This window comes from Megascapheus bottae, chromosome 9 (genome assembly GCF_031878675.1).
Source record: "Megascapheus bottae isolate mThoBot1 chromosome 9, mThoBot2.hap1, whole genome shotgun sequence".
NCBI classification, from domain to species: domain Eukaryota; kingdom Metazoa; phylum Chordata; class Mammalia; order Rodentia; family Geomyidae; genus Megascapheus; species Megascapheus bottae.
Window position 1 is genome coordinate 4,946,093 of NC_143517.1, and position 144,179 is coordinate 5,090,271.

The 144,179-nt window shown below is 38.7% G+C and overlaps 1 long non-coding RNA gene across 3 annotated transcripts; it reads right to left on the reverse strand.

Annotated features, from left to right (window-relative positions):
- Window positions 1–6,450: 6,450 nt before the first annotated feature.
- On the reverse strand, window positions 6,451–89,264 carry LOC150058711 (uncharacterized). 3 transcript variants are annotated; one of them, XR_016536649.1, is made up of 3 exons: window positions 65,571–65,639; window positions 65,211–65,334; window positions 6,451–6,485 (listed from the first exon to the last, which is right to left on the reverse strand). It is a non-coding gene; the product is annotated as an uncharacterized LOC150058711 (long non-coding RNA). The 3 variants fall into 3 exon arrangements; XR_016536648.1 differs by lacking the exon at window positions 6,451–6,485 and adding an exon at window positions 37,763–37,925; XR_016536650.1 differs by lacking the exons at window positions 6,451–6,485; window positions 65,571–65,639 and adding an exon at window positions 89,181–89,264 and having other exon boundaries at window positions 65,251–65,334.
- Between the last annotated feature and the right edge of the window lie 54,915 nt (window positions 89,265–144,179).

The following is a 144,179-nucleotide window of genomic DNA, read 5'->3' on the forward strand; positions in this document are numbered from 1 at the left end:
ACATATCAGGTGTGGTATCTTATCCTGCAATCTGCAGTCACAGCTAGAGGGAAGGCCAGAGTTAGGAGGATAGCTGTCCATGGTCTGTGGTCAGTGGCAAGTAAAGATGTAAGCCTCCATCCCCAAATTAACTACAGCTAATAAGGGCTGGAGAGAAAGCTGAAGCAGTAGAGTGCCTGCCTAGAAAATGTCTGACTTCCAACCTGAAAATATCAGAAAGAGGGAGAGAGAGGAAGGGACAGGGAAGGAGGGAAAGAAAGGGAGGGAAAAGGCCAGGGGGAATATTATAATCTTGTATTTGAAGATAATGCTTTTAAAATTGAAATTAAAGAACAATACTAAATACTCATTTAAGTCTAGTTTCTGGAACAATTGAGCTTGATTTCTAAGTGGAAACCAATCTAACATATGGAGAAAATAAAAATATATTTCTAATTTCTAGAAGTATCTCAGTTCACTAATCTGGTTTTTCTGTGTTTCTGTCAGGGTCCTGGAGGGAAGCAGATGGCACACTCAAGCTGAGTAACGTGAGGAGTGTTAAATAGAGACTGCAAAGTTGTGAGCAGAGAGGGGGGTTCAAGTAAAGAAGAATGGAATATTCCAAGAACACAGAAAGCCAGGAGAAAGAGTGGCTGCCTGGGGACCCTCTAGCAGAAGCTAGCTTTCAAGAGAGATGCCTTATTTTCCCCATACAATCCTCCAGGGAGGCACTCAGGGGTAAGAATAACCTTCCTCTTGTTCTCTCTAATGCAACATCTTCTGCCCCAGAACCCAGCCTAAGGTCTAAGAAAGGACCAGGACAGGACAGTGTAGAAAATGAGTCTAGCTAGAGAGGAGGGGTAAATATCCTTTCAGTTGTTCTACATACAAAAAAAACATTAGTTTGTATTTTAAAATACAGTCATTCTTGCTTTATCCAAAGGTGAAATACCTCTGAAGGAATTACCAAACCCCACATATTTTTTCTCCTATATATACATATATATCATAATATTTTTGACAGTCCTGGGGCTTGAACTCAGGGCATGAACACTGTCCTTGGGCTCTACCACTTAAGCCACAGTACCACTTTGGCTTTTCCTGTGTATGTGGTACCAAAGAACTGAACCCAGGTATTCATGCATGCTAGTCAAGCACTTTCTCTACCACTAGACAAATTCCCAGCCTAAATTTAATTCTTATGAGAGAGAGAGAGACAGAGAAGGAGGGAGGGAGGGAGGGAGGGAGGGGGGGGGAGAGAGAGAGAGAGAGAGAGAGAGAGAGAGAGAGAGAGAGAGAAATTAAAAACAAAAGCTAATAATGAAACTGAATAATTGTAATAATATATAGATGCTCCTTGACTAAGAAGGAGGTTATGCTCTATACACTCATCACAAGTCAAAAATATCCTAAAACATGCATTTAATACACCTAATTACAAAATCACAGCTTAGGTCATCCTACGTACATACACAAACCATTTACATTATCATAAAGTTAGGCAAAATAATCTTATATAACACTTGTTTTTTAAATTAATTGAATTTTAAATTTATTATAATTTATTTTACTGAAAGTAGAAAACAAGATGTTTATACTGGTATACTTTACCCAGCAACATAGAAAGCCATAGGTCAGGAGCTATGTGCTCTGTCTCTAGGTGTGTATTTCTGCCCCCCCTCTTCATCTACAAGTATATTACTACACCCTATTACTCCTCATCATCATTAGGACACTAATATTATTGGAGTAACAGTAAACAGTATTTTATTAAGAAAATCACACAGAAAATTTGAAGAAAACACTGTTTGCTATAGAAGTCTACTGCCACACCATATATGAGATTTGTAACAGAATGGTTGTTTTTTTCTGTACTGAATAATTGGTTTAGTTAGAATAACTAAATGAATAGAATAATGAAAATGGTAGTAGTAATTTTCTGTGGTGTTATTAATAATCACTTATGGGTTGAAAATACTAAATAAAAAATTCAGGTATGGACAGTTCATAAATGCTAAACTTTATACTGTTCTTTTTTGTTGGTTTTATATTTATTTTTTACTTTCATTGTTGGGGTGAGGTACAGAGGGGTTGCAGTTACATTCATCAGGTAGTGGGTACATTACTTTTTAAACAGTTACCCTTTCCATGTTTTTGCTCTCATTTTCTCTTCCCCACACCCCCTCCCACTCATCTTGTTTTTCCTTTACCTTCCCATTTTCAAATACACAATAAACAAATATACAATATACCAAGTATACAAAGTCAGATACAGTAATATCATGAGATAAACCTTAAGGGGAAAAGAAGAAAAATGAAATAGCTTCACATAGTTCATTAAGAACAACAATCACTTCCTTAGTTCTGCTTTAATTTCCTTTTTCAGGGTTTTAAAGTTTTCATCAAAAAGGTCCTTTACGTTCTTAGTTAAGCTAATTCCTAGGTACTTTATTTTCTTTGAGGCTATTGTGAAAGGAGTTGCTTTCCTGATTATTGCCTCATTCCTCTCACTGTTGGCATAAAGGAAGGCAATTGATTTTTGAGGGTTAATTTTATAGCCTGCTACTCTTCCAAAGTTTTGAATCAGCTCAAGGAGCTTGGGAGTAGAGTCTATACCTTAAATACAGAATCATGTCATCTGCAAAGAGAGATAGTTTTATTTCCTCTTTCCCTACTTGGATCCCCTTTATGTTTGCTTCTTGCCTTATTGCACTGGCTAGGAATTCTATTACTATGTTAAAGAGTAGTGGAGAGAGTGGGAATCCTTCTCTCTTGCTAGTTGTTTAATAAAAGTTAAGTAAAAATCAAAAGATATTCATTTTTCTGAGGTAAAATGCCTACTTAATATGCTTCCATTGGTCAACCTCTAATAATGTAAAACTATAAACTCATTTGAAGTAAAATCCTCTACAAACCCTTCCATAACTGATTAAAGTGCTGCTTCCTCTACATTTGTAGAGTTTACTGGCTTCCTCTTCAGATCATGTTAGTCATTTTTCCTATATACCATTTATTCCTGAAGACAGGGACCTACTGCATTCTATCATTCCTCATCAGAGCCTAACAAATATCCACAGGCTCTGTAAAGATGAGATATATTAAAAGCTTTATGAGGGGCCGAGAGTTTGGCCTAGTGGTGGAGTGCTTGAGCTGAGGCTCAAGCGGTAGAGCTCTAGCCTTGAGAAAGTCCAAGGCCCTAAGCCCAAGCCCAAGACTGGCAAAAAAATAAAAAAATAAAAAAAAGCTTTATGATGTTAAGACATCTTTTGGATTTACTTTGGTGTGTGGGGGCGTGGTGGTGAGGTAGGTGTAAGTGAATGCCAGTCCTGGGGCTTGAACTCAAACTCAGTGCCTGGTGTTGTCCCTGACTTTTTGTGCTCAAAGTGAGTGTTCTACAACATGAGCCACAAATCTACTTTTTCTATGGCACTATAAATACAAACTCATGCCCAAATTGTCCTCAAAAATGGAACTGATATTGTATACACTAGGGAGAAAGAAAAAGACTTTTAAGAGGCCAAATGTGATCTTATTCTTACTTAAAATTTAGAACCAATTTCTTTTTACTTCAAATTATAATTCCACGGCTCTCCTGTAGATTAAGTTTTAATAGTTCACAACAAAGAATAATCAGTTAGAAATCTAGAGTCTAAAGACTCTACAAAAAATAAATAATTTTCATAGCAAGTCACAGAATATGAGAGGAGTAATTTAATCCTTGGTCTAAATATGTGTTTAAAGTAAAAATCAGTAGTACAGGGGCCCGGGAGTTTGGCCTAGAGGTTAAAGTGCTTGCCTAGCATGCACAAGAACCCGGGTTCGATTCCTCGGTATCCCACATACACAACCAAGCCGGAAGTGGCAGAGACGAGACACAACCAAGCCGGAAGTGCCAGAGACGAGACTGCAACAAGCGACAGAGAGCGAAAGCAAGCAAGGGGAGCCCAACCGGGTGGTGGCCAGAGTGAGCTAGCGGGGCCGGAGCTAGTGGGGCCTGAGCGAGCAGGGCCGGAGCGAGCGGGGCCAGAAAGAGAGAAGGGGGCAAAAAAAAAAAAATCAATAGTACAGGAATCCAAAAATAATGTATGCAAGAAGCTGCAATGAAAATTCAGAACAATGTACATATGGCTTTGATGAAAACCCAATCCTGCTGAGTGCCTGCAGTTGGAAATCAAGTGGATTAAAGAGCCAGAAATGCAAAGTATAGCAGATTTGGCAGGTTACAATACCAAGCTGCACACCTGCCCCCCACCTCTATGTACACCCATATATTTTGGCATGGCAATCTATGTGTGCTGAGAGTGACTCTTGAGGAGTGAGACATGACCGAGAGACAATGGACACAAAGTCATCTTGGACTGCATTTGACTCAACAAGACCTCAAGCTCCTGCTTTTTCTGGGCATTGGAATCACTTCACATGGTGTGATTTCAGATTTCTTCAAAACCCAAGCAACATGGGAACACAAAGACAAATCAACATCTTCTAGTGATAGTTTTTTTTTTTTTTAACAAGCAAAACTGTGGTCATGCAACCCAGAGAGCATTAAAGCTTTAAAGATCTACAATATTCATTTTCCCCAGAATTTACATGTGTATTCTCTGTATATGCATTTGTGCCTATTTATTCTAGGAGAAACACTACAGCTACACCACTTTTCAGATGACAATAGACCTAAGATCTGTAAGATTTGGATCAATGACAATCCAGGGGACATCAACTGTGTGCCAGGGTAGGCTATGACAAATGCATAAAAAAAGATACAGTCCCTGAACCCCAGTGGGATGAATACTTATTTTCACTCTGCATATATTGAAACTAGTGAAAATGTTGGACTGGAAAAGCCATCACAGAAAACCGGAGAAGAATAAATATTAACTGTGGAGTTGCCCAGATATTTTAACAGGCTCACAAGTGTTCTGAGACTTAGGTAAACACTAGGTACTTCACAAAAAGGTCTAATTCTAGCTCAGCATGGGATGAAATAACGAAGTGAGATTTCAAATATATTATGGAGGATTTGAGAATCATCCAGTCCAGGCTCATTCTTCTCCACACCTTGTGATAAGGAGTTTGTCATATGCTAACAGTAGGAAAATGTGTTAGCTAGCTTTCTACTATTATTTTGTACTATTATAACAAATGTTTGATACACTCAACTTATAATGACAAAGGTTTTACTTAAAGCCTGGGTACTGTTCCTAAGGTCTTTAGCTCAATGATACTACCCTACCCATGAACCAAGCCCCACTTCCCATTTTCTAGGGGTTAATTGGAGATAAGAATCTCAGGTCCTTTTGTGCCCAGGCTGGCTAGAACCTTGATCCTCAGATCTCAGCTTCCTGAGTAGCTAGGATTATGGGTGTGAGCCTTCTATTGAAAATATAAACTGATAAGAAAGCAAACAGAGCAATGACATTGGTGGTCAAATCTACTCATGCACACTCACACAAATACATAAATGCTTCACAAATATCACTACTAAACAATGATTCACAATAAGTAAATGTGTGGGAGGGGAGGAAATTCAGAGTTGTCCTACTACAATATTGAAAATCTTTAGTTGTCAACAAAAACTTACAAAGCTTACAAAAAGGAAAGCATGGGACCAAGAGTTTGGCCTAGTGGTAGAGTGCTTGCCTAACATGCATGAACACCCGGGTTTGATTCCTTGGTACCACATACATAGAAAAAAGCCAGAAGTGGTGCTGAGGCTCAAGTGGTAGAGCTCTAACCTTGAGAAAGTCCAAGGACAGTGCTCAGGCCCTGAGCTCAAGCCCAGGATTGGCAAAAAAAAAAAAAAAAGAAAGAAAGAGAGAGAGAGAGAGACAGAGACAGAGACACAGACAGAGACAGAGACACAGAGACTGTCAGAGACAGAGAGAGAGAGAGAGAGAGAGAGAGAGAGAGAGAGAGAGAGAGAGAGAGAGAGAGAGAGAGAGAGAGAGAGCGCGCCACAGCACCACTTCTGCCTTTTTCTGAGTATGTGGTACCTAAGGAATTAAACCTAGGGCTTCATGCTAGGTGCACTCTACCACTAGGCAACACTCCCAGCCACTAAAAAAGAATGTTTAAAGCACTAATATACTAACCAAAAACTTCTCAAATTTGAAGATGTTTATTAACCTACAATCCAAGAAACATTACAGACTCCAGACAGAATTAAACTGAAAGAGATTCATGGAAAGGATTCATACCAAAAATTATTTTTAGTCATATTCTTAAAGGATAAAGACTTTGAAAGTATCAAACGAACAATGATTACTAAAGAAAAAACAAACAAACAAAAAATTCCTCAATCCACTTAGAGGCCAATTCTGTTTCAGAAACCATGGAAGCAAGAAAGCAGAAGTATAATGTAAAGTGCTAAAAGTAAAAACTTATCAGAGAAGAATTTTAATTCCAGCAATACTCTTCATAAAAATAAACTACAAAAAATTCCCAGATAATGGTACTCATCATTAGCAGACTCACTCCACAAGAAATGCTAAGAAGTATCCTCAAGGCTGAAATGAAAAGAAAAAGAAATAATAAGTAACAACTCCACAAATAAATGTAAAAATCAGTAATATTATATTTTTGGTTTATAACTACTATTTTTCTCCTCATGATTAAAAAAAAACTATGTTAAACTAATTATAAATCAGGCTAATGGGACCAAAATGTATGCACATGGACTTTATGACAAAAAAAAAAAAGAAGAGTTAAAAAAAAAGTGGAGGTTTGTAAGTTGTAAAGTTTCTCATTGAAATCTCCAGTTTAATCACTGAAGAAAAAGTTAAAATATACAAATAGAAAATCAAAATGGAATATTCATAAAACTAATCACAAATAAATGTATTAACAGAAGAATTCAGGAACAAGCATTCTATAATTTACAGACTACACATAGCAACATGGCAAAGACCTTTCTTGCCAGTAATTAGTTATAAATAAATCTTACTCCAATTAACATGTAGAAAGCAGAATAAAAATATAAGACTAAGTATTAGTCTTATACTGTCCAAAGATACAAGTTGGAAATAAAATGATAAAAAAGGTATTCAAAGCAAAAGACCACCAAGAAAAATCTTAATTTAACCATACTAATATTAGAACAAATAAGGTAAACTAGGGAAGCGAAGACAAAGGGAAAAACAAGACAATGTGACAAAGTGATATTCACAAGATGAGAGTTGGAAATGAATTTTACAAATTCGGAGGGAGGGAAAGTGGGAAAAAAAAACTTGGGAAGGGGTATCAATGTTGAAGAAGTAATATACACACTACCTGGCAAATATAACTGTAACTCCACTATACATCACAATGACAAAAATAAATTTAAAAACACTCCTTGACCAGAGACTAACAAACCAACTCTAGAACTTATTAAGACAATTATATATCTACAACCAAATGTGACTTTATCCCAGGGGTGCAAGAGTGGCTCACTATACAACCACTAAATCTATTAAACTGGTCTGATGTGGATGCAGAAAATTCCACATGATCATCTCAATTTACAGAGAAAAAGCATCTGACAAAATCCAAGACCATTTCATGACAAAAACATTTAACAAACTAAGAAAGGAGAGGACCTACACTATGTGACAAAAGGCATTTAAATTAATAGAGGTGAAGATTGCACTTCACTAAAAATATACTAAATGTAGCCAAATTTTACACTTTCAATAGTTAATTTTAGGTAATGCAAACGTTGCTTCAATCTTTAAAAAAGACAAGAAAAAGAAAAGCAGCTATTACCATCATGAATAAGAACAATTGATGGGTTTTAAAAACTAATTCTAGTGTGGTTAATCCATAGGAACAAGAAATAAAGTAATGAAAATGTACAATGTACCAGACTCTAACATATTATAAAAACAAAATCATAAACATCTCAGACATATCCAGCAACATAAGTTATCATACTTTTACTAAAAGAGAAAGTGTTATTCTTAATGTATTATGTGAAGCTATTTCTTTCCTCTTTTTTTCCCCTGGTGGTTAATCTCATGTAGTTTCTGTATCTGACATTGTTATCTGGTATATTGTATATATGTTTATTTGAAACAGAGAAGGGAAGGGGGAAAACAAGATGATAGGGAGGAGGTGGAGGGAAAAAAGGGGGGACAAAAACATGAGAAGGGGTATCAAGGTTTGAGAATTAATGCACTCACGACCTGACAAATGTGACTGTAACCCCTCTATACATTACCCCAACAATAAAATACAATTTTTAAAAAATGGAAAAAAAGTGAGACACCGAGGCTAAAACAACTCACCCCAAATCAGGTAGTCACAAAGTAGCACAACCAATATTATTTTTCTTTTTATTATTATCTTTAAGTAGCTGCACAAAGGAACTGCTTTTTTTTTCCAGTCTTGTGTCTTGAACTCAGGGCCTGAGCATTGTCCTTGGTCTTTCTCAAGTCTCTTAGAGCTCTACCACTTGAGCCACAGTACTATTTTTAACTTTTTCCTATGTATGTGGTACTGATGAATCGAACCTGGGTCTTCATGCATGCTAGGCAAGCACTCTATAACTAGGCTAAACTCCCAGCCCAGGAACTGCCTTTTAATAAAAGTTTATGAGTAAAATCTTTTGATCAATATCACCCCTTCCAATATTCTCTTCTATCCTCCCCTACCTACCCATTCCCTCATTCTTTTTCATTGAATATTTTTATTGTCTTTAAACAATTGTAAAAAGAGGTTGTTATTCACCAAAACAGTTTATGAATACAGTGCATGTTGACCAACGTCACCTACCTCTCACCTTCCCTTATTTATGTTCATTTTAGGCTATGCATTGAATTTTTTTTGCCACTTAAAGCAATTTACTTGTACAATGCATCATAATTTGGGTCATAGCTTCATTATCTTCCCCTCCCCCTTTAGCTGCCCTCATCCCTTATGTTTCTCAATTCTGTGGTATATGTCTGCATTTTCCCCCATTCCCCCTTCATTCTATTATCCCTCTCCCCTTGACCCCACTTCTTTCCTCTTGCAAGTATCCGTTTCCTGGTACTTATTTTGTTAGGCTCTGATTTAGTCTTTTTAAAATATTAGACTATTTGTGTTCTCCATAGAGTACACTACACTTCAGTTAATTCTCTAACACCTTATTTACCACCCCGTGTGTTTACTTGTAAATTTATAGGCACAGTCTAGCTACCACAAAGGAGGGAAACCATGCAACCTATGTTTCTCTGGGTTCAGCTTATGCTTTTAATAAAATTTTTCCAAAGTCTATCCATTTCCTTATGGATAGTACAATATCATTACTTCTGATGGATGAGCAGAATTCAACTATGTAAATATACCACATTTTCTTGATACATTCATACACTGATAGGGAATCTGGGCTGATTTCATATGTTGGCTATGGTAAATAATATTGCTATGAATATGGTTGTGCTGTTAGCTTGTTTGTGTTCTATTAGATTTATGCCCAGGAGTGAAATTGCTGGGTCATAAGGTACCTCTATGTTTAGGTTTTTTGTTTGTTTGTTTGTTTGTTTTTGTTAGTCATGGGGTTTGAATTCTGGGCCTGGGCGCTGTCCCTGAGCTCTTCAGCTCAAGGCTACTGCCCTACCACTTGAGCCACTGCGCCACCTTCGGTTTTCCGGTTGTTAATTGGAGATGAAAGTCTCATACACTTTAGTGCCAGGGCTGGCTTTAAACCTCCATCCTCAGATCTCAGCTTCCTGAGTAGCTAGGATTACAGACCTGAGCCACCATGCTCAGCTATATGTAGTTTTTTGAGGAAACTTCATGCCTTTTTTCAAAGTGGTTGAAGTAGCTTACATTTCTACCAACAGTGAAATAGAGTTGTCTTTTGGCCACATACACACCAGCATTTATTACTGTTAGTTTCCTTGATATTGGTTATTCTTTTTTTCATATATTTTTATTGTAATTAATAGAAGGGTTACATATTTGCCAGATAAGATGGTGCATTAATTCCCATACATTGACACCCTTTCACATGACTTGGTCCCCATTTCCCTCGATATTGGCTATTCTAATGGGGGTGAGGTGGAATCTCAGTATTGTTTTGATTTGCATTTCCTTTTTGGAAAGAGTTGTTGAACATGCAAAAATCAGTAACTTTTCTATATGCCAGCAATGAGAAGACTAAGACTAGAATCTAGAAAGCAATCCCATTTGTAATAGTCTCAAAAAAATAAATGAATACTTAACCAAAGATGTGAAGGATCTCTATTGTGAAAATTAAAAAAAAAAATTTAAAAAGGAAACTGAAGAACTTTAAGGAAATAGGAAGACCTTCCATGCTTCCAAATTAGAAGAATTAGCATCATGAACATTACAAAAATTCCCAAAGCAATATACAGATTCAATCAAGCTCATCAAAATCCCAACAACAGTCTACAATGAAATATTGAGCACATTCCAAAAATTTATATGGAGTAACAAAGGACCCTGAATAGCTAAAGCAATCCTTAGCATGAAAAACAGTGTTAAGGGACTAACAATATCAAACTTCAAACTCTATTACAAAGCTATAGTAATAAAAACACCTTGGTACAGGCAGAAAATAGGCCAGAGAACCAATGGAACAGAAGACACAAACTTATAGCCATCTACTATTTGACAATGGAGCCAAAACATAAGCTGGAAGCCAAACAAATGCTGTTAGCAAAATTGGCTATCCACATTTAGAAAACTGAAATCAGATCCCAGTATATCAGCTTGAACCAGAATCAATTCACAGTGGATCAAAGACCTCAATGTAAGGCAGAAGGCATAAAAATATTAAAGAAAGGGGTAGAGAAAACACTAGTGTTCCTCAGCACAGGTAAAAAGTTTCTATATAAAAATGCAGAGTCAAACAAATCAAGGATATTAGATAACTGGGACTGTATCCCTCAATCTTTTTAATTCTGTAGAATATACATTCAATTCTTTTTGTCCATCGTGGGACTTGAACCCTGGACCTGGGCGTTGTACCTGAGCTCTTTGGCTCAAGGCCACCGCCCTACCCCTAGAGCCATAACGCCACTTCCTATGTTTAATTCTTGACTGCATTCTCCATTTCTTCTCCTCTTCATTAGTTACCTATTTCCCCTTGATTTCTACTTTTGCTGAACTCTAACTTGGCCCTTCTAAGGAATTACACTATTTGAGATCTCCCTTGAATCTCTCATATTTCAGTTAATACATTTATATACATTTGCACACCACCAAGCCAGGATATAAAGCCAAAGAATCTTAGTTCACAGGTTATTTTATAACTATAACATCATATAAAGCCACACTTGTGGAGGTGGATGAAGTAGGGTATAGAGGTAGTACTAATGGCTCTTCAGTACCCTACTGACCCTGTATTTTGAGTCAATATGACTCAAATATGACTGATACACTGAGACTGATTTTAAAAATACACTATACAGTAAGTAGTCTGAAGAGATTAAAAAGAATAGGAATATTGTGTTAAATATTATTGAGATACAAATAAGATACAACAACAAATAGAGAACAAAGCCTACTAAAAATTCAGATTGTTAATCTTAAAAATCACATGTAATTTTCCAACTTCTTGTGCCAAAGTTTATTTTTATGCTTCCATCCCCTGAATCTTTTCAGTAGGTTTTACTCTTTTTTATTTTATTTTTTTTATTGTAATTAGTAAAAGGGTTACATGATATTTGCCAGATAGAAGGTGCATTAATTCACATACATTGATACCCTTTCACATGTCTTGGTACCCATTTCCCTCCCCCCCCACACACCCCCCTTCAGTAGGTTTTACTCTTATGGCTTACTCATAGCTACATAGATCTACCCATCAGATTTTGCAGGGTTGGTATGCAAAATAATTTAAAATACCTATTTATATGAAATGAATAGTCCAAACTTTGTATAAATAGATATGCTCAAAATATTTGCATATGTATGCTTTAAATATTCACATATACATTTTATTTAGGTAAATAAGTAAATATAAATAGATTATGGTATATTTTTGCATATCAGTTTTGTACCTTAACACATTATTATAAATAGGTGGATTTCAAATACTACAAAAACAATTAAAATATGAAAGGAGATGATGATGAAAAAATAGAAATAAGAGCTAGGAAATCATAGCACCTTAGAAAATCAAGGGAATTGACCTGAACCAATTTTAAACATTGTTAAGTTTTACTAAATGTCAAAGAAGTATCACTAAATGTGTTTTATTTATTCTATAGCCATATATGAGGGAAAAAGTCACCCCTGTGTTACTTAAGCTTCGAATAATGTAATTGTTGTGTTCACTAAGTTTGTCACATATTCTAAAGTTTTGCATCCTTCTCCCTCTGAACAAGCAAGTGGTATTTTGCCAGCACAGAACAGAACTTGAACAGGGGGCAGATTGAGTTTGGTTCTAAACTTAGAGCACACAAATTTGAGTGACTGCCAAGCCTACTGAAATGTGTTTTCTCCACTCTTCTCAAAATACATGAGAATTTCAAAGGAAAATGGTAAATCTTTCCATTGTGAGTTTTCTCTTTTTGTTGAATAATTCCTGAATTAAAAGCCACATATTGTATATAAGATTGTTATATGGTGTGTCAGATCCTCTTCACAATGTATTTCAATAGAACTTTTCTTGCAATGTTTATGAACCTAGTTTCTTTTATGAAGATACAGATTCAATTATCTATGCCATTTTGTTTTTGAAAGTAATCTACCATCAGTCAGCAAAGAAGAATCAAGAAATGGATAAGGGAAATAACTGTATAAAAAGGAAAAAACAATAAACAATGTTGTATAATTTCTGAACACATCAAGGACCTCAGATGACTCACTAGCATCTTGAGGGGGATGGGAAAGTGTGAGGGAGATCAACAGATTGATCCAGACATATGGAAGGCATGAAGATGCCTAAGAGTGGGAGAATGGAAAGAAAGGACATTCAAAAACAAGGATCCACATCCCTAGTTCACTCATTGCCAAGAAACTGAAAAAGATGTCAGAGAGCATTTACCATTTAAATGGGATGACATTTGAATAATTCCTTTTGTTCAGGTTTTCAGACTTCTCTAAAACTCATAAAAATGTTTGTTTTGCATTATTTTGATTCACCTAATTATTTTTTTCACCTAATTTAAAATCTTAATCTTTTGCATTGCAGCTAAATAATTTGAAGAAATCTTAAGGAGGCTTAAAGTAGAAGAAAGAGTTAATACTTCCAATAATAAGTTCTCTAATTATGAAAAAAAGCTGGTATTTGGGATCATGCTGAGATGGGATTTTATTTCTGGATTTCATTTATTAGTGATCATTTCAACTGATTAAGGATTAGATCTATATTTTCATCTCTACAATTCCAAGCATTTGTTACTTTCACACTTCAATTTTTTTAGTATGAAAACCAATATGTCTGAAAATACTTTTTCTATAGGTTTTGCTTCAGTCTTAGATTATTAGTAAATCTGTATTTTTAAACTCTAAGAGAATTTCTTAGTTAAGAATTTTAAAACACTACCTAGCTTTTACTTTATCAAAAAAAGGAAGATAGTAAAAATCAGCTTTCATCACATGCTATCTGATTGATCATAAATTTGACATGTTTTCTCCTCAGGATTAGCCAATACACTGATGGTATGATGGTCATTTCTGTAAATTTAAATATGTACACATTTAAATATTATTTCCTCACATCAATATTTAAGGCATATGGCACAAATAAAAATAATGTAAAGCATAATTTTAAAGCCATCAAATTTTTTTCAGAATCAAATTGAACCAAGAAATTGCTAATTAGCACCCAGCAGTCTTAGACAATATAGTTAGATGAGAAGCCAAAGCTATAAGACAGCTTTAGTTTGAATGTCATTTCAGCAATTTATGACATTAGGCAAATTTACTTTCTATTGCCTAGATTAATCCTTATCTATAAAATTAGATATTCTGCTGATCTGCTGGGGATGTAGTTCAGTGATTCTGTTTTCCATCATTAGCATAAGAGAAAAAAAGAAGGGAGGAGAAAAGAAGGGAAGGAGAGATGATGAAAGAAGGGATGAATGGTAGGAGGGAAAAGGAAAAAAATAAGCTGGACACCAGTGGCTAACTCCTATAATCCTAGCTACACAAGAGGCTGAGATCTGAGGATCAAGGTTCAAAGCCAGCCCAGGCACAATAGGACTTGAGACTCTTATCTCCAATTAACCTCTAGAAAATGGGCAGTGGAGCTTGGCTCAAGCATAGGGTGGTAGCCTTGAGCTGAAGAGCTCAAGGACACTGCCTAGGCCCGGTGGTAGGTCAGTAGCCTGGAGCTGAAGAGCTCAGGGACAGTGCCAGGCCGACAGGCCCCCAGGCCACACAAAAAGGAAAAAATTAAACAACCATAAAATAACATCAAATTACAATGAAAGAATTTTTGAGAACACTAAGCAAGTTAATATTTACAACAATGCCAAGCATCCACAATAGTCTCATTGCTGTTCGATATTATTATGGAACAAATTTTCTCTGTGACTCTGTAAATATACTTTTCAGTGCCCTCCCTAGAGCTCTGACAAGTACATGTGCAATCGTTGACACAGGAAATTTTTACTTTCAGCTAACTTACATACTTGGAAGATTTGAGCCATCAGTATATAGACTATCCTGTAGCAGTGCTCACACTTAAGTCTTTGGTATAGTACCCATAGAACAGACAGCATCCCCTGGACCTCTCATCAGAAATCATCTCCTTTGGGCACTTTCCCTCATGAAAGGATTTACAAAGACCTCCCAAGTTAACTGTATATTTGTCTATTACACCTGTAAGTTGTTATTTTTCTTGCTTCATATATTTTGAAATAATGGAATAAAAGATTAAACATTTTAAATATTTTTATTCCTCTGGTGGATTAGCTCAACTTTGAGTAATGGAAGGATATCTTCCCTAGCTATCTATCTAGTTTGCATCTTTTATATATCTCTGCATCCTGCTCAGTCTGTTAATTGGTTAAAAAATTATGTAAGAAGATTATGTTACACACACCATTAAAAACTCTATGTTGCATTTTCGTGTGTGTGTGTGTGTGTGTGTGTGTGTGCCATTCCTAGGGCATAAATTCAGGACCTGAGCACTGTTCCTGAGCATTTGCTCAAGGCTAGTGATCTATGAGTTGAGCCACAATTCCACTTCTATATTTTTAGTGGTATGTAATTTCCTGTGTGAGCTGGCTTTGAACCATGATCCTCAGATCTTAACTTCCTGAATAGCTAGGATTACAGGTATGAGCTAGTAAATTATACTGCATATTTCTAGCATGTCATTATATTCCTGATGGTTAAATTGGCAAAGTATTAAGTATCATAATACCATAATTGGCTTATAATATTTTGTCTAGTTGTACCTTTTTGTTCCTGCCTTCAGTATGCATTAAGCAATTCCATACTAGGCTTCAGCAAGATGAGAGGCACAAATAATGAAGTCCCCTTGCCCTCATGTTACAATCCCTAGCAATGTAGAAGAACACAAACAACTTCTTTCCTAAGATTATCATAATTACCTATAATATGATGGGTAGTGTGTGTATGTGTGTGAAAGTGCAGTGTTTTGTCTATTGACTTTTTTTCTAACAGCCATTATTCAATTTTATAAACAGAAGGTCAATCCTAATGCTGGATACTTTAAGCATGTATCTGGAAAAATTGTTCTGTGAAATAATAAAGTAGAGGAATTGTACGTAAAATTAAGTCATGTGATTCACTCAAAACACAAGAGAATCTGTATTTTCTTCAAGATCCTAATTGGAGAGCACTGGAGAGGACGATGCATAAAAGGGATTGTTCTATTTTTCTTTTGGTCAATCCTGGGGCTTGAACTCGGGATTTGAGCATTGTTCATGGGCTTTCTCAAGGTTAGCACTCTACCACTTGAGCCACAGCACCACTTCCGGCCTTTTCTGTGTACATGGTACCTAGGAATCAAATACCGGTCTTTGTGCATGCAGGCAAGCACGTTACCACTAGGCAAAACTCCCAGTGAAAAGGCTTTTCCATGATGTTATTACTACTCTAGGGCATGCTTCTAACATTGGAGGCTATTGACAAATAGCCCTATTGACATCAAATGTATTTTCCATTTAATTGGAAGGTGTCACCAGATACATAACAGATATGAAATGTGTTTAACCATCCTCTTGCTCAAGAGTTTGGAAGTTTTGGCAGTACTGGAGATGACTCTCAAAAGAAGGTTAATAGTTATAGCATCTTACCATCCACAAGAACCATGGAATTATATGTTTACTAGTGCAATTTACTTCCGTAGAAAATTCCTACAGACATTTCCCCCACATATATGCACAGAATATGGTAACAGAAAAACAGACACAAACCAAGAAAATACAGTATTTACAAAGTCTTGGAAAGATGTTCCACATCTTCTGTTTTGCAGATGGAAGATATAAATTTTAACAAAGCTCAGCAAGTTATACTGTAGAACAAGTGGCTTCATCTTTCCATTCTGTAAACCAGTCCAAAGTGAAGGAGGTGTTTCATAGTTTGTAAAATAAAAAGTAGGGACTGAACTAAAAAGAATGTATTATAAACAGGGATTGTAATAGGGGTTCTCCCAAAAATGTATGTAACTTAAAAGTGTTCTGAATATAATATTAAAAGTACATTTTAGAGAAGCACTATGTTTAGTCTTTTGCAGAATCTCTATACTGCTTTCCAGAGTGGCTTAACCAGTTAGAGCTCCCCTATGACCCAGCCCAGCAATCCCATTCCTAGGCATTTACCCAAATGATCACAAACAAGACCATACTAAAGCTACCAGGACAACTGCATTCCTTGCAGCATTATTTACCATAGTTAAGATATGAAACCAACCCAGATGCCCCTTAGTAGATGAATGGATACAGAAAATGTGGTATGGAATTCTATGCTGCCATCTGAAAGAATAGCATCACCCCATTTGTAAGGAAATGAAAAGACATGGAAAAAAATCATATTATGTGAAGTAAGTAAGAATCAAAGAAACATAGACTCTATGGTTTCCCTCACTTGTAATAATTAGTATATGTCTAGGATTGTCCTAACAGAGGATCACAATAGTTCAATAGCTATGTACATATGATCATATAAGATTATTCTAAGCAAAATGAACTCCAAGATTTGTAAATAAGTAGTTTTGTTTTGTAGTTGTTTTCAATGTACTATGTGAAGTTCTTTTTTAAATTTCATTTTCCCCCTATGGCTTATCCCCTCTTGTCACTGTATTTGATTTTGGTACTTGGTGTACTGTATATATTATTTGAATTAGAGAAGGGAAGGGATACACAAAATGGTAAGACAAAGGACAAAGTGTGAACCAATGCAAAAGCAATACTCAGAAGACAATATGTTGGAAATAAACTTTACAACTTGGGGGGGTTTCAAAGGAACATAGGCTCAGTGGTTTCCCTCATTGGTAATAATTAGTACACACCTAGGACTCTCCTAGCAGAGGATTACAATAGTGCAAAGCCTAGATACATAAGGCCATACATGATAAGGCTAAATGAAAGGATCTCCAGGATATGGAAACAAGAGCTTTATATCATGTGATTGTTGTTCTTACTATACCATGTTATTTCTCTTCTCTATTGTTGCCCTTTGGTTAATCTCATATTACTACAGTACCTGACTTTGTTACCTGGCATATTGTATATACATTTATTTGTTTATTTGAAATAGGAAAGAGAATGAGGGGAAACAAATTGAGGAGAGGGGGTGAGGAGAGGGAAATGGGAACAAAAAACATGAGGAGTATCAACGTGTGAGAAGTAATGAACCTTCTATCTGGCAAATGTAACTGTAACCCCTCTAGTAATTACAATTAAAAAAAACAACTTTGGGGACTTGGGGGTAGGGAAAATGGGAGAAAAATGTGGGAGGGGCTAACAATTTTGACAAGAAATAAACTCACTACCTTATTTATGTAGCTGTAACCCCTCTGTACATCACCTTGACAAAATTATATTTTAACAAATCAAAAAATAAGTTTTCTTATAGCAATGATTATATTATATGTAAACACTAGTCTTTTGTTTATTTGTTTTTGTGGGTCAAGAGGCTTGAACTCAGCCTGGGCATGTCCCTGAGTTCTTCAGCTCAAGGCTACCACCCTACTCTTGCACCCCACTTTCCATTTTCTAGAAGTTAACTGAAGATTAGAGTCTCAGGTCCTTTGTGTCTGGGCTGACTTTGAACCTTGATCCTCAGATCTCAGCCTCCTGAGTAGCTAGGATTAGTAAACATTAGCTTTTAAAAACCTTGTGTTATTTTTAGTATTTAAGTCTTTTATTACTTATTTTAAAACACATCAATAAAGACAATAGTTTGAAAATATTTGGCACAGTCTTCCTTCTTAACTAGGGTGAGGGTATTGATTATAAGATACTCTTGGATAGACAAATGATGTAGCAGTCTGGTACCAGTGACTCATGCCTGAAATCCTGGCTATTTTGGAGGCTACGATCTGAGGACTGTGGTTCAAAGCCAGTCTGAGCAGACAAATCCAACAAAATCTCATCTTCAATTAACCATCAAAAAGATAGATAGATAGATAGACAGACAGACAGACAGACAGATAGGTACGTACGTACGTACATACATACATACATACATACATACATACATACATACATACATAGACATATACAAATAAATAAAATGTAGCACTTCCATATAACCTCAAATATTCATTCCTGCATACTTTAAATCATCTTTAGATGAATTATAACAACCAGGGCCAGGAATTTGGCCGAGTGGTAAGAGTGCTTGCCTAGCACACACAAAGACCTGGGCTTCTTGGTACCATATATAGAGAAAAGGCCAAAAGTGGTACTGTGGCTCAAGTGGGCCTTGAGAAAGCCCAAGGACAGTGCTCAGGCCCTGAGATCAAGCCCCAGGACTGGCAAAAAATGAATTATAACAGCTAGTATCAATGGAAGTGCTTTTAAAATCGCTTTTGCTGTGTATAATTTAGAAAATAAAGTCAAAAGTCTATACATGTTCAATGCAGGTTCAGTTCTCCCCTAAAACTTTCCATTCAAATGAATCAAATGTTCAGAAGCAGAACCTTCAGATACAGAGGACTGGCTGTATTAGGCACTTAACAGTTTTAAATTTCTTCGGGATTATTCCTCTGGGAATCCTAAGTAGTAGTAGTTCCTACTACAAATAGGCATCACTTTGTGCATTAAGTGAATGAGACTAAGTGCAAGTATATAACTGTTTAGAATCATTCTGCTGCTAAAGGCTCTGATAGAACTTGAACCAAGGGACTCCATCTCTAAGTCCACCATCACTGGCTCTGTGTTCAGAAAACTAATCTTTGTCACACTATCACCTCTCTACACCTCTGCTTGGGCTGTCCCTTGTTCAACCCAGAAACACTTCCTGATTCAATATTCTCCTTACAAAAATGCCAGTCTCAGTAGCAAACAGGGTAATCTTTTAAAAGAGAAATAACATCATCCTTTTTCCCTTCCCTCAGACTCTTTAGTGGGTTTTTGTCATGCTCAGACCATTACTAATCTCCTTACCTCTACTTACTTTGATTCTGTACTTGGGATCACCGTGAGAGAACACTGCACTTTAGCAATCAGATTAGGAAGTAACAGATAAAAGATTTTCAGTTTTAGCCAATAGAGTGAAAAGTGAAGGGCCAGAGTGGATTGAACTCAGAAATAGATGGCATCAAGATAGGACATAACATAGGCCTTCCTCTACAGTTCCCTCTTTTTGTCAACTTCATCTCTTATTGTAATCAAATTGGACTTTCCAGTCTTGTTCTTTCTTAGGCCTTCACGCTTATTATTGCCCCTAATATACTGCTCATTCAAAGAAAATCACAATACTTTGCCCTTCAATTCATTTGAGTAATTGTTCATGTCACTTATTCAAAGAAACCTTTGCCACTGCTTATGTCAACTGTATAAAAACTAAGTACACATTCCTCACTCTGCACTAGGAGATATGTGTTTCAGTTGGTATTGTTCAAATTTACTATTACCTGGTATTTTGAGGTATATAAATAACATATATGAATTTGTTCACATCTATAACACCTTATCATTAACAAGTAAATCTGAGTGAAGAATTCAGTGTAATTCACTATACTGAATCCAAAGGCCCAGAAAAACACCTGCGAAATAGTGAATCCCAATAATTATAGACAGAATTGATTGATCACTGAAAGGGATAAAATATTTTTATAAAGACACTAAAAAACAGTAATCACTACCAGATCAAAGGGCCAAATGCCATTTACATATGTTGCAATTTTCTTTTCAGAACATTTGTTTACTAAACCTTACATTAAATTATAATTTTCAAAAACATTAAAAGAATTCAACCAGAACAGGGATAAATGGCTTAAGACCATACAACCCATGCACTAATTAGTGTCTGGCCATATCTCCTAGAATACATTGTTTTAATGTGACTAGTGGTTGAAATTAATTAACAAGTTATGCAAATCTTACTAGCACAGTAGCCTAAGAAAGGGATGAATAAGCATGACACTGTAGTACTTGAGCTTCTGGCCTTTGGCCACTGTTCCATCTTTTCCTTCCCAATCTGTGCACATAACTTCAACTAAGGACTAAAGGCAGGGGAAGAAGCAAATAACTATAATGTTTTCTTCATCTGGAAATACTTAGACTGACTGAAAAAAAATTTAGTAGCTTAGCATATCCAAGCTAATGCTTCTATATAATATTTTCACTCAAGAGTTTAGTGTTAAGATAAACTTTTGCCTATTTCTTTACTTTAAAACCACAGACTTCCTAGATGAATAATTCATTTTGTAAGAATAAATTCAATGTCAGTAAATATTCTAGAAAGTGTTATATGGCATTCCGTTTCTCATACACAAGAAATAGTTTTATTCTTATTTTTTTCATTAAGGATCCCCAAAATCCAAAAATAGAAAGAAAAAAAAACTATTTATCATCAGAAAAGCCAGTGTCAGAAAAACTGCTGTTCAGTTTCTGAAAGATGGAAAATAGTCTTAAATGTTTTGACAGAGAACAAAATTCACAAACAAATGGAGAATTTGTGAGTAACAACAAAATTTGGAAAAATGTTACAACCCAAAAATGTTCACCAGCTGCTTAGAAATCAAAATTCTTGTGGATCATTTAGTTCCACAACACAATGATTATAAAAACGAATAGCAAATGAGGACCTACAAAGAGCTAATAGTTAGAGTAGACCAAAGTGACTTTAATTAAATGATTCCAAAATGTGTCACGTTTAAGCAAAAGGGATTCTTGGTTTTGTTTGTTTTGCTCTCATGGGATGATACAAGGAGGAAACTTGGTGATGAACTCATTGCCATGTGGTGGCTCAGGGATCTGGGTTTCTTCATTTATGACTCTAACACCCCTTAAAGCTTGGTATCTCATCATTTACCCTCAGACAACCAAAAGAAAAGAACTGGACTTTTCATACCCATTTCTCCAACCTCAGCCTGAATCAAACACACTTTATTCTCCTATATACCAAATAATTGATTCACCATGCCCAGTAGCAAAATGGTGTAGCAAATGCAGGACAATAATGCATACTAATTATTAATAATGCATACTAATTAGATGCATACTAATTATTACAAATGAGGGAAACCACGGAGCCTTTGTTCCTTTGGAACTGGCTTACTTCACTTAACATGATTTTTTCCAGGTCTTTCCATTTTCTTACAAATGGGGAAATGTCATTCTTTCTGATGGCAGCATAGAATTCCATTGTATATAAATACCAAATCTTCTTGATCCATTCATCTACTGAGGGGCTCCTGGATTTGCTCTGTATCTTAGCTATGATGAATAATACTGCAATGAACATGGTTGTGCTGGTAGGTTTAGTATGACCTTGTTTCTGGGCATTTAGATAAAGGCCCAGGAGTGGGTTTGCTAGGTCATAGGGGACCTTTATGTTTACTCTTTTGCTTTCCAGAGTGGTTGATCAAGTTTACACTCTCACCAACAGCGTAGTAATGATCCCTTCTGGCCACATCTGTTGTTATTAGATTTATTGATAATGGGAATTCTAGCAGGGGTGAGGTGGAATCTCCAAGTTGTTTTGATTTGCATTTCTTTTAACACCAAAGATGTCAGGTCTCCTAAATTTTAACCAACACAATGATCTTCCAGACTAGACACACTGTTGAACCTACCTTATAATACATGATAGTCCTCTAATGAAGTTCTTATCCAAGGGAAGAACATAAAAGTAGAGTGTACCACTTCCACATCACTCTGAAGAAACAGGGAAGGGCTTTCCCTTCCAATGACTTCCCTTACTGCTAACTGGAACATGTATGAAATGGCAAGCTTTCTGGCACTGCACTTATGAGGGCAAAGCCCTTGGTGTCACTGAGCAAAAAAATTCAAGGGACCCAGATTCTGACAACAGGCAGTTTATTTATGCCTAGACAGTTAAATAAGAGAGAAACACTTCCATCTTGTTTAAGTCACTGTTTTTTTTAATAAATCTCTATTACAGATGCCAAACCTATAACTAATACATATGGCAAACAATATGGAATTCTGTTCATCCTTGATTCAACAGTTAAAATGTCATAAAAAGGGAAAGAAAGAAAGGAATTTGTCCAAAGATAGAAAACACAAATGCACTGATTCCAGCCATGCAACATAAAATGAAGTAGATAGGAATGATGTTTTTCATTAAGAGTGGTTATCAAAGGTAGAATTTAAATTAAAAAAAAGTATAGTCTCTGTACAAAGGTCAAATTCTTTCATGGAAAATGTCCCATAATTTATTTAAATCACTGTATGAGAATGTTCTGGAAAGCTTCTTTATATACACTGAATAAACTGTGGCAGTATTCACTCAAACCAAAAATCACCTCACCAAAAAATTGACTGTAGACATTGTTTCCAGTGTATGACCACTGAAGCTTACCTCACCAGCAGACATATGCATGTACATATAGTATATGCTACTCAACACAAACCACATCAAAAGTAGCACCCTCTCCTTCAAAAACACACTTTGATTCTGCACTTGGGATTGTTGTAAGAGAACACAGTGACCGCTCTTTAGCAATCAAAACAGGAAGTAACAGATAAAAAGATTTTCAGTGATAGCCAAGAAAATGGAAAGTGAAGGGCCAGACAAAATTCAGAAACAGATGTCACCAAGATAGGATGCAAAGATCTAAGATGGAAATTCCCTCAACTTCTAAGAAGTATACGTGTGTGTGTGTGTGTGTGTGTGTGTGTGTGTGCGTGTGTTTATACGTGCTTGAACATGCATATTCTCTGAGAATCAAACAATTGAAGCTGCTTAGAGAGAGAAAAAAAATCACACAAACACTTTTGTGTCCTAAATACATTTGTGCTGCTATATCAGAGCACCTGAGTCTGGGAAATTTATAAAGTACATAAACTTGTTGGGAAGTCCAGGATTAAATACTGGCAGATACACCCTGCTGTTGCAATCTCTGAAAAGGAAAAATTTTGTATCACTAAGTGGAAGAAGGAAGCAGATCCAAAAAGAAAACCAAATCTCTCCATTATTCCCCTTTATAGTGATATCTCATTTCATTAACAAAAGGAAAAGCCCCTATGTCCTATACCTCCTAATGATATCATAGGGGCAAGCACCTGAATTTTGGAGGTACACAGTCAATCTCAAATACTTTATACTAACAAAATACTTATATAGTGTGTTTGGGTTGCTGGCCCCTAAGCTCTTCAGCTCAAGGCTAGTGCTCTACCACCTAAAGCCACTTCTGGTTTTCTAGTGGTTGACTGGAGATAAGAGTCTCACAGACTTTCATGCCCAGACTCAGGCATGAACTTCGATCCTCAGATTTCAACCTCTTAAGTAGCTAGGATTGTAGGCATGAGCCACCAGCATCTGGTGATTAAAATCTTAATACAGCAAGATCCAGGACTTATCTGCCTACTGAGTTTTATATACACTCACTAATCCCTCAAAATAGTCCAATTTAGTAAAGTTTACTATGAACTCGCTGCTTACATAAAACTTGTGCAATTTACTGTCAGCCACTGAATATCATTAAGAGAATTGTTTTTGTTTGTTTTGGTACTGCTAGGAATGGAACCCTAACATGATGTATCAGTAACTACATCATCTACCCCCAACAGAATGTAACAAGCTAATCCTTATTACAATTCTGAGATAATGGAAGCAGTGGCATTAATCAAGATGACTGATTAAATGTGGAAACATACATAGTAACTGATCAACCAATCTGGGGTAGCTTTTTGATGGCTTCTTATGACTAGAGGTATATCTAACAAGGATATTATTATGAACATCTGAAGATGGACCAAGAGAGGACCTTAATCATGGTCAAAAATATTCTTGAATCTCTAGTAATATACAGAGAAAAAATGATGATGAAAGCCATGGAGTATGGCCACATCCAATATGTTTAAACATTTCAGTTAGAACAAACAGGATTACATAATCGCAGGACCTAGTAATTCAAGTAAAATCAATAAAGATCCTACAGCACAATCAGAATGTGTAATGTTCTAATGTTCATGTCTTAATTTGCAACCTATTTATTGCACTATATCTTCATATAGTGTGACTGATCAGTCAGGACACTTAAATATATATATATATATATATACACATATATGTATACAAACATATACACATGAATATACATATGTATATATGTATACACATATACTTCTATACACATACACAGACACATAGACACATATATACATACACTCATATGTGTACATGCATGCAACACATATACATATGTGTACACATTCATTAGCATATAAATATACATGTAACCTGTATGTGTGTGTATATACATGTGATTCTGCACTTAATGAGCCACAAAAATTAGCTATAGTTGAAGTATAAAAAATGTGGATAAAAATTCAGGAGAAAAATTTGGAACCTATATATGTATCACATATGCACATATAAAATGGCATAGGTAGTGTACATATATAATTTTCTGTAGTTGTTATATGAATATATACTAATGGCTGGGAGGGTGGCTTAGCAGTAGAGTGCTTGCCTAGCATGAAGGAAGCCCTGGGTTCAATTCCTCAGTACCACATAAACGGAAAAAGCCACAGTGACACTGTGGCTCAAGTGGTAGAGCACTAGCCTTGAGAACAGAAAGGATCAGGGACAAAGCCCAGGAACTGAGTTCAAGTCTCAGGACTGGAAAAAAATACATATTAATATATAAATTACATGCATATATAATAAATAAGCAAAAATAAAATATATAGTATACCCTAAAATTCAAGTGTACATTTTTCAAACCTTGTGAAAGGTGAGCTTCTACTTCAGGATGATTTCTCTCTTGGTCATAATTCATGCAGTTAACTACCTAATCTCAATACTACTAAACTATAATTGAGACTGAGTATTTGGAGAATTAAAATGCTATCTTCCCAATAGTCTTTTAACAAGATAAGATTACTCTAATATTTCGATGTTCCTATTTCCTTTTCTTGAAGACAGTTTTGATTACAGAAATGACAAGCAAACCAGGCCTGTGTGTAATGACTCAGAAAAACATAGTGACTGCTAACAGCTGAAAACAATCATTTTGTGTGTTTTTCATCATGTTTCCATGTCATAATTCATATATTCTATGTCTCTTATAAGAAACCACCACAGATCAAAGTTGCTGCATCAAATGATAGACACCCATTTTCCTAAAGTAGATACAAGCTTGTACAAATAGGTGACTATTGCCTATACAATACCTCATTGTACCATGGATCCACAGAGAAATAAGGAAATTGTCTCTTCTCTCTAATTCTCCCTAAGTAAGTATTTCTTTACTCAAAACCTTGGAGATGAAAACACAGAGCTCCCCTTGACCCTGCAATTTCACTCCCTGGCATTTACCCAAACGTCCAGAAACAAGGATATACTAAACCCATGAGCACAACAATGTTCACTGCAGCACTATTTTATCATAGCAAACACATAGAACCAACCCAGGTGCCCCTCAGTAGATGACTGGATCAAGAAGATGTGGTACTTATACACAATGGAATTCTATGCTGCCATCAGAAAGAATGACATCGCCCCATTTGTAAGGAAATGGAAAGACTTCGAAAAAATCGTACTAAGTGAAGTCAGCCAGACCCAAAAGAACATAGCTCAATGGTTTCCATCATGTGTAATGATTAGTACACATCTAGGAGTCTTTAGCTCAAAACCTAGGTACATAAGGTCATATAGGAAGAGACTAAATGAAAGAGTCTCTAGCATATGGAAACAAGGGCTTTATCGTGTGTGATTGTTGTACTTAATGTACTATGTTATTTCTCTTCTCTTTTTTTGCCCTTTTGTTTATCTCATGTTGTTGCTGTATCTGACTTGGTTAGTTATATTGTATGTATGTTTATTTGTTTATTTGCAATAGAAAGGGGAAGAGGGAAAACAAGATGACTGGGAGGGGTGGAGGGAGAGATATGGGGACAAAAACATGAGAAGGGTTATCAATGTGTCAGAAGTAATTCACCTACAAACTGGTGAATGGAACTGTAACTCCTATATACATTACCCCAACAATAAAAAAATTTTTAAAAATACTTTCTATATAGTACTCAATCCAGTGTCATTGACAGAGTCTGACATAGCTCATTATGCTATTACCAAAATGAATTCTTTTTATTAAGTATTGATTTCTTGTTAGAGACCTGGCAATTGAATACATTTATCTTATTCCCTGCTTTCCTCAGTTTCTTACTGTGGTTCTCAGATTCAAAAACCAATGAGAGACAATAATTCAATCACTATCTATACACTATCAATGGGTCTAATGAAGATGAGTACAGGCTAATGAAGATGAGGCATTGGGCCAATGTAGCCTTTAACTAGTATGTCCATTTTCTACTTTTGATATTTTCCCCCAATCACATCTAAAACAAACATTAATAAAAGAGGCAAGGGTAAGCACGGTGATATACATGATGAACAGCACTCAAACATGAAGGGAAAAGGACTGCAAGTTTAAGGTTAGCTTGAACTACATACTGAGTTTCAGGACCCTTAGGCAAAACAAGCTAATAATTAAAACCTTTTAAATTAAGATTTAAAACAGAAGCTGGGCACAAGTGCCTCACACCTCTAATTCTAGCTATTCAAGAGGCTCAGATTTGAGAATCCCAATTCGAAGTCAGCTTAGAGAGGATAGTCTGAGGGGCTCATCTCCTATTAATCATTGAAAATAAAGAAGTGAAGCTGTGGCACAAGGGGTAAAGCACTAGCCTTGACCAATAAAAAACATCAGGGAGAACGTCCAGACACTGAATTTAAGCATGAGGACTGACTGGCGCACATGCACACACACACACACACACACACACACACACACACACACACACACACACAAATTAAAAGAGAAGACATTACAAACTGGGAGATCAACATTGAAGAGACTAAACCAAGTGGCACTAAAATTACTGCTACAAAGTTTTCTACAGTGTGAAACCAATTCGTCTCAAGTATCCATTATTTAGTTATTAAAAGGTATCCAGTGAGATAGCAAAAGAAATGCTATCAAAAGACTCAAAAGACCAGGAAGGCGTGGTACTATATACCAAAGAGAGAGCTGCTCCTGTCTAAGAACAATCATCCCAACCCTTCCATCAGCACATCTCAGATGGTCCAGACCTCTTCCCCAAGGACAACTGACACCAGGGACCAGGAGACTCATTTAAGTAATAGTTTCTCAATCTCCTTTACCTATAAAAACCATACCCAAAACATAGAAAATACTTTACAACGTCTAAAATAGTATTTACAAATTGATTCATCAAATCAAAACAGCCTTCATAGAACCTACATTAGTACATGAGATTAATATTTTAAAACTGGCCATAATTTCTTCTGCCACATCCCCCAAAGCAAAGATTCTTGGATTCATCTCATAACTACAACATGTTAACTCATTACATTAATAATTATCATACTCTGCTGGGCAGATTGTACCAGATTCTGGAATGTAATCAATTAATATTGAGCACTGAGTGTTATTAGTATGTGTTCTTGCTAATCAGAACTACATTCCCCCATCTGAGGCCAACTTGTATTTTCTTCAATCTCTCTCTAACTGCCTTCCAAACTAGAAATGTTGTATGAGAATCACATTACAAACAATGCAAAACTGGTTGCATCTAAGAGTGCTCATTAATTCTGTTTTTTTTTCATGAAATATACACAGGAAAATTAGAAGAATACAATAATAACTTACCAATGAATCTGTGACAGGTAGATGACTCCTTTTTTTCTTATTTTTAAAAGTTAGGCATTTGTTACAAGCAGCACCACAGAAAACACCCATAGAAAAATCTAGGATGTTTTCTAAAGCATTGAAATTAAATAGTAGAGATACTGTCTTGAGGTTGGTTTGTTGTCTATTTCTTTCAAAGCTCCAAACCTTCTGGCACCCAAACTTGGCACAGCAGCTTATCTGTTCAAAGCTATCTATCAGATTACCAAGACCTTGTGATATTGCATATAAAGCTGCATAGAATTAATAGCAGTTTGTCACCAGAACAAAGCATCTCATAAATAAATAGGGTTAGAGGCATGTTTCAATGGCAGAGGACAGCCTGACATTCCATTTTCATTGAAAGGGAAACAGACTTAGACTGGATATGGTCTTCTAGCCGAGAAAAAAGCAAGAAACAAATATCAACTCATTAAGTGTAGAGATGATGACATCTCAACAGGAATCATGAAGCTCAGGAAGATATTTTTTACTTTATCTTGAAGACAAGTGATTTACTTGGTCATATTTCTTTCATTCTCTCTGCTTCATCTTTTTTGATTAGATGAACAGTTTGTTTGGAACCACTGAACTACAAGACAACTTGTCTAAAAGATACTAAGAAAACAACAAACTAAAAGAAAAACCAAAGGGGATGTTGTTCACACAAAATGAGAGCAACCAAGCTGGGCACTGGTGGCTGATGCCTGTAATCCTAGCTATTCAGTAGGCTGAGATCTGAGGACCAAGGTTCAAAATTAGCCCAGGCATGAAAGTCTGTGAAACTCTTATCTCCAATTAACCACTAGAAAACCAGAAAGTGGTGCTATGGCTCAAAGTGGTAGAGGACTAGACTTGAGCTGAAGAGCTCAGGGACAACACCTATACCCAGACTTCAAGACCCCCCCCCCCCGCAAAAAAAAGACAGTACAAATATAAGAATGGTAGCTTAGCTGGGGACAGTGTCTCATGCCTATAATCCTAGTTACTCAGGAGGCTGAGATCTGAGGACCAAGGTTTAAAGCCAACTTGGGTGCAAAAGAACCCTGAAAACTTTACAAGAAGGAATAGGAGATATACTAGGGCTCCTTGGCACAGGTTGAAACTTTCATAAAAAAAGATCCCAAAACACAACAAATTAAAGAAAATTTGGACAAATGGGACTACATTAAACTGAAGAGCTTCTAGATGCAAAGGACATAGCTAGCAAGTTAAATAGAAAGCCCACAGAGTGGGAGAAGACCTTCACTAAACATACAACAGACAAAGGCTTCATATCTAAAATATATCAACAGCTCAAAAAATTGAATCTCTTCAAAACAAATCTCCAAAGAAACAATCATCCCATTAAAAGATGGACAAAGACTTAGAGATTTCTCTAAAGAAGAAATAAGAGTGGTCTAAAGATACATGAAGATATGCTTGACATCTCTGACATAAAAGAAATGCAAATCAAAACAACTTTAAGATTCCACCTCACTCCAGTTAGAATGGCCAGGATCAAGAAATCTAATAACAACAGATGCTGGAGAGGATGTGGCCAGGAGGGATCACTACTACACTGTTGATAGGAGTGCAAACTCATTCAACCACTATGGAAAGCAGTGTGGCAGTTCCTCAAAAGACTAAACATAGAGCTTCCCTATGACCCAACAATTCTTGGTATTTACCCAATTGTCCAGAAACAAGGACATACTAAATCCACTAGCACAACGATGTTCATTGCAGCACTATTTACTATAGCAAAAATATTGGAACCAACCCAGATGCCCCTCAGTAGGTGATTTGATCAAGAAGACATGGTATTTATTTTTTTTTAATTTTTTTATTGTAATTAGTAAAAGGGTTACATGATATTTGCCAGATAGAAGGTGCATTAATTCACATACATTGATACCCTTTCACATGTCTTGGTACCCATTTCCCTCCCCCCCCACACTCCCCACCCATCTTGGTTATCCCCCCTTCCCTATCCAATTTCAAATATCCAAATACAAACAAATTCAATATATCAGATAACAAAGTGAGATACTATACCAATATGAGATAACCAAGGGACAGCAAAGGAGATGAGAGACAACATAGTACATTAAGGACAACAATCATTCATTATATGGCTTTTGTTTCAATATCCTGGAGGTCCTTTCAATTAGCTTCACATTATATGGCCTTATGTATCAAGATTTTGCTCTATTGCAAATCTCTGCTAGTAGAGCCCAAGGTTTCTACTGATTATGACGAATGAGGGAAACCATTGAGCCTAAGTTCCTTTGAGTCTGGCTTACTTCACTTAATATGATTTTTTCTAAGACTTTCCATTTCCTAACAAATGGGGCGATGTCATTCTTTCTGACAGCAGCATAGAATTCCATTGTGTACAAATACCACAACTTGTTGATCCACTCATCAACTGAGGGACATCTAGGTTGGTTCCGTATCTTTGCTATGGTGAATAGTGCTGCAATGAACATTGTTGTGCTAGTGGGTTTAGTATGTCCTTGTTTCTGGATGGTTGGGTAAATGCCAAGTAGTGGAACTGCTGGGTCATAGGGGAGTTCTATGTTTAGCCTTTTGAGGCACTGCCACACTGCTTTCCATAGTGGTTGAATGAGTTTGCACTCCCACCAACAGTGTAGTAGTGATCCCTCCTGGCCACATCCCCTCCAGCATCTGTTGTCATTCGTTTTCCTGATCCTGGCCATTCTAACTGGAGTGAGGTGGACTCTTAGAGTTGTTTTGATTTGCATTTCTTTTATGACCAGAGATGTTGAGCATTTCTTCATGTGTCTATAGGCCATTTTTGTTTCTTCTTCAGAGACGACTCTCTTTAATTCTTTGGCCCATTTTTTAATGGGACGGTTGTTACTTTGGAGGTTAGTTTTGGAGTGATTCAATTTTTTGAGCTGTTGATATATTTTAGATATGAGGCCTTTGTCTGTTGTTTGGTTGGTGAAGATCTTCTCCCACTCTGTAGGCTTCCTGATTAGTTTACTAGCTATGTCCTTTGCCATACAAAAGCTCTGCAGTTTAATGCAGTCCCACTTATCCAGCCTTTCTCTGATTTGTTGTGATTCTTGGTCCTGATTAAGAAAGTTTCGACCTGTGCCAAGGAGGCCTAGTGTATCTCCTATTCCTTCATGTAAAGTTTTCAGTGTGTCAGCTTTTACCTCCAGGTCTTTGATCCATTTGGAGTTAATTCTAGTGCAAGGTGACAAAAAAGGATCCAGCTTTAGTTTTCTGCAGGTGCTTAACCAGTTCTGCCAGCACAACTTGTTGAAGAGGCTGTCTTTCTTCCATTCTATTTTTTTGGCTCCCTTGTCAAAGATTAGGTGGCCATAGGTCTGTGGTTTAATATCTGGGTCCTCAGTTCTATTCCATTGGTCTTTAGGCCTGTTCCTGTGCCAGTACCAAGCTGTTTTGATAATTATAGCTCTGTAATAGAGTCTAAAGTTTGGAATTGAAATTCCTCCAGCGCTGTTCTTTCTGCTAAGAAGTGTTTTTGCTATACGGTATCTTTTATTATTCCATATGAAATTTTGGATTCCCTCTTCTATTTCTTTAAAGAATGACATTGGGATGTTGATGGGTATTGCATTGAATTTGTAGATAGCTCTTGGCAAGATTGTCATTTTCACAATGTTGATTCTTCCAATCCAGGAGCATGGGAGGTTTTTCCATTTCCTTAGTTCTGCTTTAATTTCCTTTTTTAGGGTTTTAAAGTTTTCGTCAAAAAGGTCCTTTACATTCTTAGTTAAGCTAATACCTAGGTACTTTATTTTCTTTGAGGCTATTGTGAAAGGAGTTTCTTTCCTGATTATTGCCTCGTTCCTCTCACTGTTGGCATAAAGGAAGGCAGTTGATTTTTGAGGGTTGATTTTATAGCCTGCTACTCTTCCAAAGCTTTGAATCAGCTCAAGGAGCTTGGGAGTAGAGTCTATAGGATTCTTTAAATACAGAATCATGTCATCTGCAAAGAGGGATAGTTTTATTTCCTCTTTTCCTACTTGGATCCCCGTTATGCTTGCTTCTTGCCTTATTGCACTGGCTAGGAATTCTAGTACTACGTTAAAGAGTAGTGGAGAGAGTGGGCATCCTTGTCTCGTTCCTGATTTTAGAGGGAATGGCTTTAGATTTTCACCATTAAGTGTAATACTAGCAGTAGGTTTCTCATACACAGCCTTTATTACATTGATGAATGTTCCATGGATTCCTAGTTTCTCCAGAGCTTTTAACATAAAGGGGTGTTGGATCTTGTCAAATGCCTTTTCCGCGTCTATTGAGACAATCATGTGATTTTTGTCCTTGCTCCTGTTGATGTGTTGAATTATATTAATTGATTTGCGTATGTTGAACCAGCTTTGCCTCCCTGTGATGAATCCAGTTTGATCATAGTGTATAATTTTTTTGATGAGTTGTTGTAGACGGTTGGCCAGTATTTTGTTGAGAAGTTTTGCATCGATGTTCATCAAAGGAATAGGTCTATAGTTCTCTTTCTTTGATGAATCTCTGTCTGGTTTGGGGATGAGGGTTATACTGGCTTCATAGAATGAGTTTGGTAAGGAACCTTCATTTTCAATTTCGTTGAAGAGCTTGAGGAGTATTGGTGTGAGCTCTGCTTTGAAGACCTTATAGAATTCAGCTGTGAATCCATCTGGCCCTGGGCTTTTCTTAGGTGGAAGTTCTCTAATTGCCATTTCTATTTCAGAGCTTGAAATAGGCCTGTTGAGTTGGCTTAGTTCTTCTTGGTTCAGTGTGGGTATGTTAATATTGGCTAGGAATTCATCCATTTCATCTAGATTCTCAAATTTGTTGGCATAAAGGTTTGAGAAGTATTCCCTCATGATATTCTGGATCTTGGTAATTTCTGTCGTGATATTACCATTTTCATCTGTGATTTTGTTTATTTCGATATGCTTTCTTCTTTTTTTGGTAAGATTTGCTAAGAGTCTGTCAATTTTGTTAATTCTTTCAAAGAACCAACTCCTTGTTTTGTTGATTCTTTCTATAGTTTTTTTGGATTCCAAATCATTTAATTCTGCTTTGATTTTAATTATTTGCTTTCTTCTACTGGGATTAGGGTTGGTTTGTTGCTCTTTTTCCAGGAGCTTAAGGTGAGACATTAACTTGTTGGTTTGCAATTTTTCCAACTTGTTGTTGTAGGCACTCAGCGCTATAAATTTTCCTCTGAGTACTGCCTTTGCTGTGTCCCAAAGGAGTTGGTATTTTGTGTGCTCCTTACTGTTAAATTTCATAAACTGTTGGATTTCTGTTCTGATCTCTTCGATGACCCATTGGTGATTCAACAATGTGTTGTTCAAGGACATGGTATTTATACACAATGGAATTCTATGCTGCCATCAGAAAGAATGACATCGCCCCATTTGTAAGGAAATGGAAAAACTTCGAAAAACATCGTACTAAGTGAAGTCAGCCAGACCCAAAGGAACATAGCTCAATGGTTTCCATCATTTGTAATAATTAGTACACATCTAGAATTCTCCTAGCAGAGGATCACAATAGCTCAAAAGCTATTTATATATGGTCATATACGATGAAACTAAGTGAAATAAACTCTAGAATATGGAAACAAGAGGCTTATCTTTTTGATTGTTGTTCTTAATGTACTATTTGAAGTTATTTCTTTTCTCTTTTTTCCCTCTCATGGTTTATCTCATGTTGTTACTGTATCTAACTTTGTTACCTGCTATATTGTATATATGTTTTTTTGTTTATTTGAAATAGGGAAGGGGAAAAACAAGATGATTGGGAGGGATGGAGGAGATGGGAAGGACAAAAACATGAGAAAGGATATCAATGTTCAAGAAGTAATATACCTACTACTTGGCAAAAGTAACTGTAATCCCTCCATACATCACCCCGACAATGAAAAAACAATAAAATAATAATAATAATAATAATAATAATAGACGATTTTTAAAAGAGAGAAACAAACACCCACCCTGGGATAATGAACTTTTTGTAATGGCAGAGGCTTCTGCCAGAGAGGCACAAAGAGTAAATTGGTCATTGCAGCACTAAGTACACACTTTTTAAATCCTCTTGATGTAAATACAGTACTACACCAGAAACCAACACTTAATCTTTCCTGTTTTGAAACTGAAGGAACAGATGATGCTCAAAAGGAGACTTCAACTCCAGACTCACAATTAATTTCACCACATTTCATTAGGTAGATAAACAGGCAGGTGCATTCTAAATACACCGTCTAGTATTCATTTAAAGAAGAAAGAACATATTCTATTACTTCAAGTTATATTCCTTGCTTCTTCTTCAGTAAGAACACATAGAAAAATTACATATTTCAGAAGTTAACCCCAGACAGGCATTGATGGTTCATGACTCTAATCCTAGCTGCACAGGAGCCTGAGATCTAAAGACTGTGGTTAGAAGTCAGCTCAGGCAGGAAAGTCAGTGAGACATTTTTGTCCAATTAGCCATTAAAAATAAAAGCAAAAAGTGATGCTTCTGACTTTAAGGTTAGAATTCTAGCCTTGGGGAAAAAGCTCAGGGACAGTACCTGGGCCAAGTTCAAACTCCAAGATCAGCACTAAATATATAAATATAAATAAATAGTAAAATACATGTTAACCAGAGCTCTGGTAAACTCATAATCCAATGAAAAGATTTGGGAAAGCACTTGGATGATGGTCTTTACTTCCATGATATCTAGCTTTCAGACACTACTTATGATGGAAATGTTCCTCTATGCTCAAAATATGCTTCTGTGCTCAAAATCAGAACTAAGAGTATGAAAATATCAAATGAAATCACATGTAGTCAAAATATGACTTATTTATATTTCCTGGCACGTAATGATCCACCATGATAACTTTTTGTGTGGCAATAAACACAAAAGACAGACTTGATCTTACTAGTAGAATCTCTACTTACCAGCTATACAACACTGTTAATATTTCCACTATTTTAACAGACAAATCTCAACAAAACAGTCAAGGCTTCATATGTTATGTCATAGGCAAGTGTGATATGTGATTCTATTGTCATCACTAGACTCCTTGAAAATGGAGATCATGTGAAGGTCAGTTTGAATATCTTCAGTGCTACAAGTACAGAACAACATCAATAAAAGCACTGGGTGTTTTTGGAGAACATTAATGAAAGTGTACACATTCACAGTGAGACTCATTCATTTTAAGAGAAAAGACAGATTATTAATAGTAGCATAAGCATTACCTAATATTTACTGGTATTCTCACATAGTTATTTTACTTAATCACTTCAGAAATCTAGTGCCCATCTAACGATAGGAAACTAAGACTCAGATTGTCCCTAGAATCACTGACATCTGGTCTTTTAGTTGGCAAGACAGAACTGGGAACAGGACATAAAAGCACGAAGAAGCTGGCAGAGATGAGCCAGTTCCCTCCCAAGCTCTCATCATGGTTTTAAAAAAAATGCATCACTGTTGATTCTCTGTAGCTGTGAAATCTAATGTAAGCACCGAACAAAAAATGGTAAACCATACTATAAAGTGTGTATAAAAGACGTGAGCTTCCATATCTATGCCTCCCAATCAATTTGCTGGCCTGCCCTGCCCTGTTTCTTGTGTTTCCTAACTTGACAGAAAAAAAAAATTCACACATGGGGGGAAAAAAGAGACTGCTTTCCAATTCCTGAATGAAAAAGGAGACAGCATATAATCACTACTTACATGTACTTTGATGAAAAACTTAAAAGGAAAACAGCAGTCACAGTGACTAAAGGAATCTCAATAGAAGTTGAGAAACCCTGTCAGGATACTACAGATTTCTAGACTTGACTTAGATTTGTGAATTAAAAAAAAAAACTCACTTGTTATATTACTGTGCCTTAGAAAAGAACCTTCACTATGTCAACAGCTCCTCTATGGCTCAGAGGCTTCCTACTTTCTCATACCGTCTGCTCAGTGCTTCCACATCATAGTCCCATGGAGAAAAAAGTCTAAATGGCAGAGAAGCATACATACAGACATTGGCTCCTCCTTTATCACAAACTATAATTAATGGAGATGTGCATCCAACAACAGAGAATAAGTTAAACAAAGTAAGACATTATATCATACAATCACTGAAAATTATTTATATAGGATTGAAGATATAGTTAACTGGTAGAATGTTTATCTAGCATGTACAAGACTCCAGGTATAGCACTAAAAAAACAGGAAGAGAAATATTTTTGTAGGTCTTATTTAATAAAAAATATATGTATATATTATGAGATAAAAAAATAAGAAGGCAGAAATGGTAATTATATATGCCAAAATAAAAATATATATGCACAAAGATTGCAGTGGAGTATAAAAATATTTACACTTGTTCTATAAAATAGTATCACTGTTTTTTTTGTTTTCCTAGCTTAAAAGTGAACCTATGTCACACTCTTAATTAGAAAATTAAGTATTTTGTAAAACTGAGAGAAAGAATAATTGAGGGAAATTTTTTCTTTATGAAAAATTAATCCTAAAATCAAGCTTAATCTTATAAATCAGTGATAATTTTTATCTTTACTATCAAACAGAAGAAATATTCCTTTAAACATCAAATTTCCAGATCTGTCTTAATAGCCAGTCAGATCAACCCCAAAATATGTGATATCCTATGGGCTATATTCCTTTGCCATCCTGTATTTTCCCTGCATCACAAATTCTCATAAACTTATCAATGATAAATGTTTTAATCATTTAACTAGTATAATTAAAATAATACTTTCTCTTTCTGAAAGGTGACTTTCTTTCCTTTGAGTGCTCTTTCTACATCTACCTGCTACCTATTTACCTTCTTCCCAGGTGAGTGACCATTTCCTGAAGCTGGGGTCTTGGGACTCCAATTTCTACATCTCTTTACAGAGAGAAAAATCTTGACACCAAGTTCCAAGCCTTGCTCCCCAGGCCTAAGCCAGCAGGTCAGATAGGCCAAGGGACTCAGCAATTGTGTGGTGACCAGCTCTCTTGCTGCCTGTTCCCTCCGTTTTAGCTGACCAGAGTGCCTCTCCCAATGCCTGTGGCAAATGATGGCTCCGTTGGTCACTCATCATTGTTTTCCTATGTTGTTTAGGCTCCACTAGTTTGAATATTTTCTGTCGTTTCTATGGTTGTTAACTGCTAAAACACCTTTTCATATGGTCATAGGGCACAGGGATTATTTTAATGTTTTTGTTGTTGGTTGGTTGTGGGGCTTGAACTCGGGGTCTGGATGCTGTCCCTGACCTTTTCAGTTCAAGGCCTTGTACCACGTCAGCCACAGCACCACTTCTACTTTTCTGGTGGTTGATGGAGATAAGAGTCTCATGGACTTTCATGCTTGGGCTGGCTTTTAACTGTGACCCTCAGATCTTAGCCCCCTGAGTAGCTAGGATTACAGGGGTGAACCACTGGTGCCAGGCTTATTTTAATGATTTTGTATTTGCTGAGACTTGCTTCATATTCAAGAATATGATTTGCTTTGGAGGAAGTTCCTCAAGCTGCTGAGAAAAAAACCTGTAATATGAAGCTGCTTTTCTAAATATTTTCATGCTTACCTTGATCTTCTGTGTGCAGAAGCACCTCTTGTAGTAATGACTTAATAGTGATAGTTTTTGCTTATTAGAGAATCTTTCCATTTCCCCTAAGATGAAATCTTGACTAGACAGAATATTCTGGATTGGCACTTGATTGAAGTACATTCTAATCCCTCCTTTCGTTGTATTTCTATTTTAAAAAATCTGCTGTTATTCTGATGGACCCTCCATCCTCCCTTTTATTTCTGCTTATAATGGGGCTTGAACACTAAGCCTCGGCACTGTCTCTGAGTTTTTCAGCTCAAGGATAATGCTCTAACACTTGAGCCATAGTTCCACTTCTAACTTTTTGGTGGTTAAATGGAAAAAAAGACTTTCATGGACTTTCTCATCTGAGCTGGATTAGAACTATGATCCTCAAATCTCAGTCTCCTGAGCAGCTAAAATCACTAGTGCCCAGATTTCCTTATTTTAAATCTGTTTTCCCTCTCTTGCAGTTTTCATTATATTTTCATTGTTCATTGTTCTCTGTGATTATTTTAACTATAATATGTTCAAAAGAGGTTATTTTCTGTACACTGTTGGGTAGTCTAAAAGACTCCTAGCTGGTTGGGCTTCTTTTTCAAGATGTGGGAAATGTCATGCTATTTCTTTTTTTCATATATTTTTATTGTAATTAATAGAAGGGTTACATTATATTCACCAAATAAAAGGTGCATTACTTCACAAACATTGATACCCTTTCTCACGTCTTGGTCCCCATTTCCCTCCTCCCACCCCCACTCCTTGTTTTCCCCCCTTCCCTATCCCATTTCAAAAAACCAAATAAACATATATACAATATATCAGATAACAAGGTAAAATACTATAACAATATGAGATAATTAAGGGACAGCAAAAGAGATGAGAGATAACATAGTACATTAAGGACAACAATCACTCATTATATGGATTTTGTTTCTATAACCTGGAGGTCCTTTCATTTAGCATCATATGTATCTAGGTTTTGCTCTATTGAAGAGCCCAAGGTTTCTACTAGTTATGACAAATGAGGGAAACCATTGAGCCTGTGTTCCTTTGAGTCTGGCTTACTTCACTTACTATGATTTTTTCTAAGTCTTTCCATTTTCTTACAAATGGGGCGATGTCGTTCTTTCTGACAGCAGCATAGAATTCCATTATGTATAAATACCACATCTTGTTAATCCACTCATCAACTGAGGGGCATCTGGGTTGGTTCCAATATCTTTGCTATGGTAAATAGTGCTGCAATGAACATCGTTGTGCTAGTGGATTTAGTATGTCCTTGTTTCTGGATGATTGGGTAAATGCCAGTAGTGGAATTGCTGGGTCATAGGGGAGCTCTATGTTTAGTCTTTTGAGGAACTGCCATACTGCCTTCCATAGTGGTTGAAGGAGTTTGCACTCCCACCAACAGTGTAGTAGTGATCCCTCCTGGCCACATCCCCGCCAGCATCTGTTGTTTTTGGATTTCTTGATCATGGCCATTCTAACTGGAGTGAGGTGGAATCTTAGAGGTGTTTTGATTTGCATTACTTTTATGGACAGAGATGTTGAGCATTTCTTCATGTGCCTATAGGCCATTCTTATTTCTTCTTCAGAGAAGACTCGCTTTAAGTCTTTGGCACATCTTTTAATTGGATGGTTGTTTCTTTGGAGATTAGTTTCGGAGTGATTCAATTTTTTGAGCTGTTGATATATTTTAGATAAGAGGCCTTTGTCTGTTGTATGGTTAGTGAAGATCTTCTAGTTAGTTTGCTAGCTATGTCCTTTGCCGTACAGAAGCTCTGCAGTTTAATACAGTCCCACTTATCCAATGTCATGCTATTTCTTTATGGAATATATTTCCTGTGCTTTTAGCTAACCTTTCTTCTCATAAGAATATAAATTTGGTCTTTTAATTGTCCACAGATCTTGCAAAATTACTTTGATATTTCTTCTACATTTTCTTCTGATTTTTCCACTATATTTATTTTGTCTTCAAGACCTGAAATTTTGTCTTCCATTCATTTCCTTTTTGGAGAGGCTTTCTATTTTTTTCATATCTTGGGATTCAGTATGATGGTTTTTTAGACTTTTTATCTCTTTACAGAGAACCTTTAGCATATCTCCATTGACTTCATTACTGTGTTAATTTTTTTGTGTCTTCTTTGACTTCATTTAGTTATTTGGTTATATTCTTTGATCTCATTTAGCTCTTTATTTGTATTTACTTGGAATTCATTTAGCTTTTTACCTGAGCTCTTGTGGAATTTTTTTGTTTTCTTTGTAGATCCTCCTTCATTTCACTAAACAATCTCTGAGCTTAGTACATCAAACTTCTCCTACTTCACTGTAATTCTGGTCTTCTGTTGTATAATTTTCTGGAGGTATTGTTTTTCCCTGCTTTCTCAGATTTCATATATTTTTGTATTGGGCTTTACTCATTTGAAGAATATTTGTAGTTTGTTCTTTTAGTTTCCTAAGTTTCCCCATGGTTATCTGTATTCTCCACTCTAATGGTTATTATCTCAGTTGGTAAGCAATTTCTAGCTTGGTTTTCTGACATTTGGGTGTATCTAAGCTCTAATAACTTTTCCAAATCAAAACCCAGTGAAATACATGTAGTAAAATATCATTTTAGCTTTGTGTACCCATCCAGACATGCAATATGTACCAGAGGCTGGAATTTTTTTGTATAGTAGGATAGAAGTTAGAACTAAGCGATTATGAGGAAGGAGAGTAGGGAATGGTTTAGGGCATAAGAAAGATAAGAGGAAAATGGAGTGTAATGGGCACAGGTATCAAACATACTCAGTGTAGATGAACTGTTCCACTGTGAAGAAGAGATATGTCAGGAGTTTCAAATAACTATAAAAATAATCATAGGGGTTAGGGAAAGTGAAAATTTTGGTACTAGTAAGAGAAATGAGAAAAATGAAAGATAGAAAGAAAAAACAAAAATTAGTTCTTCTTTCTTTCCTTTCTTCTTTGCTCCCTTTATTTCTTTTCTCTTCCTTTCTTCTCTCTATCCCTACATCTCTCTTTTATGCCTTAATTTGCCTTCTGTCTCTACACTGAGGAAATCTCAAGACTTAGAATTCAACTGGTAGCAGATAAAAAAGAAAGTAATAATACTGAAATCTACTAGCCAAATAATTTTCATGGATTTCCACTGCTCTTTTGAGAATTTGAGTGACATGAACTCTGTTTAAGTTAAGGGATCTTAATAATGGCAGCATGTCAATAAATTATTCTTCTAGAACAATTCCTAAACTTGCAGTCATTATTTTTGATGCCTCAAGCAATGTGATGTTAAAATTCTTATAAATTCTTATAAATTGTTTATGGTCTTCCACTTAAGTTGAAATTTCCTTCCAGAAAGACTATGGTATATTTAGAGTCAATGCCTATTTTATAGAGAACACTGCCTCTTCATAAAACAAAAAACTGCATTCTCATTATCTCACTACTAACAAGAATATAAAAGCAAAATGAGTATCATATAGGCCATTAGAAATACAACTTCAGAGTAGTTACCAAGACACAAACAGAAGAGTAACTACACATACATGGTGCCAGAAAAATCTGGACAGATATGACGGTTACAAGTTATTTAAAAGAAAGAATAGGAGTTGTGAATACAGGTACCATGGTCAATGACTAAATAATTTACAGTTTCTAATTAGTACACTGACAGATCATTTGTATATTTATTCAGCCTAAATACCAGCCACTAGTGTGCCAGATCCTCCCTTGTGCCAAGCACCCTGTAAAATAGTGTATGTAACAGAGAAACCAGTAGCAGAGGGCCTGCCACTGAGTGGGTTATATTCTTAGAGTAGGGTGAAATAACTCAAAGAAAACTACTATAGATATGTCCATTTGTTCCAATGTGATTGATATGTTATAGAGAAGTTGAACATTGGGGCATTGGCATATTTGTTTGCTTACAGATGGTAATAGATGTGGACAAAGCACACCCAGCTATGTCTAGCCAATAGAAACAAAAACACACATGGGAGCACAACTGGGCTCAGCCCCCATGTTCATGAGCCATAGCCAGCATTCTGACCTCACTTCTGATTTCAGAGGGCTCCTTCTAGCTCATGCCTACAATTTAGCAGCACCAATCCTGCCACTCCTATTTTCTCAAGCATACTTTAGATCATTCCAAGGCCTATTATCATATCTTGCACTTCTTCAAGTCTTAGGCATGCCCCACATATAAGATGATGCTAGCAGTTTTTAGTCAGCTTCTATTTTTGATGTGTCTCTTGTAAAGTTTGTTGGGTTTTTTTTGTTTTTTTTTTTTTTTTTGCCAGTCGTGGGGCCTGAACTCAGGGCCTGAGCACTGTTCTTGGACTTTTCTCAAGGCTAGAGCTTTACCACTTGAGCCACAGCAGCACTTCCAGATTTTTTCTATGTATGTGGTACTGAGGAATTTAATCCAGCTCTTTGTGCATGCTAGGCAAGCATTCTACCACTAGGCCAAATTCCCGGCCCTGGTAAAGTTTTTTGTATTCTGTCCTGATCCCACTCCTTCTATGAGTCTCACAGTGTTTATGTGATTTTGCATAGTGAATTATGGCATAATTGACTCTTATCACATGTTTCACAGAGGAAAAAATGGGAGGGGATCAGAGAAAGAAACATGCCAGGAAAGATATTCTCAGAAGGTTACTCTCCAGTAAAAAACTGAAGGAGGAATATGCAAGACTAAGTGTGAGGGAGAAGGTACAGACCAGGAACCTAAAAGTGTGTAGTTGGTGAATCAGGAGGAAAACTGACAGCAAAAAGAAAAACACGGCAAGTGGAGTCCAAATGGACATAGGCAGGATTCTGGAGTGTGGACAGCAACTTAAGAAGAATGAGGGGCCTAGCGGGAGACTGCTTGCCTAGCATGCATAAAGATCAGGGTTTGATTCCTCAGTACCACATACAGAAAAGGCCAGAAGTGGTGCTGAGGCTCAAGTGGTAGAGCTCCAGCCTTGAGAAAGTCCAAGGACAGTGCTCAGGCCTTGAGCTAAAGCCTAGAACTGGCCCCAAAAAAAATTTAAAAAAGAAGAATGAGAAGTTTTGGAATCTTAAAACAAGAGCACAGTGGCATGCACACCTTTAAGATACTCTAGTGATGTGTTTAGGAACAGACAGGAACAAGGGAGCCCATGAGCAACGGAGCAACACAGGTTGGTAAGAAACACCTCTTCCTTTGAACATTGGATGATATATTCCAAACATGGCCTAGATGAGTTTCTCTGGATGAGAGAATATGATGATGCTGGAAAGAACTCAGAATATATGATGTATCTATTTATCATCTTCACTGGCATCAATGCATACTATCATCACCATCATCATCGTAGTCTTCTCTAAAGGCTTTGAACACTTGCTAAGTGCTTTATATATACTAATTGCACTCAGCATGGAAAGGAAAGAATTTCTTTGAGTTATGCATATAGAAAGTAGTAGAGCAGCAATGGAAACCCACTAGGCCCAGAAAGAAGATTTTATCTTGATCTGTGTACACAGCACATGCACATGCAAATGCATACACACACACATTCACACAATATAAGGAGGCCATCAAAAACTGGCTGCAAAAACTGATTCCACATGGGCCTTCCTGCACAGAAATCCTCTAAGCCACCAGAAGCCATATTCTGAAGAGTCCTGCTCCCTTTCATCTTTACCTGAGCTGTCTACATGTTTGCTGCTCAATTTAAACATAGACTAGTCTCATCTATCTGTCTATCTTCTCCCCAGACAGGTCAGAGGTATTACAAATGGCAATATTTAGCTAGGATCTGGTGGCTCACACCTGTAATCCTAGCTAATCAGCAGGCTGAAACCTGAGCATCATGGTTCAAAATCAGCCTAGGCACGCCAGTCCGACATTCCGTGAGACTCTTATCTCCAATTAACCAGAAGAAAGCCAGAAGTGGCACTGTGGCTCAAGTGGTAGAGCACTAGCCTTGAGCTGAGGAGCCAGGGACAGCACCCAGGCCCAGAGTTCAAGACCTACAATCCCCCAAAAAAGAAAGAAATGGCAATACTTAGAAACCAGTAACAAAGACAAAGCACTCAAATTATCAGGAAATGTTTAAAAGAAAAATATACTTGATTCTAGATATTTCTCAGTATATTTACTTCAACAACAACAAAATAGTTAAACATCTGAATATCTGGATAGACAAGTTCTTTTTTTTTTTTTTTGCCAGTCCTGGGCTTGAGCTCAGGGCCTGAGCACTGTCCTTGGACTTTCTCAAGGCTAGAGCTCTACCACTTGAGCCTCAGCACCATTTCTGGCTTTTTTCTACATATGTGGTACCGAGGAATCGAGCCCGGGTCTTCATGCATGCTAGGCAAGCACTTTAACCACTAGGCCAAACTCCCAGCCCAATAGACAAGTTCTTTCACTCCCCTTCTGTCCAAGTAAAATGTTCAGGTTCTGAATGCTCATGATACAATAACAGAGAGACAGAATTAATGGCCCTGCAAGATGATACTTTGCAAAGAAATCAGAATAAATAGGGAAGAGGTATTGTTTGGATTCTAGCATTGATTCTATTTCTCCAAGTTGACACAGCTTCAAGGTGCAACACCTCCCATCATTGTTATCCCCATACCTATTAGGCAAACATTTACTTTGTGCTAGTCTAAATTTGGAGTTATCAACCTGTTCGTTGCCTTTCAGCAATGAAACCAGCTGGTAAATCTCCCTAAGTCCAAAGTGCACTATTTACAAGCACATCACTCTGTGTTTCAGGACAAACACAAGGCTTTCTTCCCAGATGTCATAGTAAAAGATATATTTAAATCTTTAAGAGAACAAAACATAATCGAGAATTTTTTCATGTAATTAATAGCTATTTAAAAATGCTACAGAAATGTGTCTTATTTCAACCTCTAAGGAAGATGTCCCTTACCATTCTGCCTGCCATGCACTACACAGAGAGGGAGAGAGACCTGGCAAGGAAGAGAAGTGATGGGCAATATGGGAACACAATGAGACCCCCTTCGAACATGAGGAGAGCTAGAATCTGAGGACAGCAGCAGAACAGTGGGGGTAGACCTTTCCCAGAACATATGCCCCGCTGAGCCTGAGCCACAGTGACGGCAGCATGGAGCACTGCAGAAGGAAAGTAGTCACTAAATGGTGCAAACATGGTCGGGCCCATCTGTCATAACAGTAGGTCCAAAGGCCACAGGTGCAGATGGCACTAAAAAGTAAAAATTACACTCGGCAGAGACCACTTGATACAACAGGAAGAAGCAAAATCTAGAATTGGTTTCCAATCAATAAATGGATAACGACAGTCTATTCATCTTTGGCACCTGTTGTTTCTTCCTTTCACTGGTTCACTATGAATAAAACTGTTTTATTTATAAAAGAAAATGTTGTGTGTACCCAGACCAGCCCTCCGCTATTGTGACTGAGGCAAAGTTTGTCTTTGTGTCCTGCCCAGCCAGCTGGCCACTGTTGCTGTATTTCTCTCTTACCAGGTGCCTGGCCTTTACTAGTACACTATCTCACTCCTACTCATGATTGAGACCTTCTCTCATTCTCCTGAGGAAAACTGTGATTTCACAATATTTCCTTAACAGTAGTTCAAAGCCCTGTGCTAAGCAGAGAGACAAAGTTGAAAGTTATGGCTGCAGAGTTGACATACGAGCATGGGGAATTTACACACATGAGACAACACACTGCCATAAACTGACATGTGGAAATCTGAACCTGGACAGCCTAGGGAAGAAGTAAAACTTGAACGATGACTTGAAAAACTATTAATCTGAATTGTAGGAAGAAAAAGAAGGGTGCTCCAAGAATACAACCTCAAGTCTGAAATTTGAAGGACTCAGGTTATGTTTAAAAAGTAATAACCGACATGCCACTTTGAATACTAAGCCCACCAATGATGTCTTAGTTCATTTTCTGCTGTTATAGTAGAACACCACAGACTGGGTAATTTATAAACAATGAAGTTTATTTGGCTCACAGCTCTGGAGGCTGAGAAGTCCAAGCGTATGGTGTGGGCATCTGGTAAAAACCTTCATGCAGGGTTAAAGCACGGCAGAATGGCAACAGAATACATGGAGCAGAGAGGAAACCAGCCCAACTCACTTTTCTAACAAATTCACTATTCTGATAACTAACCCAGTCCCTGGAGAATAACAATTTATTCAGGATGGCCAAGCCCTCAAATCCTAATCACTTCTTAACATCCTTTCAATGCTTTAATACTTGCAATTGTGATAAAATCAAAAAGCGTAAGTTTGGGAGGTACATAGCAAAGGACTAAGGTTTCATTGCAGAAAATTTCTTAGTCTCCAAATCCTTATCTCTTCCTCAGTAACATGAATATTCATTCAATCTTACATATCTACTAAAGATTTAATGTGTGTCAATGTCTGTGCTTGGAGTTCAGAATACAATTGAAGTAATGCCTACTTCAGACGATTTGGAATGGTAACAGGCAGATGATGAACTTAGCACAACAGTCTAGTAAGCAGCAGCTTGGACTAATAGGTACTGAAGGTAGTAATAGTGATGATGGGGTATGTATGGTGATAGTTCTGGTGCTGGTGGTGGCAGTGGTTCTGGTAGTGGTGCTGCTGCTTCTGTTGTTGATGATGGTGATGTCAGTAGTGGTGAGGGCAACAGTGATGAAGACAGCAGTTATAAATCAGATGGTGGTGATTAGGGGAAAGGTGAACATACTATGGGTTAAGCAGTTCACTATGCTAGGAAAGAAGGGACTGGGGCATTAGCATAGCAGGAGTGATGCCTGATTGGGACAGATGAAAAAGAAGGATGGAAAAAGTGAGATTAACCAGTATGTATTGTACTTATAATCTGGCTTGTGGAATTGAAACTGCTCTGTAAAGCTACTTGAAAATTTATTTTTTTCATATATTTTTATTGTAATTAATAGAAGGGTTACATTATACTCGCCAGATAGAAGGTACATTAATTCACATACACTGATACCCTTTCTCATGTCTTGGTCCCCATTTCCCTCCTCCCTACCCCCACCCCTCATCTTGTTTTCCCCCCTTCCCTAGTATTTGGTTATTTGAAATTGGTTATTTGAAATTGGAAATTTTATTTCTTTTTGCCAGTCCTGGGCTTGAGCTCAGGGCTAGCACTCTACCACTTGAGCCTCAGCACCACTTCCAACTTTTTGCTATGTATGCGGGGTGCCGAGGAATCTAACCTGGGTCTTCGTGCATGCTAGGCAAGCACTCTACCACTAGGCCAAACTCCTGGCCCCCTGGAAATTTTATTTTTTAAGAGCAATTTCTACCAAGGCTGAAAATACATAGGAGCCGGCTGCTGGTGGATCATCTAGGTAGTCCTAGATACTCAAGAGATTCAGACTTAAGGATCATGGTTAGAAGCCAGTTCAGGGGGGAAAAATGTCCATGAGATTCATATCCAATTAACCAACAATAAACAAAGTAGCTGAACACCAGTCTTGAGCAAAACCACTAAGCAAGAGCACACAATTCTGAGTTTAAGTCCTAGTACTGGCACACAAACACAAAACTGAAAAGAGAGGATATTGCCTATTTCACTACCTATAATCTATACTGGTGGAGAACTAATGACTTTAACAGATAAACTTTGAGGTGGAATTGCCTTTGTGGGTTACAAAGCACTCACTCACTCATCTACCTCAGTCTTCAATTCCTTTCTGCCAACTTCAAGGCAATTCCGACATGAGTTGAAGTTAATTCAACGGACTCATAACAGGAAAACATTAATATTAAAATATTCCTCTTTTCAGTTGTTTTTTGAAAACTTGGTAAGTGCTGATTAGAATGGTAGTAAAAGTTCTAGTCTCCAGTGGAGAAAGGATCACTGGGAGCACATGTGAAATAGCACTGCAATGCAGTCCCAACAAGTTGCTTCAAATGCATTCAATTTCTAAATCCCATTTTCTATTGACTATTGAAACTAGAAATGTATTCCCCTTGAAAAAACTTACTGTAGCATAAAATAAAATCTCACACAACAGGGAACTAATTTTGTAAGTCTAAGATAAATGAACAATTTTTATGAACTTATTACTAATACTCTTAGATTGTATAATGAACACCTCCCATATTTACGAACATATAGTTCTGTTTCCCTCTACTCTAAAATAGATATCATTGGCTACTGCCAAAACAATCTGAGTATAATCTTCAACATACCATTTTCCTCTTCCAAAATCTTCAGCATCACTCATGTCTAGAGTATTGCCCATCATAATGTCACAGTCCCGCAGAAGGTATGAGAGGAATCACTCGCTATCTCTCTCACCTCACAGCCATCCCCTCAGGAATGTCTGCCACCTCATCTATCATATGTCCCTTGTAGATGTTTGCTGCTCCATACTACCCTCTCAAAACAAAACTTGTTTTGCCTTTAGGAAGCTTTATGATGTAGATTTTACCCTAATGTAGTCTTGAGGGAAGAAGTGCAGATAGACAGCCTCAAAACATCAGAACAATGTCTTCAATATCATCATCCCTTTTTCTTTCCCAAACCCCAACAAATCTCACAAGAACTGTTCAAAACTGCCATACATTCTTATTCTTATTCTTTTCAACTCTAACTGGTTAGCTGATCCCCTGTCCCTTCTATAAAATATGTAGACATTCCTCTGAGATCATCCTCAAATCAAATGGAGACAACTGGGCGACATACATAAAGATAGGTATTGCATATCTCTATGCAGAAAAAGCAAACAAACAGAACTGATATCATGAGAATTGAAGGACTACTAGGGGCTAGGAAGAGGCTGTGGGGGAAGGAGAAAGAGGCAGTTTGGTAAAAGTCAGATGAGAAGGTAAACCTGCTCCATGTATAGTATAGACCTGTACAGAAAATCAAAGGACTATCCATTCATTTTTATGTAATTAACAAGCTAATAATTATAATTAAAATCTAAGGCTGAATATAGATTTCATATTTTAATTTTTGTCACAGAGGGACACTGAGTGAACTTAACACTTGATATACTGTGTGTGCCCTTCACCATATATTTTGCCCTCAAGCTTTTTATTCTTTGGTGGGAATAAAACCTTCTTAAGCAAAGAGCCTTTCCTAAACTGTTCACTATTGAAAATGAACATGCTGATCAACTGAAGAGAAGAGTAACTACAGAAGAATAGCGAGCACAGTGACTGAAGACATAAGAGTGAACAAGCTGAAGAAATCATTTCCGAACCATATGGCAGGGAGGCTGGAGAGTCTACTGTATGACTCACTGAGAGTCTCTCGTCAAGAGAACTCTACCAGAGCAAGTTTGTAAATATGATGTCACAGCATGTCCTGGCTGTGCCAGAATAGGACTTTGAGTCCTTTCTGTATGCCAAGATCACCATTTCCATCTCCCTAATACTGTCTGTCCTTCAACAGCAATTTATGAACACCTACTATGTGCCAAGCACTATTCTGAGGGCTGGGACAGAGAAGTGAGCAAAAGAAAGAAACACAAGTCTCTCTTTTACTGAGAAAATATACAAGGAGGAGCAAGCATATATGTATGCATACCTAGATACTCATGTGTGCTGAGTTATATACATTAGAGAAAGTCAAGTGGGGCTTGGAAACCTCCCTAGCAAGAGAATTGGTGGAAGCGATCATGGAGATTGCTAGCTTAGCAAGGTGCTTCAATGAGAAATTTATACTCCATTCCAAAGTCAGGACATAAGAGACTGGCAGAGGTGTCTAGGTGAGGGCTTAAGGGAGAGCCACACTGTGACTCAGGATACAGTACTGGGACCTGGTCCACATGAAAGAATTCACCCCAAGAGAAAAGAAAGGTGATTGATGACTAAGAACCTAACACAGACAGCTGTAATCAGCACCGCAGTAATAATCTCAGACAGTACCTCATATCACCCAGTCATCAGCCACACCTGTCCCTGTTGATAAAGGAAGCCACAAAGAATACTCCATAAAACTGAAAGTAAGTTTTGGTTTCATTTTGTTTTGCCAGGCTTGATCTCAGGGCCTGTGAACTGTCACTGTCCTTGGGCTTTCTCAAAGCTAATGTTTTACCACTTGAGCCAAGGCACCACTTCTGGCTTTTTCTGTGGATGTGGTACTGAGGAATCAAACCCAGGGCGTCTTGCATGCTAGGTGAGTATTCTACCACTAGGCCACTGGCCCAAGGAGTTTTTTTGTTGTTGTTGTTGTTGTTATTTTTAAGTCACTCAGAAGATGGGAACTAGGAGCAAGATAATCTACATCTCTAACAGGCAAGTGTTGGACAGCCAGAATTAATCCCCATGGAGATTATCTTTTATAATAGATTTCTTCTGGGGAATAGCCAAGCATGTAGTTTTGTTTTTCAAAACTCTGCAAAAGCAAGATGTGAAGAATGGAAGAAGCTATGGAAGCTCATTGATTCCAGGTGTGATGATGGAAGGGGGCCACCAGGAAACCCTCCAATCATCTTGGTGGCCTCAGTCCCCCTCCAATGGTTGGTGGATGAGGAAGCTAAATGCTCTAAAAAGCAGGCAACTTGACATGCACATTCATAGAAGGTAAATATCAAGAATGGAAGGCTGACCACGTTGGATAAGAAGATGGATGTGTAAGTCTAAACAAGGATTGCTCTGGGTCCTACTAGGTGAATGAGGTCATGCTGGGAATTCCCCCATCAGGGATCTAGCCTGACTCAGAGAGCTCAATAAATACATGTTTGTCTCATTCTTTTTGTATAGTTTATTAAAGTACTAACATGGCTTTAATAAGTAAATATTTTAGGTTGCAAAATTTGACTCTGAATCTTAAGATATAGTAAATTTAAAACCACTAAACCTAAAGGAAATAAAAGCTGAACTGTACTGTATTAAAAAAAGGGGACAGGAGTTTAGCCTAGTGGTAGAGTGCTTGCCTAGCATGCACGAAGACCCAGGCTCAATTCCTCGGTACCACATATCTAGAAAAAAGCCAGGCTGGGCACAGTGGCTCATGCCTGTAATTCTAGCTACTCAGGAGGCTGACATCTGAGGATCACGGTTCAAAGCCAGCCCAGGGACTAAAGTCCATGAGACTCTTATCTCCAATTAATCACCAGAAAACCACAAGTGATTGGTAGTTAATTGGAGGTAAGAGTCTCATAGACTTTCCTCCTCAGGCTGGCTTCAAACCATGATCCTCAGATCTCAGCCTTCTGAGTAGCTAGGATTGCAGGCATAAGCCAACAGCACCCCTGCTAACTTTTCTTCCATTTATTTTTGCTTTTTGGCTTTTGATTTTACATTAAAGTGAGATTCTCCAAGGTCTGACAGATTTTAATTAGCATAATGCCCACAGGTTCATTCATAGCAGGATCTCCTCTTTAAAGGTTGAATAATGTTTCATTTTATAAATGTGTTAATGCCTATCCATCCAATCACAGAAACTTAAGTGTTTCCATCCCTTGGGTTCTGTTAAAAAAAATTGCTTCAGTATGCATTCAAGTTCAAATATTGCTTTACATCCTTTGAGTATAGACCCCAAACTCTTCTCATAGGTATTAGGTTGTATCTCATGGTTTTGATTCTTTGATCCACATTCATAAGTATGTTATTTAATTTACACATATTCATGAATCTTCTAATATTCATTGTGTTATTGATTTCTAATTTTATTTGGTTGTGATTAGAAACAATACTGAATATAATTTCATTTTTCTTGTACTTGTTAACACTTGTTTTGTGACCTAATGTATGATTTATCCTAGGGAATGTTCAATTTTCATTAGAGAAGAATGTTCTGATGTTATTGAACAGAAAGGTAGGTGTGTGTTTGTGTGTATGTCCCTTGTAATCTAAGGCGAGGTTCAAGTTCAGAATTTTATTAATTTTGTCTGGATGACTTAACCATTATTAAAAAATAATAGAACAGAGATTCCATTATTATATAGCTATCTACTTCTCCTTTTGTGTCCATTAATACTCGATATATATGATAGGTGTGTCACTGTGGAATGCACATAATATATGTTCCATCCTCTTAATTAATTGGCCAACTTGTTATTAAGTGATTATCTTCTTTATCTCCTGTAAGCATTTTTTACTTTAAGACAATTTTACCTGATATAAATATAGCAACTCTTGCTTTGATTACTTTTTGCCTTGAATATTTCTTCCATGTCTTCACATTCAGCTTATATGTAGCATTAAAACCAAAATGGATCTTTGTAGCGTTAAAATTTCTTCATATATTTAAATATCCTTTTGACTGAATAGTTCGGTCCATTTACTCTCAGGGTTATTATTAATGATAGGTAAAGACTCTCTCTAGCTATTCTATTATTGTCTGATTAGTATGTAGTTCCTTTATTCCTTTTTTCCTCTTATCTACTTCTGTTCATTTTTCTGTGGTGCTAAGCATTGGTTCTTTTTCTTTTTCATTTTTATTTTGTGGCTACTTTAGAGCTTACATAGAACATCTTACAGGTATAATACATGTGCTATTTTAACTGACAACTTGAGCTACACACAAATAGCTGAGAGGATTCCACTTAGTGTAGGATCTACCATGGCCATAGGTAGCCAGAGTGGTACTATATTCCAGAATACATATTCGTCAAGTGGGAGCCCTGGGCTCAGGGTTCCATTTAGCTCCTGTGGATACATGGTAGCAAGTTCACTCTGTGAAGCAAGGATGGACAAGCCAAATGTGACTATATCAAACCCAAAGCAGATATGTGTGCATATATGACTCTTACACTAGTGTCTGAGATATAGTACTGGCATGGCACTTTAGAAAAAAAGATCTTTTAGGGGACTGGATCCCAGGAAGCATGGCATACATACAATTCAGATCCAGTAGTCAACAGAGTACACTGGTGGTAATGGGGCACTCGGAGAGGGGCACTGCACAGTGGTGACTCCAGATTGTGGAGTTGTGAAACACAGCAAGACCAGATGCCTCTGTTGTTTGATTCTCAGAGCAGCAGAGCAATGATGGTTCCACTCCTACCAGAGCCCAAGCACTTAGAAGCTTCTACTCTAGGCATCAGGTCCAGATCCAGGGATGTGGTACATTGAAGCTTCTTGGTCCAGATGGTGGCATGTCACAGCTTAGCCAAGCCAGTTTCCCCGACAAGCAAGATATCATGTCAGCTAAGACACTAGAAAGCATTGCTCTGATGATCTGGGTTCCTTGTAGCAAAGGATGCAGGGCACAGATAGGCCTGGAAGTCTGCACCCTGGCTCACAGGGATTCTTGGGAAGCAAAGTACCTGGTCTGTTCAGGCAACAAAGAAAAGCACTGCTACTCTGTTGGACGTAGATATCGTGAAACCAGACACAGGGTACAGTAGTGAGCCAGGGGCAATGGACAGTAGTAACTGGAAGGTGGAGAGAGACAACTTCCTAGGCAGCTTGTCCCTATGTAGTAGACAGACTTAGCAGTTCAGCTGGAGAATAGTAGAATGTACTCTGTGTGTGTGTGTGTGTGTGTGTGTGTGTGTGTGTGTGTGTGTGTATGTGTACGTGCACGCACATTGCAATATCAGCAGAGCCTTGTGACAGAAGAATGCAATAGGCACTGGTACCAGAGAAAAACATGCTCTAGGAATGACTCTGATTTCAAAATGGTGCAATGCAGTAGCAGCTTGAGTCACAGGCTGTAAGTTGAGATGTATATGGAGAAATGCAGCATATAAAACTCCAGGTAGGGGGTGGAGGGTGTGGGGGGGAGGGTAATGGGTACCAAGACATGTGAAAGGGTATCAATGTATGTGAATTAATGCACCTTCTATCTGGCAAATATCATGTAATCCTTTTACTAATTTCAATTAAAAAAAAAACTCCAGGTAGGATCCTAAGCAAGGCTTCGCCTATAAGGACTACAGGAATTTCCAATAGTGAAGATTATAAACAGCTAGCTGCTGGTACAGAGAACCGCTGGTTCTTCCTGCTTACTTCCCTTTGGGAAGAAGTTCCTCCAGTTTCGACCTGATCCTAACTTTGGGTGGGGAGATATAGGTGAGGATTCCTTCCCTTCCTATTTGACCTACCTGAGTTTCCCATTTCCTTGGGGTTTACAGTACTCCCTTGCTGTATTCATACTTTTTCTGCACTGTAGTAAAAGTGCAGTTACATATTGCTTTGGTAAGCCATCTTGTTGATAGTCACTCCTTTATTAACTTTTAATATGGCTTTAAGGGACTTAAAAATCAATAAAATATATGCCTTAGTAAAGTACAAGCTATAAAGCAAAAAGAAAAACACTCGTGACCAGGAACCAGGCATTTCCCTCCTAATAGATATCAAACATAATGAAAAAGGCTTCTGCTCTAAAAATGATTTAAATCTGTTAGTAATTACTGTAATCACCTTTAAGCAACATAATAGTTTGAGTATTAGTTTGGCTACAAGGTAACACTATCTTTTATATCAGTCCTGAACATGCCCATTCTCACTTCGTGTGAAGGATGAATAATTACCAATATTTACGACAATCTCAATTATATGTGGTGACTCTAATAAACAACAACAGCAATGAATTTTCCAGGTGTCAGTGGTTCCCCCTGTAATCCTAGCAATTTAGGAGATTGGATCAAGAGGACTGAGGTTCAAAGCTCACCAGGCAGAAAGTTCACAAGACCTCTCCAAAGTAACCAGCATAAAGCAGGGCTAGAGGAATAGTTCAAGTAATAGAGCATCAGCCAAGCAAGTAAGAGAGTCTGAGTTCAATTGCCAGTACTAATTAATTAATTAATTACACTAGAGATTGACCTTCCTGTCCATTTTCTCTACAGTAAGCATTACAAAATCATTTTCAATAAAAAATGCGTTGATGAAAGTAGAAAAAGGATGTTATAGATATATACAGGCTGTTGATCAGTAGGAATCAATTTTGTATCTGTAATATTAATCTTTCTTTCAAATCTGCATTTCTTTGTAGTTATATTTATTTTTAAGTATTACTCTGGTACCTACATTTGTATTTGTTATTTTGTCCTATGTCATAATGGTGTCTCCAAAGTACATAAATGTCAGGCCCACAAATATGGACCTGTCTGATAATTAAACTGTACCTTAAATTCTTTTCGTGGAGTTTTCTGCACTGTTTTTATAAATTTAACTTGAAAGTGTCATTCAGTCTTCTAGCTCTCAAGATGTTCCTTTGCTTTGAATGCTTTCGGTTTAGCTCTAGAGACTGTGGGAGAATAATACTGTGCCCACTCTAGTCTGCCCCAGGTCCTTTTCACTTCTGCCCCACTATACTCTAAACTGCCTCAACCACACTGTACAGTCTGGAAGCTCCCTCACCTATTTTTAGCAAAGCTTTCCAATTCCTGGGGTCACATCGCCTTCTCTTCTCAATATCTCTGTTGGATGGAGAGTGTCCTCTAGTTCTGGAAACAGGATGCCTGCAGTTGAAAAGTTTTGAAATCTTGAATGTTGTCAAACATCTTTGTTCTACCCACACACCTGACTGACACTTTGGCTATGGTAGTAAATTCAAGAAGTCATTTCTCTTTTCCAGAAATCCAACAGTTGGCTTTCAAATCAATTTTCTCATCAGCGTTTCCTTCCCATTGAATCCCACTCTCTTCCATTTCTCATTTCCTAATGTTTTGCTGAGTCATCGCACATTTCCATTCATTGTCTACTTATTTGCATGCACAGTTCTTTGGGAACCTGCCTTATTTTGAAGGTAGTTCAGATGCATTATATACACTGCTAGCACTAACACCAGCTGCCAATGAAAACTCATCATTTCATCTGACTCAACAAATGAGGGGCTGTCTCTCGAATTTTGTGTAGTATGCTTTGTATCTACATTTAAACACTCCAAGTCAGTGTTAAGCCTACCTTGCTAGGACTACTTTGAATCTTTTCATAGTTCAGTCATAAGATACACAATTTGCTACAGACCTTCAATTATCCCATTTCAGGTTTCCTCCCTCAGGTCCACATAGTTCTTTTTCTCACAGGTAGGAAGGAGGAAAATACACAGGTCTAGTCCCAAGTTGCATTCACATCAAGAAAGAACTACATCTGGAGATCTTCCTGTTCCTCCCTAGACTTCCTGTTATCTAAAGAAATGTCCTCTTTTCTCTTTTGTTATCCAAACTGCTAAACTGACATTATCTTCAGACACATACTAGAGCTGGTGATCCTAATTTTTCTGACTTCTCTCTCTTTCTTTTTAATCTAGGGAAAACACTGAAATTCAGTTTTCAGGGGGGTTCACGTGTTTCCTTTAGCATACACCCTTTTAGTCTTTTTTCCAAGCTAGATAATAGCAATGCGATTTTTTTTTTAGATTTCATATATCCATTTGCCTGCCTTAGATAAACATTACAGTGAGGAAGAATCTTGTCTCCTTCCTAGGTCTCCACTTCCAATATCTAGGGCCCACATTGTATATGATTAACAGTTTTTTGAATTTTTGTACTTCATAAGCTTCACTCTATCATCTTATCGTATATATCCACATGGCACTTTAAAGATGGATTTTTTTTAATATTTCCTTCCTAGAAATGTCCTTAATGTGTCTTTTGCTATTTGATTTCTTCACATTTAAAATTTAGATCTAATAGTAACTACAAAATGCAGATTTTGCAAAAATCCAATAAAAGAAATATTCTAAGACATTTTGTTTCTTCCAAGTCTAGTAACATAAAACCAGCAACAGGCTAAAGACCAAGTACTCTGTAGCTCCAGTCTAACAATAAATCATCCAATAAAAGTGTTCGAACAAGATAGGTTCATGTCATTTGGTAACCACCAAAATAACTGATTCTGGCAAATCATCAATCACAGGTAAATCTGAAAACTGATTAAACAAAAATCAGATATACAGTGTAGTTACATATTATAAATTGTACCCCACAAGGTATTAATACTTACAAAGAGAAAAATAGCAACTTCACAATGAAGATGTTCCGCAGATGTACTTTTAATGAGGTGAACAACAGTGATGGTCAAATTAGCTTTTCTTTCCCAACAATCTTCACTGCAAAGAATGTAGTAGCACCTCTGTAGTATTCCTACCCAAATAATAACTTGAACCAAATTAGGAGAAAGCATAAAACAAACCACAAATCCAACTGATAGAACCTATAGAAATAACTGGTTCTTAACTGTAAAAAAAAAAAATCCAGGATCCTGAGAAATGTTCCCACTGAAAGAAATTGGAGGACATTATGTTACAAGAAATGAGTCAGGAATATTAAACAAATAACACCGTCTCACTCATGTGGAAGATAAAATGTAATCTCAGAAGCAGAGAGGAGAATAGTACTGACCATGGATTGAGAAGGGAGTAGGGGGATAGAAAAAAGATAGATGATGGGAATGGAGTGCAGTTGAATAATAGGAATAATCTCTGTTGTTTTATAACCCTGTATATAAACTATTGTTGACAATAATTGTATATTTCAAAACATCTAGTAGAGGGACTCTAAATGTTCCTTAAATAAACCATGCTTGAAACAATAGATATGCCAATCCTTCTGAACGTACCATTGTACATTGTATAAATATATTGAAATATATCATTGTTCCTCATAGATAAATGTGACTACTATGTACCAAAGTAAATTATATGTTTAAAAGACATATAATTGGGGCTAGGAGTTTGGCCTAGTGGTTAAAGTGCTTGCCTAGCATGCACGAAGACCTGGGTTCGATTCCTTGGTACCACATACATAGAAAAAAGCCGCAAGTGGTGCTGAGGCTCAAGTGGTAGAGCTCTAGCCTTGAGAAAGTCCAAGGACAGTGCTCAAGCCCTGAGCTCATGCCCAGGACTGGCAAAAAAAAAAAGACATATAATTGCAGGCTCACACCTGTAATCCTAGCTACTCAAGAGGCTGAGATCTGAGGATCGCAGTTCAAAGGCAGTCCAGGCACAAAAGTCAATGAGACTCTTATCTCCACCAATTAACCACCAGAAACTGGAAATAGTGCTGTGGCTCAAGTGGCAGAGTGGTAGTCTTGAGCTGAAAAGTTCAGGGACAGCACCCAGGCCCAGAGTTCAAGCCCTATAACCAAAAAAAAAAAAATACATATATATATATATATATACACATACACACACACACACATATATATATATACATATATAAACAATGTATAATCTTAGATTGGATCCTGGATCACAGGATTTTTGCTTTTTCTGTTTGCTTTATTAATTACATACTGGATAATATTATTAAAAAGAAGTTGAAAAATTCAATAGATATATCAACTGTATTACTGAAAATTTCATAATTTTGGTAGATATGTAAGTTCTAAATTATCTATGTGTTTAGGAATAAATAATGTGATATTTAGCAGTAAAGAAGTATAATACCTAAAAGTTATCCCATGCATTTCATTGAAATATGTAAATATATATACATGTGTAGACAGAAATCAGTGAGTATAAAACAAATTTGCTTCACTGGGTATGTTGGTATAGCCCTATAATTTCAAAACTGGGAAGCCTGAGACAAGATTATGCTTAAATTGCATAGGGAGACCCTGCTCAAAAAAATGAGCAAAAAATTAAATTTAGCAAACTATGGAATCTGGGCAGTAAGTATTTAGGAATTCTTTATACATTTTATACATATAACTTTTTTCATTTGAAATCACTTCAAAGTAAAAAATTTTAGCCAGATACATACATACATACATACATACATATATATATATACATGGAGACTTGGAGATTGAGGTTGAAGGTCAGCCCACTAAGAAAGTTCTCTACCTCCAGCTCTAAAATCATCAGTAAAAAACAAGATTTATAGGAATGGCTCCAGCTGGTAGAGTACCAGTCAAGAAAAAATAAGGCCCTAAATTCAAACCTCAGTACAGAACAAAAATAAATTGAAAAAAATTGTTTTGAATGCTAATAGTAAAGCAGAAGTTAGGGCCAGGTTTGGGGTTGAAGTGGTAATTCGGAAAACTATGGTTTTGGAATCAAATCCCAGATATGGTACTATCTTCATGGGTTTTTAAATCTTCTTTAATTTTCTGAAAACCTGAGTTTCATCACCTGTGCAACAGAGATAACTATAACCACAACGAAGGTCTCTTGAGAGGTCAGCATTTCATAGCACATTCCACGCCCTAAGACCAATAAGTCACTGAGAGGCATGCTCAGATTTGTTGAAGACTGAATGAAGTCCTACAAAGATGAAAGCAAAAAAACAGTGACACTTCTTAGCCCAGAAAATACCATTCCTACTGTCTCTACTTCATACCAGATTTTTTGGGTTTTTTTTGTTTTTTTTTAAAAAAGGACAGGTGTTTAAATGATAATGTTATGAAGGAAATCAGTATGGAAAAGATCCTATAACCTAGAGTTTTCCTGAACTAATCATTTTTATTGGCCAGTCCTGGGGCTTGAACTCAGGGCCTGGGCACTGTCCTTGAGCTTTCTCAAGGTTAGAACTCTAGTTCTTGAGCCACAACACCATTTCCAGCTTTTTCTATGTATATGGTACTGAGGAATCAAAGCCAGGGCTTTGTGCATAGTAGGCAAGCACTTTACTGCCCAGCCAGACTTCCAGCCTCGGAGAAAGCCAAGTTCCTTTCTTTTTCTTTTTCTTTTTTTTTTGGTGGGGGGGCTTGAACTCTGGCCTGGGCATGTCCCTGAGCAAATCAGTTACAGCCCTACCCCTTGAGCCACAGCCGCACTTGTCATTTTCTAGTGATTAACTGGAGATAAAGTCTCATAGACTTTAGTGCCCATGCTGGCTTTGAATTGAGATCCTCATATCTCAGCCTCCTGAGTAGCTGGGATTACAGGCATGAGCCACTGCACCTGGCAAAGTTCCATTCTCTCACAGCAACTCAGCATGTTTTTTGTTGTTCTTGGTAGTGGTGGTAGCATTAGTGGTACTTGCTTTACACTCAGACCCTCAAACTTGCTAAGTAAGTATTCTACTACTGATCCGCATTTTCAGCCCTGGTTGTGAGACAAAGTCTCATTTTCTGCCTGTATTCAATCCTATTTTAGGCACCCAATTATTGCTAGAATGACAGGCTTGCACCAGTTTCAGCTTCCCTATGTTGAGAAAAGAGTCTCATCAAATTTTCAATCTAGAACAGTGACACACCTTTCCCCATACCTGTTCTCAGCCTCCTATGTAGCTGTAATTACAGGCATAAGCCACTAGTGCCCAGCTGCTCTCCAGTATTTTGAGAAACTTAAAGTTAATTCATCTTTTGATACTTCTACCACTTTTCCATATTTTTTCAAGCAATGAATAGCAATTTATCAGTTGCAATTTTAATTGATCCTAGCTTAAAAAGAATCCCCCTCCCAAATTCCACTGATTACCATCTAAACATTTTTCTGTAGGATAAAAAGCACAAATATATACATATTTTAAAAAGAGAAGTCAGTTTCTTTCAGGTTCTCCCAAGCACTCAAGACGACACTCAATCCTTAACTTTAAGTTGTCCTGTCCGACCCTAGTTACAACTTTAACCAGTCCACACATTCTTGCCTCAGGATATGCTATGATTATGTTTAAGCCTTTTGAACAAGCTGATGAAAAGAAACATTTGTTTAAGGTTCCCATCAATGAATGCAGAGCTTAAACTAGTCTTAAGCTTATACAAACGTTATGCTTATTAATTCAGAATATTCATTCAGTCATTGAGACATGATGACAGAACTCTACAGTGAAAGACTGATTCTCTATTATATGTATTAGCTTTGCACAAAAATCCTTTGGCTCAGGAATATCTGTCTGAGATTCCAGATTCATATACCTCTTTGAATTTTTTAAACCATGATTTAGGTATCCAAACTATAATATCAATGCTCTAAATACACAGATAGATTATAAATTGTCAAAAATAAGTCCATCTTATTAAGAAATCTCCAGCTGGATTTCAGCTTAAGAAATTCTAAAACTGCCTATGTGTAGCCTGGTCCTCGCCAACATGCACAGCATCCATTTTAATTAAAAGCCAGTGATATGACTCATACCACCTGTTTCATTGATCCTGTTAGATTCCTCTTTTGGTCAGAGTTCTCTTTTGAGGATTAAAACTTTTATGAAAACAAATAGCAAATATTTATTCAAATTGATTACTATTATTTCACATCCTGAAAAGTTTATCTCTTACTATAAAATCACATTTTATCTGTGTTGTTTTAACAAGCCAAAGATTATTTAAAGCAACAGTCATAGTGGTAACTATAATCAGAAAGAGGACTGATAGCTAACACAACTATTAGGTTTCATATTATAGAAGTATACACATTTTCTTTACTAAAATTTGTTATGGGCTCATAAAATGAGATTTTAAAAACTTCCTTACTGTAAGCCAGGTAATATTTATGACCGAATGAGTATAGTAAACTAAACAAAATACCAAAAAATACTAAAAGAGAGGAATGCTAAAGGTGGGAAAAGGGAGAATTGAGAGTAAAGGTGTTTTTACAGCAAATTCAGGTAATATAAACTAGTGTAGCTCTCTAGACTTTGAATTTGAAGTTGCATTGAGCGGCAGGCTTCTGCAGAAGACCTTTATTTAGACTAGCAATCTGCTCCCACTTAAAGAGTTCTACCACAGACTTAATCTATTATATTACCTTGTCTTTCACCCTAGATACTATTCAATCAGCTATAAAAACAAAGTTTCAAAATAAATGAGAGAAAAAGTGCACATGTGCTATCTACATAAATGTGATAAACTGATGTTAAAGCACAGAATGTAACCCATGCTAAGAAGAATCACAAGATCAAGAGTCTAATTTCTTCCTTCCTTTGAGTTTTAGTTAATTATGAACTTTGCTCTAAATATAATTGAACTAGGCTGCATTGCCAGCTTCTTTATGGGTGAGAAATAAGATCTAACCACAGCAACTCTCAAAGATTAGTGTGTGGAGGACAGCAGAGTAGTGTCACTCAGAGATGCGCATATGGTTACCCCCTGGTGAGCCAGTGATTTGCACCTGAAGTTCTTGAGCTGAACTAGGGCAAGAGTTTGGGACTCACTTCTCAAGAGTGAGAACCATGAGTAAAGCCCAGCACAGAATGCAGGCCTCAGCTTCTCCTCTATTCATAAGAGAATATGACAAAGGGAGCCAGCCAGCTAGCTAGCTTAACATCCAAGTCAATGTTTTGGTGAAATTTATATACCTTTTCACCAAACCATTCCCAATAGCCTAGTGGATGAAGTTGCTAGTGTTTTCGTTTTGCTGCACATATACTACACAAGGAATGCAAGTGAGCGGATAGTTCAAGGGCGCTTTTGATGGGAAACAGATGAATTGTTGCAGTTGCCTGGGAAACCTTTAAAAACAACACTACTTGAGGTGTCAAATAACTGAAGTTGATATGAACCAAAGTCCTTTAGAAGGTAAATCCAAGAACAATAACAACATGAAAAGACATAGCATATAAAAAGGGTTCCAATTTGTTAAATGGTCATGAACTTTTGAAAAGAAAGACTTTATTATCCCAACAATCTTCTAAGAATGATAATCTTAAATGCTAACATTCAGAAAAAGGAATAAAATTCAGTAGAAAGACATCCTAAGCACTTATGCAAATAATAATCTAGGGTTTATGCTAAGTCTAGAACAAAAATATAACATGGATAACTGTCCCTAAGTCATTTGATTATTCTGCTCAGTCTTATAAGCATTGCTTTCTTTTCAGATCTTCAGTGTAAAATGTATGTCCATTGAGGAGTATATGTGTCTTATTATAGAACAAAGGCTTTTTTATACTAAGAAGAGAAAAAAAACAAGGAAATATGTATCTAATAGATAAACCTCCTAAATTGCATTTTGGTTCAAATGTTGTGTTGAATAGAAATAGTTGAGTTTACATTCAACTACTATGGAAAGCAGTATGGCAGTTCCTCAAAAGACTAAACATAGAGCTCCCTATGACCCAAATTCCACTACTTGGCATTTACCCAATCATCCAGAAACAAGGGCATAATAAATCCACTAGCACAACAATGTTCATTGCAGCACTATTTACCATAGCAAAGATATGGAACCACCCCAGATGCGCCTCAGTTGATGAGTGGATCAACAAGATGTGGTATTTATACACAATGGGAATTCTATGCTGCTGTCAGAAAGAACAACATCGCCCCATTTGTAAGGAAATGGAAAGGCTTAGAAAAAATCATATTAAGTGAAGTAAGCCAGACTCAAAGGAACATAGGCTCAATGGTTTCCCTCATTTGTCATACTCAGTAGAAACCTTGGGCTCTCCTAGCAGAGATTTGCAATAGAGCAAAACCTAGATACATAAGGCCATATAGTATGACACTAAACGAAAGGACCTCTAGGATATAGAAACAAAAGCCATATAATGAGTGATTGTTGTCCTTAATGTACTATGTTATTTCTCATCTCTTTTGCTGTCCCTTGGTTATCTAATATTGTTACAGTATTTCATCAGGTTATCTGATATATTGGATATATTTGTATTTGGTTATTTGAAATTGGATAGGGAAGGAAGGAAAACAAGATGAGGGGTGGGGGAGGGGGGAGGGAAATGGGGATCAAGACATGAGAAAGGGTATCAACGTATGTGAAGTAATGCACCTTCTATCTGGAGAATATAATGTAACCCTTCTATTAATTACAATAAAAAATATATGAAAAAAGAACAAAACCTAGATACATAAGGCCATAGAGTATGATGCTAAATGAAAGGACCTCCAGGATATAGAAACAAAAGCCATATAATGAGTGACTGTTGTCCTTAATGTACTATGTTATCTCTCATCTCTTTTGCTGTCCCTTGGTTATTTCATATTGTTACAGTATTTCACCTTGTTATCAGATATTATGGCCCATAACACTATCTGTGAGCTTTTTCATTCAAGGATAATGCTCTACACTCTGGCCACACACACACAGCTTCACTTTCAGCTTCTTAGCAGTTAACTGGAGGTAAGAGTCTAGTGGAATTCCTTCCCCAGCTGGCTTCAGTTCATGACCCTTAGATCGCAGCCTCCTGAGGCGCTAGAATTACAGGAGTGAGCCAAAAAAAGGACTGCTTTTAAACATGTATTTTTCCCTGAAAATCTTTCGACATGTTTGGAAACTTTGCAGAGTTCATTGCTCTGTGCTTCCCTCTACTGGTTGCCTTGTGTAAATGATTTCTGGAAAATAACTCCTATATCACAACCCAAATTCATCAAGACAGAAAGTGCTCAAGAATTTCTTGTGAGATAATATGCAGAGCTGCATTTTAACTTTACCACCTAAAGAAATAAATATTTCTAGCTTGGGATCTATGATTTTCATCACAAAGCTCTTTCAAGACAATGCACAATCACAAGCCAAAGACATCCTGTCATTTGAAAAGTAATAAATTCGATTAAAAAGAAATCACAAGTTACTTACAATTTGTAGGAAGAATGTGCTAGAATTAATTACTTTACCTAGGCTAAATGAACCTGGCTTATAAGAGAATGATTTCTTCTGCATTCTTTATTCCAAGTCGATCTGAAGGGACCACGCCAGCTAATCTGACAGCAATTTAACTGAATTAGTTGGAAAGATCAAGGCTCCAAGCTGTAAATGATACATGCTTCTTCCAACTGCTTAGAAATCAAGAGCTCTTTTCTTCTAGAACACCTGCTATGAGCCTCGTTTGCAGTTCCACTCTAGCTGCTTTACATCCCGGTAATCATGAAGCCTAAAACTTACAAAGTCCTAAAAAACAGTACTTTGATTCCTATGCAAGCTAGAGAGCAATTTTCTTATAACATTTATATTGTATAATACAAAGTGCCAACAAAAAGTGTTAACTATGCTTTGCTTTAAAAAAAAAACTCATTCAGAATCCCCAGTACTGCAGTGACCAGCGCAATATTTGCCCCTCTGAACTTCATTCAAAACACTTAATTGAGTATTCTAAGTGATTTTTATTTTTAATGACCTAGTTTAACTCAAGATTGAAAGGGAAATTATAGAAGAACAATATATTTTGGTTCCTTGGTGCCTGTATTCCAGTAGACATACAACATGCATATGTTGCAGGTCTCTTACAGCGACAAACAAATGGCTTGAGTATTCAACATAGCTTTATATTTGATGCTTATTATATGTAAGCAACAGATGTACTTTTCATCTAAGCACCATAGAAAGTGATTTTTTAAATTCTAAATAGAAAATGAGTCAGTCCCAGTGCAAATATAAACCTGAAAAATATTCCATACTGTACAAGAAACATTTGCATTAAACACATTGACATTTTAGCAGAAGTGTCTGTGGAATATCATATTCCATCAGGTCCCTCCACCCCCTCACATGTCCGCTACTCTTCCACAGCTGGCATTAGGAACAGCTCCAGGTGACTGCTAATTGTTGCACTTGACACAGGGGTACTATAGGGGTACCTGTGAAAGGGAGGAGCAAATGGTGGCCATCCCAGCTCTCCATTTACCAGTCCTACATCAGGACTTAGTGTTTGTCCCAGAGATCAAGCAGGTGAGAGGTAATCAAATAACCTGAATCACCCTTCAACAGTACTTATTTTTGCCTTACCTTTATTTGGTGGTCTCTACAGGTATGACAAAAGTTATCTTTTCCTAGATATGTTCCAAAACGTTCTTACGCTTTTTCGCTTAGGGTTTCTCCATGCTGCCCCATTCAGATATTTTATTAGTTTCTAAAGGAGAAAAAATGTGCACATGAAGAAAATTATAATAGAAAAACCACTGATTTTAAATTAGATCTAAGCAAATGTCAAACCAGTGTGGATGACATCTTGCAAAATACTACCAGGTAGTGAATTTTTCCAGAGAATGATGCCAGAGATTTTTCTCTCCTCTTATGGCTTTATTAAAAGCCATATTTTCAGAGATGTAAAGCATTCAGTTATCACAATCAATTTTTGCTCCTTACCTCTAATATTCCTGTAAGGTCACATTCTGTGAAAAACATCCTGTCCTTCTCGCTACAAAAAGGTTCCATAGAACCAGAATGCAAAAGCTTTGCAACTTGCTAACTTTGCTCTGTGTTATTTACCAACTGCACAAAGAAAATGCTGTCTATTCAGAACTCATTTCAAAACTCTTTTCACTGAGAGTGAGTGAACAAGCGGGCTCATGTCCCGAGCCACAGTCACATCCTCGGCTGTCCGGTGATGGCTTTGGGGCTGGCACCAAGTGACACTGCCTGTGGGCATCCTACAAGGGTCTGTTGTGAGCAGTATGGAAGTGCAGACCAGAAGTCAAGAAAGGGGATGGGCCACGGAAATTTTACTTGCTCAGATATAGTTTCGTTATTTGTTCTCCATAAGTTTCTGTCAGAAGTAGCCCTCTCATCACAAGTTCCTTCATCCTGGGTATCCAAGATGTCACCAAGTTACAACATAGAAGCTAGTCTGAGTCTGAGACCCAATCTCAGAAGTGAGCTGCTGCCTTTGAGACACATTATTTAAAGCACTTGAAGTTCATTCAGTTTTCTTCAGGTTTTCATCTTACTATGTATGAGGATTTAGACACAGCATGACCAGATAGTCTCTCTGCCAACTCTTCCACTCAGAGATTCCAATACTAAAGTCTCAATACAAAGCTGACATCCACATGTCCCCACCAACAATGTAGACATGCTAAGGAACCCTAAGAATTTCAGAGATCCTAGACCCCTAAGCCACTTCAAAGACAGAGAAAAGACAAAAACAGGAAGCTACCTAGGTAGCCTCTAGCCCAAGTCCACATACAGCCAGGCGCTTTGAGGCCTATGCTTGCAGTTGGGAAATGAGAGGAGCTCTGCGGCCCTTGCAGCCCAGTTCTAGATCCTGTATAGCACTTTGGCAGCTGGCCATCAGTTGGCAAGCAAAGCTGATGATGCACATGGTAGGTACTGCACTTACAGTACAGTCTGGAGGAGGGGAGGGCAAGTAAATTAGAGCCCAATGTGTATGTATGGCCTAGGGACATCCTGTCCAACCTCTTTAACATGGCTGCTCAGAAAGAGGAGGACCAGGAAGGAAAAAGCTGGTGGTATACAACAGGATAGTCAGGTTTAAGGAAGGTCCATGAAGAGACTACCTGGAAGAGGTAAGTAGCATCCTTCCTGGAACAAGAGAGTTACAAGAATGAGGCAGCCTCCTAAAGAAAAGTAGTTTGCATGGTTTCCCTCATTTGTAATAACTAGAATATGTCTATGATATTCTTAACAGGGGATTTCAGGAGCCCAATTGCTAAGTGCATAGGATCATAGTTAATGAAGTGTATCAACATGAACTCTAAGAATTGGAAACAAGAGGTTCTTATTATATCCTGTGTGCAGTTCTTTTTGTTTTAGTTTTCTGAACCCTTTGTCTTGAATATAAGTTTATCCAGTCTGTGGAGGGGAAAGGGAATCACAGACAGCAACACAAAGGATGAACTAATGCAGCAATGATACTCATTTGACACTATGTTAGAAATGAACAATGCAACTGGGAAGTGGGGGGGGGAGTAAAGAGGGGTAAGTGGGAGAAAATGAGGGATCAGGTCACAGTGATTATAAAGAAATGTACTCATGCTGAAGACTCAGAAATCAATCTGCAGACCTATGGCCACCTAATCTTTGATAAGAGAGCCAAAAAAATAGAATGAAAGAAAGACAGCCTCTTCAACAAGTGGTGCTGGCAGAATTGGTTAAGCACCTGCACAAAATTCAAATGGATTCTTCTATGTCACCCTGCACCCGGATTAACTCCAAATTGATCAAAGACCTTGAGGTAAAAGCAGATACACTGAAAACTTTACAAGAAGGAATAGGAGATAAACTAGGTCGCCTTGGCACAGGTTGAAACTTTCTTAATAAAGACCAAGAAACACAACAAATTAAAAGTTTGGACAAATGGGACTGCATTAAAATGCAGAACTTCAGGAACAAAGGGAGTGAAAATCAAGTTGTATTTTGGGTCTGTCAAGAGTGGTTTTTGTTCAATTCATCAATCAATATACAAACAAGCTCCAGGAAGACAGAATTTTTATTTTGTGTTCCTTGACTTTTCCAAAGACTTTAATACAGTGTCTTGCCCATGACAGCCAGTTGGTTGTCTCATCTGCTCTTTTTTTGTTTTACTTTAAGCCTCTTCTGTTCATCATGGTCACTCTAGAGAAATCTAAATGAATGTATTTTTCTCACCAAATTTTTAGTTATCTCTAAGACATTTTTCATACTAAATTATTTTTCCCTTTGGGTGTCTTCTCCAAATATTGCCTCTCTCTGTTCTCATCGCCCCCTTTTTTCCCCAGTTGTTGGCAATCCAAGGCTGAATATCTTAAAAAGCTTATCTACAAAGTTCAAGGCACACCACAAATTCTGTCAGGATTTTTCACTCAGTAGTTTCATTTTGTGGATCAACATCAACCTTCTTTTTCCAGCAAAAGAGAAAAGGCACCTAAACTTTTGTGGCCTTTGCATTCCCCTCCCCTACATCTTACCCCCTACCCTCAACCATACTGATGGATTTCTGAGAAGGGCCTCTGAAGGGCTTCACTGTTCTGGGTTGCAGATACTTTCAAATATTTTGAATGGCAAGGGAGAAATTTCCTTTTGGCCAAAAGAGAAACTCAAGAGAATAAAAAAAAAAAATCAAAGGCAAGCCTACTCATGAGCTTCCCAAAGTGAGCAAGTTTGGGTGCAGCATATGCAGTCTCAGTTTTGGAAACCACAATATGCCATTCATCCCTAACTAGATGACGGGACAGAAATGTTGTTGCTGAACCAACCAAGGGAAATATGCTTGCTGCTACCCAAAACAAACTTGCAAAATCCAACTTCTATTGCTTCAAATTTTCAGAAGAGAATTTTTCCTACATATTATTTTTTAACTATTTTTTTACTTGTTAAGTATAGACTGGTAACATAGGGACATATTTAGTAAGTTACAGTTCTTACCTGATGAAATATGAATCTAGAACAAAAATAGTAGTTGCCTAAGAACATTCAGAAGGAGACAGGCAAAGACTCTTCCTCAAGATGACATAGGATAAGAATGAGAGCATGGATGCTGTCAAAGGTTACTGGCATTAAAAACTTGGACCTCTGGGGCTTGTGATTTGTTTCAGCCAATGAAACACAATCAATCCCTTTATTACTGAACATCTTTCATCCATTCACTAAGGGACTTCCTTATACCTCTGCCTTCTTAAGGCTGCAATGGAATCTCTACTAGCAGGAGCTAACTGTATATCCCAGGATTAGACAAACATTAAGGAAATAGAGGGATTTCCACTGGATTCTGGGGAGAAGCAACCATGGGCCTTCCTCCTGAGGACATTCTCTTGACTTGGTTTGTTCTTTTCACTGGCCTATTTCTCTTTTCATTAAAGAAAAGAAACAAAAATAAAAAAAAATCTTCAGATTAAATGCAAATCTCACATCTGTCCATCAATACTCTCTTAACTTCCAAAAATATCAAAATATAATGTACATTAGTTCCTATGATATGTGTTATTTTCTGTTTTTTATTGTATTCTATTATTGGGGTGATGTATAGAAGGGTTACAGTTAGACTCATCAGGTAGTGGGTACATTACTGCTTGAACATGGATACCCCTTCCCATGCTTTTCTCCCACTTTCCCTCCCCTCACCAAAATTTTGGAAGTTTTTTGTTGTTGTTGCTTTTGGCCAGTCCCGGGGCTTAAACTCTCGGTCTGGGCACTGTCCCTGCACTTTCTCAAGGCTAGCGCTACCACCCCTTGAGCCATAATACCACTTCCTGCCACCCCTTGTGCCACAATACCACTTCCATCTTTTTCTGTGTATGTTGTGCCCAGGAATCGAACCTAGGGCTTCATGCATGCTAGACAAGCACTCTACCATTAGGCCACACTCCCGGGGTTATTTTCCTTGGGGAATATGAGCATTCAGAAATCCACCTACATTAAAATAAAGTGTCAATCTCCAGACAATAAAAAGTATTGTGTTTCAGATACCAATGGTTCACGCTTATAATCCTAGGTACTTAGGAAACAGATACAGGTATATAAGTTCAAAGCCACTCTGACAGACTCCATTTCCAAACTAAGCAGCAAAAAGCCAGGGTGGAGGCATAACTCAAGTGGTAGAATGCCAACAAAGCAAGAAAGCAAGTTCATTAAGTCCAACGCCCTGAGTTCAAGCCCCACTATTCAAAAAAATTAAAAAATAACTTAAAACTATTACTAGAAACAATGTAGAACTCTGGCAAGATGGCAGACAGTGCTCCACAAAATGTTACAGGATTTTGAATTCTTGCTTGCTTCAAGGTGTTTTACTAAGGGACAAAACTAGTCATTTTACTAAGCACTCAGTTTTTTTTTTTTTTGCCAGTCCTGGGGCTTGAACTCAAGGGGCTCAAGGCTGGGGCTTGAGCACTGTCCTTGGGCTTTTTTCTCAAGGCTAGCACTCTGCCAATTGAGCACCATTTTCTGTGTATGTGGTACTGAGGACTCAAACCCAGGTCTCTGTGCATGCTAGGCAAGCACTCTACCACTAGGCCAAACTCCCAGCCCCTAAGTACTCATTTTTTAATATCATTTACATAGTCCATATAGTCATGTTCTATTCAGAGATAACCACTACTGAGGATTGTTGGTTTGTTGTAAGGTTTTTAGATTTTGGGAAGTTTTGTTTTTATTTTTGTTTGTTTTCCTGGAATACCAAATTTACTTGAATCAGAGAACAGAGCAACAAAGTTTGCCCTAACTCCTGCAGGGGTTATTATGACAAGGTAACAATCTAATAATTATTAGTCAGGATGACATTTCCTCTAAAGAACTGAACCCCAGCAAAACACATAAGGATTACTTATGCTTGCATTCAATAGCTTGAAGTATCTGCTCTCTTAAGATGCCTCTTAGAGTTTACAGGCAGCCCTGGCAAAGATGAAGAGGAGAAGAAAACATTTTGCTGGCAGTTCATAAAGTATAACTCCATTCCAATCTCTACCATGCAGCAAAATGCACAGTCCAGGTCAATGACATTGGATCACAGCCTCTAGAATGGGTGTGAGAAGCTAACTAGGCCATAGTGGCCTTGTGTCTCCGACATAGTTAACCTGGGACTAGACAGCCCACATATTCGTGATTCTATTTCCTTGAGCCATGCCAATTTTTTAAAATTCTTTGAGAAACCAGTGGGTGGGCACAGATGGGAAGTGGGAAGCTGCAAAAGCGAAGAAGATGGTATTGGAAAGGAGCACATGAGCCAGGCTCATCTCTGCCTGTACATCCTCGTAGACACAGATGGCAAGGCCACTCTGCTGCTTACAGCCTGGCACCCTGGCCTCTGCCACGCCCTGTATTGGCTTCCATAACTGAGACCTAGCTACTCTAATCTATGTCTAAGGTAGGGGGGGATGTGGCAAAGAAACATCAGCCTGTAACCTATAAAGTGTTCGATGTGCACAACGAACATTTTCTGCTTTTTGACACGCTGAAGATGTATCCAAGTTAGCCTACAGTGGAGAATGGAGAATTATAAAGTGCTCAGCTATGCTTGAATGGGTAAGAATGTCAAAAAGAGTGACATTGGGCTGGGTGTTTGGCCTAGTAGTGTAGTGCTTGCCTAGCACGCACCAAGACCCAGGTTTGATTCTTCAGTATCACATACATAGAAAAAAAAAAGCTGGAAGAGATGCTGTGGCTCAAGTGGTAGAGTTTTAGCCTTGACAAAGCCCAAGGACAGTGCTCAGGCCCTGAGTTCAAAGCCCAGGACTGGCAAAAAAAAAAAAAAAAAGAGTGACTTTGATCAAGATGCATTGTACTCATGAACTGCTTTGCTAAATAGCAATACCTTTGCACAATTAGTTAAAAATAAAAGAAATGGGTGTCAGTGGCTAACACCAGTAATCCTAGCTACTCGGGAGGCTGAGATCTGAGGGTCATGGTTCAAAGCCAGCCCAGAAATGAAAGTCAGTGAGACTCTTATCTCCCAATTAACCACCAAAAACGCAGAAGTGGCACTGTGGCTCAAGTAGTAGAATGCTAGCCTTGAGCTGAAGAGCTCAAGGACAGTGCCCAGGCCCAGAGTTCAAGCCCCATGACCAACAAAATAAATAAGTAAGTAAATCAGAAAATCAGAAGATAAAAATAAAAAATAAATAATAAAAATATAAAGGAGGAAGGGAAGTTTAGAAGCCAAATTAGACCAGGACCATCATGAAAACTGGCTAAGAAGCTGCCCTCAGGGAGTTTTCCTCAACAAAAATAAAGCTTTCTTCTCTGCAAGACCCTCCCCCAACCTCAGGCTTAGCTCTATGCTGAGAAAAGGCTTCATTGAGTCACACACCTGGCTACGAAAAGCTAGGGAGGGTGCTATGTTTATATTCAATTAATAAATACAAACATAACTGCTTTGCTTACAGTATGTCCAGGAAATGCATAAGGTCCTGGTGACACCTGTAAAACAGAACTCGCCACACAAGATATGGAACACCCAAGACATTAAAATGCATTTTCAGAAAGGAGAAACAGGGTGCTATAGAGACCACTGAAAGGACATTCCACCTTTGCAGAAAGTATGAAGGGCTTCTCTGGAGTCCGACATTTGACTGAAGATGTGAATGTAACAATAACTAGCTAGCAATAGGACTCTTTCCTAACAAAAGGGTTGGTATCTATCCAGCTATGAAAAGGAAAGTAGGTCCAGAGTATAAAGGGCAGGGCCACAGCAGTGGGTAGCATGCAAACAACACAAGGCTCCTAACAAGGCTTTAACTCAGCTCATTAACTTCCTGGTCTCATCTCCAGATTGATTTCCCTGTTCTTCTGTGTATTCCTTTCAAGAACATAATAGTAAATATAGGATGTTTTCAGGAAAAATTAAAAACAGATGTGACTCATAAGTAATCTGAAATCACAAGCTGCTTAATCCTGTACTGTACTTCCATCTTCTTATACAGAAAAATGAATTGCTATATTTCAGGTCCAAGAAAGCACCTTTGACTAGTCTAAGATACTATCCATTTTCTAAAAATTCAACATTTTCAAGTGTTTAAACAACTGCAAGTTTGCGGTCTTTCTGAGCCCAGACTCCATATTTGAAAATCTTTCAGACCAATCTGGTCATCCTCAGTGATTAAGATTTTCACTTAAGACTGTGCATACCTGTAATCCTAGCTACCCAGGAGTGGTAGAAGGATTTCAGTCTGAGGCCAGCCTGGAAAAAAGAAACAAGACCCTACCTGGAAAACAGACTAAGAACAAAAAGACTGAAGACATGGCTCAAGAGATAAAGTAACTGCCTGGCAAGTGTAAATCCCTGAGTTCAATCTCAAGTACTGTCAAAAACTAAATAATAAATAAATTTAAATATTTCTAATCATATATATTCACCAAGTTCTTAAAATCATGACAATCATAAACAAGATAAAACATAAATTTGACTAGTCAAATCATAGAGAAAATGGACAATTAATTAGCATAGATGTAAGTTTTTACACACGTGTTCATCCTTTATCAGTTTTCCTTTGCTTTAATGCCTTAACACCCCATACCTTAATTGAAAGTCCAGCATCTGTCTTGGAATGTTGCGAACCACTTTGAGGGAGAGCTCTGGATCCATTGCCAGCCCAATGTCACTCTTTTTGACATTCTTACCCATGCAAGTGCATTGGGTAATAGGTACGACCTTAAACGATCAACTGTCAAAATGAGGAAAAACTAATAATTACCCTTGACTCCACACCATATGCCCACAGATATGTCAGACCTTTAAAGAGACCACTCCTAGGAGAGCAGTCACCCACCATATTTCTCCAAAAAAGTCCTTGTTTGGTAGTTACTATCTTTCCAAAGACCCATGTGCTAAATGCTTGGCCACCATCCTGTGAAGCTGTTGGGAGGTGGCAGACCCTTTAGGAGGTGAAGGAAGTCATTCAGAATGTGCCCTGGTCTTTCCTCTCTCCCTCTCTTTGCTTCTCAACTGCCATGCTTCTCTGCCAAGCACCTTAGCTATCATATTCATCCTCACCACAGGCCCAAAGCAATGCAATCAAGTTACCATGAACTGAAAAGCTCTGATAATCTGAGCCAAACCTTCCTATCACAGTGGCATTTTTTTCCTACTTTTCCACTCCATCCAAACACTCTGAAGAAAAAAAGTATGCATTAATAGTAATCAGTGGAAGAACCTCAATCCTTTCCGCAATGTGCAGCTAATACTGAGTTGATGTCTACTAGTGTTTAACTTCAGAGAGAAAATTCAGAGAAAGGGGACAGTTTAGGGAAAAGGAGGGAGGGTCTTCATGGAGCTGTGAGATCAGCAACACATTCTGTAACCACAGAGGAACTTGGCCCTAGGACTCTTGATAATGGCATTATCAATGGCTAGCCTGAACAAATCCTTTATGCATAGAAAACTTGACATTCTGCCACCACATTTTTGTGTCCCAGGACTACTTCCAATAGGCAAGGCATCTATTGGTAAAGGACATAAAGCAATCACATTCCCATCCACCACAGTTTTGGAAGAATGACATTAGGAACTACTGCAATTATTTTTACTCACCATAAAAATCTGTTTTTAAGAGAATTGTTTAAATGATAGGTTTAACATATTTATTTGGATCATAAGCATACATGCACCTGCACACTTCAATACATTCATAAAAACCCAGAGCAGCACAAAGTCTGGAATAACAGCAGCAGCTGCCCTACTTTGTTTTCTCTACTCTTCTCTCAAAAATAGTTTTGATTATTTATAGAAAATAAAGCATGTCATTCACCTTCCTCCCAGAAAATTAAGAGAGTTAACTAAAATGCATGATTTATAGAGCCATTCCTGAATAGGAAATAAAAGTCCTTACAGTAATTAAAAATAGAGCTTTTAAAAATAGTATAAGATGTGTCTCATTTGAAAGAACATTTTAAAACTTAATATCAATATAATATTATAGAGCCTTTGAAGAGAAAATTTCACATCTAATGCATCTTTGTAAATTCATCGAACTTAACAACATTGCTTGGTGAATATTAGTTAAATAAATGAATGATCACCATAAAAGCTCCATCCACAGGATAGTGTTCAAACTAAACACTGGGATCTGAGGTGGAAAGAAGTAAAGAAGCAGAGTTAGATGAGTCATATAAAGTAATTCTAACATTCTTCCAATGTTCATAGGCAATTAAGTCCCTGGAGGGTTCATTTTAATTAGATTAGATAGGTACAGAAAGTAGAGATCAGGAGATCTCCTCAATATGCCTGAAAAGCCCTGAGATCAAATGCCAGTATTCAAAAGAAGATTGACAAAATGACAGAGAACGAAGGAGAAGGAGAGAAGGAGATTGGGAGGGAGAAACACAGAGAGAGACAGACAGCACGCACACTTAATTATGGCCCTATTCTCCAACTCCTGGTGATAAGCCCAGAAGTCTGCATTCTAATGAGGCCCAGGAATTTTGACAAACTCCCAGAGGCTGGGAGTTTGGCCTAGTGGTAGAGTGCTTGCCTAACATGCTCGAAGACCCAGGTTTAATTCCTCAGTACCACATACATAGAAAAGCAGACAGTGTGCTGAGGCTCAAGTGGTAGAGTGCTATCCTGGAGGAAAAAGCCTAAGGACCATGCCCAGGCCCTGAGTTCAAGCCCCAGGACTGGCACAAAAGAAAAAAAAGCAGAAAAAGAAAATGATCACTTCCACACTCTTCAATCACTGGAGTGGTTTCCCTGCTATCCTATCTCACTGGGGCCAAACTGCCTGGGCTTAGTTTCTAACTTCATGGGAATGAGAAAGTATTTCAATTCTACATGTTTCCTTCATTATCTGTAGACTAAGAAAACACTAGTCGCATCTAATAAAAGATTATTAATTCAGTGGCCGGGAATTTGGCCTCGTGGTAGAGTGCTTGCCTAACATGCATGAAGACCTGAATTCGATTCCTTGGTACCACATATATAGAAAAGCCAGACCTGTGCTGTGGCTCAAGTGGTAGATCACTAACGTTGAAGAAAGCCCAATGACAATGCTCAGACCCTGAGTTCAGTCCCGGGACTGGCAAAAAAAAGAAAAAAGAAAAAGATTATTTCAGAGAAAGTCTGGATAAATGGGACTGCATTAAATTGCAGAGCTTCTGTATGGCAAAGGACATAGCTAGCAAACGAACTAGAAAAGCTATAGAGTGGGAGAAGATCTTCACTAACCATACAACAGATAAAGGACTTATATCTAAAATATATCAATACCTAAAAGAAATTTAATCACTCTGAAACTAATCTCCAAAGAAACAACCATCCCAATAAAAGATGGGCCAAAGACTTAGAGTCTTCTCTGAAGAAGAAATAAGAATGGCCTACAGGCACATGAAGAAATGCTTGACATCTCTGACCAGAAAAGTAATGCAAATCAAAACAACTCTAAGATTCCACCTCACTCCAGTTAGAATGGCCATTATCAAGAAATCCAATAACAACAGATGCTGACAGGGATGTGGCCAGGAGGGATCACTGCTGCAATTTTGATGGGAGTGTAAACTCCTTCAACCACTGTGGAAGGCAGTATGGCAGTTCCTCAAAAGATTATAAATATAGAGCTCCCCTATGACCCAGCAATTCCTACTTGGCATTTACTCAATCATCCAGAAACAAGGACATACTAAATCCACTAGTACAACAATGTTCATTGCAGCACTATTTACCATAGCAAAGATATGGAACCAACCCAGATGCCCCTCAGTTGATGAGTGGATCAACAAGATGTGGTATTTATACACAATGGAATTCTATGCTGCTGTCAGAAAGAACGACATTGCCCCATTTGTTAGAAAATGAAAAGACAGAAAAAATCATGTTAAGTGAAGTAAGCCAGACTCAAAGGAGCATGGGCTCAATGATTTCCTTCATTTGTCATAAACAGTGGAAACCTTGGCCTCTCCTAGCAGGGATTTACAATAGAGCAAAACATAGATACATAAGGCCATATGGTATGACGCTAAATGAAAGGACCTCTAGGATATAGAAACAAAAGCCATATGATGAGTGATTATTGGCCTTAATGTACTATTTTATCTGTAAAGTCAATATAGGTAATCACAATGATTTTCTTATACATCTTTATCTTTTTTCAGTTTTGGAGAAGGAACCAAGATGCCTCACAACTGCTAAGTTAGTCAAACATTCTTCTTCTGAACTACATTATCAATCCCATTATCACTATTTAAAACAAAATCTCATGTGTCAGTATTATGGAATGAACTGTTACCCAAAATTCCTGTGTTGACTACTCATAGTACCTCAGAGTATGATTATATTTAGAGAAAGGGCCTTCACAGAAGCAAATGAGATAGAATGAATTTGAAGCCAGCCTGTGTTATGTAGCAAGACTCCATCTCAAAACAAAAAGAAAACAAAACACACTAATCCTTTAAAAAAAAAAAAGTTCCCCCCCCCCCAAAAAAAAGTTCCCAAAGTCATTACACTGCAGAGTTCTTATAGCAGTGTAGACTGCAGGAGCCCCACAAGAGTCCTCAGGACTGTAGGAGGGTCTTGCTAATTGAACAAAAAGTATTAAGTTCAGTCTTCCTCAGCCTCTGAGTCTTTCTGCATATGTGATCCACTGCCAGAGAATTCTCTGGAGGTCCTGACTCGCTTTCCCTGCCTTTAGAGGATTAGCTATGCACAGCTCACTGTATGGGAAATCTTTCTGAAATTGGATCACCAAGCCTTGTGATCACACCATAGAAGATAAAACCACCTTTTATCCCCCATGGGCCCTATGCCTAGAAGCAGGCTCCAATGACTGAAACACTGTTACTTTTACTTTGGAAACCAAAGTTGGCCTTGGTTATACCCAACTTGTTCTATTTAGAAGTAGCATGAGTAAGTGCACCTCTCCTCTAATTCTTTGGCAATTCTACAGAGCTACACATGTCCTTTACCACTAAGATACCTTGACTGAGCAGAGCTAGGGTATATGTGTCCTAGCTCCAAAATTAACTCTCCATAAAGTATTTGAATCAAGACGTGGAATTATGGATTTATTTTCCTTTCTTCTATTTCATTGGGGTTTCTCACTGGGGTTTGAATTCAAGATCCCGCACTTGCATAGCAAGTACTCTACTTGAGTTATATCTACAGACTTGTTCTAGTATGTTCTCATGTAAAACACACTCTTCTTATGTATACATCCCTAGTAGCTGTGGTGACAGGTATACACTACCTTACCCAACTTTTTGTTTGACTGAAATTAGATCTTGAGAACTTTTTACATGCTGGACTTGAATTACAATTTTCCCAATTTCAGTCCCTCTAGTAGCTAGGATTATATGTATTTGCCACCATTCCCACCTTAGTATAGGAACTTTGTTTGAAATGCTTATGGGGATAAATTTTGCTGTGGTAGCACACTGCAAACAGTAACTGTGACATTTCAGCATCTAACCTGCAAGTGAGTGGGTACACTTTAGTGAGGGCTGAAGGAATAGAAAAGGGAACAAATGGGATTTACCTCCATAATTATACTATGTAAGTCACAAGTTAATCCTTATTTGGGGTTTTTTTGGGGGCGGGTGTTGGGGACTGACTGTGGGGTCAGTGACCGTGACTGTGGGGTCAGTGACCTTGGACCCGCACAATTGAGTACACAAGGAAGTAAGCTCTTATCATGATTTTGGGCTGTGTCAATAGCTTCTCATTTAACCTGTTTGGGACTTGATATCTTCTCATTCAACCTATTTCAGACTTGATACTGTTTGTACGAATGTAGCCCCTGGCAGTTCCCTAGTTTAAAGAAGTGTATTTAAGATTGAGAACTGGAAATAAACTGGTCTACGGTCTTGGGCTACAGGCTTCTTAAGCTGTGGCTCCTGCTTTGGGCTGTAGCCCTCCTGAACCCCATCTGTTTGTCTCTCTTCTATTTTTTCCTAGTCCTTGCCCCCTATTTCAGGAATCCCAATCTGCGAACCCTGGTTTGCTGCCGGTTGGCCCCGGCAGGCGGGGAGGTTGGAGGTTTGTTTTCTTGCTAGTTTGTTTTTGAGATACAGGAACCTTTCTACGTTGCACAGACAAGCCTAAAATTCCTGGGCTCAAGTGATATTCCATCTAACTTGCTAAACAGATACTCTAACATTTGAACCTTGTTCCCTCCTTTCACTATATTTTTAAAGAATAATAACTGGTATCACTAGAGGGAGATCGTTTTCCACCAAGGTATTATCAGGCAGAACTGAAGTTTCCAGTACTTGAGAATAAAAATATACTTGCATACAACCCAACATTGACATGTTTATAATTATAGCTTCCCCATATCAGGAAAACATGCAACTTTTGTGTCTGCTGGCCTGACTTACTTCACTTAACACAAATTTTTCCAAGTTTCTCCATTTTCTTACAAATGATAATCTCATTCTTTTCTAATTGATGAATAAAATTTCATTGTGTCTATGGTCCACATTTTTTATTCCTCCATTCAAGGGAGAAATCAAATTGTATAATTCCTTAGAAGGGCAAAATCAAAGTTAAACAAAATAAACACCAGGAAACGTGAAAGCAGTGGGGTGGTGTCAAGGTGAAAGAACAAAAAAAAAGAAAAGGTGAATGCAGTCAATAATTCAATGCATATCTTACAGAATTAGTAAAAGTGAGGGATAGGATGGATTGAGAAGGATGGGTGAGAAAGTTGAAAGGGATGACATTAAGATGCCTCATATTTATAAACTGCTTTGTTAAACAGTAGCTCCTTTGTATAACTAATTAAAAATATTTTTAAAAAGAATGTTTAACTGGCGAATATAATGTAACCCTTCTATTAATTATAATAAAAATATATTTTAAAAAAGAATGTTTAAAAAGCAATAAATAAACTAACAGAAATGAAGCCAGATATTGATCGCTCCTGTCTCTGATCCTCACTACTATGAAGGCTAAGATTTAAGGAATGTGATTCAAAGCCAGCTTGGGCAGGAAGATCCATGAGACTCCTATTTCTAATTAACAATCAAAAATAAAAAACCAACAAGAACAAAAATGAAGCTGACTCAGAAGTAGAACACTAGCCTTAAGCACCAAAGGTCAGGACAGTACCTAGTCCTTGAGTTCAAACCCCAGGACTGGCACTAAAAAATAAGGGGCTGGGAGTTTGGCCTAGTGAGGTGCTTGCCTATGAAACTGATGCTTGAAATGTGAGGTGGGTTAAAGGACAGTGATAGCAAATGAAGAGAAGAAGCAGGGGAGAGGGAGAATGCAATCATAATATTCACTGCATATCCTATGAAATCAAGAAAATCAAGAGGAGAGATTGTGGGGCCTCGAGTTTGGCCTAGTGGTAGAGTGCTTGCCTAGCATGCACAAAGACCCGGGTTCAATTCCTTGGTACCACATACATAGAAAAGAAGCCAGAAATGGTGCTGTGGCTCAAGTGGAAGTATGCTAGCTTTGAGAAAAAAGCCCAAGGACAGTGCTCAGACCCTGAGTTCAAGCCCTGCAACTGGCACAAAAAAAAAAGGAGAGATTGTGTTGGGAGAGATGGAGAGATGGGGAGAAATGATGAAAGCAATGTTATTGATCAAGATACATTGAATTCAAAACCAGATTTATAGAAAAGCAACTTCTTAATATAACTACTTAATGACAATAAAAATATACTAGAAAAAAAAAAGTAAAGCTATTGCAATCCATGTCCTTGAAGCCTATCTTAGTTGGCGATTCCATAGCACATGCGTCGAGGATGCAGAGCAAAAGCATTCATTATGAACAGACTGAGTCCTAGCTACCATTTGGGAAATACAATTTTCAATTTTACAATGAGAGTCCTGCACTTGAGAGTTCAAGTGCTTATATGCAAGGTTTCCTCTATCACCCTTTCCTTGTGACTTCTCTGGCATTTGTAAATTCCTATTGCTGTGGTGATTGTCAGCAGTCTATATCTGTGCTATACCTTGTGGAAATAGTGTTTCCTAAGGCATGCCCAGAAATCGAATACAGTGAAACAATAAAAATTCCAAGTTCTAGTATTTTAGAAAATACTGAAAGTTTCCTACTATAAATACTTGATTTATGTATATACATATATATCCTTTGTAATATTTTATTTCCTCTCCTTTATTAGTTTGTGATAGCACGTGTCTGACAGACAAAGAGAAGGGGATGTGGGGGTGTGTCAGTCATTTTGAAATGGTTTCTTGTCTTCCCAGGGGAAGAGTTCCAAACCAGAAGTCAAAGGACAACTCTTGTGTTCTGGGTGTTTTTGGAGATTGCCAAGATACATTTAAATTGAGAGTCAAGACCCAGGTAGGGATGTTAAAAACACAAAATAGTTCTCTTTTATGATACCTTAATTTCTTCCCCTTCTCTTTCCCCCCATCCCCACCAGTCCTGGGGCTTGGACTCAGGGCCTCAGTACTGTCCTTGGGCATTCCTCCTGGCTAGCACTAGCACTCTACCACTTGAGACACAGCACCATATATTTTTCCATATATTTTTTATTGTAATTAATAGAAGGGTTACATTATATTCACCAGATAGAAGGTACATTACTTCACATACATTGATACCCTTTCTCATGTCTTGGTCCCCATTTCCCTCCCTCAACCCCGCCCCTCATCTTGTTTTCCCCCTTCCCTATCCTATTTCAAATAACCAAATAAACATATATACAATATATCAAATAATAAGGGAAAATACTGTAACAATATGAGATAACCAAGGGACAGCAAAAGAGATGAGAGATAACATAGTACATAAAGGACAACAATCACTCGTTATATGGCTTTTGTTTCTATATTCTGGAGGTCCTTTCATTTAGCATCATATTATATGGCCTTATATATTTAGGTTTTGGGGTTTTTTTTTCCTTTTTTTCCATATATTTTTATTGTAATTAATAGAAGGGTTACATGATATTTGCCAGATAGACGGTGCATTAGTTCACATACATTGTTCTATTGTAACTCTGCTAGGAGAGGCCAAGGGTTCTACCGATTATGACAAATGAGGGAAACCACTGAGCCTATGTTCCTTTGAGTCTAGCTTACTTCACTTAATATGATTTTTTCTAAGCCTTCCCATTTCCTTACAAATGGGGCGATGTCATTCTTTCTGACTGCAGCATAGAATTTCATCGTATATAAATACCACATCTTGTTGAACCACTCATCAACTGAGGGGCATCTGGGTTGGTTCCATATCTTTGCTATGGTAAATAATACTGTAATGAAAATCGTTGTGCTAGTGGATTTAGTATATCCTTGTTTCTGGATGACTGGGTAAATGCCAAGTAGTACTTCCAGCTTTTTCTGTATACATAGTATCAAGGAATCAAACCCAGGGCTTCATGCATGTTAGGTAAGCACTCTACCACTAGGCCACGCTCCCAGCCTCTTAATTTCTTTTAGCACTTAGAATAAAAGAAAGAACAGATGGTGAAGACTTAGTTTAAAATGAGAGCCATTAAAATAATCTTAGCTGGAAAGAGAGTTTTCTGTAACAGAAATCTATGAACCTTAGTAATTAGTTTTTTCAATATCGCATATAAGAAGTGAATCTATGTCATAACATATTTCATACACTAAGCCAATATGTCATAAACACATTCACAGCATTTCCATATTATGTCAAAACACTAAACATGGTGGAAATGTCACAGAAAAAGTAGCTGAAAAAATTACCAATGACAGTATATTATTTTCTCAAAAATTATACTAAAATTTTGAAATGTTCAGTTTGAGACCTGCAATTATTAGCCACCATTTGCATGTTTTACATATAAGTTACATGTTTTATGTGCATGAAAATATATGTAATTTAATGAAAGTGTTCATACATTCTAGTTTTTTAACTAGAAAACCTTATGTTTAGAACATAAATTTTGAAACTAAATACAATTCACATAGTTACTATCGATAAAGGCGTTTCTACATCCATACACAGCTGAAAAAACTCCTTTAAAACCCATAAAAATTGTCTTTGTTGAGTGGGAAACGTGTGTGGCTCAGTGGCAGAGCACTTGCACAGCATGCACAAAGCCCTGTGTCCCATCCTCAGCACCACACAAAAAGTCTTTGTGTCTCATAATTTAGCATACACATTTATATAGTCCCTAATGCTCTCTCTCTTTATCTGTCTGTCTTTCTGTCTGTTTCTGTGTCTCTGTCTCTGTCTGTCTCTGTCTGTCTCTGTCTCTCTCTCTGTCTCTGTCTGTCTGTCTGTCTGTCTCTCTCTCTCTCTCTCTCTCTCTCTCTCTCACACACACACACACACACACACACACACACACACACACACACAGCATTGCTCAGTCTTGATCAATAGCATAAACTCTGCAACTACTGAACTCAAATGCTGAGTCAGTCATTTTCAGCTAACAGATTCTGACAAGATCTATAATCTTATTGATTACTCCCAGTAAGAAAACGAGTGCTAGTGATCATAATGGCTAGAGTTACATGAAAAGGGCTGGGCTCAGTAATAATAGCTGAGGCATAAAATTTAAACCTTTTTACTGTGTAGCTGACCCAATTACATCTCAAGACAAATAACTCCCTTCACTCAAACACCTGGTACCAAATGTGGCCACTTCAGATTTCTCCCTCATGGAAGCCTCTAATCATTTCGGCACTATTCAAACAATAGGCATTAATTGCCAGCCTTCTATTTGATATGGTGGACCTTTCTGAAGTTGAACAAATGATTTTTTAATGCTTTGGCCTATTGAGAATGATTTTTAAAAGCACTTGCATTAACTAAGGCTTTGTTTTAAAAAAAAAATTAATGATGCCACAAGCCAAGGCAGAGATTAGGCAAGACAGTCTCCATGCAAAATGTAACCTGGTCTCTAATGGTACCTGAGTGTCCCAGCTGCATCAAAATAGAGTGATGAGTGCATTTATTTCAAAAATGATAAAATTACTCAAAACATGAGGAATCACTACTTGGTAGCAACATTGTGAGATTACTTTGAACTAAAGCATGGGTAGCATTTTTAATTCATTCATGACTTCCACAAGAGAAAACTCCAGGTCACTAATCTCAGTTATGATATTTTACATAAATAGCAAGGATCTGAGTTCTCACTCTGCAATCAGGTGACAGAGGTTGCAGAACTGGGCTAGGTAATTTAGGCAAGTTACATATCCTTGCTAATGTTGTTTTGTCATCTATAAAACAGAATAATAATAGCACCTATTTCAAATGCGTTAATGTGTGCAGGGAGCCTGGCACTATATCTGCCTGTCGGAAGAGTTAATCTACATTTTTATTATTAGGGATATGAATAGAAAATGGCTCAGATAATATCTTTGCATTTCTTTAATTGAATAAACATGTTATTCACTGTTAATGAAGTGCTGGGAATAACTTTAAAATAACTTACATTTTGTGTTAAATATATTTTTATTTAGATATTCATTTATTTATTTGTCAGTGTAAAACTTCCATGTGCCAGGCTCTGGGCTGTATATATTCCTATCTTCCACATGCATATAGTCTAAAAAGGAAATTACAAAAAACTCAGGGAAATCAGCACTCCAAATCTGTGGTGAGAAGTCTAGGCACTCAGCAGCATAGAACAGGCCGTACAGGGAAAGAGGTGTAGCCCTTGCCCGGAAAAAACGTCTTAGCACCATCAGATCAGGTTATGAAAGGCAGGCAAGCCACTTCCCAAATAAGATCATCACAGTTATTTTTTATCATCTCAGTTGTTGATGTCACTATACAATTTGTCCCTCATTGTTTTCTGGTTTGGGATGGAGCTTAACAAATTGGTGGTCAATTTGTTTTGTAGATCTTTTTCTCCTATTCAATGCATATGTGGCTTTTCTTCTCTTATGTTGACTATTTTGATCCTGCCTTGCCCAGGGTCCAATCTGAAAAGTCCTATTTATTATGATGAGTTAACTTTTCAACATTTCTGTTTCTGTCTTGTAATATAGCTACTAGTAAGTTTTAATGGATATACACCTTATATTTTATAGCTCACATTCTATTTCTACTTTTCATGTTTTATTTCTAAACAACTTCAGTAATATGGCTTTCAAAAAATACGTAGGCATTGTTGAGTCCTCTCTCCACCTGGTTTCATATATTGCCTCTGATGAGATGAGATTTGTATCTTCTTTTGATTCAAGTAATAAATCAACTTGGTCCAAATAGCTGAATCTTATGATACAAGAGATATATGATACACCAAACTTTTTTTAAGGATACATGAAATACAGTCACAAAGTTTAGAAAATGTTCCACGTCATTTCAAAAAAGAAAACTGCTCCTGTCAGGAGACTATTGTGAGAACCCTTTGGTCCCAACAGGTTGCTTTAAGCATTTCATCAGAGACTATAAACACAAAGCACAACCGAAGATGGATTTCTGATTGCTTCTTCATTTGGGATCAAGAGGTAGGGGACCTAAAGGCTAACAAAATCTAGCAGCTGATATCGCTCACATCATGATTAGTAATGGCCAACATGCAATCAAAATATACTAGCAGAAAAAGAAGAGGAAATATGGTCCCTAACAAGGGAATCAATTCACTTAGAACAGAGACAGAAATGACAAATCAATGGCATTAACTAAAATAGCTGTTATTACTACTGGTTTTTATTTTTAAGAATCTAAGGAAAAACATGAATATAATTCAGTGAACGAGAAAAATATTTTTTAAAAAATTTCATAGAGCTTGTGGAGATGAATTATAAAGAATGTGAAACAATAATACACTGATGGGAGCCCAGTGCCAATGGCCGAGATCATCCTAGCTACTCAAAGGGCTGAAATCTCAAGATCATGTTCAGACACTGTCCAAGTCTGTGAAGCCTTTACCTCCAATTAACCAGCAAAAAGCCAAAAGTAGAACTGTAGGTCAAGTAGTGGGGTTCTAACCTTGAGTGAAAAGGCTAAGGGATAGTGCTCGCAATCTGACTTCAAGCCCCAGTACTGGTGCATGTGTGCACACGCATGTGCACAAACACACATACACACACAGACACAAACACACACACAAAAAAAAACATACTAGATAGGGGTAAAAGAATGTTGTGTGATCATTTCTCAATGTATCTATCATTGTAACCATTACCTATAAGTCACTGGACTTTCTGCAAAGAAACACAGGCTCTACAGTAATTTAGCAAAAAAAAAAAAAGCACATCTCTGTGGTATATTTAAGTCAGAAGGTCCAGAGCATCACCACCTACAAAATATAGGTACACTCTAATTTCATATTGATGTCATAGATGACTGAGGCATTTGATTGTGCATGTCAGAATCCATGAATGTAATTAAAGTTATGATGTGAACGAAGAGTGTCCATTAAACAAGAAGAATTTAGTCTTGGCAAGTGATATTTGCATCAATTTGCTTAATTAGATCAGTACTTTTAAAACAATTTGTACAGCATAGGATTAAGGGGCTGAATTTCAAAGGGTTTAGCAGAAGCTACAATCATGGTTTCAAACAAATTATCTGCAAGAAATTGTAGGCTGAAAATAGCAATTAGCAGCCCACAGGAAAAAAAATTAATGGAGACCATTTCTATCAATTGAATACCCATGTATAATATGGCTTGGCTTGAATCACTAATAACCATCAACAAAATTTTCAGAGTAGAAGGAAGCTATTCCTGTTTATTTTAGAACTAGTCTTCCACTAAAAATCCCAGGTGAAAAGACTCTCTGTAATATTTTAGTTTAGAGGGAAAGCAATGACAATAAAAACCCCATTATATAATAATAATAATAATAATAAATGAAGCCCATTCCTAGCTTGATCTGTTCAATCATAGATTATTAAAAAGTAGAATTAGTTCATAATCACTGACTTAGTAAAGTTACTTTCACTAAAGTCATATCCAAAAATTCATTAGAAATATGTGTACTCAATATCCCCTCTTTCCTCTTAAAAGAGAAAACACAGATAGGGGAATGAGTCTATGAAAAAGCAACCCTTTTTAATTTTAGTTTAAAATAAAGGATACTCTGTAATTTCTGCTAAAACTCGTTTCAGAAGCATTCTGAGGTCAGGTGACCAAACTTGCCATTAGCTGGATATTCTCTTAATTTTTTAAACATTTGCTAATTTACTACAACGATGTTTATAAACCCCAAGAGTCCAAAATCTTTAATGTCTCTTCTGGCTCTGAGAAAGAATGAACATGTTTAAAAGTTTGCTGTGAAGCCTTTAAAAAAAAAATGTTAACAATATGCTCCTATGCTGGGCACTGGTGGCTCATGCCTATAATCCCAACTACTAATAAAGCTAAGATATGAGGATCAAGGTTCAATTCCAACCCATGAAAAAAAAATCTGTGAGATTCTTATTTTCAATAACCACCAAAAAATATAAAAGCCAGAAATTAAACTGTCTCAAGTAATAAAATACTAACCTTGAGTCAAAAAGCTCAGGGAACCAGGAGACTGGCCTAAAGGTAGAGTGTTTGTCTAGCATGCACGAAGCCCTGGGTTTGATTCCTTGATACCACATGCACACACACAAAAAAGGCAAAAGTGGTGCTATGGCTCAAGTGGTAGAGCACTGGTCTTGAACAGTGAGCAGTGTTCTTGAGGTTCCTGGAGTATTCTTGAGGTTCCACAGTGCCCAGGCCCTGAGTTCAAGCCCCAGGACAGGACCAAAAAAAAAAAAAAAGATGCTCAGGGATAGCATAGGCCCAGAGTTCAAGCACCAGGACTAGCAACCCCCACCACCGCAAAAAAAAAAAAAAAAAAACAAAAAACAGTGCCCCTCTACACCATATTTCCTTCAATGCTCCCTGTTAGCAGATCAGAGATCTGGGTAGTTACAGATACTGACAATGAGAAGAATCTCCAAGTCTGTCTCCCGAAGAGTAGATTAGGAATTCACAGATGTTCACCATTTTTCCTGGTTAGTAGTGAATTCTTGGAGAATATTGACTGTGCCTACTAGTTTAATTGGAATAAAAGCCCTGTGTTGGTTTCGGAGGATTTTGTGATGCTTGTTGAAGCAGTGATGAAATTTTAGGTGGTAAGGGGGACAAAGTAATCTACTTTGAGTTCATTTAAGCACCTCATTCTGTTGGCTGGTTAATGGTATACTCAAAGACTCACGGGATATGGAAAGAGACATTTTAAATACAATTTTCCATGCAAATAAAAGTGGGGGACAATTACATCAAACATTAGATAAAGCTGTGCACAGGTGACTCATGCTTCTAATCCTAGCAGCTCAGGGGGCAAAAATGTGAGGACTGAGATTCAAGGACAACCCAAGAAGAAAAGTCTGGAACATTCTTATTTCCTAATTAACCAGTAAAAAGCCAAAAGTGAAACTGTGGCTTATATGGTAGCACATAAACCTTAAGCAAAAAAGTCTTAAACAACAACAAGGTAGCATGGGATGCCTAGAGTTGATTTTCTGTTTGTAGGTCATGGGGCTTGAACTTTCAACCTGGGTTTTGTCCCTGGAGCTCTTGCTCAAGGCTACTGCTCTATCACATTGAGCCACAGCGCCTCTTCTGCTGATTCACTGGAGATAAAATTCTCACAGGCTGGAGCCGGGAGCATAGCCTACTGGTAGAGTGCTTGCCTCGCATGCACAAAGCCCTGGGTTCAATTCCCTGGTACCACATACACAGAAAAAGCTGGAAGTGATGTTGTGACTCAAGCAGTAGAGCACTAGCCGTGAGCTAAAAGTCTCCAAGGACGGTGCCTGGGCCCTGAGTTCAAGCCAAAGTGGCCAAAAAAAAAAAAATTCTCACAGACTTTCCTGACAGGCTGGCATTCAACCTTAATCACCAGATCTCAGCCTCCTGAGTAGCTAGGATTACACACATGAGCCACCAGCAACTGGATCAGGCCTTGAGTTTAAGTTCCAGTACCTGCACAATACAAAGGTAGATACTAGAAGAGGTTGTGGTCATGTTCTAAAGTTCTGACCATAGCGGCCTCCCATGGTCTTTGGTTCTGCTGGAATAAACATATCCACCCACAGTTCCCACTTGAGTGATACACACTTTCAACTTCAATTGGCTTGTTCCAACTCTTAGCCCTACACCTCTTCTCTCCACACCCCAAACCTGTTTCTCCAAGCTCCGCTGATGTGAAAGAAATGAAACTCCACTGTACAAAACCCTCGGGCCAGGGCTGGGAACGTGGCTTAGTGGTAGAGGGCTTGCCTAGCCATCCATGAAGCCCTGGGTTCGATTCCTCAGTTCCCATAGACAGAAAAGGCCCCGAGCAAAAGAAGCCCAGGGACCGTGGCCGGAGACTCCTGAGTCTGAGGTCGAGCCCTGGTACACACACACACACCCTCAGGCCCTCCTCTGCCCTTTCCTGAAACGGCACCTCCCTGCAGGATACAGCCTGCTGCGGGCCGGGCGAGGCGGGCCGGGCGAGGCGGGCCGGGCGAGGCGGGCCGGGCGAGGCGGGCCAGGCGAGGCGGGCCGGGCTGCGGCCCACGTGGCCTGCCTTCCCCGGAGCCACACGAGGCCTGGGCCTGTGGCGCCATTGGTGGAGGACGCTGCCTCCGCGGCCCCTCCGCCCGCCACTCCTGCTCGCCGCGACCCTCACGCTCCCTTCATGTGCCCGTGCATCCCACCTCGGACCTCGGCTACAGCTCACTCCTACCTTTTCTGGAACCTTCTGTGCTCGCGACGTGTCCGGCCGGGCTCACACAGCGTCGCCGCGTCGAGTCAGGCTGCACACGTGACGGTTTTCCCTCGTGTCGCTCAGCATCATGGGACACAGCCTGCCAGGCGCCTTCCACATCCAGCCATCATTTCCGCATCAGCAGATTCAACACAGTAATGGGGCCCATGCGGTGCCACACCAAAGCCACACAGGTGCTTTGTCTTGCCCACTAGACTTATCCACTGTGATGATTATTTCATAGCATTTATGTGATGTGACTGCAACTCACTGAAGTATACCAAGGGCGTAGAATGCGCAAATACATACTTTTTCACAAGGAGAATGGGCCCACCCGAGAAGTCTGGCATACTAGAACCAGCTCCTCAAGGTCACTGAGGGACAGCAACTGTTTTGTTTTGGGTTTTGGGTTGGTTTTTTTTTTTTTGCCAATTTAAACCCTGACTACTCACTCTCTCTCTCTCTCTCTCTCTCTCTCTCTCTCTCTCTCTCTCTCTCTCTCTCTCTCTCTCTCTCTCTCTCTCTCCCTCTCCCTCTCTCTCTTTCTCTCTCTCTCCCCACCCCACCCCCCAGGTTTCTTCTTTACCTAAAAACCCATTTGGCATATAGTTGATGATCATTGAACGTTTGGTAAAAAAAAAAAAAAAATTCAGCCATGGTTGTTTTCCCTGGTGAAAGAATGAGTCCTGAGGACACACCCAAGACTCAGACTGGGGCTTCTTTTTTCCCTGGTGCTCTTCCCTGTTTTGAACAAACTAGTAAGTCAATTTGTAAAAGGGTTATTTCAAAAATAAGTGGCCATGTCTGTCCTAATTCTGGATTCACACTCTGACATGGGCCTTCTTACGCTGATAGTACTGTTCCTGTCAAATGCAGCCATGATTTTGACCACAGTGACCAGAGCATTCTTACCACTATGATGTCTTCCTGAACCACAACTTTGTTTCGCAAAGCACATTCCGCTGACAATTATTCTGAGTTTTTAATTATGCCCTCTATGGGGAAGTAAGGGGAGAAATGATTCATTTCCCTCTAAGTTTGGAAAATTTAGTAGACTATTTTCCATAGTAGACTTCTGGTTCCTGAACTAGACAATGTATCATGGAAAAATACATAGTTAAAGAGCTTCTCCAATGACTACTATTCTGTGGAACATGCTTACAAATGCTCAGCAGACCAGCCTGTTCATAGCATCAAAGAATCCCCCCATATACACACTTCTCCCAGGAACCTCAAACAGCAACTCACTGAGAACAAGGTGCCCAGACAGCCAAACCTCCTCCCACTCCTCTACACAGTGAAGGCTGCTATATATTTCACTCATTCCTCAAAGAGACGTTTAGCCACATACTGAACAACATAGGTAAAAATTCCTCACAGCACTCACATTCCTTAGGAAAAACATCCCTATGCAAGCTAAATCAAAAATGCAGTTCATGAAGCCTTATGCCTGATCTGCAGAATGATATTAGGGTGGATATGGGATGCACAGATATGTGATCTGTGTAGATGTACTCTGGGTGTGTAGTATATATGTGTGTATACACGGTAAGTATAGTGTCTGTATGATAGATGTGGTGTTGTATGTGTTGTGTAGTATGGGTGTGGATGTATTGTATGAGTGGTATGTGGTTTGTGGTGTGTAGGGGTGTCGTATCCTGTGGTGTACATCAGAGTGTGGCATAAGCGTAAGTGTCTAGCTGGAGATTAGGGGTATGGTATAGAGTATGGTATGGTATTTGTATGGTATTTATTTATGTGACATTATGGTGCAATGCATGTGTGTATGTATGTTACACATTAACACACTGACAGAGATGTCATTGCAAATCATTTGCGGGAAAGACCTCAAGAAGAGTATGCTGTCTGCAGAGTCTCCAGGCCAGGCACAGGTGCCTCCTGGAACAGGAGTGAGCCAACACGATTAAGAAATGAGTAGAGGTCATAGCTGGTATGAAGGCAAGTGTTATAAGAGAAGTCTGTAAACAAAGAGCTGCAGCTCACACTTTCTCAAGAACTCACCTTTATCTGCATATGGTAGAGCTGTTATGAAAGGTTTGAGTCACATCATGATGTGACTCATTGCACCACAGTTACACTGACTAATGTGTTTAGACCCTCTCCTCATAGGGGCAAAGAAGAACTGGGAGTCCTGCTGCCTCTGCAGACAAACATTGATACTGGTGGACTGCCACAAAGGTTTCAATAAAGGACAGTAAAAGAATGAAATAACTATTTTTTGTGGGTCATGGGACTCAAACTTGGCCTGAGTGCTATCCCAGAGAGCTTCAGCTCAAGACTACTACCCTAACCCTGGGCCTGGGGGCTGTCCCTGAGCTCAAGATACTGACCTACCCTTGAGCCAAGCCCCACTTCCCATTTTCTAGAGGTTAATTGGAAATAAGAGTCTCAGGTCCTTTTGTGCCCGGACTTTGAACCTTTAAACCGCACCTGGCTTACTATTTTTTTTTAATATCAGAAGAGTAAAAGAAGCTGGGTGTGGTGGCTCACACTGTAATCCTAGCTACTCTGGAGGCTGAGATCTGAGGATCAAGGTTCAAAGCCAGCCCAGGCACAAAAAGACCTGAGACTCTTATCTCCAGTTAACCTCTAGAAAATGGGAAGTAGGGCTTGGCTCAAGGGTACGGCAGTAGCCCTGTGCTGACGAGCTCAGGGACAACACCCAGGCCTACGGGTAGGGTGATAGCCTTGAGTTGAAGAGCACAGGGACAGCTCCCACGCTGAGTTCAAGTCCCATGACCCACGAAGAAAAGAAGAAGAAGAAAACTAAAAGAGATTTTAGAGGGAAAGGCAGGATATTGGAAGCTATTGGGATATCCTAACTTTAAGGTATTCCTGACATCCAATCTAAGTGTTAACTTACATATTCACAAGCCATTACAAGCTTGCTCTACCTAGGTCACAATCAGTTACAATCACCCTCCATCTAGAGAGCAGTCCAACATAGGAGATGGGAAGAAAAGCAAGCCATCAGGCCATCAACCACTCAGACACTCACTGTGTGTGTGTGTGTGTGTGTGTGTGTGTGTGTGTGTGTGTGTGTATACAAGAGAGAGAGAGAGAGAGAGAGAGAATGAGACGGGGTTGTGCAGAATGATTGAATTTCATCTCAGAATGATCCCATAGGGCAATTTGGAAGAAGAATTAGAAACGTACTGTACCAATAGCAGGTGCCCACACACTAGTGGCTGTTCTTAGCATATATAAATGCATTTAGATTAAACTTTAGAAATTCCTGCATATCATTTCAGATAGTAAGTTGCACCAGAACTAACTGATTGGCCAGTAACATTGTTGCTAGATATGCTGGTAGATGCTCTACTGCTGTCACCTTTTGTAGACATCTATGCCCTTTAATCTGGTGCTGCAATCACATTTCCATTAAGTTCCTATTATTGGTGACTAACACCAATCAGAATGAAGAGGACATTTTAATAAGTACAATTCAACTTGCTAAAATTTCATATAAATTTCCCTATTCAGAGATACATGCTTCTATATCAGTCTGCCTGTTCTAAAAAATAGTCTTTGTTTCTCTTCCTTGAGTGAGAAAACAGCATACTTTATCAAAGGATAGGAAGTTTGTGCTTAATACTTTTTAATTTAAATTTTTAATCTCAAAGTAGTTTGTCCATATATATGTATACTATATATAACCTTTCTTTGAATCCTCAGTAATATGGTATTGTTTCTCTGTACAGCTTGGTCTGAAGAATTGCTGTTAATAAAATAAAACCGAAGCAATTATTAATTTATTTGGATTATAAAATGTGGCCCAGGCTAGGAGTTTTGCTTAGTGGTAAAAGTGCTTGCCTAGAATACATGAAGACCCAGTTCAATTCCTTGGTACCACATATGTAGAAAAAGCCAGAAGTGGTGCTGTGGCTCATGTGGGAGCTCCAGCCTTGAGAAAACCAAAGAACAATGCTCAAGCCCTGAGTTCAGTCTCCAAGACTGGCAAAAAAAAAAAATGTGGCCCATACCTTATTCTTACGATGTCCTTAACAGACAGAACAACCTTAGCCCAAAATTTGTATATTTACAAAGCAAATTAAAATGCAGCATTTTATTTCTTGATTTATTTTATTTCTTGATTTTGCAAAGAGAATGGGCAGAAGGGCAAGAAATTCCCTCCTTATTTGTTTTTTCAAAGATTAGTCCCTAGAAAGAGCTTAAGACCTATTATAATTCATGAATGCCACACTGTGGCAAGGTCCTGGGGAGAAGGAGAGTTATTGAAATATATCAAGATTATACTAAAACTGGCAACCTCTGCACACCCACCAAGAGCAGTTTACCTTTATTTTCACTGAGGAATTTTGGTGTAGCATTTTAATAATTATCTCTGAACTAGTCCATTTTATGTTCCTATGAGAAAAATAATGCTTGATCCTGGGTACTCACAGAGAAAAGAACTTTAAGCTCACAGTTTTAGAGGCTGAAAATCCAAGCTTGAGTAGCCCTATTGACCTGGTGGGGGCCTCTTGTAGGATGGTATCATGGTGGTAGAACTAAATGTAGAATGAGCACATGGTGAGATATGAGGCTAGGGCCTTCTCATAATAACACAGTCTCCTGGAGACAATTGACCAGACAACAACAGATTTATCCCTAAGGATTAAGGACAACAAACACCTCTGCTGACTCAACTACTTTATTTCTATCTGTCTTGTCTGTGGGATAGCCATAGGAGCCCTGCTGCTTGCCCCTGTGCTTCGGCACGTACACACTCAGTGATGCAAGCAGTCAGGAGCCAGAGGACACCTGACCCCTCCCGCCTGGAGCAAGTGGGGCGTGTCTCAGGACACCACTGGCTGATGGTCACATTCAGGAACGTCCCTATTTGATGATGTGGTGGCCACCGCTCGATCTGTATTTAGCAAACACGTTTTGAAAAATAAAGTTAGATATGCAAGGAGAGTCTAGTCTCTGGAGCCTGTGTTCCTGGGATTCGTAGGCTCCGTCGCCATCTTACCCCCCTCCTAGATGTATGAGAAGGACCCCAACAACTGGCGCCCAGACGTGGGGCATGACTAGCGGGTAAGCGGACCTCTTCAAGTAATTATGTGGAAAGGGATCTTGGAGAGCAGGAACCTTCACTTTTCTGATAGAAAGCTTGAGCAATTTTATGAAACTGTTCTGTCTCTCTGCCTGTGGGGGATTGAAGGCAGGAAACGGGACGAGTTCACGTGGGAAATGGTAGCCTGGCAGGGTCAGAATTTCTTCCCCATCGTGGCCTCCATTCTAAGTTGCCTCCTGGATTCAGCCACCTTGGCTCTGGTGCCAGTCGCCAAGACCAGGCCCCCTGGAAGAATGCTCCACTGCTCCTGTAAATAAAGGCGCAGCCTCACCCATGATGGCTGTGGCACCCGTAGATAAGGGACCGACCACCAACCCTTGCCAACCCACCCCTGTATATAAAGGTGCGGGCCAGCAAATTTATCCATCTCTGATTGATCTCAAGCTCAAAGATAAAAGCAGACCTCCCCCACATCCTGGTGGGTTCTCCATGGAGGTTCCCTTATGCCCTTCAGCCTCCTCAGGAATCCCCTAGGGTCTGGAGCCCTTCCCTCAGTAATCCTCTCCCATGCTTCCTTTACTTGAGGCCAAGTTGAACCCTCAACATAGCCTTCTGTAAGCATTCCCGGTAATAGTTACTCCCCAGGTCTCCTTTACCCTCAGTCGCTGACTGCATTATCTATGAGAAAATTGGCATAAAACTGCTCCCCCAATTCTAGGTGCCACAGTCTCCCACTGTTTCCATTTCCCCCTACAGTTAACTTGGAAATCGCATGACTCCCTATAGGTGGAGCAGTGGCCTATTGCAGGGAAAAGCAATTGGAGCTACTAAAATTAATACAGGAACAGCTTCAGAATTCCCCTTTTTGTTATCATAAGGGCCAGGCAAATACAGGTTGCAAATACAGGTTTCTTCATGATCTCCCCACAGTAAATATGCCCAGGGCTCCCAAGTCTTTCATCAATTCCTAATTATTTGTATGCTATTAAGATAAAGGATTGCTTTTTTATATAAGCAATGGTCTTCCTTTACTGTCCCTCCTATTACAACCCTTTTTGGAAAAGACACCCAGGTTAAAAGCAAAGGCCTCCGAAGGTAAGTGTTATGGGGTCAAGAGGAGGTGATTCCACATCCCTCGAGGTGGGGATTCCACGTCCCACCAGAGTCCACCACACAGAGACAGTCTCATATAAAAAGGTGAATTTATTGGGGAAATAGATGGTGAACTGACCAACCAGGGGAAATAGATGGTGGTGAACTGACCGGCCAGGGACACAGTGCAGACTCGGGAGCTGACACTGTGACCCTGCGTAGCTCTCACACAGGGCAAAACCCATGCGGTCGAACCTGGTCACACAGGTGGCCAATGGGATACTTACATACACAGAGGGACCATTACCAGCTCCGGCCACACACAGGTAGCCAATAGGGTCACAGTCCAGTGTTTGAATTTACCTATCACCTTAGTGGGAATTGGCGCGCAAATTGGAAAGGTCTCCACACAAAGCTGGGCCCCTCCCCACCCAAGCGGATATCCCTCCTCATGGGGGTGGGGAGAAGGTCAAGGTTGCCCCTCCCTAGAAGGGCAAAGGTAGCTGGGCTGTACCACATATCCCTCCTCATTGGGGCGGGGGGAGGTCAAGGTGGCTGGGCTGTTGACCTTCCACAATTGTTGACCTTCCACAAGGGGTGGGGGAACTCTTAGGCATTCTGGATGGCACCAGTCCCTGCTCCCCTCAACAGTAAGTAGAAGACAGTCGACCCCCCTGTATTTTTCTCGAAACTGCACTGTGGCCTGAAACAGAGTATGGTCAAGGGACGCCTTGGACCCCCCCCCCCCCTTCTAGGGTTCTTGTCGATAACAGGGCATGTCTGAGAGGACGTGTGGGTTCGAGTCCCACCAGCAAGACATGTCTAAGGGTATCTACCCAGCCCAATTTTTTTGTTGTTTTGTTTTCCCTCTTGCTTGAGAATGGCCTCCACCAGTCTGCTACCAGGGAACGGAGATCTCCATTGGGGAAGTGCCCCCTGAGATCAGGGCCCCATGGTCTTTTCCGTCACTCTGATAGTTTAAGGCCAGGCATGCCATCAAAAGTTTGGGGGTTACTTAAAAGTCTCTGCTTCTCTGTCTTGACCATGTTATGTTTTTCCTTGGGGTATTTCTCTTGTCCAGTTTTGTCTTTGAAATTGGTACCAGTCCTAAATATGGATCCTTGTGGTTTTTGTGGTTGTGCGTGTGCATCTTTGTTATCTATTTGAATCTTTTGAAAACTTCAGAAAATGCACAGCTGATATTAATTTTGCGCACTTTTAGATGTTTGAGTGTGAATATGTGAATGTGTGTGAGCGAACATGTTCAAGATCATACTTGTAAACAAGTATACAAATTTATACTTGAAACTAACATACAAAAAAGGGGTAGTTGGTTAAATCTAAATCTAAACTCCAAGCAAAGTCAAATGCTTCAAGGGATTTGTATTGTTTTAAAGAGGAACTACTTTAAAATCTAGTATTGTAATGCATAGAGCTGTTTACATTTGTAAACATTGCATTGTGTTTAGCAAAAAGGCATCAGGGAACTTGGAATTTATTTCCTTGAGTTTAAATTTGAAGATAAGTGTCAGAAATTTAAATGTGAATTTATCAGTTTCAAACACCTTGCCTATCTGTTTTTTATAAAGGACAGAGCTTCATTCTGCCTCTCCCTTGCAGATTGACACTGGAAATCGGATGGTAAAGTGGGTGATGAGATTAGTATTTCTTAAACTTACCCCCTAAAATGTATTAAATTGGGAAAAGGGGTTTTAAAAAGAGTAAAAAGGAAAATTAGGGCTAACAAAATGTTTGTAACAGTCTCTAGCAGTTCACCCTTGTAAGTTGGTTTGTAACAGTTTCCAGCAGGCCCACAGAAAAGAACAGCAGATCCTTATTCAGATGTAAACTTGGCCCTTACCAAGTTCCAGGTAAGATCATGCTTAGAGAATAGTTTGTAAGCATGCCTTACTAATGCCTGTGTTACTGGGCAGGAACTTGTCAGTATATTATGGGTAGTTAAAACCTAAGGATGTCAAAATTATGGGTAGTTTACAATCCTAATTTTGCTCTAAGCCCAGAGTAGATTTTGGGTTGACACCAGCCACAAATTCAGGAAAGAAGCTTGTGAACCTGAGGCTATGTGCCTATCTATCTGTAAAATAGGCTAAGCTTTTAGGGTCCCTGGTCAAATATAGAGACAACACCCCTGAGTCAGCTTGAAGAAGTTACAGAAGATGGACCTTCGCCCAGATTCCACTCCTGGGAATTTAGCTAGCCTACTCTTGGCCATAGGCCCCCTTAAAAAAAATAAAAATGGGGGGATACAGGTACCTAAGGCATTAGGCCTCAAGATAAGCTTGTTGATACTTTATTTACATTGAACTTTTAAATTTCAAATCTATAGGATTTTCCCCTGGTTATAAGCATTGGGGCACCATGCTACCTCGCCCAACCCCTCTGCCCCTTGTCCAAACACCTGGCAGGAGCCAGCCCTTCTGTTAACAATGGGGTGAGGGATTGACTCATGTGTGCCATTATAATGAGACATGGACTGGGAACTCTATCAGGTTGGCCCCGACCCTTACCAGGATGTACAGGTGTAGACCAGAGAATAGAAGGGTTTCCTTTGTGGACATTGGCCATCTCCCCTACTTAAAATCTCCATTTGAGTCTGCCAACCCTACAGTTGAATTGCCTAAAGAGCTAGGGTGGTAGTCAGTGACAGGTAAGATCCCCAGAGGGGGACAACCTAAGACAGGCACACTCTCAAGTAAGGCAAGCACCTGTTGATGAAATAAATAAGGGGGAGATGTGGAGCACATCACATCAGGGAAATGGAAACCTATTCTGTAAAAGGCGGCCTAACTCGTGGCCCAGTGCTCACCTCCTGGTCTTGGGACCACACCTGGCTGAGATGGCACCTGCCACCCGATCGGAGGGCATAGCTATGGTTTGTGAGTGTAAAATAAGGCCACTCCTGAGATAGGCCCCGAACTCTTCTGCCCTCTTGGATAGCACATGATCCCCCTTCTTTGGATAACTGTTAACTCTCAAATTTCAGGAGCAAGCAATCTACAAGTTCCTGCCACCACAAAATGGCCTCTCAGCGACACTGCCACCAGCCGCAGCCAGCTGACCTGAGCCCTACCTTACCAGTATGGCCCAGGACACTGACCTATCCAGAAAAACCGCCCTGGATGACTGCTCTGCTGGATGCTGCCTCCACACTCTCCTCAAAGAAACAGGTACTGTGGAGGCCCGGAGTAATAAACTTGACTCCCAAGCAGGGAACCCTGATATGATTATGAACAATTCTCTTCCCTCAAAGCATGCTGGGGAGGATATGGGGGCTGTGATTCCCATTTACCCCAATCCATCTGAAACCTACCTAGCACTAGTCCTCTTTGGCCAACCAAGTTTATTTCCACAGCAGCAGGACCCATGTTTGCTGTAGCTAAGTTGGTTGAGTTTATCCAGGCTTGCCTGGATGCCATCTAGCTAATGTCTTTGCACAGTGTTTAGGCCCCATTTTACATTCTGTTATGAGTGTCCATAAATAAAGAAAAAGGGGGAACTGTATGGTAGGCATAGGAACCCTGCTGCTTGCTACTTGTGCTTCAGCACATACACACTCAGTGACTAAAGCAGTCAGGAGCTAGAGGGCACCTGGCCCCTCCCACCTGGAGCAAGTCGGGTGTGTCTCAGGACACCATTGGCTGACGGTTGCATTCAGGGGCGTTTCTTTTTGATGATGTGGCAGCCACCGCTTGATCTGTATTTAGCGAACATGTTTTGAAAAACAAAGTTAGATGTGCACTGAGAGTCTAGTCTCTGAAGTCTGTGTTCCTGAGATTCATAGGCTCTGTTGCAATCTTACCCCCCCTCCTAGATGTTTGAGAAGGTCCTCAACACCTGTCTACCTGTCTATCAATACTAGATATTTGATTTAGTCCTTCCTGCTCTTCCTAGACAGGCATTTTACTACCATGGCTATTTTCAGTCATTTATGCTTTAGATATTTTTTTAAAGTATTTCCTCTACAGTTCCAGTGAGGCTGGCAGCACAGATGTGAAACCAGTCTGTTTCACATTGTTGAAATGGCTCCTGCAAAACTTTTTGCCCAGAATGATCGCAAACAGCCTCAATTCAAAATTTCACATGGAATAATAAAAGACCCCATATAGCAAAAACAATTCTTGGAAGAAAAAAACAGCACAGGAGGAATTTCAATACCAAACTTTAGACTCTATTACAGAGCTATAGTAACCAAAACAGCTTGGTACAGGCACAAGAATAGGCCTGAAGACCAATGGAATAGAACTGAGGACCCAGATATTAACTCACAGACCTATGGCCACCTAATCTTTGATAAGGGAGCCAAAAAAAATAGAATTGAAGAAAGACACTCTCTTCAACAAGTGGTGATGGCAGAACTGGTTAAGCACCTGCAGAAAACTAAAGTTGGAACCTTCTTTGTCACCCTGCACTAGAATTAACTCCAAATGGATCAAAGACCTTGAGGTAAAAGCAGGTACACTGAAAACTTTACAAGAAAGAATAGGAGATACACTAGGCCTCCTTGGTACAGGTTGAAATTTTCTTAATAAGGACCAAGAAACACAACAAATCAGAGAAAGGCTGGATAAGTGGGACTACATTAGACTGCAGAGTTTCTGTATGGCAAAGGACATAGCTAGCAAATTAACTAGAAAGTCTACAGAGTGGGAGAACATACAACAGACAAAGGCCTCATATCTAAAATATATCAACAATTGAAAAAACTGAATCACTCCAAAACTAATCTTCAAAGAAACAACCATCACATTAAAAGATGGTCCAAGACTTAAAGAGAGACTTCTCTTAAGAGGAAATAAGAATGGCCTATAGGCACATGAAGAAATTCTCGACATCTCTGGCCATAAAAGAAATGCAAATTCAAACAACTCTAAGATTCCCCCTCACTCCAGGTAGAATGGCCAGGATCAAGAAATCTAATATCAACAGATGCTGGAGGGGATGTGGCCAGGAGGGATCACTGCTATACTTTTGGTGGGAGTGCAAACTCATTCAACCACTATGGAAAGCAGTATGGCAGTTCCTCAAGAGACTAAACATAGAGCTCCCCTATGACCCAAATTCCACTACTTGGCATTTACCCAATCATCCAGAAACAAGGACATAATAAATCCACTAGCACAACGATGTTCATTGCAGCACTATTTACCATAGCAAAGATATTGGAACCAATCCAGATGCCCCTCAGTTAATGAGTGGATCAACAACTTGTGGTATTATACACAATGGAATTCTATGCTGCTGTCAGAAAGAATGACATTGCCCCATTTCTAAGGAAATGGAAAGACTTAGAAAAAATCATATTAAGTGAAGTAAGCCAGACTTAAAAGAACATAGGCTCAATGGTTTCCCTCATTTGTCATAATCAGTAGGAACCTTGGGCTCTTCTAGCAGAGAGTCACAATAGAACAAAATCTAGATACATAAGCCCACATAGTATGAAGCTAAATGAAAGGATCTCCAGGATACAGAAACAAAAGCCATATAATGAGTGATTATTTCCTTAATGTAGTATGTTATCTCTCATCTCATTTGCTGTCACTTGGTTATCTCATATTTTTACAGTATTTTTCCGGGTTATCTGATATATTGTATGTATGCGTATTTGGTTATTTGAAGTAGGGAAGGGAGGAAAACAAAAGATAAGCGGCTTGGGTGGGGGTAGGGAAATGGGGACCAAGACATGAGAAAGGGTATCAATGTATGTGAATTAATGCACCCTCTATCTGGAGAATATAATGTAACCCTTCTATTAATTACAATAAAAAATATATGAGAAAAAAACCAAACAGTGAGCCTCTTGCTCTCCACTTCTCAAGAAGCTGTGATTTCAACTTTGAGCCATTTTGCCCAGTCACTGGGCCCCATTTCTTAAGAGCTCAGATTACCTATCAAGGTCTCCACATAGCACACCAAGTTTTCTAAGACATAAAATTTTGGTGCACACTCAAACCACACCATATCCAAACTATCACTAGTCCCCATTCAGTTCTAGAAATCTCCTTCCCTCACTGCCATGATAAAAATATAGAGTCTACTTTCTCAGAGAGAAATCTATTTCAATCCACTTGTTCCATTGATTAACCAATATAGCCATTGGGTCAAAGAGCAGAATATTCAAGTTGCAACTAGATTCATCTTGCAGAAGAATACACCCACTGTGACAAACATCCTCTCTGTCACCATGTGGGCCAGTCTCAAAGAAATGAGGAATCAGCAGCTGAAGCAGGTTCTTGAGATCAAGTGATGATTTCCAGAAAGTGTTCACAAATTCAGAAAACATGCTATGTTTCTAAGAGAGGATAGTTTTCTTTTTGTCCCTACTGGCAACTTCTTATTTATCTCAAATAAGATTGCAGTATTTAATAATAACTGAGGGATGAGTAGGAGAGGGATAGGTGAGAATGGTGAAAGGGTGACTTTGATCAAGTTATGTTGTATTCATAAACTGCTTTGTTAAAAACAACTTCTTCAGGGTTTTTGTTTGTTTTTTATATTTTTTAATCTAATTTTATTGTCAGGGTGATATACAGAGGGGTTACAGTTATATACATAAGGTAATGAGTACATTTCTTCTCAAACATTGTTACCCCCTCTCAGGTTTTTCTCCCACTTTCCCTCCCCAACTTCTCCACAAGGTGTAAAGTTCATTTCCAACATATTGCCTACAACTCCCTAAAAACAATAATAAAAAAGAAAAAGTTTCAAGCCAGGCTTGGTGGCTCATGCCTGTAATCCTAGCCACTCAAGAGGCTGAGATCTGAGGATCGAGGTTCAAAATCAGCCCAGGCATTAAAATCCAAGAGACTCTTATCTACAATTAATCACTAGAAACCCAGAAGTGGTGCTGTGGTTCAAAGGGTGGGGTGGTAGCCTTGAGCTGAAGAGCTCAGGGAAAACACCCAGGCCCAGAGTTCAAGTCACATGACTGAGAAAAAAAAAGAAAAAGAAAAAGGGTTAAACAACAACAATGGGGCCAGGAACATGGCCTAGTGGTAGAATGCTTGCCTAGCATGCATGAAGCACTGGGTTTGATCAGTACCATATACACAGAAAAAATCAGAAATGGTGCTGTGGCTCAAAAATTAGAGTGCTAGCCTTAAGAAAACCCAGGGACAGTGCTCAGGCCCTGAGTTCAGGCTCCAGGACTGGCAAAAGCAACAAACAAACAAGCAAAAAAAAAAAGGAGCACAGGAAACCCACTGAAATTTGAATTTCAGATACAAAATAAATAACTTTTAATTTAAATGTGCCTTAAATACTATATAGAATATTAACATATTACTAATTGTCTATCTGAAGTTCAGATTTAATTCAGTGTCCTGTGTTTGATCTGGATCTTTAAGTTGCAAAGCATCTAAAAAAAAAATCTTAAGCAAGGACATTACCTTCTGGGCATTCTATTTATAGGAAGAGGCCATATGAGAAATTCTTTAATAAATTTGAAATGACCAAATCTATAGGCTTTAAAAGAGCTTTTTTATTCTTTCTATCTCTAACAAACTTTCATTTTATTTACACTATTGTCCCAAAAGAAACATGATTACTTCAGCCCTTGGAACACCTGCCACCTGACAGTACCGTTTTGAGACTTCAAAAGTAGGAACTGACTGTTTATGGGCCAGGGTATGTCTGCTATACACACAAAGCCCGGTATCAAAGAGAGTGTTAACCTTATTTAAATAGCTTCAGAGGCCCTCACCTTTCTAGCTATTACCATCTGCCTATAGACTGTAGGTTAAATTCCCCACATCCCCATTATACAGATAAGAAAATCAGACACTACTGAAATCACCATTTCTGAAATCCCACCAGTGAATACAAACTTGTCCTTTGCATGCTCACTTGGTTTACTCTTAGCCTTTCTAGTAGCCCCCGTTTTAGGTCCCAATAATGTCCTCCATTTCTTAGCTTTCCCAGTGTCTATTTCTATTGGCTCCTATTCATGAAATATCAAAACTGCAAACTGGCTTCGCAAATTTTGTTTATTTTTTTACATTTCTATTGCTTTCAAATAATTGAATATTTAAACCTTGGTTATTTGATATATCAATGTTAAATGTTGTCTTTCTTCTTTCTAAAGTCGAGCCTTATTACCCCTCGATTGTCCTCTTGCAGCCTTTACAGCTACTGAGTCTAAAACCCAGCTGGATTTCCCACCTCTTTTGCTTTGTTCTGTTGTTCTGGTTCCCAGGGTTCATTCTCTGACCAGTCAATAGCACTATGAGAATATTTTAAGGGTCATTCTCTACTTTGATTTCCAAGTCACAAAGTGCTTTTTAAATCTTTAAATTTAAACATTCCTTTATTTCAAGAAAGTTATTTTTTATAGTGTCTGGCATTTTTTGTTTGCCTTTTGTGATTTCATTCAAATTTCAGATACATTCATCGGAAGAGAATATTCCTTAGAACTTTTTTCATAAATATTTGTTTACCTAAAATTATTATTATTTTATTATCTTTAAGTACTTGTACCAAGGGGTTACTATTTCTTATTTTATTGTCTTTTATCATTACTCCCCTCCACACAGTTATCTATTTTGTTTTGCTTCATTCATATAATACCTCTAATACAAACTCCAAATCTATTCATATACTACATATATATTTTAATTTTTTGCCAATCCTGGGCTTGAGCTGAGGGCCTTAGCACTGTCTCTAGGCTTTCTAAAGGCTAGTACTTTACCACTTGAGCCACAGCACCACCTCTGGCTTTTTTTTTTAACATATATACTGAGGAATCAAACCTGAGTCTTTGTGCATGCTACACAAGCACTCTACCACTAAGACAAACTCCAAGCCCGATATAGTATATACTTTTTTTAATATTTATGTTATTCTCTATATATAAACCACACACAGAAATGAGAACATGATTTTATATATAACCATACATAAATAATCTTGTGAAATAAATCCTATCCCCATTTCTTCTACTATATTTGTGTTTTGAGATCTCAACATAGCTGAGTGCAAATCATTTTTTGTTAATTCTGGTTGAAATACAATGCTCTCCATATGTGCTCCATGTTTTTCTACTCATTTCCCTAAGTTTGGCCACTAGCTCCTTGATAAAGCAAAGAATGACCCAACATCTTTCTGTTTACATGTCTCTGTGGACTTAGACAAATGATACCAGGAATTGGCTTCCTGGATCACACTCATAATATTCAGATTCCTCTGCTGTATCTAAGTAACAAGCAAAATTTGCCACTGACAGTGCTGAGTATTTCCCATTACTTATATTTTATCACCATTTAATATTACTTCATTTTCTAACTTGATATCCAGGTGGCTTCAAAAATCATATTTTACTGTTGTTTTAAGCTTTCCCTTCTCATTCATGAGGAAAGTTAAACATCTCTTCACATGTTAATTTGCTATCTAGTATTCTTCCTCTACAAGACTTCTGTTTATACCCTCTGTCCATTTCCTATTGGGTTCACTATATTTTTATCTCTAATTTCTAGTAGATTTCAGACATGGATTTCTTATTTGGTTCAAACATTGCAAATATCTTCAATCTGTCATCCATGAATTAACTTTGCCATTCCTTTTTTTTTTTTTTTTTTGCCAGTCCTGGGGCTTGAACTTGGGGCCTAGGCACTGTCTTTGGATACTTTTTGTTCAAGGCTAGCTCCCTGCCAGTTGAGCCATAGTACCACTTCTGGCTTTTTCTGAATATGTAGCACTGAACAATCAAACCCAGGGCAACATGCATGCTAGAAAAGTACTCTAACAGTAAGCAATACTCCTGGTCCTTGCCATTCTTCTTCATAGAAGTCTTTCATTTGGTGTAATTAAATCCATTAATTTTTCCACTTGTACTTTTTGGTTTGGTCTGCTTTTGTTTTCTGATCAAGGCCAGTGCTGTACTGTAACAGGACGAGTGCTTGTAAAACAGCCTCTAACTCTACCTCTTGGGCGGAGGAAAAACCCGTAACCCAAGATTGAGTTTTCCCATTAATGGTCAAAGCAGCCGTTCCATTAGAGGATCCATCTGTAAATACTAAAGCAGCAAAAGATAAAGGCGAGGCCCGTACTATTGAAGGAAATAGGAAGGTATGACACGCAGCAAATTGGAGGAGTTTGTTAGATGGGTAGTGATGCAAAATTTTTCCCGTATAATTGGCCCAAGCAATGGCCCAAGAATCGCAATGGGCGAATAGCCAATCTTGTTGTTGTGAATTATATGGGACACAGATAAAATGAGGTTCCTGACCTAAATATTTACGGGAATCCACTCGGCACATATGTATCAGATTAGCTACCAATTCGTAGTAGGGGGTCAGCACTTTGCCGGGTGTTGATGGTAGATAAAGCCATAAAAGTGGGCCATCCTGCCACAATACAGCAGTTGGGGAGTGAGAAGTAGCTAAAATGTAAACTCCCCATGGTTTAGAGTAGTCACAATAGTTCACTTGTTGCTGGGAAATTGCCTTTTCTACGATTTGGATGGCCCTCTCGGCGTCGGGATTTAAATTGCGCAAGGATGTAGGGTTGGTATCTCCTTTTAAGAGATCAAAGAGGGGTTTTAACTCTCCAGTGGACAGCTTTAAATAAGGCCGAAGCCAATTTATATCTCCTAAAAATTGCTGAAAATCATGAAGAGTTCTTAAGTGTGAAGTTTTTAATTGTATTTTTTGGCTTTTAAAATAGTGTGGGCCTAATATATGGCCTAAATACGTAAAAGGGGGATGTTCCTGAACCTTTTCAGCTGCTATTATAAGGCCAAAGCGGCTCAGATCTTGCTTTAGTTGTCCAAAGGCTTGTCGTACAACGATAGGGTCAGAACAAGCCAACAAGATGTCGTCCATATAATGAACAATATAAACAGAAGAAAATTTTTCACGGGTGGAAGAAATGGCTCTAGCTACAAAACTTTGACATAAAGTTGGGCTATTTGCCATGCCCTGTGGGAGCACAAGCCAATGATATCGCTTCATGGGTTCTTTAAAATTAACAGAGGGGACGCTGAAGGCAAAGCGCTTACAGTCTTGAGGCGCCAGGGGTATAGTATAGAAACAATCCTTCAAATCTATAATAATCTTATAAGTATCCTTTGGGATTGCCATGGGGGAAGGCAAGCCGGGCTGTAAGGCTCCCATCAGTTCCATAGTTGCATTTATCTTTCTCAGATCCTGTAACAGCCTCCATTTACCTGACTTTTTCTTTATAACAAAAATTGGAGAATTCCATGGAGAGTTAGAAGGGGCCACATGTCCCAAGTCTATCTGTTCCTGCACCAGCTGCTGAACTGCAATGATCTTTTCTAGAGAAAGAGGCCACTGTTCGACCCATACCGGTTCTTCCGAGAGCCAATTTATGGGATCAGCATGAGGGGCAGGACAAACAACAGCCCCCGTTAAAGAATACCCTAATCCTTGTCTCGTAGGGTGAGACTGGGGTTGGAGTGGCTCTAGCTCCCCCTGTGCTGCTCGGCCTAGTCCCCTAAAGGGGAGGAGGCCTTGATCAAGTAACTGCTTAGTGACCGCAGCACTAGGACTAAACATATACACTCCCATTTTTTCCATGATATCACGACCCCATAAATTAATTGGCAGATGATCCAAGACAAATGGCTGAAAATGACCAGAGTGCCCTTCTTCATCTCTCCAAACAAGGATCGCACTGCTCTGCTGTGGGTCAGTTGCTTGCCCAATCCCCTGTAGGGAAGTCATAGAGGTTGTCAGGGGCCATTGGGCTGGCCAATGCTTTTTAGATATTACAGACACATCCGCTCCTGTGTCTAATATTCCTTTAAAGGGTTTTTCTTGTATAAATATAGTCATCTCAGGCCTCTCTTGTTTTATGCTTTGTACCCAATAGATATCAGAGGATCCAAATCCTCTCTGTCCGCATGGGGCAGAAGAATTAGCAGTCTCCCCATGAGATAAAGGGACAAGTATTAGTTGTGCTAATTTTTGACCGGCTGGGATTGATACTACGTGTTTCGGGGCAGAGGCCATAACTTTGATTTCTCCAGTGAAATCCTGGTCAATTTTGCCAGGTGTAATTTGTATCCCTTTAAGGGATGAGCTACTTCTCCCTAACAGCAATCCAGCCACTCCCGGGGGAAGGGGACCGAAGACCCCCGTGGGGAGAGCTTGTGTCCCCATCTCTGGGGTCAATACTGAGCAGGTGGAGGAACAGAGGTCCAATCCTGCGCTGCCTGGGGTGGCACGGAAGAGGCTGGAGACTGATTTTGGGGGGTTGTTAGAAGATTTACTTGTGGCCGAGAAGAGGGAGGGACTGCCCCATGGTTTTGCGGGGCCAGAGGCTGGCCCCTTCTCCAGTTTCCCGAAAGCGGGCGGCCATTGCGATCTGTTCTTGACCTGCAATCTTTAGCCCAGTGCTTCCCTTTACCACAGCGTGGACATGTGCCAGGTAATTTTTCTCTCTTTAACCTGGCCTGGCGTGGGCATTGCGTCATCCAATGTCCTATTTGTCCACAAGAGAAGCAACGCCCTGGGGGTCTAGCAGCCCGGGCCTCTGGCCTCTGGCCTCTATATTTTAGAAATTCAGTAGCAGTCTTTCCTTGAGGAGCGGCGGCTAAAGTAAGGCCTTGTACATGGGAGGGTCCAATATCAGCACATAGTGAAATAAAGTCATTGATTCCTCCCTTATTCCTATGGGGTCTGATAGCCGCCTGACAGGCGGCGTTGGCATTTTCATAGGCTATGTGTCTAACTATAATATTCCTTGCGTTCTCATCTTGTACTAGGTGGTCTGCAGTCTCCATTAATCGAGACAAAAATTCTAGATAAGGTTCATTCGGTCCCTGTTTAACTTCTACTAAATTTTTTGTACGATGGGAATTACGTAACCTTTTCCAAGCCTCTCTCGCCGCAGCATTTATTTGTAAATAGGCTTCCTTTGCATAACCCAATTGATCTTCTGTGTTTTTATAGATTCCCTCTCCTAACAACTGATCAAAAGTGTAAGGCAGGTTCTTAGACCTATTTGTTTCAATTTTAGCCCGACACTGTGCAGTGAACTCTGTCTCCCATAATAAGTACTCTCCCGCACTAAGGCATGCTCTGGCAAGCCGCTTCCAGTCATTTGGGCATACAATACCAGCACACGCGGCCTCTAATATTACTTGAGTAAAAGGGGCAGTTGGCCCATATTGGGAGCAGGCATTTTTTAAATCCTGCAATAGTTTAACAGTAACAGGTTGATGGTATACTTGTTCATCCTGATCAACTAAACTAGGGAAGCATCGAGGCTCTGAAATAACTTCCCTCTCTCTAGCAGCCTGAGCCAGGTTTAATTGCGATGCACTGTGCCTGGTTGTAGTGCCTGTTAAAAGGGACTTATTGCTAGGGCCTTTAGGCTTGAAAGGTTGGAAAAGGGATTGAGGCCGTAAGGCTGCAGCCGGAGGCGGTGGGTGTGAGGGATAGGATTTAGAATCAGAAACCATAGTGGCCTGAGGGTCATATCTCCTTCCTACTTCTGGAGGGGCTCTCTGCTCTATCCCCATTTTAGATAGTAGATGTAGCATTTCTTCTAACCTCTTTTCTATTGTAGCTATCCGGTCCTCCATCGGCTCATCATAACTTTCCTCCCTCATATTAAAATTTGAATTCTGATACTCAATATCTACTGGTTGTTGTTCCCTTTTTAAGATCTCACTTAGACTCTCTTGGGCTGCGGCATATGGCTCAGTCTCAGGTTTTTCAGAAGGGTCCTTTAATTCATAAAGTTCCCTTAATTCAAATTCAGCATTCTCATGTTCAGGATCTATGCCTTCACTTACTAAATTATATACATCAATAGCCTCTACTGGGGTCTTTTCGGGGCCATATACATTATAATAATCTTTAATTCTTTTTCCTATCCCCTGCCAGGCTTTTTGGAATTCCTCCTCTATAGACCTCGGGCATGCCTCCTCGAGAAACTGTAGGAAGCTCTGAAGTGCCCCTTTTTCCACCCACATTCCGTGGGCTTCAAGTAGGCCTGTTAAGATCGGTAAATATGACATATAGCTATTAACTTGACCCATAATTTTTTTTCTCCTGACTATACACTCTCCTAATAGTCCTACGACGTGTTACTCACCACAGGGGGGGTCCTTCACCTTGTCCCAGATTTTCAGGTCCCTGTTCGGGCGCCAGTTGCCGGGGCCAGCCGGCAGCAAACCAGGGTTCGCGGATTGGGATTCCTGAAATAGGGGCAAGGACTAGGAAAAAATAGAAGAGAGACAAACAGATGGAGTTCGGGAGGACTACAGCCCAAGTCAGCAGTCCAAGAAGACTGTGAGCTCCAGACTGCCGCCTAAGACTCTCTCATTTATTTTAAGTTCCGACCTTAAATACTCTTCTTAAAACTAGGGAATTGCCAGAGGCTACATTCATACAAAATAGTAAACAAATCACATATAGGATAATTGAGAAAGGATTAACATTGCTTAAAGTCATCATGATAAGAACTGATTGACATAGCTTAAAGTCATCATGATAAGAACTGATTGACATAGCTTAAAGTCATCCTGATAAGAGCTGATTGGCATTGCTTAAAGTCATCATGATAAGAGTTACTTCCTTCTGTATACAGTTGTGTAGGTCCAAGGTCAGGTCCAAGGTCATTGACCCCACAGTCGGTCCCCAACACTGTACCACTTGAGCCACCCCTCCACTTTGGGTAATTAACTGGTGATACCGGATATCATGAATTCCTGCCTGACCTAAGTTTGAATCACAATCCTCAAATGTCAGCCTCCTGAATAGCTAGGACTATAGGTATGAGCAAACTGGCACCCCGTGAGCTGGGTTTCTTTCGCTGAAGAAATTATTTGCACTTTTTATAAGGATAGTCTTCTACATTGTCTTCTGTTGGGTATGTAATTTTAACTTACACACTTAGTTTTATTGATCTGGATTTCACATCTGTTTACAAAGTTAAATGGGATCAAATATTGTTTTCTTCCAAGTACCGATGCAACTTTTCAAGTTTCATTAGCAAATAAGACACACTTCCCATTAACTGACAATTGCGATTGATGTTGACTTCACTACGACACTGTGAGTTTCCCAAATAGGACCTTTCTGCTCCTCTGCTGAAATCTTGGTTAGCTTCTAGAGGCAATATTTTCATAGTTATGGCCTGAATTCCATCTTCTCTCTTCACCACTTCCAAATCACTTTTTTCCTAGACTTTGAAGAGCATTATCAGTTTCCTAACCACCTACAAACTTCCACAAATTTTAATTGAAACTGAATTGAGCAAATAAACTAGATGAGAAAACTTGCCACTTTTGTTACTATTAGTTTTACCTCTCTATGAGTACAGTATATAAAGTTTCATAAGTAGAGTGAGACTAAAATGGACTTTATTCAGATCTTTCCTAACTCTCTAGAATAGTTTTGAACTTTTCTAGCTAGGGGTGTAACTTACTCTTTGGTAGGTAACTTTTAAACTGCAGCTTTATTGTTACTTTAATAAATAATTTGTCTAACCTTTTTCCAGATGACTAATAGTGATGATATACTTGGTCATACCTTGTTTCCTTCTTGTGGTTGGCTGTGTCACACAGTGAACTGCTCTATGTCACCAGGGCTTGATCACAATGGAATTTATGTGTGTATTCAAGCCCTGGGAACAGCAAATTCAAAGTTAATGACAATTATTGTTCCTTATGAAGATAGCTATGATGTTGTTGCCCCCACACAGCACCCTTGACTATAGTGAATATAAGACTAGGAACCCTGCGGTCAATGGCAAGACCCCATCAAAACTAGGTGGCCTACTTGTGTGTGTGTGTGTGTGTGTGTGTGTGTGTGTGTGTGTGTGTGTGTGTGCAGGTCCTGGTGCTTAAACTCAGGGTCTAAGTGCTGTCCCTGAGCTTCTTTTGCTCAAGGCCAGAGTTCTACCACTTGAGTCACAGTTCCATTTTCAGCTTTTTTTGAAGTTTGGGGTTTGGGGTTTTTTTGTAGTGGTAGTAGTAGTTGTTGTTATTGTAATTTTGCCAGTTCTGAGGTTTGAACTCAGGGCCTGTTCACTATCCTTGAGCTTTTTCAAGACTACCACTCTACTACTTGAGCCACAGGGCCACTTTCGGATTTTTCTGGCTATCTAGTACAGAGGAATCGATCCCAGGGTTTCATGCATGCTAGGCAAGCACTCTATCACTAGGCCAAACTCCCAGCTTTGGAAGTTTATTGGAGATAAGAATCTCACAAATCTCCTGCAAGAGCTGGTTTTCAACCTCGATCTGTAAATCTCAACCTTCTGAGGATATAGGATCACAGACATGAGCCACTTGTGCCTGGATGGGTAGCCTACTTTTGAAAATAGCCTAATTTGAGATTTCAAAAATCTATTTCTCCTTTTCTTCATCTCAAACTTGATTGTAATGTGGCAGATATTTTAATCACCTGACTTAGGATAAGGTACAACAAAATATTCTCCTTAACTTTCTTCGTTTTTGAGCAGTTTCAGAACTACCACAATGTTTCTGACCACAATGTCTCTACCTTTACTTTTGTCCTTTATTATCCTTTATTAATCACCATTAATGTGGCAATCGAACACTCCACATGCTCTCTTGCTCCTGCCAGTTCACTGACAACCAGAGTACTTTTCTTTATCATAAAAAAAAAATGCAGTGGTTCTGTGACTCAAGTGGTACAGTGGTAGCCTGGAGCTGAAGAGCTCTGGGACAGTGTCCAGGCCCAGAGTTCAAGCCCCACAACCGACCAAAAAATAAAAAATGCAAGACTGATCCTAACACATCCCAGGCTGTCCTTGCTCTGAAGGGTAAACTGCCTGCTTGCTCTCTGAGGGCTAGGCTCTTCATATTTGGCCTTGTAATGTGCACTTTTGCTTCTTCAAACCTACCTACCTCTGACTCCTCTCCTTCTGGCTGAGATACCCTCCTTCCCTTATTACTTAACTGCTTCCCATATGCCTACATGCAGGGATCCTCCTCCAGAGGCTTTGGCATCCCTATTCCTTGCCTGGCTAGGTGGCCTGTTGTTGCTGCTGGCTTTACCATCTGGTTTTACTAAGCTTGACTACCATGTGACCATGTACCCTGTCAACCTATATCTTCTCAAGGCCCAGAGAGGACCTGGCATGTTGTAATTAGCAAATATTTACCGAATAAGCCACACAGTAATCCAAGCTCCAAAACACAGAGACAAATAACATGATTTTCCTCAGGGAACTTACTATGGAAATAGAACTGGTAAAGTCCAAGAATTTTTTTCTTTTTTTTAAACTTTGTTAAAGAATTTTTTTCTTTTTACCATATATTAATGTAATAAGCGAGAACATTTTAAAATACGTCTAGTGTAAATCTAAATAACTTGATATCACAGGCTAGTTGTGAGAAGAAAAATTTCTAACTGGCTGAAGTCTCTGCTTTTCTGCTGACCTTCAGAAAAATTCTTTGGGTCTTTCCATCATGCCTTGTACACAGGTGTAGTGCAATTAGTCTATTCATGATCTATGAATTCTGTGTGTGTCTGTGTTTCTGTGTGTGTGTGTGTGTGTGTAAACTACAAGTAATACCAGGCTTCTAGTATAATCTTGTGAATATACCAAAAAATTCCCACTACTTTGTACACTTTCACTGGGTGGATTTCATGGCAGGTGAGTTATATTGTCAGGTTTTATTTGTTTGGGTTTTTTTTCTTTGCCCTGGGGCTTGAACTCTGGGCCTGGGCAATGTCCCTAAGCTCAAGGCTACCACTCTACCCCTTGAGCCACAGTACTGCTTCCAGTTTTCTGGTGGTTAATTGAAGATAGGAGTCTCATGGATTTTTTTGCCCAGGCCGGCTTTGAACTATGATCCTCAAATCTCAGCCTCCTGAGTAGCTAGGATTACAAGCATGAGCCACCAGTGACTAGCTATATGTCAGATTTTAAAAGATGACATTAAAAAGAAAATATTTAACTCCAGTTTTTCCTTGAGGAAAAAAAACCTAGAATTATGTTCCAATAAATTATCAAGCAAAATAATTGTGATTTCATAATATTTTTAAATCTGGTTATTAGCAAGAGTAATAATGAGAACAAATATCTGTTACACTTTGAAATAAAGTTATATGGCCATCCTGTACCTTCACAATGACATCTTATGCCTTTTATTCATTCCTTTCATGTGCCTCATGCACACTTTTCCCTGTTATCTCTGTCAGCATCAGAATCTGAGGATGACCTATTGACACCAAACTGCATTGGTCAGACAAAAAAAAAAAACACACACACATGGATTTGATACAGCAGCTTCTTATCAACTGAGGATGCCCATAGTAAATTCCTGAAACTCTTTGTATACTATATTTTTCATAAGTTTAAGGAAATCAACAACCTCAGTGTGGCACAATGGTGTGCCTGTCATTTTAGTTCTAGGGGAAGTGGAGATGGAGAGAGTCAAATTATAAGCTAGCCTGTGTAGAAACTACCAAAGCTGCTGAAGACAAAAAAAAAAAGAGGATCACAGTCCAAGTATATGATTAAATAGGAAGTAAGACCTAATCTTGAAAATAACCGTTGCAAGGCAAGGCCAGTGGCTCATACCTGTAATCCTAGCTACTGTAATACTCATCTCCAATTAATCATAGAAAAAGCCAGCAGGTGTTGTAGCTTAAGTGGTAGACCGCTAGCCTTGAGCAAAAAGGACAGTGCCCAGGCCCAGGGTTTGAGCCCCATGACCAGTGAAAAAGAAAATAACTATTGCAAAAAATATTCAAAAGGTTGGAGGTGTGGTTCAGCAGTAGGGCACCTGAATTCAAAACCTAATTCTGCCAAAGACATTTAAATTAATTAATAAATTAATTAAAATTAATATTTGCCTTTTTTTAAAAAGTACTTTACAGCTTCTTTATGTTATACCCAAACTGATAGCATTACCATTCTTGTGATTTGGGGCCATATTGTAAAATAAGAGCTACCTGAACACAAGCCCTGAGGTATAGCTGACCCAATAAACAAGGTGACTACAATGATAAGTAGGTGACAGTCACACCTCAGATATGCTATCCTGGGTAAGACAGAGAAGACAGGGATTTTATCACATTCCTCAGAATGGTCTGTAATTGAAAACTTATGAGTTGTCTATTTCTGGACTCTTCCAATTAGTATTTTCACCCTATAGTTGACTGGATTAAAATCATAGAAGGAGAAATTGCACATGGAGATGAGGTAGCTGTTCTTTTTCTTAGATACAAATGTCAACAGCCTGTTACTTTATGGCTATGTATTTATTGCCCAGCAGAGCCCAAGAAGAAAGTAGGAAGCTGTCTCTCCCATGGAAATTTTCTCACAGAGGACCAGCAGCATTAGCTGAGCAATAAAAAAGTGCCAAGAAGATAGTTATAAGTGACTATTTGCCTCTAGTGAGAAAGGAAAACAAGGAGACTAAGAAGGAAGATGAAATACGAAAAGAATCAAAGAAAAATTATTTAGCTGCCTAAAGATTTTTTTTATTTTTTATTGTAATGTATAGAGGGGTTACAGTTATATTTGCCAAATAGTAGGTGCATTACTTCTCACACATTGATACCCTTTCTCATGTTTTTGTCCCCATTTCTCTCAATTTTTTTTAAATCTCTGAATGAGTCTAATAGTAAAATGGGAATGTTAGAGGAAAAGTAAAGTAATTTGAAAACAGAGCAATAGAAGTTATTCAATCTTAAAGAAAAATAAGAAAAGTATAACAGAGCTGTGGATAACAGTGAGATAATATCCAAATTCTATGATACTCTAAGTGTATGTTACATAGTTTCAGAAGAAAAGAAAATGGAATAGAATAATATTTGGAAAAAAGACCAAAAATATTCTGTGTGGGGAAAGATATGAATTCACAGTTTAAAGAAATTCAGTGTACCTCAAGGTAAGGGTGTGGCGACTCATCTTTGTATATCCAGGACTCAGGCTGTATAAGGAATCTATACTATTTAAGAATAGGATAATTCTTCAGTTTTTTGAACACAGCAGAAAAGGAGTAATGGGACTAATAGGTACATGAGAAAGCCCATCCACAATCATCAAAGAATGAAAATAAAACTACAAAAAAGCACCATATGCCTGATAAAAAAATAGTTATTAATACTAAATGATGATGAAAGTACAGAACATCTGGAACTCCTACACATCAAAGCGGGAATATTAAACAACAAAATGACTTCAAAATAGACTGGCAATCACTGATACAACTTCTTTCCTAGGTATATAATCATGTGAAATGGAAAGAAGAATGTTACAAATCAGTTTTATTCATAATAGCCCAAATCAAGAAATGGCCTACAGGTTGATGAAACAAATTATGCATATTTATACAACAAAATACTACTCAGCATTTTCTTAATCTTTGGTGCACACATAATCTGTATGAATCGAAAAACATAGCACCTGCATAAAAGAGTAAAATTTGTAAGCTGGACTCAGGAGATAGGGGCCGGAGGACTTAGGCTAGCCAGTACAATAAGATTCTACCTGGAGAGAAAAACATGCTAAGGGTATCAATGTTTAAGAAGCAATGTACTCACTACCTGACAAATCTAACTATAACCCTTCTATACATCACCCTGATAATAAAATAAAAGTTTTTTTTAAAAAAAATACTCTGTTTTTAAACAAATACTCATGTTTTGAATTTTTCCATTTCTATAAATTTCTATAACGATACATCTAATTTGATCTGTAATGTTTGCTCCTGGATGGTAGGAATATGGATTAACTGGGAAGATGTCTTAGTTAACTTCCTGTTGCTGTAATAGCGAAGATAAGTCAAAATAACTAAGATAAAGCCATAACAGTCTTGTAGGCTTCAGTGTGCCAGCAGTTAAGCCCCCTATTTTGGGCTTGTGGTAATGAGCCCAGGAACACATGGTGGAGTAAAACTATTCAGCCAGCACCAGTGGCTTGTATCTGTAATGCAAGCCTACTCCAGAGGCTGAGAGGAAGAGGATCAGAGTTCCAGGTCAATCCAAGCAAAAAGTTTATGAGACCCTCATCTCAACCAACAGCTGGACAAAGCAGTGTATATCGTTTATCCCAGTTATATGATAGGAAGCTGAGAAGATTCTGCTTCTTGTCTAGGCTGAGCAGAAAAGTCTGAAAGACTTCATTTCAACAGAAAAGGCTGAGCATTCACTTGTCAATTCAGCTTCCTCAAGAAGTATAATACAAGACAATCAGCGGGGCATGCGTGGCTCGGCCTGTAATCTTAGCTATTTAGGAGACTGAGATCTGCGGATCTCAGTTCAAAGCCAGCCAGGGCACAAAAGTCTGTGAGGTCTCATCTCCAATTAATCACCAGAAAACTGGAGTGGATTGTGACTCATAGCGGTTAGAGAGCTAGCCTTGACCTGAAGAGCTCAAGGGACAGTGTCCAAGCCCAGAGTTCCAGCCCCACAACTGACAAAAAAAAAGCAAGGGAATCATAATCAGGCTTCTTTCAACAAAATGTAAAGCCCTATTTCAAGAATAACTGAAAAAAATGCTGGAGGCATGGATCAGCTGTAGAGCATCTACGTAGCGAGTGTGAGCCTTGGAGTTCAAACCTTAAGATTGAAAAATGAACAACCACATATCCACTCATGTCCAGGAAGGAAAAATAGAGGAACAGGGACAGGCTGAGTCCACCATCCCACAAGATGATACACCACCAACTGCCTAAATACATCCTTAGAATTCCATCACCTCCCTATTGGGGATAAAGTTTTATTTCAACCTATGGATCACTGAGGACACTAAACATCCAAACTATAACACAACATGTAGGGGGAACTTTCTGGAATAAACGTGTGGAAATTAAAACCACATGTACATTTTTTTCTAAAGTCAGTGAGTATGCACATTTGTAAATATATGTGCAAAATTTATGTTAAAGTTACAATAAAATATTACATCATGACATCCAATGGAGGGCAAGGAGAGATAGAAATAGAGAGGATAGATAGAGCTATTGGAGAGATAGAAATTGGAAGGATCATGGATTGAGACCAGCTGGACAAAAAGTTAGTTTGAGACCTCATGTCACAACATATTGGACAGCATAATGGTTCATACCTCTGATCCCATCTACACAAGAAATCATGGGTAGGGAAATCGTAATCCCAGGATGATCTAGGCAAAAAAGAAGGTCCAATTTGAAAAATGCTTACAAGTACAAAATGCTTATAAGTATTTCTCAAGTGATAGAGGAAATGCCTAGCAAATATCAGGCCTTTAGTTTAAGCATAAGATAGCAATACTTGATTATACTGAAAATTTTAAGCAGATAATTGAGTTTTAATTAGTGATGTGAAGTATTGAAAATAAATATACAAACATCTGCAGCTGATTGAAATGGATACAAGAGATAAATAGACTGATAAAAAAAATATTCAGAAAGTGCAGTGTCTCAGGGGGTAGGGAGCTAGCCTTGAGCTGAAGAGCTCAGGGACAACGCCCAGACCCAGAGTTCAAGCCCCACGACAGACAAAAAAAATTAAAATAGCAAGTCATAATTGGAGTTTGATCTTAAGTTGTGGAGCACTTGTCTTGAGCAAAACAGCTCAGGAACATCATCGATGCCTTGAGTTCAAGCCCCAAGACAGGTAACAAAAAACAAACGAATTCTATAATGTTGAGGTTGAATTTCAGCTGTGAGTTTATGGCTTGGAATTGGGAAATTCTATTAACTTTGTCATATATTTGGAGCATTTCAAAGTAACAATACACTGCTTTGAGTAAAGCTCATAGCTTTTGTGGGGAAGTGTGTATCTATATGCATGTGTTTGTACACAGATGGAATGTGTAACTCAATGACAAAAGTGAAAAAGTATTTTTATTTTCTATACAGTAAAAGCTGAGTGTATGTCAGACTGCAGATTGTTTTTTCAAGAAAACCTTGGCCCTGATTTGAAGATCTTCCTTAAGCCAGCTGCACAGGCCAGACACATCCTTAAAAGTGATCTCACCTCCCAGTTGATGATCAAAGACACAAATATTTTACTAGCAACAATTTTTTGTTCTTTTCTTTTGTTTTTTTTATTCCCCATCCAGCCACTAAAAGGGAACAAAAGACACTCACTGAATGATACTTGTTTTTCTTTAGATCAATCCAATCCCAACCTATCATGGGTCAAAATAAATTTGCATGCAAATTATAGATACTCTCTTGCTAGGCTCCTTTCTGGAACTGATAGGATGCTTTTAACTGAGGGAAGGACATTGCAAGAAATGCATAAGATATTTAGTAGAGTACAAGTGTTTTAAGGATACTGTTGATACCATACAGTACCACTACTCTGATAGTCTGAAATAGCTATTTCTTGTTTTCAACATCAGGAAACATTTTACTTTCCTGAGTGCCTGCATTATTTCCACCTGGGAGTATGGGTGTTATGACTACCTATTTGCTGGCAGGAGGCTCAGAATGAAATCTGTAGAGCAGGTCTATAAATGTCCCCTAGAGAACATCTCCTGCCTTTCTTTTCCCTCCCTCAGATTTTCTTTCTGCAGCTTTTATTCTTAAGTGTGCTATTCTATGATAGTAGATTTAACTTTAAGTCACTTTTAGCTCAATGTAACTCCTATCATAGTTGTCCTTACTAGAATCGATTATCAGAACCATATAAAATTACTTCCTGAAGGATTTTTAACTAAAATCAATCTGACAGAAATGCTATCTACCTATGAGAAATACTGGGGATTGATCTGAGAGCCTCATGTCTACTAAACATACAGCTGAGCCACACATTCATTCCAGACAGAGAGAGAGACAAGATAGTAAATGTGAGTACACACACACACACACACACACACACACACACACACACACACACACCTTCTGGAAATCCTGTCCAATTGGGAAAATATGTAAAATATTAATAGAATTTTACTTTGTGATGTCTCTCTGGAGCCAACTCAATTTAAATTTACTGAAGCATGTGCATTTCTAAGTCCATTTATCTAGTATCTCCAGAACATGAAGTACAAGCAGATTTAAGGCCAGAAAACCCAATATTAATGTTCATTACATGATCTTTACCAACTGAAGTGGTGGATTGTTTTAAGGGGAAAAAAGTAATGGTCTTGAACCTTTTCTTCTATGTCATCAATAAAATACATTTTCTTATAAAGTTGACATGGATCATAAGATAGAGATTAATAAACAGAAGTCATAACTTTGGTGTCAATCAAAAAAACACTTTTTTTGTCAGTCCTGGGACTTGAACTCAAGGCCTAAGCTCTACCCTTGAGCATTTTCCTCATGGCTAACACTTTGTCACTTGGGCCACAGACTCACTTTCAGCTTTTCTATGTATGTGGTACCGAGGAATGGAACCTGGGTCTTGGTGGATGCTAGGCAAGCAATCTAGCACTAAGCCAAACTCCCGGCCCCAAATACTGTTTTGTGTGGTTTTTTTTTAACTTTTCCATCAATTTTATTCTTAGTGTAAGTTAACAAACCAACTATTCTGGGAATCACACTCCTTCTTACATGTACTAAAATCTCATAAGCAGCAATGAGTCTGGGTTGCAAAAGAGAATTTACTGTGTGCATCTGTCTGTAAGGAACAAACACTATTTTCTACAAGTATATGACTAGCAAGAATGCTTAGAATACCTAGTATTCATGCACCATCACATCATTTCAGGATACGTGGACAGGGTAAAAGATTTTCAAGATAGACAATATAGTATTTGTCCTATGTGTTTCCTAAGTGCAAGTAAAAACCCAAAATCCCGATCTGGGAAAAGCCAATGATCCAGTTGCAAGGACCACTGCAGGCTCCAGAGCTCAGAGGAGAAGAGGGTGAAAGGTCAGGTCTTCCAGACAGGCCTCTGGACACCAGCTGGGGTTTTTAGAAGTCTTATGGCAGCTAGTTAGTAACACAGAACACCTCTATTTGAGTCAAAGTTATTCACTGTGGTTTGAAAAAAATATTTATTTTCTTCAGAACTTCGTAAGAGTAGCAAAAAGTTGAAGACAGTGTCTCCATTACTAAAGGTATGTTTTCATAGGCTCTTCAGCAATTTTCATCTAGTCTAAGGCACTGATTGCAAGCAATACTGAATTTTCTGACACAGTAACAGATACTGTAGGTTAAGGTCAGTCTTGTTCAAGGTAATGAGACTATTCAAAATTAACCAAGGGGAAATTAACCCAGACAAACATAATCAGTCTTACACTAAAAGAAAAGACCATTCTCCACATAGGCAGTAATACTTTAAAATGCTCTAACTTCTTGGTGCTAAAATGAAAATGAAAAGAAATTGAAAGAAAGATAAATTGTAGAAATTAAAGCAAGTATATCATTTCTTTAAAATCATTCTTTTAAATCTTACCTGTGAAAGCAGTGGAGAGTCAGTCAGCTCAGCCAGTGAAGGAAAAGAAGCCTGACAATCTGAAGAACTCCCATCTAAAACTTGACGCATACACAAAACATTTAAAAAAAAAAAAGCACTTTCCACAAACTTTGAAACCACATGATTCCAACTTTAGTCCCTGTAGCAACTTCTCCTTTCCCCTTGTTTGTTCATATTCAAAACTTCCATGCTAATGCCCACAGATTCATTTATTACAAGCAGGTGCTTTGCATCTTGTTTTTCTGTAGGTAAGACTGAAATAAAATTAAATAATATTATTTGGCCAAAATATACACATTTCTATGGCTTTCTTAATTATGGTAAAGAGTATCACACCGTCACTTATGGAAAAACTAAGATTTATTTTAATTGCTCTTTGTTATCTTGCCAGAGGTTTCATTGAAGTCATCAAAAGGTGTCCCAGTACAATAATAACAAAGATCCAAGAGAAGAACTGTAAGAAAGAAACTTTGATAAAAGTAAGTCCTTTATATGGCTTTTGTTTCTATATCCTAGAGGTCCTTTCATTTAGCGTCCTACTATATGGCCTTATGTATCTAGGTTTTGCTCTATTGTAAATCTCTGCGAGGAGAGACCAAGGTTTCTACTGATTATGACAAATGAGGGAAACCATTGACCCTATCTTCCTTTGAGTCTGGCTTACTTCACTTAATATGATTTTTTCTAAGTCTTTCTATTTCCTAACCAATGGGGCAATGTTGTTCTTTCTGACAGCAGCATAGAATTCCATTGTGTACAAATACCACACCTTGTTGATCCACTCATCAACTGAGGGACATCTGGGTTAGTTCCGTATCTTTGCTATGGTAAATAGTGCTGCAATGAACATCATTGTGCTAGTGGATTTAGTCTGACCTTGTTTCTGGACAATTGGGTAAATGCCTAGTAGTGGAATTGCTGGGTCATAGGGGAGCTCTATGTTTAGTCTTTTGAGGAACTGCCATACTGCCTTCCATAGTGGTTGAACAAGTTTGCACTCCCACCAACAGTGTAGTAGTGATCGTTCCTGGCCACATCACCTCCAACATCTGTTGTTACTAGTTTTCTTGATCCTGGCTATTCTGATGAGTGATTGTTGTCTTTAACGTACTATGTTACCTCTCATCTCTTTTGCTATCCCTTGATTATCTCATTGTTACAGTATCTTACTTTGTTATCTGATATATTGGATATATTTGTATTTGGTTATTTGAAATTGGATAGGGAAAGGGGGAAAACAAGATGAGGGGTGGAGGGAAATGGGGACCAAGACATGAGAAAGGGTATCAATGTACGTGAATTAATATACCTTCTATCTGGCAAATATAATGTAACCCTTCTATTAATTACAATAAAAAATATATGAAAAAAAAAGTAAGTCCAACTACCTAGCTACTCGGGAGGCTGAGATATGAGGATCATGGTTCAAAGCCAGCCCGAATACTAATGGATGTTTAGACACTTCTCTCCAATTAATCACTAAAAAACAGGAAGTTATGCTGTGGTTCAAGGGGTGGAGCAGTAGCCTTTAGCTGAAGTGCTCAGGGACAGGCCTCAAGCCCAGAGTTCAAGCCCCAAGACCCACAAAAAGAAAACAAAAATAGGCCGGACTTCAAATGAGTACCTTCTCCTGGGGCATCCTCAAGCCCACTCGATAAAATACTTTTTGATACAATATTTGATGCTCCCTTTTGGTATTCCATTTCTATTTAAAAGGAAAGGACTGGGAGTTTAGCATGTTTGCCTAGCATGCACGAAGACCCGGGTTCGATTCCTCAGTACCACATACATAGAAAAAAATCCAGAAATGATGCTGTGGCTCAAATGGTAGAGCTCTAGTCTTGAGAAAGCCCGAGAACAATGCCCATGCCCTGAGTTCAAGGCCCAGGACTGGCAAAAAAAAAAAAGGAAAATTCCATGCATCATTGTCTGACTAAATATTCAATATTATTTGAATTAACTAGGTAAAGAAGTATTTTTTAGAAGTTAGTTTTTTCATGAAAAAAGAGAGACTCTCTAGTACTTAAGTATTACAATGTCTCTGAGTCAGTATTCCTCAAACTAGTTTTTTGGGGGGTTTTTTTGGTTCTTATACAATAGTATCTTTGGCAAGTTTTTTTAAATATAATTTTAAGTTATCTTTAAATAGTTGTACAAAGGAGGTACCATTTAACAAAGCAGTTCATGAAGAAGATATATCTGGATCCTCAAACTAGTTTTAACCATGTATCACTTTTTCTCTGGTCCATGGAAAGACCCAGTATTGTTCTTGCATAGTTAAGTGGATAATTTTTTTAAAAAGTGTTAAGAAATTCCTGTTGTTGTGTAAAAGTTTCAAACTCTAACAATCTCAATCCAAATTGATCATGATATGCAAGGAATTTCTTGAAGAAAAGTTAAAGATGAGTCTTCTCTTTTCTTTTGTAAAGCATAGAACTTTCATGTTTAATTACAGACCCAGTTTTCAGTGTCATTGATGGACCTAAATGATAAATATTTACCAAAATCTCTAGAGACACTCATCATTTCTTTTTTTTTTAAGAGTCTAAGACTGCTTTTCCAGAACAACTATCAAAATTATGTCCAGTTCATTTCCCTAAAGTAGTTGTTACAGGCTGTGTGTCATGGTTCACACCCATAATTGTAGTACTCAGAAGCAGGAGGGTCATGTATTTAAAGCTAACCTAGATTACACAAGGGAATCCTAACCAAACATAAGCTTAAATGATGGAGCACCTGCCTAGCAAGCATGAGGCATCAAGGTTAAACACCAGTACCTACAAAGAAAAATGAAAGACCAAAACAACTCTCTCTCTCTCTAATTTTGTGTGTATATATGTGTATGTGTATGTATAAAATGTATAGGTACATGTATATATACACGCATATGTGTATGTGTAGATGTTTCTATTCAAATATAAATTTAGTGTTGTCTTATTTCTACAGTCTAAAAAATAAATATATTAAATTATTTTTAAAGTCTAGGACAGGTGCTTGTGGTCAGCCTCAGCATTAGGCAGTTTGGTACTAAATGTGAATAGGAGTCATATCTGTAACCAAATATATTTGAAAAGCAAATGTCCAACATTATGTTGCTATGGAAACAGAAAGAACAATAACAAAAAAAAGAGATTCTCTTTCAGAACATCTGAATTAGGCTTTTCTAAAAAGTGCTTTGCTTGGGTTTAAAGCTACAGCAGAAAGATTAGAGAAGTACCTGTTTGGTAAGATTCAGTTTACAGATTATTGTAAATGCTGGCATATGGCTTGAAATCCTGGATGGTAATTGAAATATCCTTTGAAATACCTACCAGATTAGAATTTTTCAGTAGATTACAATTGTTATTCTAAAATAGAGAAAACTTGAAGGCAGGCTGTCTTGGAAATTTATTTGGATACTCAGCGTACAAATAAACCAGGATGGAGGAGGAAGGATTGGTTAACATGCAAAAAGTTACCCTTTCAGCCTCATTGTTAGGTATGAGAATTCCTTAAGAAGGAAAGTACACACTCAATCTGATCATCAATGAGTTTTTCTCACATCATTCTTCAAGAGAATTGTAGAGAATAACTACCTTCATGGGCACATTTTGTGTTAGTCTAACCTCTGAGGAAATATGGAAACTAACTTCTATTTAGTAATTTGGTAATTACCATTTAGTAATTGCTAGATGAATTTAACAGATTACACTTTAAACAATGTATCTGTGTTGGTAAACTTCAGAAGACTTTTCAACATTTGGATAGATACTATGAAATTGTCCCCCAATTCTGTCCAAATTGTTAAGAAAAACATTATAGATAGCCAGAAAATCTTGTCACATTTTAAAGGCAGAGCAAAATTTCTTCTGAGAGGAGAGTCTGCAGAGGGGGCTTGTGCTGGCCCTGTCACATGCAATGAATGATGCATGCACAAGTGAGCATTATTCTGACCATAGTAGAATGCAATGCAGCATCTCCCAATTATGCCAGAACACAACAAAAACTGGTTTCCTTTTGAATGTCTCACATTATCAAATCCCCATACAACTTTGAAAGACAAAGAGCATGAAGAAACTGGAAACCCAGCTCAGTGAGGGAGAATACACTGAAGCCTGATTAAGGCCCCAGTTCCATTCTCAGCATATAACCCCCAAAGCACGAATACCCCAAAGGCAACACATTCTACCCAAGGGTAATCGAGATCAAGATCATACGGATTTCTTTCACCAAAGCTGCTCATTAGGTTATTTTCCCAGGATCTTGACCTAATTTCTGTGAGGTGGGTAGATCTTTGAGATTTCTAAATTGCTCAATCTAGATGAAGAAGAGAAATACAAATGGAGGAAGTGGCTACAAGTTGACAGGGTTAATAGACCTCCCTGTTATAGCTTATAACCTTTGAAACTCTTAGCCTTGGTACAGGCTAGTGATTTTCACATTACTATGATTCTCTCATCCCAGATCTCTCATGATCTCTGGTGACTGATAACTCACTTGTTCCTTCCCATATTTTCTTCCACATGCTTGGACTTGTGCTGCTAGGAGGCTCTTGAACCTCAAACCTGTTAGGTACATAAACCTCTTTCTTCAAATGACACTCACCTTGCATATTTCATCATAGGCACCAAACAGTGGCAGGTATACTTTTCCTCTGAATGTGCCATTTGAGAAGTCAAAAGAAAATTACTTACGTAAGACATTTGTTTAGCGTTTAAAATAATGAGACAGGAAGTAGTGCTGTGCCTAGAGCACTAGCCTTGAGCCAAATAGCTCAAGGATAGCACCCAGGTGCTGAGTTCAAGCCCCATGAGTGATAAACAAAAATGAAATGAAATAAAATAATGAAACAAAGCCAATTACACAGTATACTAAGTGTAACATGGATTATTTGCAAATAGAAGGTGAAGGATACAGTGGCTGATATTTAGGATATTTTCCTGTTATTTTGGTCTATAAAGGCCATTGCCCTTCCCCCACCTCCTACTTTGAGGTTCTAAAGATTGAACCCAGGGCTTCACACATGCCAGGTAAGTTCTATCAAGGGGTATATCCCCAGACCAAGCCCGCTCCTTTTTTTCTTTTCCTCTCTTTCTTTCATTCTTTCTTTCTTTCCTTCCTTCTTTCTTAAAAACAAAGTCTAGCTGTGTAGCCCAATGTCCCGTCCAGGGGGACGTCAACTAGGGCCAAGAACCTAGAGGGAACAACAAGAAGAAGGCAGCAAGACAAACGTTCTGATCAAGCCACGAATTTTATTTTTCACACAGGGGTTTATATGCCTCTTCAGGAGAGGCAGGAGGGGGTTGGGACACTGCTCAGGGTAGGAGGTCTGATGGTAGGATGTTTGCATATCAACACAAGTAGGCATGAGTTGCTTAGTGACCTAATTACAAAATGTTGCCCTTAGAGCAAGGAACTATGCAGGCACATTCTTATGCTAAGAATTCAGGGAGGAGGAGAAAGTTCCTGACATCTCCTCCCTAAACCTTAAAATAAGTTAGGGGCGAGGATTTAGGCAATATCTTCAACTGCAGGTGCGTATCCCTCGGGTGGGGATTACGGTTCTTCTGGGGGCCCCATAGTCCTCATACCCATTTAGCATCTCCCACGTCTAGGCTGTTCAGCACTGGATGGAAAATTCACCCATCCAGAGTCACCATAATGGCTGCAACCACCTAGGGGACTTTGAGTTTAGCACAGAATGTCCCATCACCAAGAGTTTTTCCAGTCCTCTCAGGAAACTGGCTGTGGAGTGGTGGAATCAGGTGGATGTGAAGCCTTGTCTCTCAGTAGCTTCAAAGGAATTTCAGATCTCTTGCTGGGTGGCCTGCAAACTGGTTAGAGAAACTTATCCTAAGGCCTGACTTTGGTGAAGTCTCCCAATGATTTCCTGGTTGCTTTTTCTGAGCACACTCATTGTTACAGGCTGGCACCCCATTGGTTTTTAGGACAGTATAGGGCTGAGATTCCAAAGGAATACCAGGGTGACAACTTTTAGTAACCAGATTTTCTTTAAACAAGGCTAGGATTCTCTAGACAAGTATACAAGACTTGAACCTGTAGCCATTCCCCATAAGTGCAGTCTCCACACTTGCACATCTGTTACTACTCTTTTCCATACCTCTAATTTATCCTGTCTCACTTTCCAAAAATGACTCTGGTCCCTTCATCTTAAGGGGAGTTGATGGGCGAAGATTCATATTCTATAACTTCTTCAGTCTGACTCAGGGGCCTTGTCTCTGTACTTGACCAGGGACCTTAAAAAGCTTAGCCTCTTTTACCAAGGGGTTGCCAGGATTAGCTATCAGGAATAATGATTTGCTCCAAACTACAGATCATATTTAACATTTAATTGCACAAACCTTCTTTGGCTACAATAGTTTAGCTTACTTAGCACCCATTTGCAAAGGCATTTTCCTGATTGTCTGGGGAACTTAATCCCTGCGACTCTAACTATGCTTCAGTTGCCAGATCCAAACAGATCAATAGGGACACAACCCCCAGTTCTACAAACTTTCCCAAATTTGTGGCTAGTGTCAAATCAAAATTCGCTCAGTTAGGACTTTAAAAAGCAACTCTGCCCCAGCATTCTGCTGGAAGATTAGACACCACAGTCTCACAGGGACTTTGCTTTGCCTGGGGTTGGCTGAAAACTTCAGTTTTCAGATCAATGAGTCCTACAAAATGCCACGTTACTCCAATTAAAGCAACAAGGTGGTCAACACAGAAAGTCTCTAAGCATGATCTTACCTGGAACCTGGTAAGAGCCAAAGTTACATCTGAATAAGGATTGCTGTCCTTCTCCATGGGCTAGCTGGAAGTTGCTATAAGGAGACTTACAAGAGCAGGCTAAATAGCAATTAAGCAATCATTTTGGTAGTCCTAATTTTCCTTTTTTCTCTTTCTTGAAACATATTTAGGACAACTTCACTTTCAAATTTTGTTCAGAAACCCATTTCTAATGTTCTTTAAAACTTTTACTGATATTTGCTTAAACAACATTTTAGCCTTTATTTGCATTTGAAGAACCTTAAAGGGCTCAAGGCCCTTTAAGGCCTCCTAAGGCTCAAGCACTCCCTTTTTCTCCAGGTCTCCTTGGGCTCAAGGAATGCCCTTTGCCTTCAGGCCTCCTTTTAGGAGAGGCAGGTTTGTTTTTTTTTTTTTCTCTGCAGTTTAGGTTACTGCCTAGAACTCCAATAACAGTTTAAACTCCAATAAGTTTTCCCTTAATGCAAGAACTACAATCATTAGTGCACCAAAAGTCCACACATAGTTTCCTTCTTTTCTAAATTATATCCAATTGCGAAGTAGTATGAAACCAAATCATAAGGAGATAAACTTTTTTAAATATATTTTTAGTGTAATTAATAGAAGGGTTACATGATATTGCCAGATAAATGGTGCCTTAATTCCCACACATTGATACCCTTTCACATGTCATGGTCCCCATTTCCCTCCCCCCTCCCCCACCCCTCATCTTGTTAGGAGATAAACTTTTAAACATTCCTTTTAAAACCCTTCTCCCAAATTTAATACATTTTAAGTGGCAGTTTAAGAAATACTAGTTACATCACCCATATTTTATTATCAGATTTCCAGTGTCAGTTTGCAAGGATAGGATGAAGATGGTCCACTCTGCTGATCTGACCAGGTTTAAATGAACAGCCTTTATGCCAGCTTACTTTTTTTCACCATGCGTGGACCCTCCCTAAGGCCTGTCCCACCATGGAAACCCAGAGCCGCACCTTTGCCCATTCATTCTCACCCCAAAGATGGTCACACAGGGCTATCCTACGTTTTCCCATCCTTTCTCTTGGCATTTGATTACCTAAACAGTTTTAAAAGATAGGCAAAGTTTCTGACATTGATAAACAAATTCACATTTAAATCTCTAATACATGTCTCCAAACTTTAAGGAAATAAATTCCAAATTCTTTAATGCCTCTAGGCTAAACAGGATACAATGTTTATAATGTAAACAGCTCTATGCATTACACCTCTTTAAAACAATGCAGTAATCCTTTGGGACATTGGAAACATTCAAACCTAATAATTTTCTGGAAGTTTAGACTTAGATTTACCCAATTGCCTTAGTGTTTCAAATATGAGCTCATCCATTGTTTTATACAGCATGCTGACAATTTAACCTTGAACATGTTCACTCATACCCATTCACACACACATTCATACTCAAAGATCTTAAAGCGCGCAAAATTAATATCGGCCGTTCATTTTCTGGAAATTTTAGTATCATGAGGTGGTTTTTTTTGTTGCTGTTTTTTGTTGTGTTTGTTGTTGTTGTTGTTTGCAAAGCTTATTCTTGGAGGTGACAACCAGGTTTTTTTGTTTTGTTAAACAAAGCTTTCTAACAAGGCAACTTAGCTGAAATTTATTCTTCCAGAGCTTGTTTCTGATATCAGACATATTACTTTTTGCAGATGAAAGTTGGATGGGAGTCTTAAACCTAGGAGAACTAAGACTGAAGTCTGTGTCCCGCCACCAACTGTCTCCACACTGTCACTTCAGCAGGTTGTTAGGAAAAAGGAAACTAGACGAAGCCTGCAGCTGCTTTGTCTGGCCTCTGCTCACCTCAACTGCAGCCGATTGGGAGGGGCCATACCAGGCCCTAGTGGGACCAAAACTTTTACTTCCCAGAAATATTCAAATAGATAACAAGGATGTTATCTAAGGATCCATATTTAGAACTGGTACCAATTTTAAAGACAAAACTGGACAAGGAAAAATACCCAAGGAAAGATATGTAACACGAACAAGACAGAGAAGCAGACTTTTAAGAGACTCCTAAACTTTTGATGGCATGCCTGGCCTTAAACTACCAGAGTGACGGAAAGACTGTGAGACCCTGGAATCGGGAATTCAGGGGGCGCCTCCCCTATGGAAATTTCCATTCCTTGGTAGCTGGCCGGTGTAGGCCATCCTAACCTACTCTCAAACAGAACCAGACATTGACTTACATTTAACACAACAACACGAACTCAGATGAACGTTCTCACCAAACAACTTACTTAGACATGTCTTGCCAGTAAGACTCTCAGGCATGCCCTGTTACTGACAAGAAATCTAGAAGGGGGTCAAGGCGTCCCTTGACCACCCAGGCCTTAGAGAACTTGCTGAGTCCAGCTTTTTTTTTTTTTTTTTTGTCCCAGTGCACTTTTTAGACAGATATACAGGGTGGTCAGCTGACTCTTACTTACCTCGGAGGCCTTTGCTTTAAACCTGGGCGTCTTTTCCAAAAAAGGTTGTTAAAGGAAAACCACGTTTCTAGAAAAAAGCAATCTTTTATAACAATAGCATAAATATACAAACTCTTAGGAATTGATGAAAGACTTGGGAGCCCTGGTTGGGTGGCCCCCATGGCATACTGCAGGGAGAACATGAAGAAACCTGTATTTGAAACTTGTATTTGCCTGATCCTTATTAATTTTAGTAGCTCCAATTGATTTTCCCACCAATAGGTCGTTGCTCCACCCACAGGGGGGGCATGCGATTAGACTGTGGCCTCTAGAATTGGGGGAGCAGTTCTATGCTAATTTTTCCATAACTAATGCAGTCATCATAGAATGCCACAACATCCATATCTTGTCTCTCCATAGAGATTATAAGGCAGGTCCTCTTTAAGAGCAGCGGCTGAATGGCTCTAGCCAGGACAGGGGGCGTGCCAATTGCTAAGATGCTGCTAGGCCAGCTATACCCAGGAGCTGGGGCCTGAGGCAGTTTCTAGGAGCTGGGAACTTAAGGCCTGAGAGCACTGCTGATGAGCCAGGCCTTGGAGGATGGTTTGGGCCCAGGGTGAATTAGGCCCATCCTCGGAGACTGCTTTCTTAAGCTCTTTTAGGGTGGATCTATTGCCCCCAGGGTTAGCATTTACCAAGCATGGTGGGGAGGAGTAAAATGGCGGCTTAACCCCCCCTTTTGGTTTTGGGGAAGAGCTGGGGCTGCATGGCGGCTTAGCCTCCTCTTCCGGTTTAACAAGAGGTGAAGCACGGGAAGATGGATAGTAAGATGGAGGAGGTTCCTCTGCACCCCAATTGTCTGCCGCAAATTCCGGGGCTGTAGCACTTGGTGTAGGGCTCTGGGGTCCGATCCCAGGATCAAAGGGGCCCAAAAATCCCTCCTCAGGGTGAGGCTTTAAAACCTTTTCTTCCTGAGCAGCGGGAGGGCCAACTCTCCACAACTCTGAGCTCTTCTCAATTAAAGTTTCCTTGGCCCTAGATGTACCTGAGCCAGGATAGAAGCAGGCCGTAAGGGCAGACAAAGTCAGAGAGACCCTGAGGGGAGGGTCCTCTCCCAAGTTAATCTTCCTCCTCCTCACCAGGAGCTCCATGCGGTCCCATGTAGCTCAATTGAAAATAATGGCCGCCATTAACGCTGCGCACGTTAAGGCCTCCCAGATCTTCTCGGCCGGGGATCTGAAATCTCCAATCCTCTGCTTTTAAATCTAGATGCTGTGAGCACCGGGTAATTTTGTAGATCTGACCTGTTCTGAGCTGCCAAAAAAATATCATCAGGGTGTAGGGAAATTGTAAAAAAGCAATCTTTAAAATCAATGATCATTTTATCTACATAAAAACAATTCCTTGTCAAACACATTTGGTAAAGGCTATTAACAGTGTACATGGCCAAGCATGCACTATTTATAGTTTCAAGAGAAAATGTTCCTTATTTGACCACAATTGCAATAACTACATGAAAATTTTTATAAAAACATGAATCTTCTTAATCATTTAAATAGTCCCCAACTCTTTGGCATTTAACCTCATTAATCGTTCCCTCCTTGGGGAACCAAGGACATAATTCTTCTAGGTAATTGAAAAATGCCTTTAAGTCTTTCTTTTTAACCCAAGTTCTTCGTGTCTTGAGAGCCTATGAACAATTCCTATGACAATGATGCCTGTAACCATGGTCAGTCACTTACCTTGTGCCGTCTTCACTCCTCAGCGTTGACCGAGATGTCTCGGGCAGGCCACTCCGAGCTGGTCACACAATCACTTGGATCCAGGTTTTCCTGGAAGACAGCGTTCCTCAGCCTCGCAGGCACTTGAGCCCCACGTTGGGCGCCATTTGTCCCATCCAGCGGGATGTCAACTAGGGCCAAGAACCTAGAGGGAGGAATGAAAGGGACAGGAGACACGAAGAAGGCAACAAGACAAGCATCCTGATCAAGCTGCAAATTTTATTTTTCACACAGGGGTTTATATGCCTCTTCAGGAGAGGCAGGAGGGGGTTGGGACACTGCTCAGGGTAGGAGGTCCAAAGGTAGGATGTTTGCATATCAACACAAGTAGGCATGAGTTGCTTAGTGACCTAATTACAAAATGTTGCCCTTAGGGCAAGGAACTATGCAGGCACATTCTTACCCTAAGAATTCAGGGAGGGGGAGAATATTCTCGACAACCCAAGATGGCCTCAAACTAACTATCCTCCTACAGTAGCCTAACTACTAAGATTGCAGCCTTGCAAGTGCTGGCATTAGATGTGAGCATCACTGTGCTCAGCTCTAAACCCATTGATAGTTTTGGAGTAAAGAACATGATACAGGGCTGGGAGGTTGGCCTAGTGGTAGAGTGCTTGTCTAGGATGCACGAAGACCCACGTTTGATTCCTCAATACCACATACATAGAAAAAAGCCGGAAGTGGTGCTGAGGCTCAAGTGGTAGAGCTCTAGCCTTGAGAAAGTCCAAGGACAGTGTTCAGGCCCTGAGATCAGGCCAAGGACTGGCAAAAAACAAACAAAAACAAAAACAAAAAACAAAAACAAAAAAAACAAGATACAATAAACTTTATTTTTAATTCAATTTTATTTATTTTTAAATTATCTTTAAGTAGTTCTACAACAGAGTTTCAATTCAACATATGAGCTAGAGTTCAATGCATCTTTATCAGTGTCATGCTTTCATCCTTCTCCCCCACTTCCCAAACCCCAGCCATCCCTGAACTTACTTGTTTCCATTTCCACATAGGTACATTGAATATCATGACTATATTTTCCCACTTTTCCTTTCTCTCCATACATCTACAATCTCTTTGAGCTCTCATTGGTTGAGTGCTAACCAATGAGAGAAAGTAGCAGGCACCAAATTCAAGTCCCAGTGTCAGACCTTAAAAAAAGCATAGTTTATATATTGCAAGAAATAAATGTTAATAAACCAGTAAAGCATCATACCTAATATCTAACTTATTAACAAACTCTAGAAGGAAGATTTCCAAGTGGATTGGAAGAACTTCATCAAAAATACATTCCTTAATATTTTTCTTTTTCACTGAATATTGTTTCTCTTAGGAAGCTTAACTAGGACTACAGGCATAAGCCACGAGTACCGAGCTAAAAGTAATTTTTGTCGGTGGTGGTGGTCTTGGAGCTTGAACTCTGGGCCTGAATGCTATCCCTGAGTTCTTCAGCTCAAGGCTACCACTCTACCACTTGAGCCACGGTGCCACTTCTAGTTTTCTGGTGGTTAATTGGAGTCATGTGGTCTTTTGTGCCATACCCAGTCTGATTTTGAACCATGATCCTCAGATCTCAGCCTCCTGAGTAGCTGGAATTACAAGTATGAGCCACCAGCGCCTGACAAAAGTAATTTTAATAATAGTTTTTGCAAGTTTAACATTATATAAGTTCATTTGTTTGGCTCACATTGGCTTGTATTTTCAAAATAAGCCATTTCCAAGATGTAATTAAATTCTACTAACAACTTTGATGCTTGCATTTCTTTTGTTTTTATTCTTTTTTATTTAGGTCAATTTCATGTGAAATTATAGCATAAAATGAATTTGAAAATGAAAACTGTCTTGCTTTTCATTTGACCAGCTTTGCCCCTGCTCACTCTGTCTAATTTGTGAGTCCTGAGTCTTCTATGACACACTGTCAACAGGCTGACTTGCCTAAGCTCTCAGTCATTCTAGCAGCTGTCCTGAGGAATTTTTAAATGTATTATCCCTGGCAGGGGAATTGAAAACTTGCTGTGCAGAGTACAGGAAATTAGTGTTTACATGCTTTATTTCCATTGCTTTGGTTTATATTTGACTATTCTATAAATACATGATCATTAAAGATTTGGGGTGGGGAATAACTCTGTGTTACAACAGGTACCTATCATTTGTGAGGCCCTACGTTTGATCCCCAGCACTGACTTAAGAAAAAGACAGAGAAAAATAAAAGAATGGAAAGAAAGAAGAAAGAAAAAAGAAAAGAGAAGATAAGTGGAAGGGAAGGAAGACAGGAAGGGAAGGGGTGGGCAGGAGAGGGGAAAGGGAGTTAAGAGGGAAAAGCAAAAAAAAAGGAAGAAAGGAGAAAGAGTTATCTTAGTATTTTAAGGCATACCACTTTAAATATTGTACAAGAAAACACAAACTATTCTCATATTCTTTTTATTGTAGTTGTTTATATTCTGATTAGCTTGAGTTCCATAGATGTTTTTCTTTAACCTTTCATTTTAAAGTGTTTAATCTCTATAAAGATTTTTTTTAAAGGAACAAGAAAACAAAATTTCTTGTTTCTCCTGAAACAGCTGAACGTTTTAGTCATTTGCCTAAGAAATCACTTCACTGAGGAACAAAGGAAAACTTTGGACTAGACAGATGGCTTTATTTACTTAGGTAAAGTTCAGATCTGAAGAGCCTGTCCAACTTGTAAAACCACATTGTCCAAAAGAGATTGGCAAGCAGGAGGCCAGGCGGTGCACACATATTCATGCTACATAAACAGAGGCCTCATGTGTGTGTGTACATGCTGAGAAGGGGGCACTCACCCTTCCAGCTTCTTCTCTGACCTCCTGGGCACAAGACTCATAGTCTCTCCAGAGCAGGAATAATTGACCACTGGCCATTGTACCTGGCAAAACAGGTCATGTAATCACAGCACATCACCTTCTGTGTTCACAAAACAAAAAATCTGAAAAATCAATCGACCTCACTAAGACCCTTACTTTTATCTCCTCCTCTGCCTCCTCTCTTTTCTAACAGCTTGGCAGTGCTTTTCACGAAGTGGTTGCTGCTTCCCTGGAGGTTTTTAATTACTTCAGACTGAGGGCACCTGGCCACAACAGCGTCAACAGTAAGTGAGAAAAAGCTTTCCAAAGAGCTGACTCCTTTACTGCATTCAGGAACTCGAACAAAAGATTAATTATGCACACCTGGTACAGCCCATGTGCTTACAGGCCAACAAGTTTCATGGGATGTTTTGCTAATAGAGATGCATCTCCCACCGTCTCTCAGCTCTTGGGAATCCTTGCCCTCCTTTGGAGTGGAGAAAAGTAATATTTAATGAGCAAACTTCCTCTTTTTTCCAATATCCATGTCTTTCATGGATTTTTTTAATGTATTTGTTAATTCATTCATTCATTCCATTGGCATGTACTAGTTAGTTATGTTTAATTATTTAAGTAGCCATTATTTCCAGTTCTAAATATGTGTGTGTTAAAAGAGTAAAATATAACAAACCTACTTTTGCAAATCTTCATGGGTTTTGTTGGCAATTCTAGAATCACACAGCAATCAAAAGGGTACCGGACCACAACTGATGGTCCGCTTATATTTATTTTTAAATTTTATTTTATTGTAGAGGTGATGAACAGAGCAGTTACAGTTATATATGTAAGGTAATGAGTACATTTTTTTGTGGAACAGTGTTATCCCTTCCCTCATTTTTGCCTACTTTCTCTCCCCCTGACTCACCTCCCCCTAAGTTGTAAAGTTCCTTTCTGACACAGTATCTTGTGAGTATCACTGTTGCATTGGTTCATCCTCTGTCCTTTGCCTCACCATTTTGTGATTCCTCTCCCCTTCCTTAAATCAAATAAATGTATATACAGGACACAGGGTACCAGAATCAAAAACAGTGACAACAGAGGATAAACTAAGAGGAGGAAAAAAGAAAAATGAAATAACTTCATACAATACATTAAAAATAAACCTCTTGTTTCCATATCTTAGGGTTCATTTCATTTATCATTTTATATGGTCATATGTACATAGCTATTGAGGTATTGTAATCTTCGGCTAGACATATACTAATTATTGCAGATGAAGGAAACCATGAAATCTATGTTTCTTTGGGTCTGGTTTACTTCACTTAATAGGACTTTCTCCAAGTCTTTCCATTTCCTTAGGAATGGGGTGATGATGTCATTCTTTTTGAAGGGAGTATAGAATTCCATCGTGTATATATACATTTTCCTGATCCATTCATCTACTAAGGGGCATCTGGGTTGGCTCCATATGGTAAATAATACTACAATGAATGTCATTGTGCTGGTAGCTTTTATATGGCCTTGTTTGTGATCATTTGGGTAAAAGCCCAAAAGTGGGATTGCTTGTTCATAGAGGAGCTCTATGTTTAGAGTTTAGTCTTTTGAGGAAATGCCATATTGCTTTCCAGAATGGTTGAATCCATTCAGAGTCCCACCAACAGTGTAGTAGCATTCCCTTTTGGCCGCATCCCCACCAGCATATGTTATTTGTTTTCTCGATAATGGTCATCCTAACTGGAATGAGGTAGAATCTCAATGTAGTTTTGATTTGATTTGCTTTTATGGCCAGGGATGTTGAACATTTCTTCATGTCTATAGGCCACTCTTATTTCATCTCCAGAAAAGTCTTTTTTTTTTTATTTCTTTTTTTTTGGGGGGGAGGGGGTGGTCAGTCATGAGGCTTGGATTCTGGGCCTGGGTGCTGCTACCCCTGAGTTATTCAGCCCAAGGCTGCCAGCCTACCCCTGGAGTCACAGCTCCACTTCCTTTTTTCTAGTGATTAATTGGAGATAAGAATCTCACGATCTTTAGTGCCCATGCTGGCTTTGAACCACGATCCTCAGATCTCAGCCTCCTGAGTAGGTAGGATTACAGGCATGAGCCACCACACCTGGCTCTTTTTAATTTCTTAGCCTACTTATAAATGGAGTAGTTGTTTCTTCTCTGGTGTGTGTGGAGGCTTCTTTCCAGAAGCTGTTTTCCAGGTAGGAGTAAGGACAGTTTTTTTGGAGTGCTCATGTTTTTCCTTGGATTTTCAGACTATCCGCAATGTGACGAGTTTTCTCTGTGTCTGATTATGGCCAGTAGGCTGTGGTCTTCCACTCTTAGCCATCCAGTTCATATTGATACTGGAGGTGAGTGAAAAGCCACATGCACTCAGTCTCTGCTGCCTTTGTCCATGGCCCTTTCTGGCTGCTGATGCGGCCACCACCACAGGCCTGTGCTCACATCTGTCTTCTTAAGCAAGCTGCCTGTAATTTTCCTCTCTGGCAAAAGTCTCTGAATAGCTCACTTGGTGTGACTTTCTTGGTGCAGACTATTTGGTAAAAATATAAAATGCTGGTTTCTTGGAGACAGCTGTGTAGATTCCCTGTTGCCCCGCTGCCATCTGTGGGGTAGTCTTCCCAAGACCCGCTGCAGATACCAACTGCAGACGTCCAAGTCCTTTATTAAAATGGTGTGGTTTCTACATAAAACTTATACATGTCCTGCTGTAGATTTTAAATTATCTCTAGATGACTTCATAATATCTAATACAATGTTATATAAATATTTTACTATGTGTCTAGGGATTGATGACAAGGAAAAAAGTCTGTGTTCAATACACACATATAATGCTTTGTTTTTGTTTTGTTATTTTACATATCATACATCTGAGGTTGGCTGAATCCCCATGGATATACAGGGCCAATGATAGTTCACATTTCTCCTGAAGGAGATAATATTTCAGACCCTATTCTCTTTCCAGTAGCTGTGCAGCTGCTATTCTTTGTGTTCTCTCTCTAATCCCCACAAAAATCTTCTGTAAATATTACAGTACTTTTTCAAAAAAGGTCACCAAGGAACAGAGGTGACTTCTAGAGGTCAGGGTCAATATGAAACTTTGAATTCTTTACCATCTCACTCAAAGCTGTTTACTGTCCCATGGATACCTAGGTTCTTCTGAGGTCAGTCTCACAGAATGAGGCTTTGACATGTCCAGGCCAGCATAAAGTTCTCTGGCTACTCCTGGGTAGTGCGATTCATCAAAGAGTAAACACTGGTTTACTAGTGAGTGAGTAAAGCAGTGACAGCATCTCCTGACATAGTGATTCCTGTTGTACATATAAGGAAACAGAGACTAAGAACAGGCAAAAGAACAGTAACAAGGCATACATGTCTTCATGGTTTTATAGTATAGCCTTTAGGATAGTTGCAATAAACATTTAGTTACTGACTTAAAAATTATGGTGGATGGATGGGCAAGTGGGTAGATGGGTGACTGGAAAGATGGAGAGATAGAGGGATGGAAAAATGGGTGAATGGATGAATGGTTAGTTGGGTAGATAGATGAGTGGATGGATGGATGGTTGGGTAGAAAGATGGATGAGAAGTAGATTGAAGGATGAGTGAGCTGGTAGATGGGTGGGTAAATGGGTAGGTGAATGATGGATGGTGGATGGTGGATAGACAGATGGATGGGTAGATGGATATAAGAGTAAATACTGGTCTCTAACAGTGTGCAGATTTACATGCTTGATGATAAAAATAAGTAGATTCTAGATTTACAAGGGAAAATCTACATGCTTGACTATTAAGAATTCTATTGTTCTTAATGAACCCTCATATAATAAAACATTTCTTGTCTATTTTCCTCCAATTATGGGTACATAGAAGAATCTCTCTTACCATTCCTGTTTTCTTTTTTCTTTTTAGTATCTTTAAGTAATTATATAAAGCCTTCTCTTCTCCTTTCTTATAGCATAGCAGGTATTTTACTTATTGGGAATTTTGTTAAATAGAGACGTATCCATCATGCCTTAGAAAAAGTAGTATGTATGGAAAGGGATATTTGAAGGAAACAAAGCGGTTCCAAGTAGAACACTAGTGTTGACAGGAGGACTTTGATTCCAGGCGTGGGTACTGATGCTTTTGTACTTTGGTTCCTAGTGACAATTCTGAAATTCAGGTGAATAGTATACAGCAGAAACAGGAAATACATATACACACGCACATCAGAATATGATGCAATTGTTTCTCAGTCCTTTTTTTTTTTTACAAAAATAAAGAAGGGAGTTAAAGACACTGGCTAGACTGCCAGCTGGCAGCTAGTTGCTCATGCCTGTCATCCTAGCTACTCAAGAGTCTGAGATCTAAGGAAAGACCGCCTGGGAAGGTTGTGAGACTCTTATCTCCAGTTAATCAGTGAAAAGCTGAAAGTGAAGGTATGGCTCAAATGGGAAAGCACCAACCTTAAATGAAAATGCTAAGGGAAAGCATAAGGACTTAAGTTCAAGCTCTAGTACAAGCACAAGAAGAAAAAGCTGTTGATATAAGTTTAAGTTATTGGACCATGCAAGGAGTCCAAGGTACTCTCAAGCTGTCCTATGCAGAAAGGATATTATTTACAGGAATTGAGAGTGATCTGCAGCAGCACAAGAGCCTGAAATTGCCTGGCACATGCTAGGTGTATGGCAAGTATTTGTTAAATCAATGTTCTCTTGATCACACTATCAGCAAAATAGCTGAGGATTGTTACAATGCAGGCATAACAAGACTGGTGGCCTAAAACTTGTTCTGATTCTGGCAAACTACACAAGGTCATGAAAGGTAGTCCTTTTCCATAGGCCCAACAAAATATGAACCAAGATTTACCTCCCTCTCACAAAGCTATGTTGAAGCCCTTCAATATGGCAGACCTTCTGCTTAATTCTATCTATGCTGTTTCTTTATATGCCAAACCATATTTAGGTGTGTTATTTTTATTTTAAGTTTACAGGACACTTCTGACTATCTCATCATTTTTGCAACACTGCGAAATCAAGAAACAGAAGCTCACAGATTTAAATTTTTGCCAAAGAGTATGTTGATTTTAAGTGGAAAAAAAAACATGCTCAAACTCCAGTCTTACTGGTTCAAATTTGATTTCTTTTTGGGGATGTTCATTCAATGTGTCAACCCCATTAGATACTGTCATCTTCTCAGCATCTATTCCTCTCTCTCCATTTCTCAGACTTTTTCTAACCATTCACTATGTGACTCCAAGAGGCCAAAGCTATTCTCAGATCTGGGGTGGACTGTGATCAGTACAAATCATTCTATTTGTCTTACTGGAAACTGGTGTGGGATTAAAGCTTATGATGCAATGAATGCCAATCATACCTGAAGAGCCAGAAAGGAAGATACTAGTTCCTTTGTGAAGATTTCAGTAGCAGCTCTTCTATGGGTGCACAGGGACAGAATGGAGCTTTCCTAAGTACTCTATAGAAGATTTTTAACATCACAGGCAGAGTGATATAAAGAAGGCACAGTGGAGCCTCAGGAAGACCTGCTCTTTATCACGTCAGCCACTAGATGAGCCACTTCTAGAACCTCTACTTTTTTAATTCCGGTTTTCATCACTTTTTTATTTTGCAATTTCTTTAGCCAAGGAAGGGCCTTAATGTTTAAATCAGTTTGATTTGCTTTCTGTCCTTCAAACCAAAGGATTTTAAGTAAGATGCTACAAAGAAATTTTAAGTCCTACAATCTGGCCCTTTCAGGGAATATTAATTGAATAATTGTGATGTAGGGATGATTATACTGCCAGAGGAAGAAATGCTAAATACAAGGCTCAGTATTTCCTTAGGCATTAAAATATGCCTAGAAACATAGCTCTTCCTTTCTCTTTTTCTTTCTCTCTCTCTTTCTTTTCTTTTTTTCCTCTTTCTCTCTCTTTCTTTCTTCCTTCCTTCCTTCTTTCCTTCCTTCCTTCCTTCCTTTCTTCCTTCCTTTCTTTCGCCAGTTCTGGGGCTTGAACTCAGGGCCTGGGCACTGTCCTTGGACAATTTTTGTTCAAGGCTAGTGCTCTGCCGCTTGAGCCACAGCACCACTTCCAGCTTTTTCTGAGTATGTGGTGCTGAGGAGCCAAACTTAGGACTTGGTGCATGCTAGGCAAGCACTCTATACTTCTGGCCCCTATAGAACTTTCTTTATAAACAAATCTAACTCTGTTAGATGAACTTGAAAAAAATTAAGCTAGTTGAAGCTCTACTTAGCAAAAAAGAATCTAAACATCATTTTTTTCTTAAAAGTCTGGGCTACCATAGATGACTAGATATACAAATGGAAATAGATTTCCCTCTAAGGCTTATCCCCTGTTGCCATTGTATCTGATTTTGGTACCTGGTATATTGTACATACATTTATTTGAATTAGGGAAGGGAAAGGAAACAACAAAATGGTGAGACAAAGGACAAAGGATGAATTAATGTAACAGCACTACATGACAATGCGTTGGAAATAAACTTTACAACTTGCAGAGGGTGGGAGACTGGGGGGTGGGGAAGTAGGAAAAAAACATGGGGGAGAGGGTAACAGTATTTGATAAGAAATGTGCTCACTACCTTATGTATGTAACTGTAACCCCCTGTATATCACCCTGACAATAAAATTAAATTAAAACACATACACACACACACACACACACACACACACACACACACACACACACCAAGCAAGCAAATAATGTCACTTTGGTGAATAAAAAATAATAAAGATTTCCTAAGAGAAAAAAATTAGAAATAGTTACTTGTGTAGGACTTCTTTTGATATTTCACCTGATCCCCTGGAAGGTTCAGCTGAGTTTCTGTTGCTGAAGCCAACCAGAAATTCCAGTGCCTGGACCAGTCACCTGAAGTGGTCTGAGCTTTCCATATTTAAGAAGTGTGGCCAACAACATCTGTGTGATTCTTTGATGGATTGAATTATAGGTCAAAGGGGAGCTCAGTCTGCAAGTGAAAGGGTCTCAGAAATACTAAGCCTTGCTATACATGATTCTTGGCAGGACTCTCTGAATTCAAAATTCTACCCTGCTTTGTGTTAAATCCTTATTTTTCCTTTGAGTGAAACTCTGATGATCTGAGGCTCTAAATCTAGTTCTTCTTAAGACAAAGTCCTCAACCTTTCTTCCTGAAAATAGCCCCTCTAGACATCTGGCAGCCTCAGAGCCAAAAGAAGCTTGGAGCTTCCATCTCACTGTTTAGGCATCTCCGGAAAAAGTAAGCAAATAGCCAAACCTTGAAGTTTACACCCAAGACCAGGCACAGCTGAAAGGCTGCAGCTTTGAGAGAATTACAGTTTTCATCTGCCATTTGTGCAGTGAGTGGACTGACTCTCAAAGCAGAGCAAGCAGGACAGACAGGCAAAGCGACTTCCCCAAGAACAGAACTGGCAAACAAATGGTCAAGCCCAAAGCTTGTGATTTGGATGAAAGAAATGCTAATAAATATTCTAGATCCTTCATGGTGCACGGAAGCTCTGTTACCTTGGGAACCACAGGGCACAAGTCCTTTGTTACCTTTCAGATCCAACCTTCTGAGTGCAGGCTTAGGGACAGGCCCACTTTCCAGAAGGCTTCTCTTGATGGTTTGGGGTCTTTGAAGTCTTTTTAGCTGGATTCTGATGTGTCAAGTACAGAGAACAATGGTCCTGAGCACAGATGGGCAACAGAGTGGTATCTAAACTCTGGAAAGTTATTTCTCAGCTAAGTCAAAAGAATCCACCCTGGCAATGCAAAAAGGAAAGCTTATAATGTAAAAATGTCACCTTTACCCAAACATAATCGAAGGATGTCCTGGGGTTTGAACTCAGTGCCTGAGCACTGTCCTTGGGCTTTCTCAAGACTAGATCTCTACCACTTAAGCCACAGCACCACTTCAGGAGTTTTCTATGTGTGTGATATGAGGAATTGAACTCAGGTCTTCATGAACTCTAAGCAAGCACTCTACAATTAAGCTAAACTCAAGGCCCCCTGAAGGAATCACCTTCTTCTGGTCTGGAATGTATTCTTCCTTTCTAAAATGAAAACACCATCCTGCTGCCAGTCCATCTTGGTTTTTACCATGAGTAAGCAACATTGTTCTCATTCTTCTAAGGATAACAACTGAGTATGAGCCTCAGAAAGTTGGACTGGCACTTCTCAAGATACTGTGAAGAAAAATAAGCCCCTATCTCTATTCCTTCCCTGCCTTTCCAGACATGTACTTGACTGCTGGTGATATCTCAATCTCAACTCTTTATCATTTGTTACCTGTCATCTGATCTTGGATTTTACAGTAACTCTGAGAAGTCACTGAAGTTTAAAAAGAACTTTCTACTGATGGCAATTTTCTTGTCTCAATAGATTTATTTTTTCTTCAGTAGTTGTACTAAAGGATTCACGAAGTCACATAATTACAATACATTTTCATCAATGCCTCCTCCATCTTTTTTCATCCTACCCCTACCCTCAAATTCAATACACTTTTTAAAAATTGATTCTCTACTCCTTTTTAGTCCTGAAGTTTGAAGTCAAATCCAAAGAAGTCTCTCTTCACCCATTTTAGAGATATGAGGAAATGGAGGACGTCGGCAGTCACATAGGTGATGCACAGAGCTACTCCTAGAAATCTAACTGCAAATTCTGAGCGTATCTCTCCCTGTCCTGCAACCTCCTAACTGATGACTAAAGAAGAGCCACTCAGGATGGTGTGTGCATTTGGACAAGAACTACCTTGATAATGGAATCCCATTTGTTTTATTTTGCTATATTATTTGAGTGGAGTTTTTGTTGCTTATCTCATTTTGTTTTGTTTTGTGTGTAGCTGGTCATTTTTGAAGTGGGGTCTTGGTGTCTAGGCTGGCCCAAACTACAATCCTCCTATTTATGCATTTCCATATCTCTGGGGAGGACAGATATGAATACCAGTGCATCCAGCCAGGGTGTGTCCCTGAAGCTGTGGTAAGAGGCCTTCCCACCACATCTGACTTCGTTTTGAATGTTTTTCAAGATTTATTCACAACTTAGTTTTGAGAAGAAACATATTTTGAAACATTTTTCAGGTTTACTGAGTTATAATAAATTGTATAGATTCAAGATGCACGATGTCATGATTTGATACAGTACACAATGTGAAATGATTCTAGACTCCTGTTAACTACCACATCTATCATTTCAAGTATTTATACTGTGAGGAGAAGGGAAGAAGGAAGAAGCTAAGTTGTCTCAATTATTTTTAAGTGTAAAAAACAATATTATTAACTACAGTCACCATGCTTTACATCCATCTCTGAGAACTATAAACTATGAGACAGTTATGTCATGTTCTTGTTCATTTTCTTCTGTGTATGTCCTGTTTTTCATGTCTTCAAATCACATACATGATTTCATTTGGTTCACAAAGTAGCTATACCATAGAACTTCACACCCAGAATACAGAAGGAAATGGAGACACTAGTTCAATAACTGAATCTTCCCATTCAAGGACTAACATTAGGTCCTCACTTTGTTTCCTTATTGAGCTACTCAAGCCCGCCTTCCTTTCCTTTTGCTGTCTGTTGGATCACATCGTTGTCTGCTGGATCTACTCATTTAGATAAATATCTATAATTCCTTCACATCCCCTTCCCTTTCCCTATAGCCAGTTCCCGGGCTAATGAGGAAAGTGGGAAAGTCAAGTCACTGACATGTATTATTTCCAAGTCTCCTGGGCTTCATCATCTCCAACTTCTTTACTCTCTGAAGATGAACTTGGTCTGTAATTTCAGCAATA